The sequence below is a fragment of the Mauremys reevesii genome, linkage group 14, assembly GCF_016161935.1.
Source record: "Mauremys reevesii isolate NIE-2019 linkage group 14, ASM1616193v1, whole genome shotgun sequence".
In the NCBI taxonomy this organism is placed as follows: Eukaryota; Metazoa; Chordata; order Testudines; family Geoemydidae; genus Mauremys; species Mauremys reevesii.
The window spans coordinates 22906650-23041395 of NC_052636.1; the positions used below are offsets into that span (position 1 = coordinate 22906650).

The following is a 134746-nucleotide window of genomic DNA, read 5'->3' on the forward strand; positions in this document are numbered from 1 at the left end:
CCTCCTTTACCTCTGTTAAAATGTTTGCCGAAGAAAGAGACCAGACACATATTTAATACACATCAAAGTCAGAGGCCTCCCCCTGTTTGGGGCTCAGTGGTTCCCAGCTGCTAACGGGAGAGTTGGCTGGACCCTTTTATTTTCTCCAGCTGGCATGGGATGAGGAGGTCTCTCTGAGTGCAGTGTGAGTTGAGAAGTATCCCAAACCCCATGGCAAATGGCCTCTGTGAGGGGTTGCTTCCCGCAGTGCTAAGATGCAGCCACCTCTGGGGTGGATCCAGGGTGGCCATTATTTGGTAGTGACAGGCCATGGACATTTCTTACCTATTTTGTCCCTCCAGGCCTTCCATTCTCCTGTTCAAGAGACATCCCCCAGGGCTCCCTCTGCCTGTGTGACTGGCCAGCAGGGGGTGGTGGTCACTTTCTATCCACTTCTCAGGCACTGTGAGGTAACAGTGTTGCTGGGTGGGGGTGGGGCTGTGTGGGGAGGTAGCAGCTGAAGGGGGATTGTGGCAGGGGGAGGACTCTGGGTGGCTGGGCAGGGGGTACCCTAGTGAGGTTGGTGGGTTCTGGAGATTTGGGGTTTCAGGGGGTGGGTGTGATGTGCCCAGCCCTGAGGCTGTGGGTCCTGGAGGTGGGTATCGCTGGGGGCCTGGTGGCTGCAGAACAGCCGGGGTGGGCGTCTCTTGGGGAGGTGGGACAGGGGGTTAGAGGGAGCCTGGTGCTGTGCCAGGGGCTCTGTCTGGGCTTCCCCCGCAGACTCCTGGGATCGCTGCCGTGCCCAGTGCACAGAGTGTGTGTGGGAGAATCCCCGGCGCTAGGCCAGGGGGTGCCCCTGTAAAGCACCAGGATCCCGCAGGGGAGGAGGGGGTGCCAGGCAAAGGGCAGGGCAGATCCTGCTGGAGGGCGGGGATCCTAGGCAGGCAGTGAGGGACTGAGTTCCCAGTGGGGGTCCCTTTTGGGGGGTCTCTGGCTGTTGGGGTCTCTTGGTGGGGGGAACCCTTTGGGATTCCCAACCTGGCAGTGATGGTCTGGTGGGGGTTGTCTGGCCGGTGGGGCTCTGAGGGGTATCTGAGGTCCCTGGCCAGGGACTCTGGGGCTGCGTCCCAGGGAGTATCTGGGGGTTGGCTGGGGCTCTGGGGGCTGCTCCTGACCTTCCTGCTTCTCCCTGATTAGCTTATGCCAGAATCCTGGCTCCAAGCACTGCCCGACATTCCCCGGCCAGGCCCAGTCACCGTGATAACTTTCTAGCCACTTATCAAACACTGTGAGGTGAAATCACAGATTTTTGCTCTTCTCCCTTCTTGAAAACTGCAGGAACTTCCAGTTCCATTCTCCTAGATTGTCCAGTCCTTGTCCTGGATCTGGGGAGAGATGGAGGTGGGAGGGGGTCAGCACTGCCGCACAATGGTCTCTTCCTCAGCGTTCTGGACTCATTCTTTCTGAACTCTGGTTTCATTGAGACCATTGTTAATCCAGAGTCACTGTATGGAAAGACAAGGAGTGACTCCAGATGGACAGTGGGGCAAATGAGATTAGCAATTCTCCCTGTGAGGAGGGGCTCTCATTAGCTGCTCTCCCCAGAGAGCTAAAGGAGGGAAGCTGCTCAAACGCTCTGTCCCTCTCTGCTCAGGATACTGGGGTTCAGCTTCCTGGGTCAGACGCTGCAGCCTCCATTGTGATCGGGGAGACCAGGCTTAGCAGCTGCTGCTCCCCCAGCGGGGTTCTGTGCTGGGAAGTGACCTGAATTAAAGCTGCTTCTCTGCCCGGCCCAGGGGATGACTTTCTCCAGCTGGTCCTAGCCTCCTAGGGCAGCCCTGGGCCCAGTTAATACTAAATTCTGAGCCAGAGTCTCTAGGTAACTGACAGACTTCAGGGAAAGTTCTGGGGACTGGCAAGAAAGTGACTCTGCACAAACAGCCCCTCCACATTTCTCCTCCTCGTATCAATTGCCAGGAGAAAATCCAGCCATGGGAGAGCAAAGCCCCCAGGAATGGGACTGTCCCAGACAGAGGGGCAGAGAGAGAGGACAGAGGAAGGAGAGACTGAAAGGGGCAGTGGTAGAAATGAGTGGAGGGAGAGATTTCCAGCTCTCTAGTCCACCCAGACACATGTATTGCTGCATCCCTGGGCAGAACCATTTTCCAGTGAACAAAACAAGGATCAGACAGAGGAAAAGCCAGTTCCTGACTCCATATTCCCCCTGCTGGGGTGTGGCTGCCGTGGGGTCAGTGTCCGAGGGAATCCCCCACAGTGACTCCTTTGGTTCTGCTCTTTTCTAGCCTTGTGTTCAGAGACTTTGTTACGGGGTGAGGGGAGGGAGAAGGGAGGTTAAAAATGTGTCTGGGCTTAGCCTGGCAGGAGGGGCCAGATCTACATTGTAATAAACAGATTGAGCATTTCCCAGCATGGCAGAATCTAGGGTGTCTGTCTGCAGGGAAAAGGCCTGGGGGATTCTGATGTGTAATTAACTAAAACTGGTTCTGAAACGCCCACAACTGCCCTTCTCCCCCAGACAGGCTGCAGAATGACGTCCATGTTTTGCTCCAGCTCATCCCAGCCTGGCATGGGACAGGGAAGAGAAATGGCTGCAGTGGAGCCAACTCAGGTAGAGATTGTCGGGGGGTTGCTGGTGGGTTCCTGCTGGAGGAGAGGGACAGGAAATACACCGGATATGGGAAGGTTTGCACAGTCTGGTTTGGAGGTTGGAGCGGGGCAGGAAATTCACAGTGTGGGGAAAGGAGGAGGCCAGGGTGTAGCAAACCTGCTGGGAGTTATTTAATAAGTGGCCTAGATTCTAGGCACAGACCCAGGAGGTTCGGCGGTGGAAATGCCCTAATTTGTGAAGAAAGAAAATAGCCCACCTACATGGAGCTATCAAACTGACCAGACTCCCAGTGCTGAAGCCTGAGCTCACTAACCAGCGGCTGCTGTGAGATATGAAGGGGGCACCCATGAGTCAGGCTTATTGGAGCTGCCTCTCCCTTCATATCCTGCTCCTCACAAGGAGGAGGCTATTGGGCTTCCTACCAGGGAGCTCTCCCTGGACCCTGCTAGGGGCTCCATCTCCTGTATCAGTCGATGGCTGGTAGGTGTGTGATGGATCTGCTGGGAGAGACAAGGGGCTCTCGCTTCGTCCCCTCACCCTGGTATTTGCTGGATACACTGAGTGGGGTCAGGCTGGGACTCTGTTGACTGCGATCCACCCAGAGCTTCCATTTGATTCGCTCCTCTCTGCCACAAATAGTGGGGTTGTGAGTGGGGCAGCAGGTGCTAAGTGTTGGACTCTTGCTCTTTCAGGGGCCGGTGACCTTCAAGGAGGTGGCTGTTCATTTCACCAAGGAAGAGTACACTCTGCTGGACCCCACTCAGAGAGCCCTCTACTGGGATGTCATGCAGGAGAACTATGAGACTGTGACCTCGCTGGGTAAGGGTTCCTGTCCCCTCCGTTCTTGGAAGGGGAAATGAAGAGTTAAGGTTCACGCCAGCCCCACAATGCCACCTCTACTCTGTCCTGTTTCAGCATCACCCCAATATGCCAGTGACACACACACACTACCAGAGACCCTCCCCTGCTGCCGAACACTTTGGGAACAGAGCACAGGAGCCGTATCGCACAGTGTCAAATAGCTCCTCTTTACTCAAGTAAAACTGGGGGTTAGGTCCAGCGTAATGAACAGAAGCTTCCCCCGGCTTTCTCTCAAACCCTGAGCCTTCTCTACCCAAACCAGAATGGGCTTGGTATGTAACAAGCAGGTGGCTGGAGTCAGAGCTGCTGGTCCAGGGTTACTTTTCACACAGACACTTGGTGCGTCCTTGAATGCTGGCTGGGGGTATCCAGACAGGGGATCTCCAGCAGCAGAACACTGAATCTCACCCAGGGTTACAGATGACACAACTCACTGATCTTGATTGCGCCCCAGCATGTGAAAATGGCCTAGGTTGGTAGTGACATTTCTTGAGACATGCAGAGTCTTGCTCCCATATCACCAGGGTAATAACAATAACAGGAAAGGCCGAATATGGAAAACTGATTGTTCAGCTTGCTTTTGACCTGCATCATATTTTGCAATATATTCCAAGTAAGGAAATTAACGTGCAACGTATGTGTCATTGTTTGGGGTTTTAAGCTTTAAAAGGCTTGTGTGATTTTTAGCTCAGGGGGACAGTATTCCAATAGCTGTTGCTCCCTGTGCACTTTTAACCAAGAAAAGAGCCTCAGGCTAAGCTGATTCAAAATCAGTCATGTGGTTGTTTTCCACAACAGCTTCAAGAGGTCCCTGTGATGGAATGTAAATGTCTTCTTCACACCTTCCCCCTGCAGGAGAATGGCTGTTTGACCAGCTGTTTGCCTTGCTGTCTCTGAGGAGCTGCTCTGTGGGTGTTCCCCAGAATTGTAACTTTTTCAGTAATATCATACAGTAAAATCTCATAACTTTACATACAGTGTTACTACACATTTTAACAGGAGGATAATATTCAGAAGATTATGCGTTTTCAAATGATACCTCACAAGCCATACTGTGTACAAAATTGATCATAATTTTCTAGAAGAGTGAACACAGGGGTATAGACTGACACAGTGTCTGTGTGTGTGTTCCCAGCAGATATGTGGGTATTTCAATCCCTCATAAGCATAGTGTTCAGCATCTTCAAGGACCTGGGGAACTGGTCCTGGGAATTCACTGGTTTACCAAGTGTGACACTGTATGGAATTGTGAGACACTTTGGTATTAATAATAAAATAATAATATAATCTGATAAAATTGCAATGAATTGTGCTAGATATGCCATGCCAGGTGTCAGTGAAAATGTTATGATTTGCCAAGTATGATAATATTGTTTCTATGTTTGTATCACCTTTGTATTGTGAGTTATAGATATGTAGGGTATATCTATAACTATATCTATACCGAATGGCTGGGCAGCAGTTCTGCAGAAAACGACCTAGGGGTTACGGTGGACGAAAAGCTGAATATGAGTCAACAGTGTGCCCTTTTTGCCAAGAAGGCTAATGGCATTTTGGATTGTATAAGTAGGGGCATTTCCAGCAGATCGAGGGACGTGATCATTCCCCTCTACTCAGCACTGGTGAGGCCTCATTTGGAGTACTGTGTCCAGTTTTGGGCCCCACACTACAAGAAGGATGTGGATAAATTGGAGAGAGTCCAGCGGGGGGCAACAAAATGATTAGGGGCTGGAGCACATGACTTATGAGGAGAGGCTGAGGGAACTGGGATTGTTTAGTCTGCAGAAGAGAAGAATGAGGGGGGATTTGATAGCTGCTTTCAACTACCTGAAAGGGGGTTCCAAAGAGGATGGATCTAGACTGTTCTCAGTGGTAGAAGATGACAGAACAAGGAGTAATGGTCTCAAGTTGCAGAGGGGGAGGTTTAGGTTGGACATTAGGAAAACTTTTTCACTAGTAGAGTGGTGAGGAACTGGAATGGGTTACCTAAGGAGGTGGTAGAATCTCCTTCCTTAGAGGATTTTAAGGTCAGGCTTGACAAAGCCCTGGCTGGGATGATTTAGTTGGGTTTGGTCCTGCTTTGAGCAGGGGGTTGGACTAGATGACCTCCTGAGGTCCCTTCCAACCCTGAGATTCTATGATTCTGTATTTCCAGACTTGTGCAGTGTTTCTGGGTGACACCCCCAGACATATTGACATCAACACTGCCTAGCCTGTTTGATGGCCCATTGAGGGTCATCAGCTGTACAATGAGCCCATGGAAAGGACCAAGGGGATACACCTATTGAGTCAGCAAGACATGTCAGGGTATGCCTGTCTACTGAGAACTCCAAGGCTTTTCCATGCCACATGCTGTGAATCTTGTGTTTGGGACACAGGAAGTACAAGCCACATGGCAAAAGGAATATAAAGGGCAGCTCCATCATCTCCATTTTATCTGCAATCCCCCTTCCTACCTCTGGAGCAACTTCTCTACAAACTGAACTCTGGAACAAAGGACTGAATGACCCATCCAAGCTGTGGATGTGTTCCAGACGGACTTTCAAGCCAGCAACTCACCAATACTGCTAAGAATGGGGGGAGGGATAGCTCAGTGGTTTGAGCATTGGCCTGCTAAACCCAGGGTTGTGAGTTCAATCCTTGAGGAGGCCACTTAGGGATCTGGGGCAAAAATTGGTCCTGCTAGTGAAGGCAGGGGGCTGGACTCAATGACCTTTCAAGGTCCCTTCCAGTTCTAGGAGATTGGTATATCTCCAATTATTACCTAACCTGATATATCAATTTTGGAATGTATCTGACTGCTTTCCCATTTAACGTCTTTCTTTCTTTCGTTTAAACCTTTAGTTTAGATGTTAAAGGATTGGCTGGAAGGATGGAATTTCGGGTAATATCCAAACTTATACTGACCTGGTGATGTGGCTGACCCTTTGGGGTCAGAGGAACACTTTGTTTATGTGAGCAGAGTTTTTAAATAACCTCTCACTGTACTGGACCTAGGTGCTGATTAGGAGCCAGAGAACTGGGATTCAATAATGGGGGCCGTGTGATTTCTTTTTTCAGCTTCTCGATAACCCATCTGGGGGATCAGAAGCACAGCTGGTGACTGGTCGGTGAGTTTAACTTCAGTGTTAACCAGCAGTTTTGGGAGCATCTGCTCTCCCTTTTTCAGCCTGCCCTAACTTTGGCATTTTCAGTGAGAACTGCCCCTGGCCCACCAGGTCACACTAAGCACTGAAGTTAAATTAATAGAATGTTTTTTTATGACCAAGTCTTATGAAATCAACTGAATTCCTTTGTTTTCTTTCATCTGAGCAGGGTTTCTAGTTTTCCAGCATGATGTGATCTCCCAGCTGGAACAAGGGGAAGAGCCATGCGTCCCAGACCTCCAGGGTTCAGAGGAAAGAGAGATCCTGAGATCTCCCTGCACAGGTGAGGAAACATTAAACCACCTCAGAATCTGTAAGTGCCTGAAGGAAACATCTGGGATGCCCAACAAAGCCCTTGGGAGGTCTCTCAGTTCATTATTGTCCCTAGCAGGGGTTATATCCTCAGGGTAAATATAGTTCTTCTTCGAGTGCTTGCTCATATCCATTCCAGTAAGTGTGCACGCGCTGCGTGCACGCTCGTCGGAAGATTTTTAGCCTAGCAACACTCGGTGGGTCAGCTGGGCGCCCCCTGGAGTGGCGCCGCTATAGCACCGGATATATACCCCTGCCGACCCATCCGCCCCTCAGTTCCTTCTTACCGCCCGTGACGGTCGTTGGAACTGTGGAGAGTGGCTTTGCTGACCTCCACATCCCTAGCTTCTTGGAGTTATTTACCCTTTATCGTGTATATAGTTCAAGCTCTTGTAGTTATAGTTAGTTTTAGTACGTTATTTCATAGTTAGTGTATATAGTTAAGCGGGGGATTGGGGGAGTAGCCCCCTTTCCTCCGACCCGGTGCGGGCTCATGCCCAAGGCGACGGGATTTAAACCCTGCTCGGCGTGCTAGAAGCCGATGCCGGTGGGGGATCCTCATGACTCCTGCCTAAAGTGTTTAGGAGAATCCCACTTGACAGACAAGTGCCGAATTTGCAAGTCGTTCAAGCCAAGAAGGAGCGGGACTTCCGACTAAAGCAGCTCCTTATGGAATCGGCCTTTAGTCCCACGGTGCCGGCACCGACCGCCCAACAGACCGCATCGGTGAGGAGCGCACCTTCAGCACCGGATCACTCTGGTACCAAGAAGGACTCCTGGCACTGACATCTGCCGGCACCGGCTCTCCGACACCGCTCCCTTTCCTCGATGGGGAAACGATGTACTGCTCCAACCCCATCCTCGCAAAAGGAGCAAGCATCAAAGTCCGTCCGTCAGACCCCAGTAACGGCTGCGGCACTGTCAACACAGGCACCGCAGTTGGCAGCTGCTCCTAGCGCGGCACCGTCGATTCTGGTACCGCAAGGGCTGTTGAGTCCGGTGCCACATAGCTCCCCGGCTGACGCTGTGATCGAGCTCGCTCTCCTTTCTATGCCGGAGACATTCTCAATGGCAAGAGAGCTCATCATGCTGATGGAGTCGATGCAGCCTCAACCCCCGGCACCGCCGGTGGGTTATCCAATCCATCGGCAAGCCGGCCCTCATAAGGCTTCCTTCTGTTGGTCCACCGGAGAGACGTCTTTCCAGGTCTCGGTCTCGGAGACGTTCCGCTCCGCCGTTCCCAATCCCGCACCGCCGCAGTCCCGCACCGCTCTCCATCGCGGTACTGGTCGTACTCGCGGAGATGTTCAAGATGTCGATCACCGGACAGATACTCCCGGTACCGATCCGGCTCTCGGTACCGATCTCAGTACCGTGCGTCCCGCAGTCACTCTCGGCACAGGGACTCGAGATCCCGGTCGACCTCCCGGCACTGGCACAGTAGAAGGTCCCGGTTTCGTTCGCAGCACCGACAAAACCGGTACCGCTCACTGGTGCCGCCCCATGACCGCACGTCAGCAACAGCAGTACCTTACCAGGATCTCTCGGCCCCACCGTGTCCTTCGAGACACACATCAATATCGTCTCGGGCTGGGAGTGCTTCTTACCGCCAGGACCGGGCATCTGATATTCCGTGCCACCATCCAGAGGCACAAAGCCAGGAGCAAGGTCCTCATCAATGGGCCTTTTGGACTCCGTGGGCATATCACGAGGCCCAAGGTGCCCCACTTGTGGTTCAACGCTCTGGCCCCTCAGAGCACAGGGTTCCTGAAGCGACTGTAAGCCATCCTCCTCCCGTGGGCACGGACGAGGATCCACTTCAATCTGCAGACCCTGAGATTCCACCAGATGCAGATGGTGCTCTGCCGGTCCATGACCCACCTCAGGACCCGTTGGTACCGGGCCTCTCCTCCTCCTCCTCTCCTGATGAGGCAGTGGCAGGAACATCCTCCTCTGGTCCTCCGCCTATTGACCTCCGGGCCCATCAAGACCTCTTGCGGAGAGTAGCACAAAACATGAATTTGCCAGTGGAGGAGGTTGCTGAAATAGAGGACCCTGTCATAGACATATTATCGGCGGATGTGCCCCTTCGAGTGGCTCTCCCATTCATCCGCACTATTCAAGCCAATGCAGACACAATTTGGCAATCCCCAGCTTCTATTACACCTACAGCTAGGGGAGTAGAGAGAAAATATATGGTCCCCGCCAAGGGGAAAATATATGGTCCTACACCCACCCACCTCCCTGCCCCCTGGTTGTCCAATCCGTGAACGAACAGGAGCGTCATGGCCAGCAAGCACCGGCTCCTAAGGCAAAGGAGGCTAGGCACATGGACCTCCTAGGCCGTAAGATCTACTCGGCTGGAGGCCTCCAACTTAGGGTGGCAAACCAGCAGGCCCTCCTAAGTCGTTATAATTTTAATACGTGGGTGTCTGTGGGGAAGTTTGCACAACTCCTTCCCCAGGAGTCCCACGCAGAGTTTACGGCCCTACTAGAGGAGGGTAAAAAAGTGGCGAGAACTTCCCTCCAGGCCTCTCTGGATGCAGCGGACTCAGCAGCCAGAACGCTTGCGTCCGGGGTAACGATGAGACGCATCTCCTGGCTACAAGCTTCAGGCCTTCCCCCAGAATTGCAGCAGACAATTCAGGATTTACCTTTTGAGGGCCAGGGCCTTTTCTCGGATCTGCGCAGAGCCTCAAGGACAATCGAGTCATAATGCGCTCGTTGGGTATGCACACGCCGGTGACCCAACATAGGTCCTTCTGGCCCCAACCATACCGCCCTTATAACCAGCCTAGACCGCGCCAGAATACGACCAGACGGCGCGGCAGGGGCAATCAGTGGAGACAGTCTGGCCTTCAGGGAAACCAAAGTCAAGCGCCCCCTAAACCACCTACGGGGCCAAAACAAAACTTTTGATGGGATGTTTGAGGACGGCCCACCAGTTTCCCTGCCGGATCCTTCTCCCTCCTTCTTCAACCGCCTCTCCCATTTCCTCCCTGCATGGTCCCAGCTCACCTCCAACCGTTGGGTCCTTTGCACGGTGGAAACAGGATACCACCTCCAATTTGTTTCTCCACCCCCATCCCACCCTCCCCACCCATCCGTCTTCAGGGACCCCTCTCACGAGCAATTCCTCTTACAAGAGGTTCAGGCGCTCCTAACGCTGGGAGCCATAGAAGAGGTGCCAGAGGACATGAGGGGCAAGGGGTTCTGTTCCCGCTACTTTTTAATCCCCAAGGCAAAGGGGGGTCTACGACCGATCCTCGACCTGCGAGAACTCAACAAATTCATGATAAAGCTCAAGTTCCGCATGGTATCCTTGGGGACCACATCCCATCCCTGGATCCGGGAGACTGGTATGCCGCCCTCGATATGAAGGACGTGTATTTCCATATCGCCATTTACCCGCCGCACAGACGGTTTCTCCATTTTGTGGTCAACCAACAGCACTTCCAGTTCACGGTGCTTCCCTTCGGTCTTTCTACGGCCCCGAGAGTCTTCACCAAATGTATGGCCATTGTAGCTGCCTCCCTCCGCCGTCGTCGAATACACGTCTACCCGTACCTCGACGATTGGCTCATTCGAGGGACTTCCCAGGTGCAAGTATCACAGCACCTGTGTGTCGTCAAAGACCTCTTTGGGAGGCTTGGCCTCATGATCAATGTAGAAAAGTCTACCCTGACTCCAACGCAGAGAATAGACTTTACTGGAGCAGTTCTGGACTCCAATCTGGCCAGGGCCTGCCTTCCTCTGCCACGTTTTCAGTCAATGTCTTCGATCATTCGAAGTTTTCAATCCTTCCTGACAACGTCAGTGCGCACCTGCCTCGGTCTATTAGGTCACATGGCGTCCTGCACCTTTGTGACCAAGTACGTGAGACTGCGACTTTGGTGCTTCCAAACCTGGCTTGCTTCTCTATACCATCCACACAGAGACAATATAGATTCGGTGATCACTATCCCCAGGACGGTTCTCGACTCCCTCACTTGGTGGCTGGACCTCACTGTAGTTTGCGCAGGGATGCCGTTCCACCCTCCTCAACCCTCGGTGGCACTAACCACAGACCCATCATCTCTGGGTTGGGGTGCCCACCTTGGGAACCTTCACACTCAAGGCCTCTGGTTGCCCCAGGAGCTGACCCTGCATATCAATGTGCAGGAGCTGAGGGCAGTCCGTCTAGCATGCCAGGTGTTTCGGGTCCATCTCCAAGGCCACTGTGTATCTGTGTTCACAGACAACACGACGACCATGTATTACATAAACAAGCAGGGCGGGGCGTGCTACTCCCTACTTTGCCAAGAAGCCACTCACCTGTGGAACTTTTGCATAGCCCACTCAATCGATTTGGTAGCGTCTTTTCTCCCAGGAGTCCAGAACACTCTGGCAGATCGCCTCAGCAGATCCTTCCTGTCTCACGAATGGTCGATCCGTCCTGACATCATCCATTCCGTTTTCCGGAGGTGGGGCTTTACCTGCATAGACCTCTTTGCCTCCCGAGAGAACAGGAAATGCCAGGTGTTCTGCTCCTACCAAGGACGCTCCCAGGCTCCCTCTCAGACGCATTCCTCCTCCCGTGGACAAGGCACCTATTTTATGCCTTTCCGCCCCTTGTTCACAGAGTCCTTCTCAAGCTCCGCAGGGACAGAGCCAACCTGATCCTCATTGCTCCAGCATGGCCGAGGCAGCACTGGTACACCCTGTTGTTCGACCTCTCAGTGGCGGATCCGATTCCCCTGCCACTGTGGCCGGACCTCATAATACAGGACTTTGGCAGGCTTCACCACCCAGACCTGCAGTCCCTTCATCTCACTGCATGGCTCCTGCGTGGTGGAACCAATCCGAGCTCTGCTGCTCTGCTTCGGTACAACAGGTCCTCTTGGGAAGTAGGATGTCTTCCACCAGGACGACTTATCTCGCCAAGTCGAAGCGTTTCTCGCACTGGTGCGATCAGAGTAACTTGGTCCCAGGACAGGTTTCCATCCCTACTATCCTGGATTGTCTCTGGTCTCTCAAAGAGCAGGGCCTGGCGGTCTCTTCTATAAAGGTTAATCTGGCAGCTATTTCCGCCTTCCACCCAGGTGAAAGTGACTGTTCAATTTTCTCTCACCCCATGGTTTCCAGGTTCCTTAAGGGACTGGAACGGTTGTACCCCCAAGTCCATCACCCAGCCCCCACCTGTGATCTAAACCTGGTGTTGACCAAGCTTATGGGGGCCCCCTTCAAGCCTATGGCCACATGTTCCCTGCTGTACCTTTCCTGGAAGAAAGGTCGCTATCACCTCGGCGCTATCACCTCGGCGAGGCGAGTCTCGGAGCTTCGTGCCTTGACGGCTGATCCCCCTTATACGTCTTCCATAAGGACAAGGTGCACCTGCGGCCACACCCCTCTTTCCTCCCTAAGGTGGTGTCTGCTTTTCATGTCAATCAAGACATTTTCCTCCCAGCTTTTTCCCCAAAGCCGCACTCATCGTGCAGGGAATAACAACTACATACTTTGGATGTCCGTAGGGCTCTCGCCTTTTATATAGAGAGAACAAAACCCTTCCGGCGTTCACCTCAGCTCTTTGTAGCGGTGGCAGACCACATGAAGGGCATGCTGGTCTCTTCCCAACAGATCTCATCTTGGGTAACATCCTGCATCAGAACGTGCTACGAACTGGCTCACATTCCCGCTAGCCATCTCACTGCCCATTCTACGTGGGCGCAGACCTCTTCTGCCGCCTTCCTGGCTCATGTCCCCATCCAGGAAATACGTAGGGTGGCTACCTGGTCATCGATTCACACCTTTGCCTCACACTACGCATTGGTCCAACAATCCAGAGACGATGCAGCCTTTGGCTCAGCAGTTTTGCATTCTGCGACGTCTCACTCCGACCCCACCGCCTAGGTAAGACTTGGGAATCACCTAACTGGAATGGATATGAGCAATCACTCGAAGAAGAAAAGACGGTTACTCACCGTTGTAACTGTTGTTCTTCGAGATGTGTTGCTCATATCCATTCCGCACCCGCCCTCCATCCCCACTGTCGGAGTAGCCGGCAGGAAGGAACTGAGGAGCGGACGGGTCGGCAGGGGTATATATCCGGCGCTATAGCGGCGCCACTCCAGGGGGCGCCCAGCCGACCCACCGAGTGTTGCTAGGGTAAAAATCTTCCGACGAACGTGCACGCGGCACGCGCACACCTAACTGGAATGGATATGAGCAACACATCTCGAAGAAGAACAGTTACAACGGTGAGTAACCGTCCTTTTTTGGGAGCAGGAAGAACTGGGCTTGCAGGCGCAGGGAGCTCTACTGGAGTGAGGGCTAATGGACAGGCACAGGGAAAGGAAACTAAAGCGTTTTCTACAGCAGCATGGCTCAAGGGCATTCGCCAGTATAGACTATATTGTCTTCTTCGCTTCCCTGTGCTAATCTAAGGACTTTCCAATGCTGCGTTTCAGTTGACTAATAAACCCTGCTATGTTTTAAAGTCTGCCCAGTGTCACAGCAAAAACTTGCTCTGTGCATTGACTGAGGAACCGTCACTGAACAGAATTCAGTTCTTAGACTGACGTAGATGCTTTCGTTCCCCACCCAGACGCACCGACACCTTGCAAACTCTGCGGGGTCTCGATCCAAGATCCGCAGGAAAAACCCCACCCCAGGCCACATCCGTTGACCAGAGCAAGCACTGCCCTGAAACTCCCCCCTTTGGTTCAGCTTTCATCTCCCCCTCCACTTTGGGTTCTGGGTCCCTCATCTGCCACTGCGGCACTTGCCACCTCGCTGACAGCACATTCCTATGCCACGTGACCAAGCTCACCGCCAAGTTAAGGACTCGGAAGCATTTTAATAGCGGTTTTGGACCGTCAGTATTGCAGCAGCATCCACAAGAATTTTCAAACTGAACAGGAGTGTCGTTCAGCTGGACCTGCTGGCAGAGCTCACAGGTTGAAGTAGGATTGTTGAAGCCAGAGGCTCAGTTTCAGGTGTTGAAGCTACATGGCCTGTCCTTGTGAAAGAGTGGGACCCCTTGGGGGTCTAGTGCACTCAAGGGGCACCTCCCAAGGACGGTTTAAAAGCCAGGGCATTGCAGAGATCCTATGGATCCATGACAGTGCCAGAGGTTCAGCCTTTTGGGGAAAAGATATCAAACAAGAAAAGGATCTAAATGCATATTTACCATTGCTTCCTGTCAGTCCTCAGGGGAATCCCTGATCAGTTCCAGTGTGTATTAAAACCGTCCTCTAAGGCTCACCTCTTGGTTATCAGGTCATGTCAGTTTTGTTACAGGGCTTTCCCTTCACCCTCCCACTTCCCTGGTTCTTGTCACGCAGACAGGAAGCAGCAACAGACCAGAAGTCCGAAGCGCAGACAATGCCATGTTTATTGGGGTTAATTTCCAAGCAATCATATTCCGAAGCCCTTCACACCAGTCGGGCTTATCTCTTAGTCTGTTCCCCAGTGCTCTGTTCCCAGCTTTGATGGTGCAAAGCGTTTACCCCGTGTCCCCTTACCCGCTCTGACACCACAGAGTATTTACCCCGTGTCCCCATTACCAGTTCTGACACCGCAGAGCGTTTACCCCGTGTCCCCCTTACCCGCTCTGACACCGTAGAGCATTTTCCCCGTGTCCCCATTACCAGTTCTGACACCGCAGAGCCTTGCCTGTGTCCCTGTTCCCTGTTCCTGTTCACCCTCCTGTTTGACTCAGTTTATATAGTAATACGCTCAGCTACACCTTTGCTTAACCAATCATTGTACTGAAATGTAACTAACCAATCCTAACACACTGAAACATAATTCTCTAACCAATTGTATCCCACTACCCTAATTAACTTACATCTAGCAAAATTAATTATACAGCAGATAGAAACAATTAGAGAATCAGACTGATTAACAATGTAAAAGTGGTGGCCATAAAGATAGAATAATACGGAAATGAGGGTTTCACAACCACAAGCATAAGTAAGTGATTTCTTGCCAGACAGGCTGCTGTCAAACTAAGTTTTCTTTAACCATCTTAAGATCTGTTTCTTTATCTGGTGGTGATGGGTGCTGTCCAAACAGGATCATCTTCCTAACAGCCCAATAGCACCTTATTTCAGTGTGACTGGTTTGGGATGTGAGGATGTGACCCTGCGCTTCCCAGCTTATGGCTGCCCCTGCTGCTTAGCCAAAGGCCTTAGCCTAAGAACAAGGCCTCAGACGGTCACAGTAAGAGAAGGCCCTTACAAATACAGACAGTGATTTTGATTCTTTGTTTTCATACTCCTGTAAGTAGCTAAGAGATAAAAATACACCTAAGTTCTTAAACTATAGGCTTTACAGGCAGGCCTGAATATCTCTATTCTAACAGTGGGGTCTACCCCTTCCCCCATTCTGTGTCTGTCTTGTCTATTCAGATTGTAAATTCTTCAGGGCATGGGCCATCTACTGTTCTCTGTTTGTACTTTGCCTAGCACAATGGGGACCCACTGTTAGTTGGTCCTTAGGCACTAAGGTAATGAATATGATTTATTATAATAACTCTCCTGCCACTTTGAGCCAAGGAAGCTGGCCTTGGGATGTTACTTCTTTAAAATGAGCGGGGGGTTAAAACCATGGACTATTCTTTGTGACAAGTATCCCACAAATTCCACTGACCTCTTTGCCTGCAGTAGGGTTTCCAAATTCCAAACCTGATGTGATCTCGCAGCTGGAACGAGGAGAAGAGCTGTGGGTCCCAGACCTCCAGGGCTCTGAGAAAGAAGTGCTTCCAAGAGCTGCCTTCACAGGTGAGGACTTGGTTAAACCAACTCAACAACTGTGTGGGAATGCAGGAAACATTTGGGATGCCCTACAAAGACCCTGTGAGCTCTCCAAGTTCAGGATTGTTCCTGCAGATGTGGAATCATTATGGCAGATGTCACTCATGGCTTCCTCCTATTCTGACTGACAACTAGCAGCAGATCCCTCCCCGATCTCGCTTTCCCCCAAGTGTTCTCGTGAGATGCAGACCAAAACTGATCCCTTCCTCTCTCCTCTGTGGAAGGGTTTGGGGAAAATCAGCACCTGATAGGTTTGATCTCTCCCACACATATTTTGGATTGTTCATCCCTTTTACAATTCCTCTCTCTGAGATTTTCTTTCTTTCCGGCACAGGGAGTGACCAGTGTCTGGATTCTCTCTGTCTCCCATCAGGTGTTGGGATGGTGAGTGAGAATGAGGAGGAGAAACCCCATCAGGAAGATGCTGAGCAAGGAGAACCACATGGAACTTTATCAGGAAGATCCAAAGGGAACGTTTCCGGGAGTTGTGCAGTCCCAGAAAAAACAAAAGCCTGTGAGACCCAGCAGAGGCCAGAGGAAAACTTTAGTAGCCACTCAGACCTTATAACAAGCGACAGAATCAACTTTGAAGAGAGACGCTACATGTGCCATGAGTGCGGGAAAAGCTTCAAGCAGAGCTCACACCTTAGCGCACATCAGAGAATCCACACAGGGGAGACGCCCTACATGTGCTCTGAGTGCGGGAGAAGCTTCAATCGGAGCTCAACCCTTATTAGACATCAGAAAATTCACACGAGAGAGAACTGTAATAAATCCCTTGACTAGGGCTGGGCAACATTTAAAAAAAATCACATTTCCTAATTCCCACATAGTGATTTTTGCACCATCTTCACCGTGGTCTCTCAGCTCCCCCAGATCAGTTACCTGCTTCTGCCTTTTGCAGCTCACCCTTCTTTGGGGTCAGTCCTGTGATCTTTTCTATCAACTCCTTTCCTTTTGGGCCAGGAATGTTCATCAGCTCCTGGAGGTTTGATCTCAACAAGTTACACTGAGGCAAAAAGTATCTGTGCCTTCCATCCACTAGGGCTGTACATGGCGTTGTCTGCTCAAGTTAGTGATCTTGATGTAAAAAGACAATTATAGTTGTAGAACAGATGCCCAGGTGCAGGGGTTGGCATTAGCTTTCTCCTTGACCTGACCTAAACTCCATCACTTTCCCTAGTCTAAACAAACCCTGAGCATTACGGTTATACTGTTCCCCCATTTCAAAGCCATTGTTAGTCATCGAGTTCCCCTTTTGGAAATAAATTGTTTCATTCCCAGTTGCTCTGATGTTGTTTCAAGTTGTGTTGGAGAGCAGATTTTTTTTCTACCATTTTTCTCACTTAAAATATATTGAACTAATACAAAGAGCAGGAACAGGGCAGGGATAGGAAAAATTGTCATTTCACCCTCTGTAAAAACAGTAAATCAGAGGGATTCCCAACGAGAGGCGTACAGCTTTCTGCACCGGGGCTACAGCCCCGTGGTGCCAGTGTAGACACCCTGGTCGATTACAGTGCTGTGATTGGCCTCCGGGAGGTGTCCCACAATCCCTGTTCTCGCCTCTCTGGTCTTTGGTTTGAATTCTACTGCACTCCCTCAGGTGACCAACCGTGAACCCCATCCCTTAAATTCCTTGGGAATTTTGAAAGTCCCACTTCTACAGAGACTAATTATGGTTACAGACCCATCCTGAAATTAGAGCAGGATATTGTAAAGCTTTATCTCATAGTACAGTAACACAATTCAAACCTGTCGGCACAGAGGAGAAAACACTCCTTCAGTTCACATTTATTGCTACTGATCTCACTGACAAACTTCCTTTTCTCTGTGCTGCTCCAGCTGTTTTCCCTCTGTTCCCTTCCAGCTGTGGTGATGGGACTGCAGCAGCTCCCCAGGGCCAGCTTTGCTCTTTCACTTACATCCTTCACTTGTTTGGACAGAGCTGTGTCTGCCCCCAGTTTAATTCACATCTGAGACCTCAGGTACCAGCAGATCGTTACAAAGGCTAAATTCCCATCACCACCAGTGGGAGGTTATCCTGGGCTGCCAGGGCTGCAGGATTTAGCCCATGGTTGGTCAAGGTGCTACAGCAGCTGCACTCTTACATTGTGAGTCCTGTAGCTTAATACCAAACTGCTCTGCCATAGTCTGCAGGGGGCCTGACTTGCTGATAATCTGGCAGAAGAGAGACCCTGGAGTAGAGAAGGAAAATGTCCTCAGCAATCACAGCTGGCAGGAGCAGGGAAGGTTCGGTTTATTTTTAAACTCCTCTCCCTGCTCAAGCCTTTAATCATTCCTGTGGCTCTTCTCTGAACGCTCTGCAATTTATCAGGGATAACAACCAACCAACCAAACCAGGCTGTTCTGCCCGATGTAACAGTCTATTGCCTTTCAAGGCTGACTATAAATCAGCTCGTTCTAATCACCCAAGAGTTCCACTTTAAGGGCTTTTTGTTTTCTAATTCCAATCAAATCCTGTGCAACAGCATCATTGTTAACTCATCATCTGGTCACTTCACATTCACAGGTCACAAAGGGGGCAGGTCTACGTCTTTCCTCCCACACCAACATGAAAAAAATCAGTGACAGAAAATGCCGTAAAGCGCCTCTGCTGCCTTGCACAACAGCCTGGGGAAATACACGAGGGGAAGTGCTTTCCTCTCTCCTCCTGACACCGGGTAACATTTCTGTCTGTCCTCGAGATCCTGCCTCAGGGACAGGCTTGAGGATGCAAATGACATGTTAAGGCTTCATTGGTTTGCACGTTCCTTTACTCCTTCAATAGTGATAAGGGTGCGTGAGCGTGAAACAATCCAGCTCTGACTTTCACACCGGAGGCAATTTTCAGGCTCGCGATAAAAAAAAAAATCTTTCTTTCTAACCTGAACAAGTTGAATCGAGTCGTTGCGAGATGATAAATCCAGAGCCCCAGTCTGACTTTCCTTCATCACGTTTTTAGAGTGGATCACATTCACTGGGTGGGTCTTCTGCTGGGAAGTGTCTGTCCAGTGGCAGCACCCAGTGCACATTCCCCACTTACCAACTCATCTTCAGTATATCGGCCACTGAACCTAGCGAGGGGGGAGGGTCCCAGTGGTCAGGCTCCAGCCCCTGGATCCCAAGGCTGGCAAGCCCGAGTCAGCCGGCCTGGGCCAGCTGTGGGGTTTAATTGCACTGCAGACATACACGGGTGTCACAATCCCAGCTTTCTCCTCCGGGAATCAAGCCCTCGCCCCCCCCCCCCCCCCCCGTGACAGGCAGGGAGAGTCACCACTGTACTCGTGAGGTCGGAACTGACACTGCCCCTGCACAGGGACCCAGGGGAATGGCTTGGGCAGCTCCTTGGCCAGCTGTGGCTGGCAGGAGACCCAGCGAGGCAGGAGCTGCTCTGGGTTCTCGGCAGGGGAGAGTAACTGGGAGAAGGGGGGAGTTTGTCTCTGATTTACAGGGAGCTTTGCCAGAGTGGAGCCTGTAGGTCACATGCTGGGGGGCTGTGACGGGCACACAGGCTCCGTGCTCGGGAACAGCTCGGAGTCAAACCCAGGCAGGAGCCTCGTCAGTGTGACCCCCCCCAGGGGATGCTCTCACTGGGGGAACCCTCCCTGGCTTCAGCACCTCCTGGGACTGACCTTGGACCTTTCAGCCCCCCTGGTCCACACCAGGAGCTTCCTGCAGTGAGTCCACCTGAATCAGACACCTCGGAAAGCCTCACCCTCCCCGAAGGGGAGTCCTGCACCCCCAACTTCCACAGTCCCCAGTGACTCTCAGCCAGCGCTGTACAACAGAAGGTTCGTTAGGGGTGGGATCCAGCCTGGGAAAGTTCTGTGTTCGCACAGGAAGCAGGAAGATTCAGCAACGTCCATCTTGGGAGACCCCGAACTCAGAGCCTGGGCTCTCCTCGAGTCCCCAACCAGCAGACTCCTTGCTCCCAACAGCCCGACTCAGCCAGGCCCTTTGCCCCTCGTCTGTCCTTTGTCCTGTTTCTCTGGCAACCTGCTCACTTGGCCTCCAGCTCGTTCTTTGTTCTCCGACTCCTCCCAGCCAGCTGGCCTCTTGCAGCAGGTGTGCCCCGGCCATCGGTTGCTAGGAGACAGAATTTGTGGCCATTGTCTGGGCCCAGGCAGCCAGACCGCAGCCACACCTGCCCTTTGGGGTCTCTGCCAAGATTTAACCCCCTTGTCCCACCACCGAGATCCGTGGTCCCAAAACACTTCAGGGTCATGCCCCCCACCCCTGTCCATGCTCCCCCCGAGTCGTGGCTGGGAGTGGGGCCGCAGCTAAGGGGGAAGGGACACAGACAGGAGTAAGGGGGCTGAGGCAGGGGCCAGAGCTGGGGCTGGAGCCAAGAGTGGAGCTGGGTGGCTCCTCCCCACCCCCATGGGGGCTGGCCCGGGCCCAGCTGCATCCCCCTGAATGTTACTCCATTCCCCCTGGCAGGGGGCACCCCACATTTTGGACCTTTAACCTAGATAATCGTGCAACAAATAGGGGAAACTGAGGTACACACGATGCAAACAAAACATCCAGAAAATTCCCACTTCGTCACAGGGGTGTCAGTGGGGTCAGAGCTGGGCAGCAGCACAGGAAAGTGGGGAGGTTAAACTGCAAAACATCCCCCTGTGTTCCCGCAAAAGCCTCTCGTTTATCCCCAACCCCCTCCCCATGAAAATCTCCACCCCTGCCCTGGCCCACACAGACCCCCTCACTCCAACGCAGATTTTTAACTTTTCTTACTTGTCCTTGGCCTTCCACAAACATTGTTCCCATCAAAATCACCAAAGGCTTTTACAATGAGAATGAGAAAACAAACTAAACCAAACCCAAAGAAACCGCTATCGACCTCCCCACCAGACACAGGTTGGGTCTGAATTTTTCTACAGAAATGTTGAGGCAATAAAACTCTCACTGCTCTTGTCCAGAAACAAACCTAAGCCCCCCATGCAGTACCTGGGGCATCTATGTCTGACCCACCAAGGCTTCAGCTCCTTTGGGGAGATTTCCAGCTGCCCAATCCTGCTGCTATTCCAGGGGAACAATTCCTGACTCCTGTCAGCATTTATCTCAGCCCCGTTCTGGGCATCACAGGTTTCTCCGGGAAAGGGCAGCGAGTGGTTCTAGGGTCCAGTGATCCTCCTCCAAATCGAGCTAGAACTTGAGACTCCTTCCCCTTTCCCAGGCTGTGGGCGGGAGGCATTTCACAGAGCTCTCAGAGCCATAGCCCGTGGCTAAGGAGAGAAAAAGCCTCCTATCCCCTCTGCTCTGGGGCTGGGTTTCCTCCTGAAGCCTCTGCCCCCACCTAGTTGCCTATGGCTCATCCTGACCCTTGCTGCTGCTCCTGCTATAGACTATGAAAGGAGCGGAGGCAGCGCAGGAGCCTTCTGGGGACGCAGATCTGAGGCTTTGGGGAGACACATTGTCTGAGACATCAGAGCGCTGCAAACCCTGCAACCACCCCCTCAATCCGGGGCTGTTCCAGCCCTGAGTCTGGGCTACCACGATCCCTCCCCCAGAGCAGGGCGCCCACAGATTACAGCCTGGGTATAGGCGTGTGAGACTAACTCCTGCTTTCCCTGACAGGGCCTCCCCTAGACCAAGTGGCATCCCAGGCAAGAAGTGTCTTCAGTGCCCCCCAGCCCCGCTCCATATGTTAAACCATTGAATACCATATTTTTATTGCATTTGTAGCTCATTTCATGATTTTGATGCACAATCTGGATGCAGGATTTTCTCTATCATATAAGACAATAAATGTTCATGCTAGGATGTGTAAAAGGGTATTTATTCATGCCGTATATAAGCAAATTAAAAAATCATTTCTTTTAAGCATATAGAAACTTTTAATTTTGACAGTAACTGAAATGTACTAACATCTAGCAATGGAGCACTCACCAGCACAGGGTGGGCAGGTATTAAATAGTGTCACAGTCGGCGACAGACAGCGTTAGGATGTTAACCCCAGGCCCTTTGTTCAAAGGTCGCTTCTCGCCTTTCCCCCATGAACTGAAGTGCAGCATTTGAGAGATCCAGAGACTAGTTGATGACGTTTCCAAGTGCTAAAATAGCAAGCGATGTCCGTCTTGCATTGGCCAGTGTTGACTAGAGAGATGGTTTATGGAGAATAAACTTCAAGGTGAGAAGCAGCAGCCCAAGAAGGCCCCCTGCAGGTGCTGAAGTAGCTCAGGTGGGAGAGCATTAGACTGAAAATCTAAAGGTCCCTGGTTCAATCCCAGGCTTTGGCAGGCTGTTTCATCCCTCTTCCTGCAGCAGTGGGTTCTTTCCTGGAAACACCACACTGTCTTTACTCAATGCAAGTCCTTCATTTTGGGCTTCACTGCAGGAAAAGGCAGCATTGGCTTCTGCACCCAGTTGGCCCACGGGACCTTTCTTTCTTCTCTTGCTGCTTCTCAGCAAGGGGAAGAAAAAGAAACTCCCCTTCAAGCTAGAGTCACAAGGGTGATGTAAGGACGACTTCCTGATCCCTGGCTCCAGTCCTCTGCTCTTCCAGCTGACCCATCAGAGAGCTGCTGCCAGTTTCTCCAGGTTCGCCCATCAGTGTGTGCCAGGGTGAGCACCACTAAAGTGCAGGGAATTTGAGGGCAGGGCAGGGCACTGTAATGGAGTTTCTGTAGTGTAGTGGTTATCACATTTGCCTAACCTGCATCAAGCTGGCTAGGCAGAACTGACACCAACTTGTCTGGGGTGTTTCCTTTAAGCAGAGCATAAGTTTGAAATATGGGCAGCATAGAACCAATATTCATAACTTCAACTACAAAAATGATACACATCTAGAGATAGCATCATTATAATCAGCCAATCAGAAACTCTCCATAGACCCCTTACACAACAACCTTTCTACAATATTGGCTGCAAATATAGAGCAGCGGTTGCAACAGTGATCTATACAGTTACAGATTATGACAATAACATCACAGGAGGTGACACGGCATCAGTGAGACTGATACTGGAATACTGCCTCCAGTTTCGGTGCCCTCGTTTGAAAAAGATGTTGTGAAATTAGAGTTTGGGGCAGCAAAGAGCCACCAAATGTTCTGAGGGCTGGAGAAAAATTCCTTCTAGGGAGCTATTGAAAGAGCTCAATCTGTTTAGCTTATCAAAAGAAGATTGAAAGGTGACTTCATTGAAGTGTTGAAGTGTCTTAATGGAGAGAAAAGATTGGGTACTAAAGGGCTCTTGAATCGAGCAGAGAAAGGCATAACAAGACCCAGTGGCTGGAAGGTGAAAAGAGACAAATTCATATTACAATTAAGGCACAAATATTCAACAGCGAGGATGATTCACCACAGGAACAAGCTACCAAGGGAAGTGGTGGATTCTCCATCTCTTGATGTCATTTAATGAAGACTAGATGCCTTTCTGGAATGTGTTTGCCCCAAAAGTAGCTCTTGTGTTTACAGGAGGCCTGTGATATGCAGGGGGTCAGATGAGATGCTCTAATGTTTTCTTCTGGCCATAAAGTCGACTCATTTCTGAAAATCTGAGTGTAGCATTGGGAGCAGCGTCTGATGTTTTCCTGTCTAGCCGGCTTGCTGCCTAGAACGAATGCTCCCCGAGTGGGGTGATCCACAGGAGTAGCTGAAACCTGCAAAGTGCCTGGCCAGGGCAGGACATTAACACAGCGAGGAGGGTGTGGCAGTGACATCACAAAGGCCTTTTGCAGGACCTCAGCCTATTGGTCCAAGGTGGTGGGGAGGTGGTGACCTCACAGAGAGATGCTGACATCAGCCAGGCAGGACAGGGGCAAGGGGGGCCAGGGAAACCTCAGAGACCCCCGTGGCTTTGCTTCAGCAAGTCTCCTTCTCCAGGTCTTTCTTTGAGGACTGAGAGAGTATTCGGGTTCACGGACGTGAGAGCCAGGAGGAACCTCTTTTGAGTTTTCTCCTTCCCTTTTAGTGATTTTACTGGAAAACAGCCGTCCCTGCAGTGATGAGCTGCCAAAATCTTAACAACGGGTTCCCTATAAAAAGTTCTGATTTAACAACGGGTTCCCTATAAAAAGTTCTGATTTAAGGGATGTGCAACAGCATGTATTTTTTGTACCAATAGGGTTACCATACGTCCATATTTTCCCAGGAGGTGATTAAGAACCGAAAAGCCTGACATGTCCAGGAAAATACAGATGTATTTTAACCCTACCTAAAGTTCTTTTTTAAAAAGATGGGGCTGAACTAGAAATGAGCTCCATTTCACATGTGTGGGTGGTGATCAGGGACAGTCTCAATTTTTGGGTCTTTTTCTTATATAGGCTCCTATTACCCCTCACCCCCGTCCCGATTTTTCACACTTGCTGTCTGGTCACTCTAGGGTGTGCACATGTGTGGGTCCCAGCTGCTCCCTGCCCCCCCCTCATTGAAGCAGGTGTGCAGGGTTACTGCCCTGGGAACTGCAGGGCACCAGTGGATGTGGGGCTGGCTGCAGATAGGGGCGTGGGACAGGGCTAGCTGGAGGCAGGGAGTGACACGGGCTGGCTGTGGGCAGGTGATGCAGACGGGCGGGCTGCGGGTGGCTGTGGGCAGGGGGTGACTGCGGGCGGCTGTGGGCAGGGGGTGGCTGCAGGCAGGGGGTGGCTGTGGCAGGGGCTGCAGGCAGAGGCTGGCTGTGGGCAGAGGGTGGCTGTGGCAAGGGCTGGCTGCGGGCAGAGGGTGGCTGGGGGCAGGGGCTGGCAGAGGGTGGCTGGGGGCAGGGGCTGGCTGCGGTGGCTGGGGGCAGAGGGTGGCTGTGGTAGGGGCTGGCTGTGGGCAGCTGTGGGCAGGGGTGGGGCAGGGGCAGCGGTGGGCAGGGGCTGGCTGCGGGCAGGGGCTGGCTGCGGGTGGCTGTGGGAGGGGGTGTCTGGGGCAGGGGCGGCTGTGGGCAGGGGCTGGCTGCGGGTGGCTGTGGGCAGGGGTGGCTGTGGGTGGCTGTGGGCAGGGGTGGGGCAGGGGCGGCTGTGGGCAGGGGCTGGCTGCGGGCAGGGGCTGGCTGCGGGTGGCTGTGGGAGGGGGGTGTCTGGGGCAGGGGGCGGCTGTGGGCAGGGGCTGGCTGCGGGTGGCTGTGGGCAGGGGCTGGCTGAGGGTGGCTGTGGGCAGGGGCGGCTGGGGTGGCTGTGGGCAGGGGTGGGGCTGGGGTGGCTGTGGCAGGTGCTGGCTGGGGGCAGGGGCTGGCTGCGGGCAGGGGTGGCTGTGGGCAGGGGCTGGCTGGGGGCAGGGGCTGGCTGGGGCGGCTGGGGCAGGGGCTGGCTGGGGCGGCTGGGGGCAGGGGTGGCTGGGGCAGGGGCTGGCAGGGGAGGGGCTGGGGCAGGGAAGGCAGAGGAGGGGCTGGGGGCAGGGGCTGGCTGGGGCAGGGGCTGGCTGGGGCGGCTGGGGGCAGGGGCTGGCTGGGGCGGCTGGGGGCAGGGGTGGCTGGGGGCAGGGGCTGGCAGGGGAGGGGCTGGGGGCAGGGAAGGCAGAGGAGGGCTGGGGCAGGGGCTGGCTGGGGCAGGAGGCAGGGCTGGCTGCAGGCAGGGGTGGCTGGGGTGGCTGCGGGCAGGGGTGGCTGGGGCGGCTGGGGGCAGGGGGTGGCTGGGGGCTGGGGCTGGCAGGAGGCGGCTGCGGGCAGGGGGCGGCTGGGGCTGGCTGGGGGCAGGGGGGTGGCTGTGGCAGGGAAGGCGGGGGAGGGGCGCAGACACTCACACGGGGGGCGGGGCTGGGAGCAGCAGGAGGCAGCCGGGCACCCACCAGGCAGCAGCAGGAGCCCCAGGGCCAGAGCTCCAAAGAGCAGGAGCAGCAGCAGGGCCAGGAGGCAGCTCACGTGGCTCCCGCAGCGCCGCGCCCCCCGGCGGTCGGGAGGAGGAATTACAGGCTTCCCAGGCAGAGCCCATCAAAGCTTCCCTCGCAGGGAAGCTAGTTAACAAGCGGTTCTAAAACCGCTTCTAAATTTAACAACGGGTTCGTGCGAACCGGCTCCAGCTCACCCCTGGGTAAGAGCCTCCTGGAGGTTTGAAACCTGTTCAGTCTGATTCATCTGGTGACAGTTGAATTCTAGGCATGGAAAACACGAGCTTAAGGAGGCTGAATTTTATTGCGCACCTGGGATTTTGTCCCTTAGACTCACTGGGGACATTGGGGTTTGTGCTTTTTGTTTCACCTTTTCCTCCATCCCTCCCTCCTTTCTCTTCGTCTCTTGCTTCTTTTGTCCTTTCTCCTGTTCCCCTCCCACTACCACCTGTGTGTGTGTGTGTGTGTGTTTTGCAGGGGAGTGCTCTGCAGCTCCCACTGTGGGAGGTCCACCCAAAAATGTGGGGCTGAACTAGTGCTCGGGCACTGATCCCCACCAGTGACCTGGGCCATCCTTTGGGCTCTCTGGTGAGAACCCTCCGCCTCCCGTCCTCAGTCTCTACCCTGTCAATAACATGAAAGAGAACAACAAGGACCAAGGAAATAAGTCAGAACCAGTTCTGTGTTTGATTAATTTTGCTGCTTCTCTCCATTAATGGTCTCTGAGCAGTTCATGATTCTCTCTGGCATTGCAGTTCTCCTCAAATACTTGCTGAATAATTCCTGTGCACTGTTGTTGGTCTGGAGCTCATCTGAGAGCACTTTACTCAAGTCATTCAATGTCTGAAATTCAAGATCCGATGGTTAGTTTGAAAATCAGGGCTCTTGGGTCCTATTCCCAACTCTGCCCCTGACTGGCTGTGTGACCTCAGACAAGTCAATTCTCCTTTCTCAGCCTTAGCTTCTCCCTCTTTCCAGTCAGGATAATAATGATCCGCTCCTACCTACCTCACGGTGCATGGAGGCAGGGCCGGCTCAAGGTTTTTTACAGTCCCAAGCAAAAAAAATGTTTGGCTGCCCCCACCCCAGCCCTGGGTACCCCCTGCACCTCCCTGCCACCCCAGACCTGGGCTCTGCCCCCTCCAGCCACACCCCCTGCCATCCCAGCCTTGGGCTCTCCACTCCCAACCCGCACCCCCCTGCCATCCCAGCCCTGGGCTCTCCCCCCCACCTGCACCCCCTGCCACCCCAGCCCTGGGCTCTCCCCCCACACACACACACCCCTGCACTCTTCTTCCACCCCAGCCCTGGTTCACTGGTAAATTGCTCCCAAGGTGGGTCATTCAGCAGGGATTTTGGATGTGCACAGAACAAAGACAGGATTGGTTCCCATATGGTTACAGAGCTGCAGTAAAGTGGAACAATTTTCAGCGTGTGATTGGAGTATATCTGGATGCATATTATAAAACTGTCCTCCATAAATGAGGAAAAGTTGAGGTGCCTTTATTATTCTTTTGTTCCACTCTTTCTTTCTCTGGGGAATTTGCCAATGCAATATCACTGTCTTCCTTTTAAACAAATAAAACAAAAACAAACAAAAGGCAATGGCTGTTGAAAATTGCAATTCCAGTCCTAATAACCACTGGGAAGCATTTCTTGCTCAATTTTATCCTACTTTTTCTACAGCAAATGACAGTGGATCAGTATGTTTGATTTGGGAGAAATGAAGTAACAGCTGCCCAAATTGAGCTTGAGCACTCCTGAATGTTGAGGTGTTCAAATCTGGAAGGCAGGTGCTAGATTCCCTTTCTGAACATTAGCTAAATCTGGAAAGGAAAAGTCAATTTCTGCTTCCACGGCTCAGGAGTGGAAATCCTCCTACGTGCCTGGTGCTGTATCTAGAGCTGCCCAGGTCCAGCAGAGCCTCCCCTCCCTCACTTTTCATTTTAACTTCTGGTGGGATCCACGTACCTCCCTTGCCAGGCTTCAGCTAGAGAGGGGCCCTGTCCACTTAGTCCCCCCAGTTCCTTCTTTGGGGGCTGCCAGGTGAGGTCACACCAGTATCCCTCAGCCCGTCTGGGGGTGTCTTCTGAAGGGGATGTCTGGGGCAAAGCTTTCTAGTCCAAAACGTCGGTGGCTGGAGGGTGTTAGCCAAAAGGGCTCGTTTCCCCCCGGAGCTTACCTAATTACACCAAGGAGGACGGAAGACCAGGAAGACGAGTACCATTAGCTTTATTGATCGATCAGCTGAGCGGGTGTTCTCGTCTCGGCTAATGCCCGAGAGAGACACACCTTACATGGCCAGATGGGCTTACCTTTATACCCCGAAACAAACAACTTTGTTGACGTCTTATTTACGTTACTTGGCTGACCTTATGGGTCCTGTAAATGCATCTATAGGGAATATTGGAGTACATATGATAGATAACATGATTTGTGCTTAGTTGTCTGTTTTGGGAATGTGCTTGGTTGTTCTAGGAAATGATGCTATTGCTAAATGATCCATGACCTGCTTACATAACTAATAACAAATATTGAATAGTACCAGGATCAAGGGGGAAAACGTGGAACGTTTAGAGTACAAGTAAATAGACCTATGTACCCCACGTCTGCAAAATCCTGAAAATATGCTGTATCATTATGGTCTGATATGACGTCAACAATGGTATATATATGCACGCACTGCTTTGTATCATGGTGTCACTCCTCTGGTATGAACCGAGGGGGGCACCCGCTCAGCTGATCGTTCTAATAAAGGGCTGCTATCTGTTTATACTCTACTTCGATCTCTGTGCCTCCTTGGGGTAATTGACTAGCTCCAGGGAGAACGAGCCCTTTTGGCTAACAATTTGGCGAGCCAGGTAGGAGCCTCCCTGTAGAGGGCGCTATCGCACCGGGGGCTAGTGAGCTGGTACCGAGAGAAGTGGCCACCTCGAGCTGATTGTGCGGCTCGTGCTCTCGGATCATCTCGGCCGACCGGGGCGGCGGTGTCCTCTCTAGAGAGGGTCAACAAAGACACAGAGATCTTACATTTGCCCTGTTCCGAGTCTCCAGAGCCGGACGCAGCCACTCCGGGTGGTAAGTGCGTTTGCCTCTAGGTTTGAGGAGTGACGCCCCCGAAGTGTGGGAGGACTCAAGGTAACTTAAGAGGCTGCCTGTATACAGGAAGGTATATTGTAAGTATGTTGTTTTAACCTTCTGTGTTAACATGCCTGCACAGTGGGATTCAACTAGTTTGTGGGTTATCCATGTTTTGGGCCTAGTACTGTTGTTTAGTATATTAATGCTTTTTCTTTTTACCTTGTATCAGAGAATGAATGTATGTTAGGGAGCTGTCAGTCTTATAGGGACCGGTAAGACTTACGCTGACCTCAGCCGCCCCAAGACTCCTGCTAGAGGAAACTCAATGACCAGGATATCTTGATTGCAAGGGGGGTCAGCCGACTGTCTGAAGGTCTCTTCCCTGTAAGTGTATATAGTGTTTGATTACGACCATATAAGAGGATGGGATCCACTCAGAGTTATTATGCAGGGACACCCCTTGGTTGTATGCTAAATAATTGGCAAGCGTTTAAATGCCAATCAGACTTTGGTGTCCCGTTAAGTAAAGACACTCTCATAAAATTTTGTACAATAGAATGGACAACATTTGGAGTAGATTGGCCAGACGGGGGTTCACTGAAACTAGAAGTAGTACAAGCCGTACACAATATCGTGACCCGAGACGGGCATTGGGACCAGTACCCGTATATTAATATTTGGCAGGATCTGGTATCCGATCCCCCACCTTGGCTACAAGAATGTAGACAAAAAACTTTGCAAATATTAATGGCTCGGATCCCGATGAAAAGACAACCCCGAATACCGATGAAAAAGCCATGCCCGCCCTTCAAGCCCTGTCCACCCTCTGTAATTCCTTCGGCTCCAGATTATGTACTCCCGCCCCCACTATATCCCAGTTTGCAAGCCTTGGATAAACAAATAATGGCAGGCACGGGCCCTAAACACCCTCCCACTGTAGTAAAAGAGACAAGCCCCACTGACACGGCAATTTCACATACGTTTTTACAGGAGAATGAGGACGGTGTATATAAAAACACCAGGAGCAACACAGATGAAACCACAGTGCATACGGCACTCCCTCTCCGTGAAACAATAGGGAAAGAGGGAAAGCCTGCCATGGTATATGTCCCCTTTGCCACAAGTGATTTATATAATTGGAAACTACAAAATCCCCCGTTTTCAGAGGACCCGGCCCCCTTGACAGCAATTTTTGAAATGCTTATAACAGCACATAATCCAACATGGGGGGACATGCAAGTAGTATTAAATGTTTTACTAACACCGGACGAGAGGCGTATGGTCCTAGCCAAGGCCCGTGAATGGGTATCAGAAAACAAGGGCAGTATGGAAGTTGTGTTTATATACTGCCGGAAAAGGATCCCAGTGGGAGCATAGTGAGAAAGAGTTACAGACCCATCAGAGATATGCCACTGCTATAGTACAGGGTATGAAGAAGTGTATTCGAAAACCCCTAATTGGGCCAAATTATATAATATAAGGCAAGAACGTAAAGAAAATCCAGCAGCCTTTTATGAGCGCTTATGCGACACCTGTAGGAGGTACACAGATTTGGACCCGGGGGATAAGAATGGGAAGGCAGTGCTAACTCCTCTTTATTGGTCAATCTTATGAGGATATTAGAAAGAAATTACAAAAGATAGAAGGAGCATCAGGGAAGAATATAGAGGAACTGTTGGAAATTGCTTTAAAGGTGTATGATAGACGGGACGAGGAGGAAAGGAAGAAAGGAACAAAGGCTCTCATAATGGCTTTGAGGCAAGGACAGGACAAGGGCGAAAAACAAAATAGGAGGAATGAGAATGTTTTTATAGGGGATGGAGGAAAGCCCCGACGTCCCCGCTTAGGACGAAATCAGTGTGCTCTGTGCAGACAGGAAGGACATTGGAAGAATGAGTGTCCTAACAGGCACCTGATACGACAGGGACGCAGGACTGAAACAATCCCACCCCCAGTCCTTTACAATGCAGGAGGCTCGGATAGTGACCCTCCCCAATGAAGAGGCCGAGGGACCCAGCGGCCCCTCTTAGCAGCATAACCTGCTAGACTGGATCCCACGGTAGAAATTAGGGTAGGGGGCCGCCAAATTGAAGCCCTGATTGACACTGGGGCTGCTCTGAGTGTACTTCCCCTTAAATCAGCGCCGCCAGGCAGACCCTCGGGGCATACTATTGTCCAAGGACTTGAAGGACGAAATGTAGTAGTAGCAAAGACCCTTCCCCTTCTAGTAAAAGTGGGTGACTATCATATCATACACCAGTTTGTTTGTCACCCTTCTTGCCCCATTGCATTGTTGGGACGAGATATCCTTACTAAATTGCAAGCGGAGATCTCGTTCAATAATGGGACGATAGAAGTATGCTTGCCTAAACAGCAAACTTCCAATTATATAATGGCTCTAATGGGTAATAAAATCCTTTACACAGACAACCAGGAGACTGAAGGGGAGTTGACATCAAGGGTTAATCCTGAGGTCTGGGCAGAAACAGGAGGCGTGGCACGAGCTTGTAATGCTTCCCCGATACAGATCCAATTAAAAGAGGGCAGCAGGCCAGTCCGTGTCCGGCAATACCCCCTGAAACTAACCACACGAATTGGACTAAAACCGCTCATTTTAAAGTTCATACGATGTGGATGGTTAAAAGAAGGTACCTCCCCATACAATACTCCAATAATGGGGATTCCCAAGCCTGATGGACAATACCGTTTAGTACAGGATTTGCGACAAGTTAATAAACTTATAGAGGCCCCCTATCCAGTTGTCCCAAATCCCCACACAATCCTCAGTCAGATTCCCAAAGAACATACCTGGTTTTCGGTGATAGATCTAAAAGATGCTTTCTTTTCAATACCTCTGGACACCGAATCCCAGAAACTGTTCGCTTTTGAATGGGAAGATCCAGATACACATTATAAAGCTCAGTATCTGTGGACTGTTATTCCACAGGGACTGACCTGTGCTCCCGAGATTTTTGGCAGCCAGCTAAAAAGAGACCTGGCCCCATTCCTAGTCAAACATCCCACATGTTCCATAGTTCAGTACTGTGATGATTTGCTGCTAAGCACTGAAACAAAAACGGCATGTAAAAAGCAAACTGTAGAACTTCTGAATTATCTTGGCAAACAGGGGTACAAAGTCTCAAAAAGCAAAATCCAACTAGTAAAACAACAAGTGACTTTTCTTGGGTATCAAATAACACAGGGAAGTCGTAGCTTGGGTAAGGAACGAATCCAAGCTATACTTGAGAGCCCCCAACCACAAAATCCGTGTGAACTGAGGGCCTTCTTAGGCCTAACCGGATTTTGTCGGCTCTGGATCCCTGACTATGGAGGGAAGGCTAAGCCCCTGTATGAATCATTGACTAAGGACGGGTTGCTACACTGGACGTGGACTAGGGAAATGGAGAAAGCATTTCAAGAGCTTAAAACAGCACTAATTCAACCCCCTGTTTTGGCTCTCCCGGACCCACGAAAACCATTTACCCTATACGTCCATGAGCAAAAGGGAGTAGCGGCTGGACTTCTGTGCCAGCGATCAGGACCAACCTGGCAACCTATTGGTTATTATTCAAAGGTCTTAGACCCTGTCGCCAGAGGCTGGCCTGCTTGCTTGCGTGCTGTAGCAGCTACTGCCCTTCTCGTGCAGGAAGCTGAGAAATTGATCCTGGGTGGAGATACTGAGGTCATAGTCCCGCATGGAGTACCCCAAATATTGGGAACAGGGGCCGGAGCTAGGCATTTAAATCCCAGTCGCCACTCACGCTACGAAGTAGAACTCCTGTTAGCTCCTAACTTGACCTTTCGACCCACCAGTTCCCTTAATCCAGCCACCTTGTTGCCTAACCCTGGGGACCCCCGTAAGCCCGAACCCATACATGATTGTATTGAGGTTCTGCAGCAAGAAACTAAACCACGCTCAGACCTCTCTGACGTACCGTGGCCTAACCCTGACATCGAGGGATACGTAGATGGATCTAGCTACGTAATTAATGGCAAACGATACACAGGGGCAGCAGTGGTAATTAAGAATGACCAGATCTATAAATTTAAATTAAATCCACATTGGTCAGCCCAGGCAGCAGAATTGGTGGCTCTCATTGAGGCCCTCCGAATGGGCACAGGAAAGATTCTTAATTTATATACAGACAGTCGTTATGCTTATATGGTGGTGCATGCTCACGGTACCTTATGGAAGGAAAGAGGATTCATTACAGCCTCAGGCCAAAAGATAGCACATGGAGGCCTTATTAAATCCTTACTAGAGGCTCTAATGCTCCCGCTACAAGTTGCTGTAATCCACGTACGTGCTCACGGCAAAACCCCTCAAGGGGAGCAGCGAAAATACAATCAATTAGCTGATAAGGCAGCACGAGAGGCAGCACAAGGGGTTGCGTGGCTTTTGATAGTAAAAGATACTGAATGTAAAGTCCCAACCCCACAGTATACTACTGAAGAAACACAATATGCCCAAAGCATAGGGGCCCGTTTGCTCCCCTCGGGATGGTGGAAATTGCCAGGAGGGGAAATCTTTGTGCCTCAGCCAATTTTAAAGGAAACCCTTCGACTGTTACATAAGGAAGGGCATATGGGATCAGCAGCTATGGTTGACTTAGCTACTCGGACCCTTAAGGCAACTGGATCGACCCTCTGTCTACCTCGGCACCGGAAGCCCGAGGGAGCACAGGAGAAGCTTCAAACTGGATCTACAAGCCCCTGGACGGACTTAAGGGTTCGTTTAAGAAATCATAATGCAAGTATTATTGTTAATGTTAAGTATATACCTTCTTCAGTGTAATGGTTGGGAAAATACCTTTCTGGAACTAGGTGAAACAATAGCAAAGTCTTTTAATCTCAGTAATTGTTGGGTATGTGGAGGACCAGGAGACTTAAACGAATGGCCATGGGTAGCCCAACCAGTACAGCCCAAATGGTGGGTCAGTAATTTAAGCATGGTCCGTAATGGAACAGAACTATGGGCCCAGGATAGTAGCCCATGGCGACTCTATTCCTCTGGGATGGGTATATTATGTCTTAATAGAACAAAACCAAAAGGAGTATATGAAGGGGAAAGTCAATGTGAATGGACCTTATCCCCAGGCTTTGATTGCTGGGATCCTAATTGTTTACCATACAATTGCTCTAAATATCAGGGGCGATGGAATCAAACCCATGTACAGCTGACTAATGGCAGCTGGATAGCCTGCTCCTATCAACTTTATGATAGTGATGATTTTGCCAGTAGCAGCAGTTGCAACGCAATACAACAGGATAAATTCTTTGATAATTATCTATTTTTACACTGCCAGCGAGATAATACCACAGCCAAGGATCACGTGATACGACTCTATCGCTGGGCGTGGCAACACTACAATGGGACCCGAACAACCCACTTTAGGCAATTTTGGTCAAGCACTACACAACCTAAAGGAGGGGGTTGCAATTGTGTATGGAAAATGGGAGCAGGAGCCTGGAAATGTGAGCATTGTAATTCTAAAGGCGAATCAGTTCTGGGGGGAGGACCGTTAGGACCTGGCGATCATTTGTATTTTGAAATGCCCAAGTATAAAACTAATAATTGGTCCCTGTCACCTAACACAACTACTCCTGACCCCTGGGATGGACCCTTTGCTAATGGGACATGGGCCCTAAAAGGCCACTATTGGATTTGTGGTCAATACGCTTACCGTCGGCTACCACCCAATTGGTCCGGGGTATATTATGTAGGATATATTAGGCCTCTATTCTTCCTACTACCTCTCTTACAAGGAAAAACTCTAGGAGTCAAAGTATATGATGATCTTATTAGGGAACAACGATCTATTGATTCCACTTTAACAGTTGGAAGTTCCCAAAAATGGGGTACACAGGAGTGGCCTCCTGAAAGAATCATAGAACATTATGGACCAGCCACGTGGAACCCCGATGAGCTCGTAACAGGAGCTAGGGAACCGATTTATAATCTGAATCGAATAATCAGATTGCAAGCTGTTTTGGAAATAGTAACAAACCAAACAGCCACAGCACTTGATCTTTTAGCTGATCAAGCAACTCAAATGAGAACTGCAATTTATCAGCATCATATAGCCCTTGATTATCTGCTTGCAGAAGAAGGAGGATTGTGTGCAAAATTAAATGAATCAAATTGTTGCTTACAAATAGATGATAATGGTAAAGCAGTTAAACGCTTAACAAAAGAAATGAGGAAGCTAACCCACGTCCCAGTGCAAACCTGGAAGGGGTGGGACACAAATTGGCTCACTTCCTGGTTACCACACAAAGAATGGATACGCCAAAGCTTCCTTTTTGTTATATGTATTATCATGGCCCTCTTAGCTTTAGCTTGTTTAACCCCCTGTTTAGTGACAATAATCCGACTGTTGATCAACCAAACTATAAACCAGCGAGTTATGGTGTTATTCCAACCAGTAAAAGCTGAGGACTGGGGATATTAAAGCTCTTAAAATGCTTTCATAAAAAGGGGGGATTGATAGATAACATGATTTGTGCTTAGTTGTCTGTTTTGGGAATGTGCTTGGTTGTTCTAGGAAATGATGCTATTGCTAAATGATCCATGACCTGCTTACATAACTAATAACAAATATTGAATAGTACCAGGATCAAGGGGAAAAACGTGGAACGTTTAGCGTACAAGTAAATAGACCTATGTACCCCACGTCTGCAAAATCCTGAAAATATGCTGTATCATTATGGTCTGATATGACGTCAACAATGGTATATATATGCACGCACTGCTTTGTATCATGGTGTCACTCCTCTGGTATGAACCGAGGGGGGCACCCGCTCAGCTGATCGTTCTAATAAAGGGCTGCTATCTGTTTATACTCTACTTCGATCTCTGTGCCTCCTTGGGGTAATTGACTAGCTCCAGGGAGAACGAGCCCTTTTGGCTAACACATAGAATACATATATCAATCAAAAAGGAACAAGATATGCATAACTGTCACGGATACATCCATCATGATAAGGGTGCAGCTGTGCGGATACATTTATCATTGTAAGGAAGACATAAGATATCCCCTTTGACCTACTATACTAACATACTAACTACTTTTGGCTTCACGCATGAGAAGGTGACCCATTAAGCGAACTACTCTTGGCCATGAGCATGAGAAGACAGCTGCATGTATGTTATGCCAAGCGTGGGCTAACTGATAAACATGAACTAACACAGATCAAGCATAAACTGATAATAGCTGACACAGGCTTTTCTCTCTACTTGCATTTTAAGGCCTTGATTCTACTTATGCTAAGGGCCTAGTCTTGCTCACAGGCTTGTATTTGGCTTATTTTTCTAACAGCTTTCCCCCCTTAAAGCATTTTAAGAGCTTAAACTTCCCCACTCCTCCGCTTCCTTTGGCCGATCCTCAGGCCGATAGAGAGTCATTATCTGCTGATACGTAACATGGGTAGCCAGCCATCGGACTATGGCGACCAAGCAGGGGGTGAAGCAAGCGAAGGTTACAAGGGTAATTATAACAAGCATAAAAAGCAAAAAGCCCTTACGGAGCCATCCCATTTGTGGCAACCAGGATGTGAACCAGTCTGTGTCCCACCCACCCCAGGTTTGAACTGGGACGTGAGCGAGCTTCCTCATTTCTTTAGTGAACTGTTTCACCGTTTGCCCATTGTCGTCTATTTGCAGGCAGCAATTAGATTCATTAAGCTTAGCACAGAGGCCGCCTTCCTCCGCCAGTAAATAATCAAGGGCTATATGATGTTGGAGGATAGCATTTCGCATCTGGGTTGACTGATCTGCCAGCAGATCTAGAGCTGCAGCCCAGGGCCGCCCAGAGGATTCCGGGGGCCCGGGGTCTTCGGCGGCGGGGGGGCCCTTCTGTTCCGGGACCCGCCGCCGAAGTGCCCCAAAGACCCGCGGTGGGAGCCCCCCGCCGCCGAATTACCGCCGAAACGGGACCCGCCGCCGACCTGCAGCCCGGTCTTCGGCGGTAATTCGGCGGCGGGGGGCTCCCGCCGTGGGTCTTCGGGGCACTTCGGCGGCGGGTCCCGGAACGGAAGGGGCCCCCCCGCCGCCGAATTACCGCTGAAGACCGGGCTGCACGTCGGCGGCGGGTCCCGCTCCGGCGGTAATTCGCCGGGGGGGGGGGTCCTTCCGCCCCGGAGCAGAAGGACCCCCCGCCGGCGGAGACCGGGAGCGAAGAAGCTCCTGCACCCTCTTGCCCCGCCCCCTCTGGGTGGCCCTGACCCTATCCACCCCCAGAACACCCACAATCCAACCCCCATTCCCTGCCCCTCCCCAACCTCTGCCCTGACTGTCTACAGGGCTCCCTGCCCTTAGCCAACCCCGGCCCCAGCCTCTTACTCCCCGGCTCCTCCTCACGCGCAGCCTCAGCGCCTCGGCTGAACAGCCGCAGCGTGTCCCAGCGGGGCCTGCGCCCCGCCCCGCTCAGAGCCGCGTGGGGGGGGGGCGGGGTTGGGAGATCCGGGCCCAGCGGAGGGAGCAGAGCTCAGCCCAGAGCTCCCAGCCCCACCCCCTCCCCACGCGGCGCGGGGCAGGGCTCAGGGGCCCCGGCTGAGACACGCCGCTTGATGTGCTAAGGCTCCAGGAGAGGGGCGGAGGCGGGAGCCTCCGCTGTTCTCTTGGGGGCCCCTGCGGAGCCCGGGGCCCGGGGCAAATTGCCCCCTTTGCCCCCCCCTCTGGGCGGCCCTGCTGCAGCCATCTGGTTGGTTAATATTTCCAAGATAGCTTGCAGCCTAATAATGCGGTTCAGATTGTAAATTGGTTCTCTGGCCCCCGTTACGAGTTCGGTGGGATTCCAGGTAGCAGGCCCGTAATGTTTGACGATCCGCTCTGGGGGCCACTCCTGAGCTCCCCAGGCCTGGGAACTCCCAGCAGTTAGAGTGGAGTCCACAAACCGCTTTTCCCTAATGAGATCATCATACACTCTAATTCCTAGTGTGTTTCCCCGATTTTGGGGCAGGAGAAAGAACAATGGCCGAATATACCCCACATAACATATCCCCGACCAATTTGGCGGTAATCTACGATAGGCATAAGAGCCACAGATCCAGTAATGGCCCTTTAGGGCCCAAGTCCCATTAGCAAAAGGGCCATCCCAGGTATCGGGGTCCAAAGGTCGTTCATAGTATATGTGGTTGCCTGTTCCCAGGGGTCCTCCGAATGGCCCACCCATTACGGAGGACGGTACCCCATCAGGAGCACAGTATTCACATTTCCATGCTCCAGCCCCAGCTTTCCAAACACACTTACAACCAGATCTGGGCCTGTCGGTATTTGACCAAAAGTGTCTAAAGTGAGTTACCCGAGTTCCATTAGAGTGCTGCCATGCCCATTGATACCACCGTATTACATGCTTTTCACTAGTGGTATTATCTCGTTGACAGGCTAGAAAGAGGGAATCAAAGAACCCATCTAGTCCCACTGCCTTACAACCATCACCGGTATGGTGTTGGTAGGAACATCTTACCCAGCTACTATTGGTTAATTTCACATGGGTATGGTTCCATCGCCCTCGATATTTAGAGCAATCATAGGTGTGACAGCCAGGATGATGGTAGCAATCATATCCCCGGGATAGGGTCCAACTACATTTACTTTCTCCCAGGTACCGGCCCCCACGCCGTGTTCGATTAAGGCCAAAGATGCCCATGCCAGCAGAGTAGAGCCGCCAGGGGCTACTATCCGTGGACCATTGCTCCGTGCCATTATGCACGATGCTGAGGTTACTCAGCAAGTATTTGGGCTGCACTGGTTGGGCTACCCAGGGCCATTCATCTAATTCCCCTGGGCCGCCGCACACCCAGCAGTTAGTGAGATTAAAGGAATGTGTGATTATCTCCCCTAACTGTAAAAACCTGTTCTCCCAACCATAAGTACAATTGAGCATACAGAATAGTGGCAGGAGGAACAACTTCATGGTTTCTTTCTTTTAAAGAGTCCCTTTAGGCCCTCCAGTCCTTGATACTCCCAGTTGGAGTCTTCACCTGTGTCACCCCGGGCGTCCGGAGCCGGGGTGAGCAGAGGGCTGTTGTCCTCCTCGGTTGGTTCGTCCTCTGGATCCGAGCTAACAAAGCGTTTAACTCGCGTGCAGTGCGTCCATTTGTCGCTTCCAAGAACCTTGACGGCAGCTTGGCTGATGAGCGAAACAGTATATGGGCCTTCCCACCGTGATGTGAGAGGATCACGCTTCCACTTCTTGATAAAGACCCGGTCACCGATCTGGAACGAATGCACGGGTCGATCCAAGGGAAGGGCCTGGAAGGGTGCTGCGTACCGGTGTAGCTGAAACAAGACAGATTGCAGCGCAGAGACCTGTTTCCACAAGGAGTCGTTCCCTACCTCCCAGTTTACATTTTCCCGAAACCCGGGGATGAGTACTCGGGGAGGGAACCCGAAAACCAACTCAAAGGGTGAAAGTCTCAGACCCTTACGGGGGGCCCTTCGAATGCGAGTGAGTGCAAGCAGCAAGGCATCAGGCCACTTTAAACCAGACTCTATACAGAGCTTTGTTAAAGTATCTTTGAGAGTTCTATTCATTCTTTCTACCTGGCCTGAGCTTTGTGGCCTCCAGGGCGTATGCAGCTTCCACTGGATACCAAGGGCCTGCGCTACCTGTTGGACCACTTGGGAGATGAAGTGACTTCCCCGATCTGACTCAATTACTTCAGGGAGGTGGTATCTGGGAAGTATTTCATGTAGCAGGGCCTTAGTAACCGCCCGAGCCTGGCAGTGTCGGGTAGGGAAACACTCTACCCACCCGGTAAGCTGGTCTACAAAAACAAGCAAGTATTTGTAGCCTCGGCAAGGGGGTACTTCAGCGAAATCCACTTGCCACCTTTGGAAGGGGTAGGTAGCCCAGGGTCGGCCTCCCATTGAAATAGGGGGGCCAGATCCCCTCTGGTTTGTACGCTGACAAACAGAGCAGTTATTGACAATTCTCTGGGCTTCCGTATGCATACCCACTGCTTTAAGGGATCGGGCAGCCAAGTCAACCATTGCTCCTGATCCTAAATGTCCCTCTTTATGCAGGGATTGAAGAATCTCCTGGAGCACCGGACGGGGTACGAATATTTCTCCCCCAGGTAGTTTCCACCACCCAGAGGAGGTCTGCCAGGCCCCTGCAGCTTGGGCGTAGGATACCTCCTCTGTCGTGTAACGGGGGACAGGAGTTTTGGCCTCAGTGTCCTGAACTAAAAGAAGCCACACAGTTCCCCTGCGTGCTGCCTCCTTCGCAGCCAGATCAGCCAGTTGATTATACTTGCGCTGCTCCGCTTCAGGAGCTCTTCCATGTGCACGGACATGGATTACAGCGACCCGCAGGGGAAGCATTAAGGCTTCAAGTAACAATTTGATAAGGGTCCCATGGGCAATTCTTTGGCCCGACGCTGTAATGAAACCCCTTTCTTTCCACAAGGTCCCATGAGCATGTACTACCATGTATGCATAACAACTGTCAGTGTATAAATTTATGGTCCTCCCAGCCCCCAATCGGAGAGCCTCGATAAGAGCTACTAGTTCTGCTGCTTGAGCGGACAGAGAGGGGCTGAGTTTAAAGGGATACACCATCTCTGTGCTTTTAATGATCACAGCAGCCCCCGTATACCGCTTCCCATCTAGTACATAACTAGAACCATCGACATATGCCTCGAGATCAGGGTTGGGCCAGGGCAAATCCGAAAGATCGGGACGGGGTTTAGTCTCTTGCTGCAGGACTTCAACACAGTCATGGGTCGGACCAGTAACACTGGGAGCCTGAGGGTCAGGCAATAAGGTAGCTGGGTTGAGAGAACTGACTGTTTTAAAGGTTAGGTTCGGGGCTAGTAAGAGTCCCACCTCATATTTAGTATGCCGACTAGGGTTCAGGTGTCTATCCCCCGCCCCTGTTCCTAGTTTCTGGGGTACTCCGTGAGGTACCACCACCTCAGTGTCTCCACCCAGGATTAATTTTTCGGCTTCCTGTACGAGGAGAGCAGTTGCAGCAACAGCTCGCAAGCAGGCCGGCCATCCCCTGGCAACTGGATCTAAGACTCTGGAATAATAGCCGATGGGTCTCCAGGTCAGTCCTGACTTTTGACAGAGGACCCCAGACGCTACCCCGGCTCTTTCGTGGACATACAGAGTAAATGGCTTCCGTGGATCTGGGAGAGCCAGAGCAGGAGGCTGAATTAAAGCTCTTTTAAGCTCTTGAAATGCTTTCTCTTTCTCCTTAGTCCACTTCCAATGCAACAGACCTTCTTTAGTAAGGGCCTCATACAGGGTCTAGCCTTTCCCCATAGTCAGGGATCCAGAGTCGGCAAAGCCAGTCAGTCCCAGAAAAGCTCTCACCCTCTGGGGTTCTGGGGCTGAGGGCTATCGAGTATAGCTTGGATTCTATCATTACTCAAACTTCGACTTCCCTGACTAAGACGGTACCCTAGGAAAGTGACCTGCTGTCTAACCAGTTGTGCTTTTTCCTTAGAGGCTTTGTATCCCTGTGCCTCTAGGAAGTTAAGAAGTTCTACAGTTTGTTCCTGCTCTGTCTCTGTACTTAAAAGTAAATCATCGCAGTACTGGACTATGTTGCAGGGTGTCGAGCTAGGAAGGAGCAAGGTCCTCCGTAGCTGACTACCAAAAATTTCCGGTGCACAGGTAAGGCCCTGGAACAACAGTCCAGAGGTATTGGGCTTTGTAATGGGTGTCGGGATCTTCCCACCAAAGGCCTCTGAGATTCCTGATCAAGGGGGATAGAAAAGAAAGCGTCTTTTAAATCTATTACTGAGAACCAACCATGGCTTTTTGGTATCTGTCCTAGAATCGTATGGGGGTTTGGGACAACAGGATAAGGCGCCTCTATCAGCTTATTGACCTGCCTTAGATCCTGCATGAACCGGTATTGTCCATTGGGCTTAGGCACTCCCATTATCGGGGTGTTATACAGGGACGTGCCCTCCCTTAGCCACCCACATTGTACAAACTTTTGAATCAGAGGTTTTAACCCGATTTGAGTGGCCAACTTAAGGGGATACTGTCGGATTCGGACAGGGCAACTCCCTTCCTTAAGGGTGATGTGCACCGGTGAGGCATTTCTGGCACGGGCATGGCCTCCCTCCTTGGCCCAAACTCTGGCATTGATGCCCGGCAGGCAAGCCTCGTCAACCCCTTGGTGTGCTAGGGCAGGTTTCACAGCAGCATTAAGTAGGGCCATCTGATAATTGGAAGCTTGTTGTTTTGGGAGCCTAACTTCCATAGTCCCATTATTGAACGAGATCTCCGCCTGTAATTTGGTGAGGAGATCTCGCCCTAGCAGCGCAATGGGACAGGAAGGGCTGCAAACGAATTGATAGGATATTTGGCGGCCTCCTACTTTTACTAAGAGGGGGAGGGTTTTCTTTAGTGTGATGTGCTGCCCCTCTATTCCTTGGACCGTGACACACCCTTGGGCTCTGGCTCGTGGTGCCGTGTCGAGGGGTAGTAAACTAAGAGTAGCCCCTGTATCAATAAGGGCTGTAATTGGGCGGCCCTCTACCTTAATTTTTACCGTGGGATCCAGACTGGCGGGCTGTGCTGCCAGGAGGGGCCGTTGGGTCCCCCGGCCTCCCTATAGGGTGGCCCCCTCTCCGTGCTACCATAGAAAACGGGCACGGGTGAAGCTCTTCCTTGTGTCCTCTCCCTGACCTGTCTGTGGGGACATTCATCTCTCCAGTGGCCCTCTTCTTTACAGTATGCACATTGATTCCGACCCAACCGGGACCCCTTCCCTTCCCACTGTTCCTGGCCGTCCTTTACCTTGCCCCCTTTTCCTCTCTTCCTTCCTCAGGGCCATAGCCAGTACGCGAGCCCCTTTCCTTTGCTCCTTGTCGTCCCTGCGATCATAAACTTTCATCGCAATTCCCAGAAGTTCCTCTATGTTTTTGCCTGAGGCTCCATCTAGCTTCTGCAGTTTCCTTCTGATATCCTCATAGGACTGTCCAATGAAAAGGGGGATTAATACCTGCTTTCCATTGGCATCCTCTGGATTGAGGTCAGTATACCTCCTACAGGTGTCGCACAAGCGCTCATAAAAAGCAGCTGGATTCTCATTCTTTTCTTGCCTAACATTATACAATTTGGCCCAATTTGTGGTTTTCCGAATACAGTGTTTCATTCCCTGTACCACTGCCGTGGCATAGTTATGGTGTTTTGTCCGGTCTTCAGGCTTTGTATGTCCCCAGTCGGGTGGCGCAGCAGGGAGCCGTGCAGGCATCTCATCTACCGACACCCCCGTCTCTACTAACCACTTACGGGCTTGGGAGAAAACTAAGCGTCTCTCCTCTGCCGTAAGAAGGGTATCTAGGGTGACCCTCATATCCCCCCAGGTGGGCTTATGGGCTGTGACCAAGGTCTCAAATACGGTTGTCAGCGGGGCAGGGTTCTTTGAAAACGGGGGATTCTGGTGTTTCCAATTATACAAATCACTGGTGGTAAAGGGGACATATACCATAGTCAGGACACCAGCACCCCCATCACCGCCAGGAAGCATAGTCTCCCGTAAGGGGCCCTCAAATACTGGGGTAGCCTTGTCTGGGGTATTCTTGAAGGAGACAACAAACGTGGAGCTCCCTGTCCCCTGTGCCTTGAGGCTTGCCCTAGGATACCGTTTAACTCATCTGCCACTGAGTCATCATCATCAGAGTGCTCCGAGACAGACAGCTCACCCTCTATCTCTACGGCCAGGTCTATCCTTGCAGCCTTTTGCATGGCAGGCAAGGGTTCTATCTCTGCGGCCGGGGTTTCCTCCTTTGAGGGAGGGGGAGCAGGAGCTGGAGCTGCTGAAGCTGCTGGGGCTGCTAAAACCGGGAGACCAGGGTATACAGGGGGAGGAGGCATCGGGTCAGGGGCAGAAGGAATCACAGCAGGCGGACGGGGGGTATCATAAGGGGGACAGGGCTTTTTAACAGGGGCGCGGGCTAATAAGGCTCTGATAGCTTGTGCCCTGCATTCCCGTAGCCATGGGGGGCGGGGGGTTGGCCACGAGATCCTGCCAGATATCTATATAGGGGTATTGATCCCAATGTCCATCCCGAGTAACAACATCATGTACAGCCTGCACGGTTTCCAATTTGAGTGTTCCCCCTGCGGGCCACTCCACCCCAAATGTTGGCCATTCCAAAGTACAAAATTTTTCCAGATTATCTTTACACAATACAATTCCATAATCGGCCTGGCGTCTAAACGCCTGCCAGTTTTCTAACATACATCCTAGGGGTGTCCGGGTAGACATACTTTGTCCGGACCCCATTACACCTAGATATCAGCCTGGTCACGGGTTCGGCCAACTCCCCTTGCTTTCAAGATATTCCGGTCCCGGGGGAAATTCCCCTCGCGAAAGTCTTGGGGCGGCTAGAGTTGGCTTAAGTCCTAGACCAGGCTAGCGCAACCGCGGTTTCCAAGTTGTCAGTACAATGTAAAACACAAGTATTGCTATCAAAAACAAACACAAGAGGGTAGTATTTACATTCCAATATTCGTTCAGCACGGTCCACGAACCAGTAGAGTTAGTGGAGTTATTCATTTGTCGTGCCTGAACCTAGGTACCTCAGTCAGAAAACTTTTACCCACACACACCTTCCTATTTGTGGGTTCCTTTACCATTAGGGGCCCAAGGTCCCAACCCTCACTCTTCGGGGGCGTTAATCCTCAAACCCAAGAGGTAAACGCACTTACCGCGCCCGAGGTGGCCGCGTCCGGCAGGTGGACTCCCCTCTTCTGGTACTGTCTTGCTTCCGTGTCGGCTGGAGTTCTCTATGGAGGGGGCGTAGCCGTCCCGGCCGATTGTGGCGACCCGGAGCTCGAGCAAACCAATAGCTCAAGGTGGCCACTCTCCTGAGCCGTCCTCGGCCGCCGGTCAGCGCCCCCAACAGGGAGAGAAGTCCAGGCGTGGAGTCGCCATTTGTTAGCCAAAAGGGCTCGTTTTCCCCCCGGAGCTTACCTAATTACACCAAGGAGGCACGGAAGACCAGGAAGACGAGTACCATTAGCTTTATTGATCGATCAGCTGAGCGGGTGTTCTCGTCCTGGCTAATGCCCGAGAGAGACATACCTTACATGGCCAGATGGGCTTACCTTTATACCCCGAAACAAACAACTTTGTTGACGTCTTATTTACGTTACTTGGCTGACCCTATGGGTCCTGTAAATGCATCTATAGGGAATATTGGAGTACATAGAATACATATATCAATCAAAAAGGAACAAGATATGCATAACTGTCACGGATACATCCATCATGATAAGGGTGCAGCTGTGCGGATACATTTATCATTGTAAGGAAGACATAAGATATCCCCTTTGACCTACTATACTAACATACTAACTACTTTTGGCTTCACGCATGAGAAGGTGACCCATTAAGCGAACTACTCTTGGCCATGAGCATGAGAAGACAGCTGCATGTATGTTATGCCAAGCGTGGGCTAACTGATAAACATGAACTAACACAGATCAAGCATAAACTGATAATAGCTGACACAGGCTTTTCTCTCTACTTGCATTTTAAGGCCTTGATTCTACTTATGCTAAGGGCCTAGTCTTGCTAACAGGCTTGTATTGGCCTATTTTTCTAACAGTGGCTGCATCATAGCACTGCGGGAAGCAACCCCTCACAGAGGCCATTTGTCATGGGGTTTGGGATACTTCTGGACCCACACTGCACTCAGAGTGACCTCCTCATCCCTTGCCAGCTGGAGAAAAGGAAAGGGTCCAGCCAACTCTCCCGTTACCAGCTGGGAACCACTGATCCCCAAACAGGGGGAGGCCTCTGGCTTTGATGGGTATTAAATATCTGGCTGGTCTTTTTCTTTGGCAAACATTTTAACAGAGGTAAAGGAGGGAACAAATGATTCACAAAGGAGACGGGAAAGATGATCTCTGGGCAATTTAACCCTCTGTGACCTACAGGATGGAGAAGAACTCAGGGCAACAGGTTCCCTCGAAGGAAGAAGTTGCTGGGATTTAGGAACACGGGGAACAGCCCCAAACCCGAAAGGATTTTTAACTGACATTTGATAATGACATAGAAAGAGGCAAAACCTGAGCTTTGAGAGCAACGTTCAGAAATGAAAGAGAAAGGGTGGAAATCTGAGAGATTTTGGATCCATTTTGCAAATTATAGAGAGGAAAGTGGAAAATCAGAGGGATTTTATATCAGTTGTTGATAGGAGGCAAAATCTGAGTGTTTCACATGAATATTTGATAAATGAATAAAGAAGAAATGGGCAACATTTGCAAACATTTTATATCTAGGTTCAAGAATCTGAGAAAAGGTGTAAATCTGAGATTTTCTTGGTATTTTATAATTAGAGAGACGGGGAAATCACAGGGCATATTCAATTAGAAACAGACAACTAGAGAGCAGTGGGGCAAACGTTTAGGTTATTTTATATGAATCTTGGAGATTTGCAAAGAAAATGTGTCACAAACTGCGTATTTGGTAACATGAGAGAAAAACACCAAGATCTGAGGGGATTTTATATTGTTGTTAACAAACTAGTGGAAAATGGGGACTGTTGGACTGGATTTTATACGACTGTCCAATACATAAACACAAAGTGATGGTTCCCCCACCCCCACCATTCCCATGGACAGCAGGGAGCCCTTTTAATGTGCTGATTAAAAGGGCAAGGGAGGGGGAGCTGAAAGGTTCCTGGATGAGGGAAGGGGGCAGCAGTGGGGGATGGGTGGGTGACTGGCAACTGATGGTTGGGGCAACTGTGATGGTAGTTAGGGGGCAACAACTGGGAGTGGGAAACGGGGGTCTGGGCAGTCCCCATGGGGGACACGTGCGCCTCCCTTCCCTGCCCTGGCAGAGACCCGGGATCTCCTAGAATATCAGGGCTGGAAGGGACCTCAGGAGGTGTCTAGCCCAACCCCCTGCTCAAAGCAGGGCCCATCCCCAACTAAATCCCCAAATGGCCCCCGCAAGGAGTCAGCTCCCAGCCCTGGGTTTAGCAGGCCAGTGCTCCAACCACTGAGCCATCCCACCCCCACTCCAGGGGCAGCCATGTGCTGGGGAATGACTCAGGGCAACAATTTCCCACCTACACAAGGACAAATCGCTGCAGATAAAACGGGTGGGAAAATGCCCCTCACTAGAGAAGATTTTAAACTGACGTTTGAGACTCATGGGGAGAACGGGGAGAGCTGATCATTGGAGGAGATGGGGGGGAATCGCCCCAGATTTTATAGCCCGTGTGAGATACTGAGAGAGAAAAGGGGCAGAACTAGAGAGAATTTGTATCGGGGGCGAGAGGCAAGTGGCACAAACAGGGACAGGATCCAATTAACCCCCTCCCCCTTCGCCCGCCCGCCACTTCCCCCGAGAATTTCCTGGCTGCACAGAGACAGTTCAACACCCCCGCGTCCCACTGACCTTCCTCCCTAGAACTCCAGCTTCTCCCCTCCCTGCCTGACACCCCCCATCTCCCCCCACACCACAGGGGGTCCCCCCCACCAGACCCCAGTCTCTGCCCCCCAAATCCCACTGGGGCTGAGGCAGCTCTGAGGCTTCTCCCAGGTTCCCCGGGGCAGAGTCACTTTCCTGCCCAGCCCCAGTGCCCCCCCCCGGGGTCTCTCACTCCCCGGGGGCTCCGTGGGAGGCTGGACACCAGGGATGCAGGACGGCAGGAATGGGGCTGACAGGCCTCCTGTTCCTCAGTCTCACGGCGGGACCGAGGGGGCTCGTCGCTCTCCGGCTCGGGAGCACTGGGAAGACCCGACCGTGGAGGGGCCATCGCTGGGGGGGGGGCGGCCTCGCGCAGGCGCTGAGCACGTCCTTATATCACTTCTGTGGCGGGAAAAGTGCTGAGGAGATGGAACGCTGAGGGCTGGTTTTGGCGGGAAAAACCGGTTTGGACTGGTTTGAGCCTGTCCCCTGATGGTAAACAAGTCCCCTCTCAGAGATGGAGTCCAGGGGTCAATAGTTCATATGCTCCAGATTGGATCTTATTTTAAAGCCAGTGATTTACTTCATAAACATCTTATTAACCATCTCATTGAACATATTAAACAGTTTATACTTCTCACACCTAACAGTGTTTGTCCTCCAGATGTGTTTACAGGTGTTGAGTTGTGGGGGAGAGAGGCCAATTCATGATGTCTCTACCCCCTCTTTCATAGTTTCTTCCAACTGGCTAGGAAGTACCTTTGCTAGGATGTGAGTCAAGCAGTGTCCATTGTCTCTGTGCTATCTCGGAGAAGTCTGCATTGTACACGGTTCCTGGGATAGTCCTTGGGAGTGTGGATCCCTTTAATGGGCCAGCAGCGAGTCTGGCTCCTCCATTGTCACACCTGAAAGGCTGGTGGTGGGCATTTCCCAACCTCATCTCAGTCACACACACAGAGCAAAACTTCCCAGCCAATGCTACACACACAATCCCTCACAATATTAATGTTCAACAGACCAAGACTTTTGAAATGACACCTCACCAGGCAGACTTTGTACAAACCGTATCATCATTATAGGAGACTGGTGAATATGGGGCTTCCAGGGTGCTGCTTTGAGCACAGCGAGCCACACCTGGGCTGACATGGCAATGGAGACGTACCCTTAGAGTCCATCTCTCCTGGGATAAAGATGGCAGCCTGGCTGGCCTGGGTCATCTGACGTGGGCTCATGAAGCTAAAGCTGAGAGGCTAAAAACTGTGGTGCAGATATTTGTGTTCACACTGAAGCCTGGGTTTGGAAACCCTCACCCCTCGTGGGGTCTCAGAGGTTGGGCTCAAGCCCATCTGTCTGCCCTGTAATTTTATAGTCTTACAGCCAAAGCCCCATAACCCTGAGTCAGCTGACCCAGGCTTTGCGACAGGTGCCCTGGGTGTGTTAATCGCACTGCAGACATAACATTAGGCTACGTCTCCAGTGCAATGAAACACCCATGACTGGCCCGTGTCACATTAATCAGGGTCATGCGGCTTGGGCTGTAAAGTTGCAGTGTCCGTGTCTCGGCTCAGGCTCAGTCCCCTGCTCCAGGAGCCCAGAAGGTTGGGAGGGAGTTTAGCAAGTGGAAATGGTAAAACCGCAGGGGAGTATTACCCTGGACTCATGGCATTTCTCCATTGGTCTGTCTGCTCTGGGGCAGAGACAGAAACACGTCCTGCTGCTTTTGTTATTTCAAAGGGTGGTTTAGGATTTTCATTCTCAGACACGGTGCACAAAACAGGACTCAACCCTCGGCATAAACTAAACGAGCTGCCCACAGATTCTGGCAGCCACAATGAGCATTTGGTGTGAGAGCTCAGACCTGCCCCTGTCCCAGAGGGACGGGGTTGTCTGTGAGGGGACTGGACCACTGACCTATCAGCTCCTAACTCCCAAACTTTCAGTAACTCTATCATCAGTGCCTGTGAGTGTAATTTAAACCATAAGAAAAACCACACTAGGCTAGACCGAAGGTCCATCTAGCTCTGAATCTTGTCTTCTGACAGTAGCCAGTACCAGGTGCCCCAAAAGCAACTCAGTAAGGTACCACTGGAACTTGAACCCAGGAACCCCTGCATACAAAACAGTGGTTTTAGCCAGCTAAGCCATGGTGCCTACAGTTGCTGAAGGGATCATGTCTGCACACACCTGACTCTCTGCCAACCTCCATCTGGGCCTGACAAGCTTTGCTGGTGTTTGGATTCAGTAAAGCAGAGGAGCAGGGGAAGTTTTACTCCCAAGGTTCTTTGGACAGGTCTACACTACAAAATTAGATCGGTGTTACTACATTACTCAGGGGTGTGAAAAATTTACCTCCCTAAGCAATGCAGTTATATCAGCCTAATCCCGGTGCAGATAGCACTGTGTCAACAGGAGGGCTTCTCCCATCAGCATAGCTTGGGGAGGGGCTTGGTTAGTGAAGATGAAGAGAATAGGTGGCCCATGGCTCTTGCATTTGGGGAGGCTGGGTGTGAGCGCTGGAAGCTCCCTAGAAGTGGGGGGCCCATTGGTGCCCAGACCATGGCACTGCCCTCCCCCTTCTCCTGTCTCTGAGGATCCCCCTGTGCTCCCCCCTTGCTCGTGTTTGGCCACTTCCCACCCACCTCTCTTCCTCTTTGGCTGAGGACTGCTGATCCACCTTTCGCTCGCTCCTCTCCTCCCCCAAGGCCTTCCTGCCTGCTGCTCGTGTCTCTCCACCCCCTACCACAAGGTCTGCCCACCAGCCGCCACCTCCCTGACCCGTCCCTGCAACCCACCCTGCCCACCACCCACACCTCTCTGCCTCTCCCTTGAGATCAGCCCTGCCCACTACCCCCACCTCTCTGCCCCTCCCCTGAGACCTGCCCTGCCCACTGCCCGCACCTCCGAGACCTGCTCTGCCCACCGCTCGAACCTCTCTGACCCTCCCCTGAGACCCACCCTGTCCACGTCTTTCTTTGGTCGTCTGTTGTTATTCCATGAAACATCAAGAATGGAATAAAAAGATGAGTTTACTCCAGGGTGAGGAAAGAAAGGAGCCACCAACCCCCCGGCATTGCTGCTTTAGTTAAAGTGTTTTAATTAAACAGCTATTGAATGTCCTCCCTATGCCCCTTGTGTCACCAGAGCACATCCATGCTAGCAGTTCTTGGATGGCAAGAGAGAGCAGTGCACTGTGGGCAACTATCCCACTGTGCAACTGGCTGCAGGGTGTTTTGGGAAGGGTTTGCAATGCCTCCCAGGCTGGTACAGCATCACATGATGCAGGTTTCTCTATCCCACCGTTCCACGGGCATCTTACTAGATTACCAGCTGCTTTTCAACTGCAGTGTGCATGGCAGGGTAGAGACTGTTTGTGTGTGTGTTGGGAGTGTGTGTTGGGGAAGAGTGAGTGTGTTGAGCTAGGTAGGAGCAGATCATTATTATCCCTACTTGAAAGAGGGAGAAGCTACGTCTGAGAAAGGAGAATTGACTTGTCTTAGGTCACACGGCCAGTCAGTGGCAGAGTTGGGAATAGGACCCAAGAGCCCTGATTTTCAAACTAACCATTGGATCTTGAATTTAAGACATTGAATGACCTCAATAAAATGTCCTCAGATGAGCTCCAGACCAACAACAGTGCACAGGAATTATTATGCAAGTATTTGAGGAGAACGGCAATGTTAGAGAGGAGAATCATGAACTGCTCAGAGACCATTAACGCAGAGTAGCAGCAAAATTCATCAAACACAGAACTGGTTCTGACTTATTTCCTTGGTCTTGAAAGAGAACAAGGACCTGAGTCTCCTCCCTGTCAATAACCCCCTGCTCAGCCAATCAGGGTAGAGACTGAGGCTGAAGGTTCTCACCAGAGAGCCCAAAGGATGGCCCAGGTCACTGGTGGGGATCACTGCCCGAGCACTATTTCAGCCCCCCAGTTTTGGGTGGACCTCCCACAGTGGGAGCTGCAGAGCACTCCCCCGCAACACACACACGCACACACACACACACACACCCCTCCCTCCTGGGAGGTGAACAGGAGAAAGAACAAAAGAAGCAAGAGACGAAGAGAAAGGAAGGAGGGAGGGGAAGGTGAAACAAAAAGGACAAACCCTAATGTCCCCAGTGATTCCAAGGGACAAAATCCCAGGTGTGCAATAAAATTCTGCCTCCTTAAGCTCGTGTTTTCCATGCCTAGAATTCAACTCTCACCAGATGGATCAGACTGAACAGGTTTCAAACCTCCAGGAGGCTCTTACCTTCTAAACAGGGACGGCTGTTTTCTAGTAAAAATCACTAAAAGGGAAGGAGAAAACTCAAAAGAGGTTCCTCCTGGCGCTCACATCCATGAACCCGAATACTCTCTCAGTCCTCAGAGAGAGACCTGGAGAAGGAGACTTGCTGCAGCAAAGCCACAGGGGTCTCTGAGGTCTCCCTGGCCCCTCGCCCCTGTCCTGCCTGGCTGATGTCAGCATCTCTCTGTGAGGTCACCACCTCCCCACCACCTTGGACCAATAGTCTGAGATCCTGCAAAAGGCCTTTGTGATGTCACTGCCACACCCCTCCCTTGCTGTGCCAATGTCCTGCCCCTGGCCAGGCACTTTGCAGGTTTGAGCTACTCCCTGTGGATCACCCCACTCAAGGAGCGTTCGTTCTAGGCAGCAAGCCGGCTAGACAGGAAAACATCAGACGCTGCTCCCAATGCTACACTCAGTTTTTCAGAAATTAGTCGACTCTATGGCCAGAAGAGACCATTAGAGCATCTAATCTGACCCCCTGCATATCACAGGCCTCCTGTATGACACAAGAGCTACTTTGGGGGCAAACACATTCCAGAAAGGCATCTAGTCTTCATGAAATGACATCAGGAGATGGTGAATCCACCACTTTCCTTGGTAGATTGTTCCTGTGGTCAATCATCCTCGCTGTTGAATATTTGTGCCTTTGTTGTAATATGAATTTGTCTCTTTTCACCTTCCAGCCATTGGGTCTTGTTAGGCCTTTCTCTGCTAGATTCAAGAGCCCTTTAATACCCAATCTTTTCTCTCCATTAATACACTTCAACACTTCAGTGAAATCACCTTTCAATCTTCTTTTGATAAGCTGGACAGGTTGAGCTCTTTCAATAGCTCACTAGAAGGTATTTTTCTCCAGCCCTCAGGACATTTGGTGGCTCTTTGCTGCCCCAGCTCCAGTTTCACAACATCTTTTTCAAATGAGGACACCAAAACTGGAGGCAGTATTCCAGTATCAGTCTCACTGATGCCATGTCACCTCCTGTGACATTACTGACATAATCTGTAACTGTATAGATCACCATTGCGACTGTTGTTCTATATTTGCAGACAATATTGTAGAAAGGTTGTCGTGTAAGGGGTCTATGGAGAGGTTCTGATTGGCTGATTATAATAATGCCATCTCTAGATGTGTATCGTTTTTGTAGTTGATGTTATAAGTATTGGCTCTGTTCTGTCCATATTTCAAACTTGTGCTCTGCTTCTGGGGAACACCCCAGATAAGTTGGTGTCAGTTCTGCCTAGCCTGCTTGATGGCCCATTAAGAACCATCAGCTACACAATCGACCCACTGAGAGAAGGCAGATACGCCTTGTGACTCAGCAAGGTCTGCAGGGACCTGCCTATGGACGAACTCTAAGGTTTTTCTACGCCACGTGCTGGATAGAGTGTCCTTGGGACAAAGAAAGCAAAGACCACATGGCAAGAGACTATAAAAGGCTGATGCCTCGTCTCCATCTTGTCTTCAGTCCTGCTTCATACCTCTGGAGGGACTTTGCTACAAACTGAAGCTCTAGACAAAGGACTGAATTACCCATCCCAGTGGGGGATGTACTCCAGAGACTTGATTTGAACCTGCAGTTTATTCCATCACTGCTACAAGCCTGAACCAAGAACTTTCCCATTACTGTATGTGAAGGGTTAAAATCCATGTGCATTTTATATAACAACCTGGTCTATGGATTGTGACAGCTCTTTTTCCAGACCCGAAGTCCAGACTATGGTCTAACCCACTATGACTCTTTTGATGGTTTAAATTACACTCACAGGCACTGAGGATAGAGTTACTGAAAGTTTGGGAGTTAGGAGCTGATAGGTCAGTGGTCCAGTCCCCTCACAGATGACCCCGACCCTCTGGGACAGGGGCAGGTCTGAGCTCTCACACCAAATGCTCATTGTGGCTGCCAGAATCTATGGGCGGCTCGTTTAGTTTACACCTGAGGGTTGAGTCCTGCTCCGTGCACCATGTGTGAGAATGAAAATCCTAAACCGCCCTTTGAAATAACAAAAGCAGCAGGACATGTTATTGTCCCTGCCCCAAAGCAGACAGACCGATGGAGAAATGCCATTGAGACCAGGGTAATACTCCACTGTCGTTCTACCTTTTTTTTTTTAACTCCCTCCCAGCCTTATGGGGTCTCAGAGCCCGGTATTGAGCCTGAGCCGAGATATCTACACTGCAAATTTACCACCCACAGCCCAAGCCCCGGGAGCCTGAGCTGGTATGGGGCAGCCCTGGGTGTTTCATTGCAGTGTGGACATAAGCCTATTGTGTTTCATTTCTTAGATTCTGCTGCCATCGTGTGGCCATTTCCTTCCCCTCCTTTCTGTCAAAAGCGCAGAGCCCAGTTCCTCCAGGGAGAGGACATCTTTCTTCTTTCCTTCCTCAACAGCCCCCTTCCCTGGAGAGCCCTTTGCTGGGGAACAGCCATTTCTGAGGATTAATTTCATATTAATGGTGTTGATCTATAGATTTTACAGCCAGACTAGATCACTAGGTACCTCTGCTCTGACCTGATTCAGAACAGAGACCAGAGAATTTTACCCAGTGACTCCTACATCCACCCCAAGATCTTCTGGCTGAACGCGGAGGGTTCATTCAGAAAGTCATCGTGTTTGAGTGTAAAGGTGTGAAATGATGGGGAAATTGGCCCCTCTTTCATGTTTAAATGTTGTCACTTCTACACCTAGACTGGGGTGGCCAACCTGAGCCTGAATTTCCCAGTGTAACTGCCAAACCTGCACCTTTGTATGCAACTACTGAGTCAATTGTGAACCTTCCCATCATTGTCCTTTGCTCTTAACCCTGAGGCTATTGCCCCATCATGGGGCCATTTCCCACCTGTCTTTCATACAGAAGCACAATTTTCTTTGCACAGACACAGGAACAGCAAGATCTTTCTCTGTCCCTTGTGCAAAGCAGGGGGCCAAATTCCATGGAAACAATGGACAAGCAGGGGGCTCTGGGCACATCCAGCCCTGGCCGTGAGATGTTCTCTCCCCTCTTTCTTTATGCTGCTGCTGCTATTTCATGGATTGTCTGGGATGGGGAAAAAGCTGAGTTCACTCCAGGTGGAAGGGAAAAGAACCCTGAAAATCTCAGGACCCAACCCTGCTACCAGGATTACTGAGGTGCTGGGAATCTGCCTGGGAAAGGGACTGTGTGAATTGTCAAGGTGGGGAATGAATAACAATCTACAACTAGATCCACCTCATTAACCACCGGCACAGGCTAATCCTGCTGCCGATAGAAGGGAAACTGGGAGCCATTCTTTGCTGTTCAGCCATGGAAACAGTGACCCAATTGCACCGCAGTGAATGTGCTGGGGAAAGCTGGAGTTTACAGGCAGGTGGAAATGCCTAGCAGATCCTAGAAACACCTGGAGCTCCCCACACCACTTCTGCCACTAGGGTGAGGTGTTGAGCTGCTCACAGCATCCCCCACCGTGACCTTGCAGCAGGGGATTGCCGCACCCCCAACCCAATGCAGGGGAGATGGCTGAGTGTATCTCTGCACCCTGAGACCAGGGCACCCACACTCTGTGCCCCACACATAGAATCTGGCCCTGCTAAAAAGTGACCCCTATGAACAAGTCACCTCCAGGAGAGCAGGATTGGTCCTCAGAGAGGGGAATGGGCTTCTCGTGAAGCTTATAGGTCACTGGATGCTCTGGAAACAGGAGGGCTCTGAGTGTAACCCATAGCAAACACAACCTGCTAGGGGATGTAGCTCAGTAGCCCTGGGTTCAATCCCCAGCATCTCCATGATCATTTTTTCACCCTGCTGCTTTGCTCATGCCCAGAGGGGATGTGGCCCACCAGTCTCCCTGCACCAGTTTCAGTCCTGCTCAGTGAGGGGCAAGTGACAATTGCATGGAAGGTCTGGGGGGGTTCTGCTCCTAAGTCACCTCAGTACATTTAAGATTCCCACCCGCTGTGCTGCTTAGGACAAGGGTAGATGAGAAGGGCGAATCCTCCAGCACTGGAGGGAAAGGTCCCATCTGCACAGCCTGAGAGGCAAGGAAACAGAAGGGCAGGGTAGAGAGAGGTCAGTGATTTACTCCCAGCAGGGGACACTGTCTTTTTGAGTATCAGAGGGGTGGCCGTGTTAGTCTGGCTCTGTAAAAGGCGACAGAGTCCTGTGGCACCTTCTAGACTAACAGACGTATTGGAGCATGAGCTTTCATGGGTGAATCCCCACTTCGTCAGATGAATGGAGTGGGAATTCTGTGCCTGGCTTGCCAACTACAAAAGCAGTTTCTCCTCCCTTGGTGATCACACCTCAACTGCTAGAAGAGGGTCTCATCCTCCCTGATTGAACTAACCTCCTTATCTCGAGACTGATTCTTGCCTGCATATTTATACCTGCCTCTGCAAATTTCCACTACATTCATCTGACGAAGTGGGATTCACCCACGGAAGCTTATGCTCCAATACATCTGTTAGTCTGTAAGGTGCCATGGGACTCTTTGTCTTTTTGAGGCGAGTGCTGCTGGCTTGGGATGGTGCTGACGATGGATAGAAAAAAGGCTGGAGTCAATGGCAGATGGGACCACAGAAGGGGAAGGGGAATGGCGGGACCACAGAAGGTCCTGGGTGCTCAGATGCCCCCAGTTATTGCACCCTGGCCTATCCTAGAGAGAGAAAAGACATAGAGGGACCCAGCCCCCCTACAGTGATCCCATGGACAAGAACCTGGTTAGGAGTGGGGTGAAGGTTCCCTCTGGGCAAAGGGGAGCTGAAATCCCTCCGTATCCTGGAATTTAAGCAATGAAAGCTTCAAACCCTGCACGGGTGTGGGCTGAGGTGCATCAGCAGAAGATTGGGCTGGACAGGGGTGGCAGGTTTGTATAATTTTTGGTGGTGCCCAGAATGGGACCAAGTCCTGCCCCACCTGCCACACACACCTGCCTAAGGCTCTGGGAAGGAGTTTGGTTGTGGGAGGGAGAGGGGTTAGGCTCTGGGAGAGTTTGGGTGCAGGGTCTGGGCTCAGTCAGAGGGTTGTGGTGAAGGAGGCAGTGTGGGGGGCAGGCTCTTGGAGGGAGGTTGGGTGCAGGTGTGGGGTCTGGGCTGGGGCAGGGGGTTGGGGTTGCAGGAGAGGGTGAGGGGTGCAGCATTTATCTCGGGCATCTCCCGAAAGCAACCCGCAGCCCCTAAGCTGGAGGGCCGGGGGCGTCTCTGCGCACTGCTACCCGCAGACTCCACCCCCACAGCTCCCATTGCCACAGTTGGCAGAGTTGGCAGTTGGGGCGGGGGCAGCATATGGAGACCCTCCACCCCAACAGTTGTTCTTCTCACAGCTGGCTGATGGGGGGGGCAGCAGGGGATCTCCCAAATCTGGGGGAATCTCTGTGCCCCACTGTTAGTTCTCCATCCTGTCTCCCCCTAACCACACACACCACTCCCCTCCCCATTATCAGTGTTTTAGAGAGACCTCCCTCCCTTTATGGGATACAGACTCTCTGTGACAGAGACTGACTGGGGCTCCTCTCTGCATGGCTGCAGTGGGGAAGGAAAGAGACTGGGGGAGGGGGAGAAGATGGGCAGAAGGAGTCTAATGGGGCAAAGCCAGAATAGAGGAGATTTTCTTCCTGTTAAAATGTACTGGAGTCTCATCGCTGAAAAGCCGCATCTTGAGTTAAGTTTGAACCAGCAGCCTTTCAATTACCAGGCAAAGGTGTGAACCACAGAGACTGATAACTGCCTGCTTCCCAAATGTGTTTAAAAAACATATTCAGGGGTGCAACTGGTTAGTGCAGAGGGGCCATCTGTTGGGGTTATGAGTTCAAGCTTTCTCTCAAGCCCTTGTTTCTCTTACCTGTGTAGTTTGTTTTGCCTAATTCATACACAAAGTGCTATAGTAGAAAAAGGAGAGTAAGTTCTAAAATGTAGAGGTGGGTGCATACTTTAGAAACATCGCCCCTGTGCTGCCATTAGTTCCAGCAGATTGTTCACTGGAAGGGCAAATTGATTTCTTTGCTGCTGAGAAAGATGCCAGGACAGGTCTGTGGGCACCAGATCTCCCTGCTTCTTCCAGCTCCTTCCCTGCTCCAGTCACTGCTGTAGGAGGATCCTATATGCACTGAGCCTAAACATTTTCCTGGGCCTTCTTAGCATAGTTGCCAGCATGTCAGTCTCATACTCAGTAGGTCCTGAGCTCACACCTCAGAAAAGACAATGGTTTTCTGCTCCCTGCTTCAGATTTTCTAAAGGAAATCAGACAAAAGAAGCTATAGGAGAGTGGCTCCTAGACACTCTAACACACACAGATTTTTCTAAGGCATTAACTTTTCCTTCTCTGTGGAGTTTGTATTCTCCATAGAGCAAAATAAAACAAAAACATGCAAGTCTAAGACTAATACAGTATGAAACTCAATACAGATAAAATCTCACCTCAGAGATCTTCCAATAAGCTTCTTTTGCAGACTAGACTTATTTCTTGTCTGGGCCCAATCTTTTCACCTGGTATAGTCCTTGTTCCAGCTCAGGTGGTAGCTAGGGGATTTCTCATGACTGCAGCCACCTTTCTTCTGTTCCACCCCTTAAACAGCTTTGGTACAAGGCAGGAATCTTTTCTCTCTCCTGGGGAAAAGTCCCAGGTTTAAGATGGATTCCTGTACCAGGTGACATGGCCACATGCCCTGTGAGACCCCAAGCCTTCATTGTTCCTGGCCTGACTCACAGATGGTGCAGGACAGAGCCATCTCCAGTCAATTGTCCTGGTTAATGGGAGCCATCAAGAGTCCAAACCACTATTAATGGCCCACACTTTGCATCATTACAACAGGACCTCAGAGTTATAGTTCATATTTCTAGCTTCAGATACAGGAATGATCGGTTCATACAAATAGGCTGAACACACACAGTAGATAATAAGCTTTGTAATGATACTGCACAAGAGACCTTTTGCATGAAGCATGTTCCAGTTACATTATATTCACACTCATTAGCATATTTTCATAAAATCATCAACATCACAGCAGGGAAAGGGTTTTACTGCGGCACCTGGGAGCAGTTGAGTTTCATGTTCAGGCTCTGCTATGAGTTCCTCCAGGTTTCCCATAAGCACACAGGGCCCTTAGCGGGCACTCTCGATACAGGAATGGCCCAGATACAATGAAGTGATGGGAATTGCATTTTCCTTTTTAATTTTTGAATTTCCAATGACATTTCTGTTTGTGATTTTGTTTTGCTTCGTATAACTGTGTTTTCTCAGGGACTTGATATTTACCAGGCTAACTAACAGCTAATAATGGGAGACTTCCAAGCAGGGTGTGGGCGAGCAGAAAAGAACTGTAAGAGATGCTGGTTTTCGACCTTGTGTTAGATAAGAATAGAATGCAGATTGTAGCAGAAATTGCTGAGAGAAGTAAGCTATCAGAAAGGAATATGTACAAACAAAATGCAGTTGTTGCTCCTCAGTGTATGTCGCAAGAGGTATAAATGCTTGCCTTAATTGTTTATCTAACCGAGACCTACCTCGGGAGGGGAAACTCTGCCTGTCTGTACTCTCCCGAATAACTGCAGTTGCTCGAAATAAACGGCATAATATAATAACATTTAACATCCCTGTGGTGGGAAGAACATCTCAACAGCCCAACACTGTGGCATTTGATTTCAAAAAAGGAGAACTATACAAATATGAGGGGGTTAGTTAAACAGAAATTAAAAGGTACAGTGACTAAAGTGAAATTCCTTTAAGCTGCATGGACACTTTAACGACACCATAATAGAGGCCCAACTTAAATGTATACCCCAATTTAAGAAACACAGTAAAAGAACTAAAAAAGACTCACCGGGGCTTAACAACCATGTAAAAGAAGCAGTGACAGACAAAAAGACTTCCTTTAAAAAGTGGAAGTCAAATCCTAGAAAGGAGCATAAACATTGCCAAATTGTAGGTGACAAATGTGAGGAACTGTCTCAGACTGAAGTGTCACTAGAGGAGGTTTTGGAATTAATTGATAAACTCAACATTAACAAGTCACCAGGACCAGATGGCATTCACCCAAGAGTTCTGAAAGAACTCAAATGTGAAGTTGCGGAACTATTAACTATGGTTTGTAACCTGTCCTTTGAATCGACTTCGGTACCCAATGACTGGAAGTTAGCTAATGTAACGCCAATATTTAAAAAGGGCTCTAGAGGTGATCCCGGCAATTACAGACCAGTAAGTCTAACATCGGTACCGGGCAAATTAGTTGAAACAATAGTAAAGAATAAAATTGTCAGACACATAGAAGAACATAAATTGTTGGGCAAAAGTCAACACGGTTTCCGTAAAGGGAAATCATGTCTTACTAATCTATTAGAGTTCTTTGACAGGATCAACAAACATGTGGACAAGGGGGATTCAGTGGACATAGTGTACTTAGATTTCCAGAAAGCCTTTGACAAGGTCCCTCGCCAAAGGCTCTTACATAAATTAAGTTGTGATGGGATAAAAGGGAAGGTCCTTTCAAGGATTGAGAACTGGTTAAAAGACAGGGAATGAAGGGTAGGAATTAATGGTAAATTCTCAGAATGGAGAGGGGTAACTAGTGGTGTTCCCCAAGGGTCAGTCCTCGGACCAATCCTATTCACCTTATTCATAAATGATTTGGAGAAAGGGGTAAACAGTGAGGTGGCAAAGTTTGCAGATGATACTAAACTGCTCAAGATAGTTAAGACCAAAGCAGATTGTGAAGAACTTAAAAAAAATCTCACAAAACTAAGTGATTGGGCAACAAAATGGAAAATGAAATTTAATGTGAATAAATGTAAAGTAATGCATATTGGAAAAAATAACTCCAATTATACATAAAATATGATGGGGACTAATTTAGCTACAACAAATCAGGAAAAAGATTTTGGAGTCATTGTGGATAGTTCTCTGAAGATGTCCACGCAGTGTGCAGAGGTGGTCAAAAAAGCAAACAGGATGTTAGGAATCATTAAAAAGGGGATAGAGAATAAGACTGACTATATTATTACCCTTATATAACTCCATGGTATGCCCACATCTTGAATTCTATGTACAGATGTGGTCTCCTCATCTCAAAAAAGATATACTGGCATTAGAAAAGGTTCAGAGAAGGGCAATTAAAATGATTAGGGGTTTGGAACGGGTCCCATATGAGGAGAGATTAAAGAGGCTAGGGCTTTTCAGCTTGGAAAAGAGGAGACTAAGAGGGAATATGATAGAGGTATATAAAATCATGAGTGATGTGGAGAAAGTAGATAAGGAAAAGTTATTTACTTACTCCCATAATACAAGAACTAGGAGCCACCAAATGAAATTAATAGGCAGCTGGTTTAAAACAAATAAAAGAAAGTTCTTCTTCACACAGCGCACAGTCAACTTGTGGAACTCCTTGCCTGAAGAGGTTGTGAAGGCTAGGACTATAACAGGGTTTAAAAGAAAACTGGATAAATTCATGGAGGTTAAGTCCATTAATGGCTATTAGCCAGGATGGGAAAGGAATGGTGTCCCTAGCCTCTGTTTGTCAGAGGATGGAGATGGATGGCAGGAGAGAGATCACTTGATCATTGTCTGTTAGGTTCACTCCCTCGGCTTCTTCTGCTCTACAGCTATAATTGTCTTTTTACACCAAAATCACTAACTTGAGCAGCCAATTCCATGTACAGTCCTAGTGGATGTAAGGCACAGGTAACTTTTGCCTCAGGGTAGCTTTTTGGCATCAACCCTCTCTCCCCCACATAAAGCTGATGAAATTCCTGGCTGGAGGGACACACGCTCCTACAAGTCAAAAGGAAAGGAGCTGATAGAAAAGATCACAGGACTGACCCCAAAGAAGGATGAGCTGCAAAAGGCAGAAGCAGACAACTCATCCGGCAGAGCTGAGAGACCACAGTGAAGATGGTGCAAAGATCACTATATTGGAATTAGCAAATGTGATTTTTTAAAAAACAAATCTTTGGGAAGCCCCAACAAAGGCATTACTTACAGTTCTCTCCGATTTGGATTTTCTGATCTCTAATAGGGAATGACATCTGACTGAAGCTTTTCCCAAATGCAGAGCATGTGTAGGGTCTCTCTCCACTGTGGATTCTACGATGTCTGACAAAGTCTGAGTGCTCAATGAAACTTTTCCCGCACTCAGAGCATGTGTAGGGTATCTCATGTGTGGATTCTCTGATGTGTGATAAGGCTTGAGCGCCGACTGAAGCTTTTCCCGCACTCAGCGCACATGTAGGGCGTCTCCCCTGTGTGGATTCTCTGATGTGTGATAAGGTTTGAGCGCCGACTGAAGCTTTTCCCGCACTCAGCGCACATGTAGGGTGTCTCCCCTGTGTGGATTCTCTGATGTCTGATAAGGACTGAGCGCCGACTGAAGCTTTTCCCGCACTCAGCGCATGTGTAGGGCGTCTCCCCTGTGTGGATTCTCTGATGTCTGATAAGGTGTGAGCGCTGACTGAAGCTTTTCCCGCACTCAGCGCACGTGTACGGTGTCTCCCCTGTGTGGATTCTCTGATGTGTGATAAGGACTGAGCGCCGACTGAAGCTTTTCCCGCACTCAGCGCATGTGTAGGGCGTCTCCCCCATGTGGGTTCTCTGATGTCTGATAAGGTTTGAGAGCTGAGTGAAGCTTTTCCCGCACTCGTGGCCTGTGTAGTTTGTCTCTTCCAAGTTGATTCTCTCATGTGTAATAAGGTCTGAGAGGCTACTGAAGTTCTCCCCTGGCCTCTGCTGAGTCTCAGAGGCTTTTACTGTTTCTCGGAGTGCACAACTCCTGGAAACATTCCCTTTGGGTCTTCCTGATAACGTCCCATGTGGTGCTCCTTGCTCAACATCTTCCTGCTGGGGTTTCTGCTCCTCATTCTCACACACCATCCTATCACCTGATGGGAGACAGAGAGAATCCAGGCATAGGTCACTCCCTGTGCCTGAGAGAAAGGAAATCTCAGAGACAGGAATTTTAAAAGGGATGAACAAACCAAAATATGTGCAGGAGAGATCAAACCTATCAGGAGCTGATTTTCCCCAGAGAAGAGACGAGGGATCAGTTTTGGTCTGCATTTCACCAGAACATGCAGGGGAAAGTGGGATCAGGTAGGGATCTGCTGCCAGTTGTTAGTCAGGATAGGTGGGAAGCCATGAGTGACATCTGCCTAATTATTCCACATCTGCAGGGAACAATCCTGAACTTGGAGAGCTCACAAGGTCTTTGTAGGGCATCCCGAATGTTTTCTGTATTCACGGACAGTTTTTGACTTGCTTTAACCAAGTCCTCACCTGTGCAGGCAGCTCTTGGAAGCACTTCTTTCTCAGAACCCTGGAGGTCCAGGACCCACGGCTCTTCCCCTCGTTCCAGCTGTGAGACCACATCAGGTTTGGAATTTAGAAACCCTATGCCAGACAAAGAAAACAAGGGAGGTCGGTGGAATTTGTGGGATACTTGTCACAAAGAATATTCCATGGTTTTAAGCTCAGATCATTTTTAAGCAGTAACATCCCAAGACCAGCTTCCTTGGCTCCAAGTGGCAGGAGAGTTATTATTATTATTATTAATCATACGCATTACCTTAGTGCCTAAGGACCAACTAACAGTGTGTCTCCGTTGTGCTAGGCACAGTACAAATGCAGAATAGTAGATGGCCCGTGCTCTGAAGAATTTACAGTCTAAATAGACAAGACAGACACAGCATGGGGGAGGGGGTAGAACCCTCTGTTAGAATAGAGATATTCAGGCCTGCCTGCAAAGCCTAGACTTTAAGAAGTTAGGGGTATTTTTATCACTTAGCTAGTTACAGGAGTATGAAAACAAAGAATCAAAATCACAGTGTGCCTGTGTCTGGGCCTTCTCTCACTAGGATAGCCTGAGGCCTTGTTCTTAGGCTAAGGCCTTTGGCTAAGCACCAGGGGCAGCCATAAGCTGGGAAGTGAAGGGTCACATCCTCACATCCCAAACCAGTCACACTGAAATAAGGTGCTATTGGGCTCTTAGGAAGATGATCCTGTCTGGATCTTAAGATGGTTAAAGAAACCTTAATTTGATAGCAGCCTGTCTGGCAAGAAATCACTTATCAATGGTTGTGGTTGTGAAACCCTCATTTCTGTATTGCTTTATCTTTATGGCCACCACTTTTACATTGTTAATCAGTCTGGTTCTCTAATTGTTTCTCTCTGCTGTATAATTAATGTTGCCAGGTGTAAGTTAATTAGGGTAGTGGTTTATAATTGGTTAGAGCAGGAGTAGGCAACCTATGGTGGCACACGAGCTGATTTTCAGTGGCACTCACACTGCCCAGGTCCTGGCCACCGGTCCAGAAGGCTCTGCATTTTTAATTAATTTTAAATGAAGCTTCTTAAACATTTTAAAAACCTTACTGACTTTACATACAATAGTTCAATTATGTATTATAGACTTATAGAAAGAGACTTTCTAAAAACGTTAAAATGTATTATTGGCACATGAAATCTTAAATTAGAGTGAATAAATGAAGACTCAGCACACCACTTCTGAAAGGTGGCCGACGCCTGGGTTAGAGAATTATGTCACAATATGTTAGAATTGGTTAGTTAAATTTCAGCACAATTACTGGTTAAGGTATAGCTGAGAATATTACTCTATAAATGGGGTCAAACACGAGGGAGGAAGGAAATTGGAATAATAGAATATCAGGGTTGGAAGGGACCTCAGGAGGTATCTAGTCCCACCCCTGCTCAAAGCAGGATCAATCCCCAACTAAATCATCCCAGCCAAGGCTTTGTCAAGCCTGATCTTAAAAACCTCTAAGGAAGGAGATTCCACCACCTCCGTGGGGAACTCATCCCAGGCCTTCACCACCCTCCTAGTGAAATAGTGTTTCCTAATATCCAACCTAAACCTCCCCCATTGCAACTTGAAATCATTACTCTTTATTCTGTCATCTGCTACCACTGAGAACAGTCTAGGCCTGGTCTACACTGGGAGTTCGATCTAAGGTACGCAACTTCAGCTACACGAATAGCGTAGCTGAAGTCGAATACCTTAGTTCGAATTACTTACCTGTCCTCACGCCGCGGGATCGACGTCCGTGGCTCCCCCATCGACTCCGGTGGTGGAGTTCCGGAGTCGACAGGAGCACGTTCGGAGTTCAATATATCGCGTCTAGATGAGACGCGATATATCGAACTCCGAGAAATCGATTGCTACCCGCCGATCTGGCGGGTAGTGAATACGTACCCCTAGATCCATCCTCTTTGGAGCCCCCTTTCAGATAGTTGAAAACAGCTATCAAATCCCCCCTCATTCTTCTCTTCTGCAGACTAAACAATCCCAGTTCCCTCAGCCTCTCCTCAGAAGTCATGTGTTCCAGTCCCCTAACCATTTTTGTTGCCCCCCGCTGGATGCTTTCCAATTTTTCCACATCCTTCTTATAGTGTTGGGCCCAAAACTGGACACAGTGCTCCAGATGAGGCCCCATGAATGTTGGTTAGGGGGCGAACGGGAACAGGGACACAGGCCAGGCTCTGCGGCATCAGAGCTAGGAAGGGAACACTGGGGAACAGACGGTATTGGCGTATAGAGATAAGCCCGACTGGTGTGAAGGGCTTCGGAATATGTAATCTTATAGGTGTAAAAATTGTACAGACTATACCACCCTGTGACATCATCAATGAAGTGCCCATTTGTGCCTGGGTAGGGGCCATGCTCTGGGAGGGAGGATGCAGCAAGGACTCAGGATCGGTGGCCGGGGTCGCTGTGCATAGGAGATGGGGAGGTTATGTGAGGAGGGGGGGTAATGAGTGGGAGAGGGAGGTCAAGAGTTAAAATAATAATATTTGGGGAAAAAAATGTATAATAAAGTGAAACTGAACAGAAATAAAACTGGAGTGGAGGCTCTAAAGCAACAAGGCTTCGGTAGGGATTCGGGGTTAAAGGTCTGGGATCCCCCACAGCTCCAGATCCCCAAACCTCTCCTCCCTCCCACTGAACCACCCACCCCACTTCCTGGGTGCCCTTCCTCCACATTCCCCTCCCCTTCTTCCCATTACTCTCAGCCAGCACCACCTCCCGGCAACTTGAGAACTTCTTGTATTTTCTCCTTGTCTCTCACAGTCTCCTACCTCCCTGCTGCTTCTTAGCTCTAACCCTGCACACACCCGCCCCATGTCCTGGCATATCTACTACCCCCCGTCTCCGTCCCTCCCACGGCTCGCTTATCCCTTCACCCATGGGATCCTGAACGGCAACATTACACACTCTCCTAAAAGAGCTCATCTGACTGTCACACAAGCCAGGAATGAGTCACACACCTATTTACTCAATTTAGAATTCTAAAGGCAGCATATTTTCCTCTTAAAATGAGGAAAAGGCATGAAAGCTAATGTAGTTATGAATGTAGCCAATAAGGATACATTCAATGCAATTTTAAAATGATTGACGGCACCAAAAAGGCACATGTCCAAAAATGGTACTAGTGGGTGGGAGATAAGGCAAAAAAGGGGGGGCAAGGAAACTTGTCAAAACTTGTATGACGAATAAAGGTATAAAGTTATTACTACTCAGGTTCTTCAGAGACCCCACAGCTTCTAATAACCCAGGGGACAGGACTGCTTACCCAGCGAGGTCACCGTCTCATAGTTCTCCTGCATGACATCCCTGTAGAGGGCTCTCTGAACAGGGTCCAGTAGTGCCCATTCCCCCTTGGTGAAATACACAGCCACGTCCTCGAAGGTCACCGGCCCCTGAAAGAGCAAGAGTCCAACACTCAGGACCTGCTGCCCCACTCACAGCCCCACTATTCACGGAACAGCAGCACCAGGGAAATGGAAGCCCCGGGAGGCACATGTTAACACAGTCCCACCCCACCTTACCTAAAACAGCCAGGCGGCATCAGAGGGTAGAAAGAGAGAACCTTTGTGTCTCCCAGCTGACAGACAGAGGCAGGGTCTTCACATTTATCACATACCTACTAGCCAGAGCTTGATATAGGAGATGGGGCTGGCTCTGGACCCTACTAATGGCTCCCTGGTAGGAAACACTCTCCAAATAAAATATAAGAAAGAAAAGGGAAGTCAGTAGTAAAGAATATTAGTTAGAACAGGGGTAGGCAACCTATGGCACGGGTGCTGAAGGCAGCACGCAAGCTGATTTTCAGTGGCACTCACAATGCCCGGGTCCTGGCCACCAGTCCGGGGGGCTCTGCATTTTAATTTAATTTTAAATGAAGTTTCTTAAACATTTTAAAAGCCTTATTTACTTTACAACAATAGTTTAGTTATATATTATAGACAGAGAAAGATCTTCTAAAAATGTTAAAATGTATTACTGGCACTCAAAACCTTAAATTAGAGTGAATAAATGAAGACTTCTGAAAGGTTGCTCACCCCTGAGTTAGACGGTCAGAATTGTAGAAAATTGGTAAGGGAAGTGTGACGTTATTGATATAAATTGGGACCTTATAGAACATGGGTTGCAACCAAGGTCCTGTAGTGGCACCAATTCTGATGTAAAGGGGGTCATATGAGGTGTCTACGACCAGGTTATGGGTTATGGGTTGCTGGTTATGATTATGCTGTCTGTATGTATGTATCATTTTGTAGCTGAAGTTATGAATATTGGCTCTATACTGTCTGTACTTCAAGCTGATGCTGTGCTTCTGGGTGACACTGCAGACAAGTTGGTGTTAGCTCTGCCTAGCCTGCTTGATGGCCCATTAAGGACCATCAGCTACACAATTGACCCATGGAGAGAAGGCAGACACGCCTTGTGACTCAGCAAAGTATGCAGGGACTGGCCCATGTGACCCCAGACTCCATTTTGCTGTAATTTTCCACAGTAAGGACAAAGAGGTTCTTACACCTGGAAAAGCCTATATAAGGCTGATGCCTCATCTCCATCTTTTCTTCAATCCTGCTTCTACCTTTGGAGGCACTTTGCTACATGCTGAAGCTCTACACAAGGGACTGATGACCCATCCCAGTGGGGGATGTTCTCCAGAGACTTGATTTGAACCTGCAGTTTATGCCATCACTTTGCCATTCCTGTATGTAATTGATTCCATTTAACCAATTCTAGCTCTCATCTCTATCTTTTTCCTTTTATGAATAAATCTTTAGATTTTAGATTCTAAAGGATTGGCAACAGCGTGATTTGTGGGTAAGATCTGATGTGTATATTGACCTGGGTCTGGGGCTTGATTCTTTGGAATCGAAAGAACCTTTTTCTTTTATTGGGGTGTTGGTTTTCATAACCATTCCTCCCCGGGACGGGTGGCACTGGTGGTGATACTGGGAGACTGGAGTGTCTAAGGAAATTGCTCGTGTGACTTGTGGTTAGCCAGTGGGGTGAAACCAAAGTCCTTTTTGTCTGGCTGGTTTGGTTTGCCTTAGAGGTGGAAAAACCCCAGCCTAGGGCTGTGACTGCCCTGTTTGAGCAAGTGGTCCTGAATTGGCACTCTCAGTTGGGTCCCGCCAGAACCGCCTCGTCACAGGAAGCTATCAGAAATCAATGACCAATCAATGAAAATAAGAAGGAAGTTTTGAAAAGTATATTAATCCTAACAATGGTAGTGATAAATTACTAGACGGAAATGGCAGAATTATCAAAAATAATGCAGAAGAGGTAAAAGTGTTCAATAAGTGTTTTCCCCTGGATTTGGAGAAAAACAGATGCTGTACTCGTATCATAAGATGTTGACGACGACACTCCTTCCATTCCAACAAGAACTCACAAGGACATTAAACAGCAGCTATTACAGTTAGACATGTTTAAATAAGCAGGTCCAGATAACTTATATCCAAGAGTTTTTAAAGACCTGGTGGAGGAGCGTGGTGGACTATTAATGTTGATTGTAATTAGGACTTGGAACACTGGGGAAATTCCAGAAGACTGGAATTAAGCTAATGCTGTGCCAATACTAAAAAGTGTAAAAGAGATGACCCAGCTAATTACAAGAGAGTCAGTCTGATATCAATACTGAGCAATATAACGGAGCAGTCGATACTGGATTTCGTTAATAAAGAATTAAAGGAAGGTAATATAATTAGTACCTATTAACAAAGGTTTAGAGAAAATAGATCCTATCAAACTAACTGGATATCCTTATTAGATGAGATCAAAAGTTTGGTTGCAGCTAATATTATTGATGTAATATATCTAGACTTCTGTAAGGCATATGACTTGATTCAGCACAATATTTTGACTAAAAAACTAGAATGATACAAAATAAACACAGCATACATTAAATAGATTAAAAACTGGGATTGTAAATGGGGAGCCATGGTAGAGTGGATTTCTTTCTAGCGGGTTCCCACAAGGATTGCTTTTTGCCCGTGTGCTATTTAACATTCTTATCAATGACTTAGAACAGAATATAAAATCATCACGGATAAAGTTTGCAGTTACCACAAAGATTGCGGGTGGTGGTAACTAATGAAGTGCCAGTAGATTCAGGCTACAGCACTGGGAGTCTGGGAAGTTGTCCCAGCCCTGGCTGGAGGGTTATTTCCTGTTCCACAAAGAGGAGAAGTTCCATTCCCAAATCCCGTGCCTTGAAATTAGGCCCTATCTGACACTACACCCCATATTCAGCATAGTGGTATGGTTATAATATGATGCATTTTGTGCAAGATGTGTCATGTGCTGAATATGATTATCCTATTTGTGTGCATGGATCATGTTTGTATCTGAAGTTATGGATATTGACTCTGTATCTGTATTTCAAAGGTGCTTACTCTGGGTAACACCCACAACGAGCCTTTCAGGTACAACAATGAAGAAGCCAGACAGAGCTGATGGCTTATCATCAAAGACAATGGACCGTGGAAGAGCTTAGCCTTCCTGTGAATGTTTCAGCCAGCCTATGAGTCATGGCTACTATGACTCAGCAGGACACGCTAGGACATGTGACTAGACCACATGACAACGAACTCCATTTTGGTACCTGTATTTTTCCACAAACTGGACTGGGAACTGAGTTTGGAACAAATGGTTCCTGCCATATGGAAAAGCTACATAAGGTGGGTGTGACATCATCTCTTGGCCTCATTCCCCACACAAGAGAACTCCTGGAAACACTTGAGGAACAAAGACTGAACTGGGGGAAGTGCTGGTCCCAGGGTAAAGGGATTTCTAGCTTGTGTATGGAAACTTGGGGGACTGCTTGTAGCATCAGTCAGGGTGAGAAATTGCTAATTCAAATTCTATCCATCTAGTATGTTAGGCTTAGTTTGAGTTTTTGGTTATCTGCTAAGTAATCGGCTTTGATCTGTTTGCTATCACTTAGAATTGTTGGGATACGTTAGGGTTCAGTAAAACAGCTGGGAAGCTGCTAATGTGCTGCCATGCATTGGGGACAAAGGCATAAGCAGGCAGTAATTCTTTGCTTAACAAATAAGTTGCCATATTTTTCCTTTCTCTGTTGCTTGTAAGAATTGACATTGATGCAGCTGCATGAGAAATGTAGTTGCTGGAATGAATGTCCTTTGTGTGAAAGAAAGTAAAAGAAATGTTATCTCCCCCTCCCCCTTCTTTCCCAGCTACATAAACAAGCCCTGGCTTATGGCCCCTTCCTCCCGCCCCGAGAACTGCTCATTGACCCTTCCTCTGTTTAGGGAAATTTGTGGCAACACGTTATTGCAAAGAACGGTATTTTCAAGGTAAAAATGCCTCTATGATATGTGTAATACTGTGATAGTGGATAAGGGTGGGTATACTAATTGTATGAGTGTTTACTACTTAATGAGTAGTTTTGGGGTGTTGTAATGGATGTAGGTGTTTACATACAAACTTAGATAAAAGGCATGTGATGTAACTAATCCAGTGCTTACTCGATAGTTGGGTCAAGGGGAACAAGTAACACAATAAAGAAGCCTGTATTCATATCCGCCTCTGGATCAACCGGCTCCTTTTTGTTCTAACAATAATTACTTAAAATCTACCTTTCTGCCATTAATAAACTTGTTTTATGCTTTATCTTAATCAGTGCATTTTGAATGAAGTGTTTGGGGAAAAGCTGAGCTTGGTTAGCACAGGCTTGTTGTGCACATCTTTCCCATATCGAGGGGAAGGCGAACTATATTAATGAGCTTACATTATACAGATCCCTGTGCACTATAAGATGGTATAATTCTGAATTTATACTACAGCAGGTGTGCAAGGTTGGGGAGCTGGGAAATTGGCTGTTGTCGTCTCTCTGTCCTTGAGTGGCTCAGGTAAAGCACTCAGGTAGCTTAGTTGGATGCATGGCGCCACCTGCTGTCGTGTTGGGTGATAACAGGCCCTGGAGAGGCTGGCTGAATCTCCAGCAAAGCAGTTAGAGAAGGGCCAGCCCAGCTTGAGGGTTAGAGGGCACAGCGGTTCCCAGAACCATCCCAGACTGCACCCCGGGGTGACAACCCATCACACCCTAGAGTACACAAGTCTCAGCAGGTTTGTCACATCCTGTCCCCTCCCTTTCTCCACCCGAGATATTTCCTGCCTCCCACCACCTCCAGCAACTCCTACCCTCCTATGCATTTACTGCTCCTCTCCCTCCAAGCAGAACCCACCACCAGCTCCCTGGTAATCCCTTACCTGAGCCAGCTCCATTGCAGCCATTTCCTTCCCTTTGGGAGGATGAAATGATCTGGAGCAAAACGTGGACGTTAATCTGTAGCCTGCCAGGACGAGAAGGGCAATGTGAGAGAATGCAGAGGGGGCTTTTGTCCATTCCACATGCTGATTCCCCCCCTGATTTTTCCCTGCTAATGGACACTCTAGGTTCTGCCACACTGTGAAGCACAGAGTGACCTTATTCCAGTAAAGGCCTAGCCCCCTCGCACCAAGGTGTAACCCTCTGAGACACGGTGAAACCCGCCCAGTAACATCCTCTGTTATACTTACCAAGTTTGCAGACAATACCAAGCTGGGAGGGGTTGCAAGTGCTTTAGAGGCTAGGCCAAGGAGGGAGAGCTCAGTGGTTTGAGCATTGGCCTGCTAAACCCAAGGCTGTGAGTTCAATCCTTGAGGGGGCCATTTAGGGATTTGGGGCAAAAATCTGTCTGGGGATTTGCCCTGCTTTGAGCAGGGGATTGGACTAGATACCTCCTATGGTCCCTTCCAACCCTGATATTCTATGATTAAAATTCAAAATGATCTGGAGAAAAGGACTGAAGTAAATAGGAAGAAATTCAATTAGGACAAATGCAAAGTGCTTCATTTAGGAAGGAACAATCAGGTGCACACGTACAAAATGGGAAATTCCTCCCCAAGAAGGAGCACTGCGGAAAGGGAGCTGGGGGCCATAGTGGATCACAAGCTAAGTATAAGTCAACAGTGCAAAAGGGCAAACATCATTCTGGGATGTATTTGAGGGAGTACTGTAAGCAAGACACAAGCAGTAATTCTTCCACTCCACTTTGTGCGGATTAGGCCACAACTGGAGTACTGTGTCCATTTGTGGTTGCCACATATGAGGAAAGATGTGGACAAATTGGAGAAAGTCCAGAGAAGAGCAACAAAAATGATTAAAGGTCTAGAAAACATCACCTATGAGGGAAGATTGAAAAAAAATGGGTTTGTTTAGCCTGGAGTAGAGAGGACATGATAATAGTTTTCAAGTACATAAAAGGTTGTTACAGGGATGTGGAAGAAAAAAATGTTCTTAACCTCTGAGGATAGGACAAGAAGTAATGGCCTTAAACTGCAGCAAGGGCAATTTAGGATGGAGATTAGGAAAAAACTTCCTAACTGTCAGAGTGGTTAAACTCCAGAACAAATAGCGTAGGGAGGTTGTGGAATCTCCATCATTGGGGATTTTTAAGAGGAGGCTGGACAAACACCTCAGGGATGGTCTAGATAATACTGAGTCCTGCCTTGAGTGCAGGGGACTGGACTAGATGACCTCCCAAAGTCCCTTCCAGTTCTATGATTCTATGAACCAAAGGCCAGTGAAGAGCAGAATCAAAGGAGTCACTCTGGGGATTCTCCCTGTCACTGTCCCCAAGGCAGCTCTCTCAGGTTAACTAAGTTGTTTGATGCTTTAGCCTTTGTAGAGTCTCTCCTGGCAGTGCCCCCTTCTTGGGCCGGGCCTAGTTTTAGCTTTTGACAAGTGTGACCCCGGGGGCTCTGAGACTGGGCCTTCTTGCCTCAGCACATCTTGTTCCTTTCTGTGGCTCCCCAGTGAGTCCCAATGAGTAGATACTCCTCATACAGACTGTGAACATAAAAAGGGCCCACTGCATCAGAGCAATGGTCCATCTAGACTGGAGTGTCTAAGGGAATTGCTTGTGTGTCTTATGGTTAACCAGTGGGGTGAAACCAAAATCCTCTTTGTCCTGCTGGTTTGGTTTGGTTTGCCTTAGAGGTGGAAAAATCCCAGCCTTGGGCTGTAACTGCCCTGTTTTAAGCGATTTGTCACTCTCAGTTGGGTCCCATCAGAACCGCATCGTCACAAGTATCATCTGCAAACTTTGCCACCTCACTGTTTACCCCTTTCTCCAGATCATTTATGAATACGTTGAATAGGATTGGTCCTAGGACTGACCCTTGGGAAACACCCCTAGTTACTCCTCTCCATTCTGAAAATTTACCATTTATTCCTACCCTTTGTTCCCTGTCTTTTAACCAGTTCTCAATCCATGAAAAGATCTTCCCTCTTATCCCATGATAACAATTTATGTAAGAGCCTTTGGTGAGGGACCTTGTCAAAGGCTTTCTGGAAATCTAAGTACACTATGTCCACTGGATTCCCCCTTGTCCACATGTTTGTTGACACCTTCAAAGAACTCTAATAGATTAGTAAGACATGATTTCCCTTTACAGAAACCATATTGACTTTTGCTCAACAATTTTTGTTCTTCTATGTGCCTGACAATTTTATTCCTTTACTATTGTTTCAACTAATTTGCCTGGTACAGACGTTAGACTTACCAGTCTGCAACTGCCAGGATCGCCTCTAGACACCTTTTTCAATATTGGCGTTACATTAGCAATCTTCCAGTCATTGGGTACAGAAGCCGATTTAAAGGACAGGTTACAAACCATAGCTAATAGTTCCTCAATTTCACATTTGAGTTCCTTCAGAGCTCTTGGTAAATACCATCTGGTTCCAGTGACTTGTTACAGTTAAGTTTATCAAGTAGTTCCAAAACCTGCTCTATTGACATTTCAATCTGTGGCAGTTCCTCAGATTTGTCACCCACAAATGGTTTGGGAATCTCACCAACATCCTCAGCCATGAAGACTGAAGCAAAGAATCCATTTAGTTTCTCCAATGACTTTATCATCTTTAAGGGCTCCTTTCGTATCTCAATCGTCCAGTGGCCCCACTGGTTGTTTAGCAGGCTTCCTGCTTTTGTTATTACCTTTTGAGTTTTTGGCTAGCCCCTTCTTCAAACTCCTCTTTGGCTTTTCTTATTACATTTTTACACTTAATTTGGTAGTGTTTATGCTCCTTTCTATGTACCTCACTAGGATTTGACTTCCACTTTTTAAAAGATGCCTTTTTATCTCTCACTGCTTCTTTTACATGGTCGTTAAGCCACGGTGACTCTTTTTTAGTTCTTTTGTTGTGTTTTTTAATTTGGGGTATATATTTAATTTGGGCCTCTAATATTGTGTCTTTGAAAAGTGTCCATGCAGCTTGCAGGGATTTCACTCTAGTCATTGTACCTTTTAATTTCTGTTTAACTAACCCCCTCATTTTTGCATAGTTCCCCTTCCTGAAAATAAATGCCAGTGTTGAGCTGTTCTTCCCACCACAGGAATGTTAAATGTTGTTATATTATGGTCACTATTTCCAAGCGGTCCTGTTATAGTTAGCCCTTGGACTAGATCCTGCGCTCCACTCAGGACTAAATCGAGAGTTGCTTCTCCTATTGCAGGTTCTTGTACCAGCTGCTCCAAGAAACAGTCATTTAAAGTATCCAGAAATTTTGTCTCTGCATTTTGTCCTGAGGTGACATGTACCCAGTCAATATGGGGATAATTGAAATCTCCCATTATTATGGATTTCTTTATTTTGATAGCCTCTCTAATCTCTCTTCGCATTTCATCCTCACTATCACTGTCTTTGACAGGTGGTCGATAACAGATCCCTATTGTTATATTCTTATTAGAGCATGGAATTACTATCCATAGAGATTCTATGGAACATGTGGTTTCATTTAAGATTTTTTACTTCATTTGAGTTTACATTTTCTTTAACATACAGTGCCACTCCTCTCCCCAGCCCCCCGAGTATGACCTGCTCTGTCCTTCCGATATATTTTGTACCCTGGAATGACTGTGTCCCATTGATTGTCCTCACTCCACCAGATTTCTGTGATGCCTATTATGTCAATATCCTCCTTTAACACAAGGCACTCTAGTTCACCCATCTTATTATTTAGACTTCTGGCATTTGTGTACAAGCACTTGAAAAACTTGCCACTGTTTATTTGTCTGCCCTTTTCTGATGTGTCAGATTCTTGTGTGTGTGAATGCTTCTCGTCTGATCTGGCCCCTACTTTATCCTCTTCCAGCCTCTCTGCCTGACTAGAACTAGAAAATCTCTATCACTAGTCTCTCCTCTAAGACAAGTCTCTGTCCGATCCACGAGCTCCTCTGCAGCCATTGGCTTTCCCCCATCTCTTAGTTTAAAAACTGCTCTGCAACCTTTTTAATGTTAAGTGCCAGCAGTTTGGTTCCACTTTGGTTTAGGTAGAGCCCATCCTTCCTGTATAGGCTCCCCCATCCCCAAAGTTTCCCCAGTTCCTAATCAATCTAAACGCCTCCTCTATACACCATCATCTCATCCACCCATTGAGACTCTGAAGCTCTGCCTGCCTACCTGGCCCTGTGCGTGGAACTGGAAGCATTTCTGAGAATGCCACCATAGAGGTCCCAGATTTCAGTCTCTTTCCTCGCAGACTCAATTTGGCCTCCAGGACGTCTCACCTACCGTTTCTTATGTCATTGGTGCCTACATGTACCACGACCACCGGCTCTTCCCCAGCACTACACATAAATCTATCTAGATGCCTCAAGAAATCAGCAACCTTTGTACCAAGCAGGCAAGTCACCATACGGTTCTCCCAGTCATCACAAACCCAGCTATCCTTGTTTCTAATGATCAAATCTCCCATTACTAACAGCTGCCTTTTCTTAATGCCTGGGGTAACCTCAGTGCAAGAGGTTACCCCAACACCATCTGGGAGGAGGGTCCCAATTATGGGAAGGTTTCCCTCTGCTCCCATTGACTGCTCTCCTTCCCTGGGCCTTTCAACCTCCTCAATAGCGCAGTGGCTGTCTGACCAGAGGTGGGAGAAATCTACAGTGTCCCGGAAAGCCCCATCAACATACTTCTCTGCCTCCCTTAGCGTCTCCAGTTCCACCACCCTGGCCTACAAAGCCTCCACGCGGTCTCTGCGGGCCAGAAGCTCCTTGCACCGAATGCACACGTAAGCCACCCGCCCACAGGGCAGGTAATCATACATGCTACATTGAGAGCAATAAACAGGATAGCCCCCACTCTGCTGCTGGGCTTCTGCCTGCATTCTCTCTTACAGCTACCTAGGTTAACAACAGGGGTTTTGTTTCAATCAAGAAGTTTGTATTATAGCTTAAATGTTTTAAAGAATGGCAAGAGCACCTCGCCCCCTTCCCACTCCCCTTCCAAACTCCCTCACGAAACTCCCCGTTAGCAGCCCTGTTTGAAAAGCTCCCTGGTCACTTGCTCACTGCTTTACAAAGCACTCCCCTATCACATACCCCCCTGGCCCCAGCCCCTGCTTGAGCTCTCAGGGTAGGGGGCTGAGAGCACCCCCAGTACCCCAGCCCACCCTCCCAGCCCCCAGACCGGACTCCTGCATCCCCTCCCACATAACGAGCCCTCACACCCCATGCTCTGACTCCTGCACCCCCCCTCCATCCTCAACCGCACCCTGAGCACCAAATGGGAGCTCCTGCACACCCCACCTCTACATTGCCATCTGCACCCCTCACACCAAATGGGAGCTGCCCCAGGTAAGCACTTCACACCCCAACCTCCTGCCCCAACCCTGAGCCCCCTCCTGCATCCTAAAATCTGGCCAGACCCTGCACCCCAATCTCCAGCTGCTCCTGCACCCTAACTCCCTCCCAGACCCTGCACCCCTAGCCCTGACTCCTGCCCTCTGAACACCCTGCCCTCCCTGACCCTTGCACCCCCTCACACCCCCAGCCCTTACTCCTTCACCCCTCTCAAACACACCCCAGTTCCCTGCCCTCCCTGATTCCTGCAACCACCCATAACCACTTATCCCCCACCCCCTGCCCATCACACACCCCAGCCATGACTCCCTGACTCCTGCCCCCCCACATCCCCACCTGCATTGCTCGCATGAAACAGGAGCTGCTCCAGGTAAGTGCTCCACACCCCAACCCCCTGCCCCCTCCCACACCCTAACTCCTGGCCAGACCCTGCACTCCAACATTTTTAATTTTTAATAAAGGGCTCTTATCCAAAGCACTTTACAATAGTTAGCTAACGGCACAAACAATATATGGAAAGATCGTTAAGTGGTGCCAAGACTCTCAGCGATTTTCAAGTGGTCTGTGGAAAAATCAGTTAGACGACAAAAACAATCAAGGTACCTCACTTTATTTTCATTTACTTCCTATTACTTATAGGAGGAGGAGGAAGGAAAAAAGAATGAAAAATGGGGGTGGGAGGGAAATGAGAGAATGTTCTTTTTCTTGCCTATGTCCCAAGGAGGGACCCCTAAAATGGAGCTGAGCACAGGGCCCCACTAACGCTAAATCCGCCACTGAGCTTCCTTCTCTGGATACCCCCAGCCAGCATTCAAGGACGCACAAAGTGACTGTGTGATAAGTAACCCTGGACCAGCAGCTCTGACTCCAGCAGCCTGCTTGTTACACCCTAAGCATTACTGTGGTCTGGGTGGAGAAGGCTCAGGGTTTGAGAGGTCAGGGGTAGGAAGCTCCTGCTGATTATGCCGCACCTAACCCTCAGTTTTATTTGAGCAAACAGAAGATATTTGACACTGTGCAATACGGCTCCTGTGCTCTGTTCCCAAAGCGTTCTGCAGCAGGGGAGGGTCTGTGGCAGTGTGCGTGTGTGTGTCACTGGCATATTGGGGTGATGCTGCAACAGGACAGAGTAGAGGTGGCATTGTGGGGCTGGCGTGAACCATCTCTCTTCTTTTCCCCTTCCAAGAACAGAGGGGAGAGTAACCCTTACCCAGCGAGGTCACATTCTCATAGTTCTCCTGCATGACATCCCAGTAGAGGGCTCTCTGAGTGGGGTTCAGCAGAGCCCACTCTCCCCTGGTGAAATACACAGCCACCTCCTCGAAGGTCACCGGCCCCTGAAAGAGCAAGAGTCCTACACTCAATACCTGCTGCCCCACTCACAGCCCCCCTATACATGGGGGACAGGAGCCAAACAGAAACTCTGGGTGGATTGCAGTCAGAGTCCCACCCCCACCCTGCTCAGAGCAGCCAGGAAACACCAGGGGGAGGGGACGAAGCGAGAGCCCCTCCTCTCTCCCAGCAGAGCCATCACACACCTACTAGCCACAGACTGATTCAGGAGATGGAGCCCCTAGCAGGGTCCAGGGACAGATCCCTGGTAGGAAGCCCAACACCCTCCCCATTCTGAAGAGCTGGATGTGAAGGGAGGGGAATCTCCCCTAAGCCTCACTGGTGGGTGTCCCCTTCATATCTCACAGCAGCCGCTGGTTAGTCAGGTCGGGCTCCAGCACTATGAGTCTGGTCAGTTTTCCCAGCCCCATGCAGCGGGGTTATTTTCTGCTCCACAAACTAGAGCATTTCCACCACCGAACCTCCTGGGTCTGTTCCTAGAATCTAGGCCACATATTAAATAACTCCCAGCAGGTTTAGCACACCCCTGTCCTCCTCCCTTTCTCCACCCTGTGCATTTCCTGCAAACCAGACTGCAACCTCCAAACCAGCCTGTGCAAACCTTCCCATCTCCCACGTATTTGCTGTCCCTCTCCCCCCCGGAGGAACCCACCAGCAACCCCCTGATAATACCTACCTGAACTGGCTCCTCTGCAGCCATTTCTCTCCCCTGTCCAACGAGAGGACGGGATGAACTGGAGCGAAACATGGACGTTATTCTGCAGCCTGGCAGGGCGAGAAGGGCAGTTGTGAAGGTTTCAGAACAGGCTTTAATACATTTCACAGCATGATTCCCCCAGGCCCTTTCCCTGCAGACAGGCACCCTAGAGTCTGCCATGCTGAGAAAGGCTTGATCTCTTTGTACAGTGTAGACCTGGCCTCTCCTGCCAGGCTAAGCCCACAGAGACATTTTTAACCTCCCTTCTCACTCCCCTCACCCCGTAACAAAGTCTCTGAACACAAGGCTAGAAAAAAGCAGAACCAAAGGATTCACTGTGCGGGATCCCCTCGGACACTGACCCCATGGCAGCCACACCCCAGCAGGAGGGATATGGAGTCAGGATTTTCCTCTGTCTGATTCTCATCTTTTCTACAGGAAAGTGACTCTATCCAGGGTGCAGTAATACATCTGTCTGGGCAGATTAGAGATCTGGAAATCTCTCTCCAAACTCTTCTCTCCCACAGCCCCTTTCAGTCTCTCTTTCTCCTTCTATCTCCTTTTCCCCTCTCCCTGCCCATCTGGTAGGAAAGTCCCATTCCTGGATAGTTTGCTCCCCCATGGCTGGATTTGCTCCTGCAATTGTGAATTGGATGAGAAATGAGGGGGGGGGGGTCTGTTTGTGTAGAGTCATTTTAAGGCCAGACCCCAGCATTTTCCCTTCGTTTCTTTCAGTTACTTTAAATGTCTGGATCAGAATTTAGTATTAACAGGACCCAGGGCTGCCCTAGGGGGCTAGGACCAGCTGGAGAAAGTCATCCCCTGGGCCGGGCAGAGAAGCAGCTTTAATTTAGGTCACATCCCAGCACAGAACCCCGCTGGGGGAGCAGCAGCTGCTAAGCCTGATCTCCCAGATCACAATGGAGGCTGCAGTGTCTGACCCAGGAAGCTGAACCCCAATATCCTGAGCAGAGAGGGTCAGAGCGTTTGAGAAGCTTCCCTCCTTTAGCTCTCTGGGGAGAGCAGCTAACGAGAGCCCCTCCTCACAGGGAGAATTGCTGATCTCATTTGCCCCACTGTCCATCTGGAGTCACTTCTTGTCTTTACATACAGTGACTCTGGATTAACAATGGTCTCAATGAAACCAGAGTTCAGAAAGAATGAGTCCAGAACGCTGTGGAAGGGACCATTGTGCGGCAGTGCTGACCCCCCTCCCACCTCCCTCATCCCCCAGATCTAGGACAAGGACTGGGGGGCACAAATTTTCCAAATGGAACCAAAAGTTCCTGCAGTTTTCAAAAGAGGAGAAAAGCAAAATCTGTGATTTCACACTCACAGTGTCTGATAAGTGGACAGAAAGTTATCACAGTGACAGGGCCTGTGACTGGGGAATCCCAGGCAGTGCTTGGAGCCAGGACTCTGACACAAGTTGATCAGAGAGAAGGATCATGGTTAGTAGCAGCCCCCAGACACTCCCCAGTACCCAGAGCCCAGACCCCACAGCCAGGGGCAACAGACACCCCCTAGCCAGGGTCCCACCAGATATTCCCTGGGACACAGCCCCCAGAGTCCCCAGCCAGGGACCCCAGATACCGCTCAAAGCCCCACCAGCCAGGGAATCCCCACCAGACCATGACTGTCAGGTTGGGAATCCCAAAGGGTTCCCCCCACCAAGAGCCCCCAGCAGCCAGGGACACCCCGCCAGGAACTCAGTCCCTCACTGCCTGCCTAGGACACCCCCCTGATTTCCAGCAGGATCTGCCATGTCGTTTGTCTGGGACCCCCTCCTCTGCCCTGATGCTTTTCAGTGGGACCCTTCACTTTGCTTGCCTGGCATCCCCTGAGCTAGTGCCAGAGCTCCGCTCCCTCCCCCCCACCCCTGTGCACTGGGCAGGGCAGCGATCCCAGGAGTCTGCGGGGGAATCCCAGACAGGGCCCCTGGCACAGCACCAGGCTCCCTCTAACCCCCTGCCCCACCCTCAAGAGATGCCCAAGCCCACTGTTCTGCAGCCAACAGCGACACCCACCTCCAGGACCCAAAGCCTCAGGGCTGGGCACATCACAACCAACCCCCCCAAACCTCCAGAACCCACCAATTTGATTAGGGTCCCACCTGCCCAGTCACCTAAACAACTCCCACTACCACAACACCCCTTCAGCTCCAGCTGAAATCTCCCCACACAGACACCCCTTCCCCCAGTGCAACAGTGTTACCTCAGTGCCTGAGAAGCGGATAGAAAGTGACCACCGCCCCCTGCTGGCCAGTCACACAGGCAGAGGGAGCCCTGGGCGATGCTTCTTTAACAGGAGAATGGAAAACCTGGAGGGACAAAATAGGTAAGAAATGTCCATGGCCTGTCACTAGCAAATAATGGCCACCATGGATCCACCCCAGAGGTGGCTGCATCTTAGCACTGTGGGAATCAATCCCTCACCGAGGCCATTTGCTATGGGGTTTGGGATACTTCTTGACCCACACTGCACTGAGTGACTTCCTCATCCCGTGACAGCTGGAGAAAAGAAAAGGGTCCAGCCAACTCTCCTGCTACCAGCTGGGAACCACTGACCCCCAAACAGGAGGCGGCCTCTGGCTTTGATGGGTATTAAATATATCTGCCTGGTCTCTTTCATCAGTGAACATTTAACAGAGATAAAGGGGGGGGGGGAATGATTCGCAAAGGAGTCGGGAAAGATGATCTCTGGGAAATTTAACCCCCTGCGACCTCCTGGATGGAGAAAGACTCAGGGCAACAGGCTCCCTCCAAAGAAGGAGAAGTTGCTGGGATTTAGGAACACGGGGAACAGCCCCGAACATGAAAGGATTTTTAAATGACATTTAATAATAACATAGAAATGAAAGATAAAGGCTGGAAATCTGAGAGATTTTATATCAGTTGTTGATTAGGGGAGACGGGAGAGCTGATCATTGGAGGGGATGGGGGGGAATCGCCCCAGATTTTATAGCCCCGTGTGAGACACTGAGCGAGAAAAGGGGCAGAACTAGAGAGAATTTGTATCGGGGGCGAGAGGCAAGTGGCACCAACAGGGACAGGATCCAATTAACCCCCTCCCCCTTCCCGCCCGCCACTCCCGGGAATTTCCTGGCTGCACAGAGACAGTTCAACCCCGCGTCCCACTGACCTTCCCCTACAACTCCAGCTTCTCCTCCTGCCTGACACCCCCATCTCCCCCACACCACAGGATCCCCCCGCCAGGCCCCAGTCTCTGCCCCCCAAATCCCACTGGGGCTGAGGCAGCTCTGAGGCTTCTCCCAGGTTCCCCGGGGCAGAGTCACTTTCCTGCCCAGCCCCAGTGCCCCCCCCCCCGGGGTCTCTCACTCCCCGGGGGGCTCCGGGCGGGGCCCAGCTGGAGAAAACCCCCCCCGGCCGGGCCCCGCACAAACCCCGGCCGGGCCCCCGCACAAACCCCGGGGAGCAGCAGCGGCTCAGCCCGGGCCCGGCTCACGCGGAAGCGGCAGCAGCAGCTTTGTTCTCCCGCCCCCAGCGGGGCTTACACGGAGCATGCGCAGTAACAGCTGCTGAAACCCTCCGTTCCCTGGACAGCAGAGGAAGCGGGAGCGGCCCCGGGGCAGGCTGGGAGATGTAGTTCCTGACCCTCCCCGGAGCGGAAGTGACGTCGACGGGGAACCGGAGCCGGGCTGCGAACGAGCGTTGGCTCTGCCTGGCTCGCGCGGGGCCGTTGGAGCCTCTCCCAGGCCGGAGAAGGGTTGGTGCCGTTGGAGCTCTGGGCATGCGCAGATCGCGGCGGGAGAGCCCTTCATTAACCGTGGCCGGGGGGGGGGGAAGGTGACCCCCGAGGAGCGGGGAGAGAAAGGGGGCTGAGATCCCCTCGGATTTACCGCTGCCCCCTCCCGTGGGGACCCCCCTCCTCCCCCGTCCTGCCCCCTGACTCCCGAGAGAGCCACGAGCAGCGCCCAGGGGGACCCCCCTCCCCCACCCCCTGAGAAGTTCCCTGTCCCCCCCCCACGATTGTGCCCCATTTGCTCTCCCCTTCGCCAGTGGCCAGTTCAGGTCTCAGGTTTGGGGGTTTCCCCCATTTCCACCTGCAGGGATTTGTCCTTGTGCGGGTGGGAAATGGTTCCCCCGAGTGATTCCTGAGCTGGGCAGAGGGTGAATGGGCAGAGGCTGGGGGGGCCCTGAGACAGGGACACCTCTGGGCTGGGCTGGGGGGGCCACTCTCTGCTGGCAACGGGGCCTGGGAAGGGCCAGGAAGGGGAGGGAGGAGCAAGTGTCCCCCATGGAGACGACCCAGCCCCAGGTTTCCTAGTCCAGCTACTTCCCCTCCCCCACCCAGCCCCACCCCGCAGCCCCCCCCCCCGCACTGCTAGTCACTTTCCCAGACCCCATTGCCAGCCCTTCCCCACAGCCAGCGACTTTGTGACTCCAGCCCCACTTCTGTCCCCTGTGAGTGTGAGGCAAGAAGAATCCATCCCATTCTGTTGTTGATTCAATATCCTTGTATAATTCCCTCCAATTTCCCCTCCTTTCTCTTGAATGGTGACATAAAATCTCCCCACAGGGACACCTCTGGGCTCTCATTGGGGCTGTGGGGGTGTCTGGGGACCCTGCCTGTGGGGTCTGGGTACTGGGGGGTGTCTGGGGGCTGCTAATAACCATGATCCTTCTCCCTGATCAGTTTGTGCCAGAGTCCTGGCTCCAAGCACTGCCCGGCATTCCCCAGCCACATGCCCTGTCACTGTGATAACTTTCTATCCACTTATCAGACACTGTGAGCTGAAATCACTGATTTTTAAATTTCTCCCCTCTTGAAAACTGCAGAAACTTCCAGTTCCATTGGAAATATTCATCCCCCTCCACCCCCCAAATCCTTATCCTAGATCTGGGGGATGAGGGAGGTGGGAGGGGGGTCAGCACTGCCGCACAATGGTCCCTTCCACAGCATTCTGGACTCATTCTTTCTGAACTCTGGTTTCATTGAGACCAATGTTAATCCAGAGTCACTGTATGGAAAGACAAGGAGTGACTCCGGATTGACAGTGGGGCAAATGAGATCAGCAATTCTCCCTGTGAGGAGGGGCTCTCATTAACTGCTCTCCAAAGAGAGCTAAAGGAGGGAAGCTGCTCAAATGCTCTGTCCCTCTCTGCTCAGGATACTGGGGTTCAGCTTCCTGGGTCAGATGCTGCAGCCTCCATTGTGATCGGGGAGACCAGGCTTGGCAGCTGCTGCTCCCCCAGTGGGGTTCTGTGCTGGGAAGTGACCTTAATTAAAGCTGCTTCTCTGCCCGGCCCAGGGGATGACTTTCTCCAGCTGGTCCTAGCCCCCTAGGGCAGCCCTGGGTCCTGTTAATACTAAATTCTGAGCCAGAGTCTCCAGGTAACTGAAAGACCTCAGGGAAAGTGCTGGGGACTGGCAAGAAAGTGACTCTGCACAAACAGCCCCTCCTCATTTCTCCTCCCAGTAGCAATTGCGAGGAGAAAATCCAGTCCTGGGAGAGCAAAGCCCCCAGGAATGGGATTGTCCCAGCCAGAGGGGCAGGGAGAGAGGACAGGGGAAGGAGAGTCTGAAAGGGGCAGTGGGATAAATGAGGGGGGAGAGATTTCCAGCTCTCTAATCCACCCAGACACATATATTGCTGCATCCCTGGGCAGAACCACTTTCCAGTGAACAAAACAAGGATCAGAGAGGGGAAAAGCCAGTTCCTGACTCCATATTCCCCCTGCTGGGGTGTGGCTGCCGTGGGGTCAGTGTCCGAGGGAATCCCCCACAGTGACTCCTTTGGTTCTTCTCTTTTCTAGCCTTGTGTTCAAAGACTTGTTACAGGGTGAGGGGAGGGAGAAGGGAGGTTAAAAATCTCTCTGTGGGCTTAACCTGGCAGGAGGAGCCAGGTCTACACTGTAATAAAGAGATCAGGCATTTTCCCAGGATGGCAGAATCTAGGATGTCTGTCATGATGTGAAATTAACTAAAGCCTGTTCTGAAACCCCCACAACTGCCCTTCTCATCCAGACAGGCTGCAGAATGACGTCCATGTTTCACTCCAGCTCATCCCATCCTCTCATGGGAGAGGGAAGAGAAATGGCTGCAGAGGAGCCTGTTCAGGTAGAGATTATCGGGGGGTTGCTGGTAAATTCCTGCTGGAGGAGAGGGACAGCAAATACACCGGAGATGGAAAGGGTTGTGCAGTCTGGTTTGGAGGTTGGAGCGGAGCAGGAAATGCACAGGGTGGGAAAGGGAGGAGGACAGAGTGTGGCAAACCTGCTGGGAGTTGTTTATTAAGTGCCCTAGATTCTAGGAACAGACCCATGAGATTAGGAGGTGGAAATGCCCTAATTTGTGAAACAGAAAATAACCCTCCTACATGGGGCTAGGAAAGCTGACCAGACTCCCAGTGCTGGAGCCTGACCTGACTGACCTGCGGCTGCTGTGAGATATGAAAGGGGCACCCAGCAGTGAGGTTTAGGGGAGATGCCCCTCCCTTCACATCCAGCTCCTCACAAGGTGGAGGGTGTTGGGTTTCCGACCAGGGAGAGCTCCTGGTCCATGCTAGGCTCCATCTCCTGTATCAGTCTGTGGCTAGTAAGTGGGTGATGGCTCTGCTGGGAGAGAGGAGGGCTCTCTCTTCGTCCCCTCACCTTGGTGTTTCCAGGATGCTCTGAATGGGGTGGAGGTGGGACTCTGTTGACTGTGATCCACCCAGAGCTTCCATTTGTTTGGCTCCTCTCCTCCACGAATAGTGGGAGTGTGAGTGGGGCAACAGGTACTGAATGTTGGACTCCTGCTCTTTCAGGGGCCGGTGACCTTCGAGGATGTTGCTGTGTATTTCACCAGGAACGAGTGGGCTCTGCTGGACCCTACTCAGCGAGCCCTCTACAGAGACGTCATGCAGAAGAACTATGAGAATGTGACCTCGCTGGGTAAGGGTTCCTGTCCCCTCAGTTCTTGGAAGGGGAAATGAAGAGATAAAGTTCACGCCAGCCCCACAATGCCACCTCTACTCTGCCCTGTTTCTGCATCACCCCAATATGCCAGTGACACACATACTGCCACAGACCCTCCCCTGCTGCAGAACACTTTGGGAACAGAGCACAGGAGCAGTATCACAGTGTCAAATATCTCCTATTTGCTCCAGTAAACTTCTTTGAGATGGGGTGACCACATTATAGACTTTAAGGTCAGAAGGGACCATTATGATCATCTAATCTGACCTCCTGCACAATGCAGGCCACAGAATCTTACCTATCCACTTCTATAACAAACCCCTAACCTATATCTGAGTTATTGAAGTCTTCAAATTGTGGTTTGAAGACCTCAAGCTGCAGAGAATCCTCCAACAAGTGACCTGTGCCCCACAATGTAGAGGAAGGCGAAAAACCTCCAGGGCCTCTGCCAATCTGCCCTGGAGGAAAATTCCTTCCCGACCCCAAATATGGCGATCAGTTAAACCCTGAACATGTGGGCAAGACTCACCTGCCAGCACCCAGGAAAGAATTCTCTGCAGTAACTCAGATCCCATCCCATCTAACATCCCATCACAGACCACTGGGCATACTTACCTGCTGATAATCAAAGATCAATTGCCAAAATGAATTGCCAAAATTAGGCTATCCCATCATACCATCCCTTCCATAAACTTATCAAGCTTAGTCTTAAAGCCAGATATGTCTTTTGCCCCCACTACTCCCCTTGGAAGGCTGTTCCAGAACTTCACTCCTCTAATGGTTAGAAACCTTCGTCTGATTTCAAGTCTAAACTTCCTAGTGTCCAATTTATACCCATTTGTTCTTGTGTCCACATTGGTACTAAGCTTAAATAATTCCTCTCCCTCCCTAATATTAATCCCTCTGATATATTTATAAAGAGCCATCATATCCCCCCTCAACCTTCTTTTGGTTAGGCTAAACAAGCCAAGCTCTTTGAGTCTCCTTTCATATGACAGGTTTTCCATTCCTCGAATCATCCTAGTAGCCCGTCTCTGAACCTGTTCCAGTTTGAATTCATCCTTCTTAAACATGGGAGACCAGAACTACACACATTATTCCAGATGAGGTCTCACCAGTGCCTTATATAACGGTACTAACACCTCCTTATCTTTGCTGGAAATACCTCGCCTGATGCATCCTAAAACTGCATTAGCTTTTTTAACAGCCATATCACATCATGATCATCCTGTGATCAACCAATACTCCGAGGTCCTTCTCCTCCTCTGTTACTTCCAACTGATATGTCTCCAATTTATAACTAAAATTCTTATTATTAATCCCTAAATGCATGACCTTGCACTTTTCACTATTACTCCAGTTTACAAGGTCATCCAGATCTTCCTGTATGAGATTCCGGTCCTTCTCTGTGTTAGCAATACCTCCCAGCTTTGTGTCATCCGCAAACTTTATTAGCACATTCCTGCTTTTTGTGCCAAGGTCAGTAATAAAAAGGTTAAATAAGATTGGTCCCAAAATGGATCCCTGAGGAACTCCACTAGTAACCTCCTTCCAGCCTGACAGTTCACCCTTCAGTACGACCCGTTGTAGTCTCCCCTTTTACCAGTTCCTTATCCGGCTTTCAATTTTCATATTTATCCCCACCTTTTCCAATTTAACTAATAATTCCCCATGTGGAACTGTGTCAAATGCCGTACTGAAATCGAGGTAAATTAGATCCACTGCATTTCCTTTGTCTAAATAATCTGTTACCTTCTCAAAGAAGGAGATCAGGTTGGTTTGGCACGATCTACCTTTTGTGAAACCATGTTGTATTTTGTCCCAATTACCATTGACCTCAATGTCCTTAATTACTTTCTCCTTCAAATTTTTTTCCAAGACCTTACATACTACAGATGTCAAACTAACAGGCCTATAGTTACTCGGATCACTTTTTTTCCCTTTCTTTAAAATAGGAACTATGTTAGCAATTCTCCAGTCATACGGTACAACCCCTGAGTTTACTGATTCATTAAAAATTCTTGCTAATGGGCTTGCAATTTCATGTGCCAGTTCCTTTAATATTCTTGGATGAAGATTATCTGGGCCCTCCGATTGTCCCATTAAGCTGTTCGAGTTTGGCTTCTACCTCAGATGTGGTAATATCTACCTCCATATCCTCATTCCCATTTGTCATCCTTCCATTATCCCTAAGCTCCTCATTAGCCTTATTAAAGACTGAGGCAAAGTATTTATTTAGATATTGGGCCATGCCTAGATTATCCTTAACCTCCATTCCATCCTCAGTGTTTAGCGGTCCCACTTCTTCTTTCTTTGTTTTCTTATTATTTATATGGCTATAGAACCTTTTACTATTGGTTTTAATTCCCTTTGAAAGGCCCAACTATACATGGCTTTTGTCCTTTCTCACTTTATCCCTACATGTTCTGACCTCAATAAGGTAGATTTCCTTGCTAATCCTGCCCATCTTCTACTCCTTGTAGGCTTTCTGCTTTTTCTTAATCACCTCTCTGAGATGCTTGCTCATCCACCTTGGTCTACAACTCCTGTCCGTGATTTTTTCCCCCTTTCTTGGGATGCAGGCTTCTGATAGTTTCTGCAGCTTTGACTTAAAGTAATTCCAGGCCTCCTCCGCCTTTAGATCCACAAGTTCTTCAATCCAATCCACTTCCCTAACTAATTTCCTTAATTCTTTAAAGTTAGTCCTTTTGAAATCAAACACCCTAGTCTCAGATCTATTTTTGTTTATCCTTCCATCTAGTTTGAACTGAATTAGCTCATGATCACTCGAACCAAGGTTGTCCCCTACAACCATTTCTTCTATGAGGTCCTCACTACTCACCAAAACCAAATCTAAAATGGCATCCCCTCTTGTTGGTTCTTCAACTGTGTGGTGAAGAAATCCATCAGCTATCACATCCAGAAAAATCTGAGCCCTATTACTACTACTACTAGCACTTGTTCTCCAGTCTATATCTGGGAAGTTAGTCTGCCATGATCACACAATTCCCATTAGTGTTTACTTCATTAAAAACATTAAAGAGGTCTCTGTCCATCTCCAAATCAGATCCCGGCGGTCTGTAGCACACCCCAAGCACTATCTCAGGGGAGGCTCTAGTAGCTTTCTTTCCCAGTGTGTTTTTTGCCCAGATAGACTCTATCTTATCCATTCCATCACTTCTTATTTCTTTACAATTAACTTCATCATTGATATACAATGCTACTCCATCACCTTTGCCTTTATTTCTGTCTTTCCTAAACAGCACATACCCTTCAATACCTGTACTCCAGTCATGATCTACTATTCCACCATGTTTCTGTTATCCCTATAATATCCGGTTTCACTTCCTGCACCAGTAGCTCTAGTCCCTCCATTTTGTTACCTAGGCTCCTCGCATTAGTGTACAGACATCTTAATTCCTGCTGTTTGGCTTCACTGACATTCTTTCCCTGGGGGTTAGGCACAGACATTCTACCACCAGCATCACCTATTAGACTGGTATCTACACTACCCTTCCTCCTTATGTCCATTCTTCTGCCCACGGCTGTATCCTCTCTTACTTTGTTTTCTTCCCTCTCAATGTTAAATTCTGGTGTGGAGATTACCTGGACATCTCCCCCAAATTCCTAGTTGAAAGCTCTCTTAATCAGTTGTGCCAGCCTCCATCCTAGAAGTCTATTTCCCTCCTTACTCAGGTGGAGTCCATCCCGAGAGAACAGTCTTCTATCCATGAATGCTTCCCAGTGGCTGTACGTCCCAAAGCCCTCCTTATAGTACCACTGCCTGAGCCATCTGTTGGTCGCCATAATCTTCTCACACCTTTGTTGTCCTTCTCTGGGAACCGGCAGAATCCCACTGAAGATCACTTGAGCCTCGATTTCCTTAAGCGTCTTCCCCAGCTGGCATAGTCTCCCTTGATACGTTCCAGCGAGAATCTAGCCGTATCATTTGTTCCCACATGAAGGACAATCAACAGATTCTTTCCCGCTCCCGTTAGGATCCTTTTCAGCCTCAGGTCCACATCTTGTATCTTAGCACCTGGCAGATAGCACACCCTTCTGTTCTCTGGATCAGCTCTAGTTACAGGCCTGTCTATTCTTCTTAGTCAGGAGTCCCCAATCACGTAGACCTGCCTTTTCCTGGTGACAGTGTGATTCTCCGGTCTATCCCCTGCTCCCACTGGCTGCAAGTCCTCTCGATTCCTATTCACCCTTGCTATCCTCCACAACCCTTCCCGTATCCTCCTGGGGCTCATATTTGGTGTTGTCTCCATTGACTCTTCCCCTCTTCCTGTAGGACTAGCAGCTCTTCTCTTTTTCCTTGCCCTCTCACCTTCAGCAACCACCTGCTGTGCCCCTTCTTCATTTTCCAACTCTGCAAACCTGTCCCTGAGCTCTATTTCTCCGTCACTGGCCTGTCTTTTCCTCTGCCTGGTTCTCTTAGTCACATGCTTCCACCGTCCACTTTCCTCACCCAGCAGTCTCCCCTCAGAGTTCTTTGGTCCTGCTTCCATCTGCAAGTCTGAGCTTATCCCTTCAGCCTCCTCATGTCTTTGCTCCATCATCGGCTCGAACCGCCTTCTAAACTTGACCAGAGTTTCCACCTGCATTGGCCTGGTAAACCCAGGGTTGTGAGTTCAGTCCTTGAGGAGGCCACTTAGGGATCTGGGGCAAAAATTGGTCCTGCTAGTGAAGGCAGGGGGCTGGACTCGATGACCTTTCAAGGTCCTTTCCAGTTCTAGGAGATTGGTATATCTCCAGTTATTACCTTTATTACCTTTATCAGCTCTATCAGGTGGCACTTCATGCAGACAAAACTCTTTTCAGGTACCCCCTCCAGGATCGTATACATGCCGCAGCTTCCACATCCAGTCATCCTCATTGTGTCTTTCCCTGCTGCCTCTGTATCGGTCATAGCCTTCCCACCTAAAACCTGTTAGTCCAAGAAACACAAAACAAAACAAACCCCCAAAAGGCACCAGAACACTGGCAGACCACCACCCACTCCCTTCACTAGCCTGTCAGTTCCTCTGCCTAGGTCTCTTAGTCTCCCAAGTAAACTCCCTCTGAAACTCCCCTGTTTACAGCTCTGTTTGCTGGCTGCTGTGCCGCTGCAGCTGTCTATGCATCTGCACACAGTGTTCGAGATGTGGGCGTACCATGGGTTTATATACAGGCAATATAATATTTTCTGTCTTTTTATCTATCCCTTTCTTAATGATTCCCAACATTTTTTCACTGCCGCTGCACATTGAGTGGATGTTTTCAGAGAACTATCCACAGTGACTCCAAGATCCGTCTCTTGAGTGGAAACAACTAATTTAGACCCCGTCATTCTGTATGTATAGTTGGGATTATGTTTTCCAATGGGCTGCAATATGTGCTATCCTGTCATCTAGTACTGCTGAGATCCTGCATTCAGTGATATCCCTGCCCTTCCTGTTCCCTTTCTCCACTGAACCCCACCAGCCCATGCTTCCTGTTCCCAGCTTCCCCAGGACTCTTCCATTGTCTCTGTCTCTGGACCTCTCTGTGAGCAAGAAGCAGCGCCGGGGAGACTTGCCCTTTCTCTGGAGTCTTTGATTTCTGGGACATGGATTTACTTTCTCTGTGTTGTAGGAGACTCTTTGAAATTGAGTGTCTGTGACATTAAGCACAGTGCAACCTGGACTGTTGAACAGCTGTGTCCCCTCAGTTCCCCAGGCTGGGGTGCCTTTTACACTGCTCTACTGTGAGAGCAGCCACTCCTGGGCAGTTCACACGCAGTCTCCAGCATGTAACTCGCTCGCAGCTACACAGTATTGAGTGCTGCTAGTCAGTGACTCACGAGTTACAGTGCAGCACAGGAGAACCCCAGAAAATGCTCTGCTCCCAGACTTCCCCCAGAAATGTGCATCTTTCGCTGTCCAGCACACTCCTGAACAACGCAAGCTCATATGAAGTCTGTCATTTCATCAGTGGAAAATGACATGCGCCAGCCTTGTTATCCCAGATGGAGTTTCCATCACACTTTAATCCAACCACACTGGTTAGATAAAGAATAAAACAAGATTATTAACTATCAAAAAAAATATTTTAAGATACAGATAATGAGGCATAAAGCTCAGAATTGTTTACAAAAGAAATGCAAAGATAAAACACAAACTAACATCTAAGTTAACCAGCTGAAACGGATTCAAGGCAAATGTTTCTCTCACCATGTGCTGAGACAGGCTGGTTTTCCTTTCAGCCAGGACTCCCCCTAACCTGCCCCTGCCTCCCACGTTCAGCTCTTCAGGAGTTGTCATGAGCAGAGGGAAAGGGGAGAGAGAGAGTCTCAAGCATTTTCCTCACTTCTTTTTATAAATCAGTCCTTTGTACTAGAAACAACTTCAGTTCTCAGCTGAGTCATGGTGCCAGGCTGTCTGTCGGAGATATGAGAATTGGGAGGGAAAGTCTACAGAAAGAGCTTTGGTCAAGTTAGAAGGCCTGAAGTATTAGCTGAGCTTGCTTCTCTGTGTAAAGGGCATAGAAAGGCAAAGTGGAATGGAAAATCCCCCAGATTGGGGAACTAATGGCTTTGTGTGGATAAGGGGCCTAAGTAGGTGTAGTGGAAAGTCCCCAAACACACTGATTTGCAGTAACTGAGCTTGTGAAACATAACCACAGTGGAAGTGTTAGAAAAGTCAAACCACGAACTAGACTAGGAATAACAATAACAGGAAAGGCCGAATATGGAAAACTGCTTGTTCAGCTTGCTTTTGACCTGCATCATATTTTGCAATATATTCCAAATAAGGTAATTAACGTGCAATGTATGTGCCATTGATTGTGGTTTTAAGCTTTAAAAGGCTTGTGTGGTTTTTAGCTCAGGGGGACAGTATTCCAATAGCTGTCGCCCCCTGCGCACGTTTAACCAAGAAAAGAGCCTCAGGCTGAGCTGATTCAAAATCAATCGTGTGGTTGTTTTCCACAACAGCTTCAAGAGGTCCCTGTGATGGAATGTAAATGTCGTCTTCACACCTTCCCCCTGCAGGAGAATGGCTGTTTGACCAGCTGTTTGCCTTGCTGTCTCTGAGGAACTGCTCTGTGGGTGTTCCCCAGAATTGTAACTTTTTCCGTAATCTCATACTGTAAAATCTCATAACTTTACATACAGTGTTACTACACATTTTAACAGGAGGATAATATTCAGTAGATTATGCATTTTCAAATGATACCTCACAAGCCATACTGTGTACAAAATTGATCATAATTTTCTAGAAGAGTGAACATAGGGGTATAGACTGACACAGTGTCTGTGTGTGTGTTCCCAGCAGATATGTGGGTATTTCAGTCCCTCATAAGCATAGTGTTCGGCATCTTCAAGGACCTGGGGAACTAGTCCTGGAAATTCACTGGTTTACCAAGTGTGACACTGTATGGAATTGTGAGACACTTTGGTATTAATAATAAAATAATATAATCTTATCAAATTAAAATGAATCATGGTAGATATGCCATGTAAGGTGTCAGGGGAAATGTTATGATTTGCCAAGTATGATAATTTTGTTTCTATGTCTGTATCACCTTTGTATTGTGAGTTATAGATATGTAGGGTATATCTGTATTTCCAGACTTGTGCAGTGTTTCTGGGTGACACCCCCAGACATATTGACATCAACACTGCCTAGCCTGTTTGATGGCCCATTGAGGGTCATCAGCTGTACAATGAGCCCATGGAAAGGACCAAGGGGATACACCTATTGAGTCAGCAAGACATGCCGGGGTATACCTGTGTAATGAGAACTCAAAGGCTTTTCCATGCCACATGCTGTGAATCTTGTGTTTGGGACACAGGAAGTACAAGCCACATAGCAAAAGAAATATAAAGGGCAGCTGCATCATCTCCATTTTGTCTTCAATCCCCTTTCCTGCCTCTGGAGCAACTTCTCTACAAACTGAACCCTGGAACAAAGGACTGAATGATCCATCCAAGCTGTGGATGTGTTCCAGGCAGATTTTCACACCGGCAACTCACCAATACTGCTAAGAACCTGATATATCCATTTTGGAATGTATCTGACTGCTTTCCCATTTAACTTTCTTTCTTTCTTTCTTTTGTTTAAACCTTTAGTTTAGATGCTAAGGATTGGCTGGCAGTGTGGTATTTTGGGTAAGATCCAAACCTATACTGACCTGGTAACGTGGCTGACCTTTGGGGTCAGAAGATCATTTTGTTTATGTGAGCAGAGTTTTGAAATAACCTCTCACTGTACTGGGCCTAAGTGCTGATTAGGAGTCAGAGAACTGGGATGCAATAAAGGGGGCCGTGTGATTTCTTTTTTCAGCTTCTCGATAACCCAAGTGGGTGATCCCTTTTTCAGCCTGCTCTGATCTTGGCATTTTCAGTGAGACCTGCCTCTGGCCCACCAGGTCACACTAAGCACTGAAGTTAAATTAATAGAATGTTTTTTATGACAAAGTCTTATGAAATCAACTGAATTCCTTTTTTCTTTCATCTGAGCAGGGTTTCCTGTTACCCAGCCTGATGTGATCTCCCAGCTGGAACAAGGGGAAGAGCCATGGGTCCCAGACCTCCAGGGTTCAGAGGAAAGAGAGATCCTGAGAGCTCCCCGCACAGGTGAGGAAACATTAAACCACCTCAGAATCTGTAACTGCCTGAAGGAAACATCTGGGATGCCCTACAAAGCCCTTGGGGAGGTGTCTCAGTTCATTATTGTCCCTAGCAGGGGTCATATCCTCAGGGTAAATATAGCTCATGGCTTCCTATAGATCCTAGCAGACACCAGGCAGTAGCTTCCTCCCTTCCCCCTGCGTATTTGGATGGGATGTGAAGGCTGAATTGATCCCCTCCTCTCTCTTATTTAGAATCATAGAATCTCAGGGTTGGAAGGGACCTCAGGAGGTGTCTAGTCCAACCCTCTGCTCAAAGCAGGACCAAACCCAACTAAATCATCCCAGCCAGGGCTTTGTCAAGCCTGACCTTGAAAACCTCTAAGGAAGGAGATTCCACCACCTCCCTAGGTAACCCAATCCAGTTCTTCACCACCCTACTAGTGAAAAAGTTTTTTTCTAATGTCCAACCTAAACCTTCCCCTCTGCAACTTGAGACCATTACTCCTTGTTCTGTCATCTTCTACCACTGAGAACAGTCTAGATCCATCCTCTTTGGAACCCCCTTTCAGGTAGTTGAAAGCAGCTATCAAATCCCCCCTCATTCTTCTCTTCTGCAGACTAAACAATCCCAGTTCCCTCAGCCTCTCCTCATAAGTCATGTGCTCCAGCCCCCTAATCATTTTTGTTGCCCTCCGCTGGACTCTCTCCAATTTATCCACATCCTTCTTGTAGTGTGGGGCCCAAAACTGGACACAGTACTCCAAATGAGGCCTCACCAGTGCTGAATAGAGGGGAATGATCACATCCCTTGATCTGCTGGAAATGCCCGTACTTATACAATCCAAAATGCCATTAGCCTTCTTGGCAACAAGGGCACATTGTTGACTCATATTCAGCTTTTTGTCCACCGTAACCTCTAGGTCCTTTTCTGCAGAACTGCTGCCCAGCCATTTGGTCCCTAGTCTGTAGCAGTGCATGGGATTCTTCCGTCCTATGTGCAGGACTCTGCACTTGTCCTTGTTGAACCTCATCATGTTTCTTTTGGCCCAATCCTCTAATTTGTCTAGGTCCCTCTGTATCCTATCCCTACCCTCCAGTGTATCAACCACTCCTCCCAGTTTAGTGTCATCTGCAAACTTGCTAAGGGTGCAGTCCACACCATCCTCCAGTACGTTACTGAAGATATTGAACAAAACCGGCCCCAGCACCGACCCTTGGGGCACTCCACTTGATACCGGCTGCCAACTAGACATGGAACTATTGATCACTACCCGTTGAGCCTGACCTTCTAGCCAGTTTTCTATCTACCTTACCGTCCATTCATCCAGCTCATACTTCTTTAACTTGCTGGCAAGAATACTATGGGAGACTGTATCAAAAGCTTTGCTAAAGTCCAGAAATAGCACATCCACTGCTTTCCCCTCATCCACAGAGCCGGTTATCTCATTATAGAAGGCAATTAGGTTAGTCAGGCATGACTTGCCCTTGGTGAATCCATGCTGACTGTTCCTGATCACTTTCCCCTCCTTTAAGTGTTCAGAATTGATTCCTTGAGGACCTGTTCCATGATTTTTCCAGGGACTGAGGTGAGACTGATTGGCCTGTAGTTCCCTGGATCTTTCTTCCTTCCCTTTTTTAAAGATGGGCACTACATTAGCTTTTTTCCAGTCATCCGGGACCTTCCCCGATTGCCATGATTTTTCAAAGATAATGGCCAATGGCTCTGCAGTCTCATCGGCCAACTCCTTTAGCACCCTCGGATGCAGTGCATCCGGCCCCATGGACCTGTGCTCGTCCAGCTTTTCTAAATAGTCCCGAACTACTTCTTTCTCCACAGAGAGCTGGTCACCTCCTCCCCATAGCGTGCTGCAGAGTACAGCTGTCTGGGAACTGACCTTGTCTGTGAAGACAGAGGCAAAAAAAGCATTGAGTACACTAGCTTTCTCCACATCCTTTGTCTCTAGGTTCCCTCCCTCATTCAGCAAGGGGCCCACACTTTCCTTGACTTTCTTCTTGTTGCTAACATACCTGAAGAAACCCTTCTTGTTACTCCTAACATCTCCGGCTAGCTGCAACTCCAAGTGTGATTTGGCCTTCCTAGTTTCACTCCTGCATGCCTGAGCAATACTTTTATACTCCTCCCTGGTTATTTGTCCAATCTTCCACTTCTTGTAAGCTGCTTTTTTGTGTTTAAGACGAGCAAGGATTTCACTGTTAAGCCAAGCTGGTCGCCTGCCATATTTACTTTTCTTCCTACACATCGGGATGGTTTGTTCCTGCAACCTCAATAAGGATTTTTTAAAATACAGCCAGCTTTCCTCGACTCCTTTTCCCGTCATGTTATTCTCCCAGGGGACCTTGCCCATCAGTTCCCTGAGGGAGTAGAAGTCTGGTTTTCTGAAGTCCAAGGTCTCTGTTCTACTGCTCTGTTTTCTTCCTTGTGTCAGGATCCTGAACTCGACCATCTCATGGTCACTGTCTCCCAGGTTCCCATCCACTATTGCTTCCTCTACTATTTCTTCCCTGTTTGTGAGCAGCAGGTCAAGAAGAGCTTTTCCCCTAGTTGGTTCCTCCAGCACTTGCACCAGGAAATTGTCCCCTACACTTTCTAGAAACTTCCTGGATTGTCTGTGGGAAGAGTTTGGGGGAGTTCAGCTCCTGATTTTTATTTGACCTCCCTCCAGCACTTGTTTTGGTTTGGTCTTTCCTGTTCCATCCCTGTTTGAGGTGTCTGTCTCTGTCACAGCAGGTGATGCAGTGGTCCGTGAGAAAGAGGAGCGGAATTCTCAGCAGAAAAATGTTGAGCAAGTGGATAAACACGGAGCATTATCACAAAGCTCGAAAAGGAATGTGTCCAGGAGTCCTGAGCAGGGAAACTCCTGGGAGATTCAGCACAGACCAGAAAGAGAGCAAGGAAACCAGCCAGGGAAGAAATTGGGTAAATTTATTTCCTGTTGGGGAACTCAGAAGGTCCTCATGGAAACCACAACACAACAGTAAATCCTTAGGCGAAAGATAAAAAATACATGCACTGAGTGTGGGCAAAACTTCATTCACAGATCAAGCCTTTCTGTTCATCTGAGAATCCACACAGGGGAGAGGCCCTACAAATGCCCTGAGTGTGGGAAAACCTTCAATCGCAGTTCGCACCTTATTAGCCATCAAACAATCCACAGAGGGGAACGACCCTACGAATGCAGTGAGTGCGGGAAAACCTTCAATCGCAGCTTAAACCTTATTAGCCATCAAAGAATTCACACTGGGGAGAGGCCGTATAAATGCTGTGAGTGTGGAAAATGCTTCACTAAGAGTTCAGCCCTTTCTCAACATCAGAGAATCCACACGGGGGAGAGGCCCTATGAATGCCGTGAGTGTGGGAAAACCTTCACTTACAGATCAGGCCTTTCTAGACATCAGAGAATCCACACAGGGGACAGGTCCTACGAATGCAGTGACTGTGGGAAAAGCTTCACTCAAAGATCAGGCCTTTCTGTTCATCAGAGAATCCACACAGATGAGAGGCCCTATGAATGCAGAGAGTGTGGGAAAAACTTCACTCAAAGATCAGCCCTTTCTGTTCATCAGAGAATCCACACGGGGGAAAGGCCCTATGAATGCCGTGACTGTGGGAAAAGCTTCACTCAAATATCAGCCCTTTATGTTCATCAGAGAATCCACACAGATGAGAGGCCCTATGAATGCAGTGAGTGCGGAAAAGCTTCACTCACAGCTCAGCCCTTTCTAAACATCAGAGGATCCACACAGGGAAAGACCCTACGAATGCCGTGAGTGTGGGAAAAGCTTCACTCAAATATCAGCCCTTTCTGTTCATCAGAGAATCCACACAGGGGAAAGACCCTACGAATGCCTTGAGTGTTGTAAAACCTTCAGTTGCAGCTCGCACCTTATTCATCATCAAACAATCCACAGAGGGGAAAGACCCTACGAATGCAGTGAATGCTGGAAAACCTTCAATCGCAGCTCGCACCTTATTAGCCATCAAAGAATTCACACGGGGGACAGGCCCTATAAATGCTGTGAGTGTGGAAAATGCTTCACTAATTGTTCAGCCCTTTCTCAGCATCAGAGAATCCACACAGGGGAGAGGCCCTATGAATGCCATGAGTGTGGGAAAACCTTCTCTTGGCACTCATCCCATGTTAGCCATCAGAGACTCTGCAAGAGAGATCAACATTGTAAAAATCTCTAGGGCTATCAATACTTTGTTTTTTAATACTTTTCCTGATTCCCACATAGTAACTTTTAAAGCTCTTTGAACTGTGTGCAGCACCGTTATCCCTCAGCTTGTCCAGATGCGTGGCCCATTTTTGCCTTTTGCAGTTCGCCCTCTTTTGAGATGGACCTATTTGTCCTTTCTATTGTCCCACAAGTAATTGGAGTGTGCCCTTCCTATGAGGAACAGGGGGCATCACGTTTATACCATTCCTCCTATTGCAAAGTTATTGTTAGAGTCACCAGTGATACAGATTGTATCCTTGCCAATTGTTCTCACGTTGCTCTGGGTTGTGCTGAAGAGCAGTTATATTGGGAATTTTTCAAATTATATGTAAATGAAGAGGAGCAGGGGCAGGAAAAAAGTATAATTACAGCTTCTGTGACACTGGAAGGAGATGGAGTGACTCAGGCCACGTCTATACTTACCTTCCCGGTCGACGCGGTGAGTTCGACTTCTCGGAGTTCGAACTATCGCCTGATCTAGACGCCGATAGTTCCAACTCCGGAAGTGCTAGTTCGAACTCCGGTACTCCACCGCGGCAGGCGGAGTTGCCGGAGTCGACCCTGGAGCCGCGGAGTTTGCTTCCCCGCCGTCTGGACGGAGTTTTCGAACTAGGGTAGTTCGAATTCAGCCACGTTATTCACGTAGCTGAATTTGCACTCTAGTTCGAATTAGGGGCTGTGTGTGACCAGGGCTCAGAGATTCCTCCTTCCCATCACTGCAGAACTGTTACCTTTTGCCTGAGCCAGGCAGAGTTTATCTTCATCACATTCTATCCATCCACTTCTCAAAGTGTCATGTGATGAAGCATTCTCCGTTGTCTGTGCTTGCAGATGATGTTTTGACTTCTTTAATCCTATATCAGAGTCGCTATGACTGGAGATGAAAGTGTCAAAGACCTGGGAGGGGAATTCAAATGGATCCCAAATACAGTGTGATCATTTAGAGTTTAAATTCCAGGTTCCATCTATTGTAAAGCCACTTCTGGCAAGAGGGCTGTTTTTCCCTTATTATGGGGATGCTACGATACTAAAAAATTTGTAAATAACATAACTGACTATTAAGACAGGGATGAGGGAAGCAGGTTTGAATGGATCAGAGGAGAATGTGATGGGAGACTCTCTTGTCCCGATTCTGAATAATCAGATGTAACCTGCTCTGGAATTTCACTTGACACTTTCTTTGTCATGTATTCTCTCTCTGTGATGCGGGTTTCTATCTTTCCTGAAGGCTGTTTGGTCACCCAATTGGATATTAGTTCATTTGGTAGGATGTAGCTCAGATTTATTTAAGAATTTAAGACAATGACCCTTTGCTAAAGTCCTCATTTATGATTTCAGCTTTGCTTTTTCCCCATCCCTCCATGATGACATGGAGAAAGTTGAAGTGCAGTTCTATAAACAGGAGAGAACTCTCTAATTTACTGGACAAGCTAACAAAGAAACAGCAGTGATTTAAAATCTCCACTCAGAAATGGTGAACAACAGCAGAACCCCAACTAACTGAAGGAAGTGCATCTGATCACAGTGTATTTCAGTTGTTTAAGGCAATATTGTCTTCGATGATCTGGGAAGAGAATTCCATGGTAAGTGATTTTGAACTAGGCAAAATGCCCATGTGTTTGGTTCCCAAAGCATTTGTAACCCAGGCCCTACAGAAGATCTCTCCTAGCTAATCCTATGGTATGGGAAATGCAGCCCTTCATGACACAGATGTTGAGGAAATAGAAGTGGAGTTTTTGTCAAATTTATCCTTTGTAGGTGCTAAAGATGTGTATAAAATGAAACCAGTGTTGAAAATGTAATAGCTTCTGAAAAATAGCCATTTTTAAATAGAATCTCCAGCTCTGGTAACTAACGAAGATTCTGATCCAGGCCTGTATCCAGTCCCTTCCCTGGACCTGTGCCACCGAATTAAAGAAGAGCTGGGCATGTTTCAGGAAGCCATTCCTCATTAACACTGCTGAGATTTTAAGTGGTTTTGTAAAGTATTCTACTTCAGAGAACTGTAACTTTACCCTATCCAAGACCAAGGATTTGGAAAGAGCTGAGGTTGAAAGAGTCCACACCCAGTTCTTGGTTTCTACCCCAGTAAAGGAAGCTATGGTGACCCAAGGAAAATCGTTTGTACAGCTCCACTTCCAAGTTCAGTGTCACTGATTACACTTCCAAAGTATGCCAGGGTTAGATTGAGAACAGTCATCCTTCACTGTTTGGATGCAAAGAGAGAGTGCTTCATAGGACAGTCCTTCCCTGTGGATCCCAAACTGGCTGCCTGGTTGGGTAACAAGGACTTTCAGGCTGTAGAAATTATGGTAACCAATAAGGCAAAGAATGTGTCAGCCTACAATTTCAGATTTTCAGATACACGCATGTTGAGTCCTGAGACTATGGTTTTGTGTCTGACGCTGTGGCTACACAATTAAGCTGATGTTGGCACAGCTCCACCAATGCAGCTGTGCTGCTGTAGCACTGCAATAACAGATGCTGTAAGCCAATGGGAGAGATTTCTCCCATCAGACTTGATTAGTCCAGCCCCTGCAAGCGGCGGTGGCTATGTTGAGAGGAGAAGCTCTCCTGCTCATGTAGCACTATCTACACAGGGGGTTAGGGCTGTGTAACTACATTGTTCAGCTGTGTGGATTTTTCACTCCCCTAAATAATATAGTTATCCCAATAAATGTCTTTAGTGTAGACCAGAGAGGTTTCTCTTGTGTTTTATGCATTTACCTTACTTCTACCTCCTCCTACTTTGAAAGATTAAAAGTGTGAAAAGAGAGGTATTTTTCTCCATGATGCAAACATTCCGACATCGAAGACCCCTTCTACCAACACATATGGCAGAAGATCCTGAGATATATGAACTCACAGAAGTGGTTGGGACAAACTACAATAAGAACCAGGGTTCAGTTGGCAATGGGGATTAAAAGAAAACTAACATATATGACAAGAATTTGTGATCTTTGAATATGTTATTGTTACCAATTAAAATGAAATTATGGGTGAAGTTATTGGTTAAAGAGTAAGAGACTGTGATGATCTGAATTATTTTGGAAAACTGAAAGTTCTCTTAGTTTTGTGTTTTGTTAGTCATACAGGAAATGATGGCTAATCTTGAAAAGTTAATTTGATTTAATTTACCCTGGTTCCTCAACTGTTGCTACAGCTCTAGTACCCATCAATCCAAAGACTGAGAGAAATGGAGAGTTCCAACCATTGTCCTTTTAGTATCTTATTGTTCCTCTCTCTGTTTTTTGTGCTGGCCTTTCTATTCTATCATTTTCTGCCTTTGTTTAGTGGTAACAGTTGGTTTCCATCACTCACGTTTGTTTGTTTAAATCTCTATCCGTTGTTAAATAAATGTTTTGCTTGTTTGATAACTGTACTCAGGTGCTGTGTGAGATACAGTAGCAATGGTCCACAGTAACAACTAGTAACCTGGGATACTTGGGGAAGAGAGGATCTGGGATTTCACCGAGTATCTGGTGATCCAGGCTGGACTCCAGAGGGGGACACATTGAAGGAACTCAGGGGTTAGGGTGGCTGCTGTAGCTCAGAGGAGGGTCCTTGAGTTCCAGCAGGCTGGTGAGTTTGGTCACTAACATCCAAATAGAAAACTCCCTCTTTCTAGTGACAGGTGGCAACAAGGAGACTCACAGCCCTCAGCACCCTGAGAAGGGTCATAATGTGTCTCTATGTTGATCCACCTGTCAAATTCACACAGGGAAAGCTCCCGATAGCACAAAACTCTGCCCTATGAAATCATGGAACATGTGCTTTTCACTTTGTGGGTACGTCTAGACTACCCACTGTATCAGCGGGTAGCGATCGATTTCTCAGGGATTAATATATCGCATCTCATCTAGACGTGCTGGTCGACTCCGGAACTCCACCAGCGCGAACGGCGGTAGCGGAGTCAACAGAGGGCGATTCACATAGCTGAAGCTGTGTATCTTAGATCAATTCCCCCGCCCCCCCAGTGTAGACCAGCCCTCTGAAAGCATGTAAAAAATCCAAACGCTGGAGGACAGGGTTTGGGTCCAGAGCGACCTAGACAAATTGGAGGGTTGGGCCAAAAGAAATCTGAGGAGGTTCAACAAGGAGAAGTGCAGAGTCCTGCACTTAGGACGGAAGAATCCTATGCACTGCTACAGACTGGGGACTGACTGAGTGAGGGGGGTTTGATAGCAGCCTTCAACTACCTGAAAGAGCAGCAGTGTGGGCTTTCTCCTGGCCACTTTTGCTGGGCTGGGCAGGCAGCCTGGAGGCCTTTCTAGAAGAGCATTGGGAACTGAGTTAGAAAAACCAATGTGAAAACCAGAACCTCAGGTTTAGACTCATTTATTTATAATATTAAATCTTCAATTCTAGTGTCACAGTCAATACAATTTCTTCAGCCTGATAGTTGCCCAAAGAGAAACTTCTCTCCAAAGGGAGTGGAGATAAAGCACTTTTCAGAGTCCAAGAGAGACAAGGTGGTGAGGGTAAGAGGACCAACCTCTGTTGGTGAAAGAGACAAGCTGTGGAGCTAACCCCACACACTTCTTCAGTTCTGTGTAGCCTGGAAGGTCGTCTCTTCCATAACAAGCAGTTAGAACATAAGAACAGCCACACTGAGTCAGACCAGTTCATCTAGCCCACTCTCCCGAAAGTGGCCAATGCCCGGTGCCCCAGAGGACCCCTGGGACCAACATGTATACACCACCACCACAAACAAGGTTAACAGTCAAAGCACATGGAGAAAGATCTTGTGTTTCCTTCCTTATGTCCTAGTCCCATCATGTGGCCATTTCCTTTTCTTCCTTTCTGTTAAAAGCTTTGGTGTTTTGCACAGAAACATTATTTCCCCAGGAGAGACCCAGGAGTGGGGGCTGCATTCCTGTACCAAACAGTCACTGGAAGGGAGCAGACAAAGGCCTTTAGGACGAGGCGTCCGTCACTGTCAAAAGATCATCTCCCTCCTGCGGTCACTGGCAGCCTGAATTTGTTCCTTATCCTCCCAGAGTCTGGGGGCTGGAATCAGCACTACCCAGCCCCTCCGTATGTAGCAGGAACAAACACAAACCTGGTCTTTAAAACAAGCTGTCCCCTTCCTTCTCAGGGAATATTTTTCTGTGATTGAAGTTGAGCTTCAGTTCCCCTCTCCTAGGGGCGGGGCGGGTGTGGGGCCAGCTCCCAGTGAGATCTGTTTTCACCATTGCCCTGTTTCAGTCACTCTGGGATCCTAACTCTGCTCCCAGCTGTCAGGCAGTTTACAGCCCATCCACCCTGTTCATTAACTCTGTGGTCATGTGTTACCCCCTTTGCCAGCGCACAGAACCTGCAGGAAAGCTACTCCTGCCAGATGCATTGGTGGTATAGTTGTGTGCGGAGGTGTCTTCTAAGTAATTCATCTGGGTTTGATTCCCAGTCAATGCAATAATGGCTTTTCTCTTCTGTTGTTTCCTCATCTGGAAGTGGTTTAATTTCAGTCACATTGTGTTACAATCACATTATCTATAGAATGAAACAATGTGTTGAAGTCCAGCAGGTCGTACAGGATGGAGGCACACAAGGGGCTGGAATGTATCATCTGAGAAAGACAGAACACTTGGAAACCTGCATCTCCCATCCCCTGGCCTTGCGTGTTATGATTCCAGCTGCGTGAGCTGTTTGTAGGATGTTCCAGCATGATGGGGAAATGAAGTTTTGAGTCAGTTTTTGCTCCTGCAGATTTCTTTGCTGTTATAATTATAATGACATGAACAACAGGGAGGCAAAATAAACATAAAGCCCAAATTGCAATACAGGTGGGGAAAGAGATGATCACGGTTAAGCCAAACACGTCAAAATAAAAATTAATACTAAAAAAGGGGAGAGGGGAAGAGATCAGGTTTGTGGAGATCCCCTTGATATTTCAATGCATATTGTTAGAATCAAAGATCAGACTTGACACTGGAAAACTACCTGTCTCTCTGAACACCTGTGATGAGCAAGATTGAGTTGGGACATTTGTTCTGCTTCAATCATTTATTGTCTCTCTCTTCTCTCCTTCTTCTCCCCCCAATTCCTCATCTCCAATGTCTCTGCCTCTCTCCTCTTGCTCCCTCTCCCCTGCTCTTTCCCAGGAACTCACACTCTACAGCATTTAGGACAAGCCAGAGCTCCCATGTTCTGCACATGAGCCTGTGTCAGAGGACATGTGACCCCGGTCAGAACCAGTCACCAGATCAATATGACCCTTTATGGGCGACTTCTCTGCCTGCTCTGCAATTTACATCTCCCCTCTCCCCCCGCCCGCAAACAGGGTGGGGTACAGCTCTGACAGAGGCCTAACAGGAGAAATTTCAGCCCAAAGACAAATTTGTGTGAAATGTTGAGAAATGAAGAGCCCCCCAAATCCCCAGAACTCTAGTGTCACCCCCATGGCACCAGCACAGGGAACCCAGTGAGATGGGGTTACAGAATACAAGGGGGGAGGCAGCAGGGAGAGAGGTGACAGGGAATCTCTCTTTTTCCTTCTCTCGTCACTTTCTGTTCTTCTCTTTCCTTCCAGGAACTGCAGTCACAGCAGGGAGGGGTTTGTCTCCGTGTCTATCACGGAGGTGGTTGAAGTGATGGATTCTGTGACTTCCTGCAACCTCCGTGACTTCTGCAGTGGGTACAGTGGCTGACTCCAGGGCCACTCAATCAACTGGCTCCAGGAGCCACCCAAGCAGCGGCCAATGCGGCTGGCCCTGGGGACCACTTGACCAGTGGTCCCGAGGGCAGCAGGAGCAGCCACAGCCTGGTGACCTCTGGCAGCACTTCTGGGGTGGCCAGAGCAGCAGCTGGCCCCCTGGGGCTCCCCCCTGCCCCAGCAGCAGCTGGAGTGGCAGCGACTGTCAGGGCTTCTCCCCTGGTAGCTGGTGCTCATTATCCATCAAATAAATCAAAACACTTCCCCCTGCAAATGGATTTAGCCCGGGACCCTCAGAGTCAGCAGCTGTTACGCCCCCACTGAGCTCTCTGGTCAGGTGTCCTAGTGCCGGGAGCCTCCGATGTAGATCCTAAAATAGCGTTTTTGCACCAGGGGCGGCTGACATTTTGGACCAGACGTTGTAGCTCCACTGTTATTTTACTGAATTGCTTCAAAACAGCAAGTGTAGAAAGTGTCCTAAGTGCCAGGCTCTCTGCCATGGAAACAGCTGCCCCTGCTCTCCAGGAGTCTGTGCGTTCCACCCAGCAACGTACACACCTGCTCTGCACTGACGGGGGGTCAGACAGTGACGGTAACGCAAATCTTCCAACTAGTAACCCAGGTCCCTTTCTTTAACCCAGGACGTGCCAGTCACCTGTTAGCCATGGCATTATCTTCACCTTCAAATACCTCTCAGGACATTGAACAGAGGGAGTGAAACCCCCTCCCCCGAATGGCTCCCTGTTGAGGCGTTGTACCGAACCTGCCCCTGGAGACTGTCTGGTTTTATACTCTTAGAGCTTTTTCTCTTCAAACCCCTTATCCCATCTCTGGGCCAACCGCTGCATTTCAGAGTTTAGAATTTACTCTCATCACCCTCCTATGGCACTTTCCATGTGAATTGGGCAAAGCAAGTGGGGGAAGCTCCGTGGCTAATGAAAACCAACACTCTGGGTGAGGCCTGACCTCACACCCACAGCTGTATTTCCCCCTGCATGAGCCACTATAGGTGCTTCTTAGACAAACTTGGGCTGTAGGTGGTTATGTGTGTCTGTGCTTCACCACTTTGGCTGCTCTGTGAAAAGCTGATGGTTCAAACAGAAGCTGGTGGGTTTTTGTTTTGGTTTAAGCAATTAGAGTCTAGTACATTTTAACAGGCAGAAAATGTCCTATTCTGGTCTAGCCCCATTTGACTCCTTCTGTCCATCTTCTTCCTTCCCCCTCAGTGTCTTTCCTTCCCCATTGGGGACATGCAGAGATGAACCCCAGTCAGTCTGTGTCACAGAGAGTCTGTATCTCCTAAGGAATGTGGGTGAAGGATTCCAGCTGAATTAACGCCACTCACCTGGGTTAGAAACATTTGTTTCTTTCGAGCAGATAGTGGGAAATGGGACATTAATTCAGAGCCAGGAGGCAAGGCAGAGGCTTCATGCTCTTGATCTCCATGAAGGGAGAGAGGATCCCCAGGAAGGAACAGAGCTTCCTTTAGACTCAAGTTGGGTCACCTGGAAGTTGGAAAAGACCCTTGGTCACTGAGGATCTCATGGGATCGTGCTGCTCCAGAGGCTCGAGAGTCCTGGGTGCGGGGAGGGTGTCACTGCACAGTCTGAAATGAAAGGGAGGACCCTGGAAGGGACGGGGAGGAACAGAAAATGGAGAGGAATGAAACAGAATAAACCCCTCTTCTCTCTCCCCTCCCTGACCCAGCAAGAACTGTTATCAGTGGGGAAACTCCCCACCATGAACGGCAGAGACCACAGAGACATTTGCCTCATGCTGAGAAGTAAGGGGACCAGACACCAAGTGTGAAAAATCAGAGACTTTCACCAGATGCATTGGTGGTATAGTGGTGAGCATAGCTGCCTTCCAAGCAGTTGACCTGGGTTCAATTCCCAGGCAATGCAATGATGTGATGATTCCTCCACTGGGAATTGGTTTAATCTCAGTCACATTGTTTCAGTTTATCAATAGAATGAGAGAATCAGTGTCCCAAATCCCAACAGGTCATTAAACACCCAGTGGAGGAAGAAAGGGGTGGGACTATATAATAAGCAGTTGGAGTCATCCTGGTATTACAATGCTTGGTTCATTTTTTTTTTAAATTCCTTTACTTCCCTCTCCCTTTTAGACTCAGAGCCTTTAAGGTCAGAAGGGACCAGTGTGATCATCAGGAGGGAGTGGGAGAGGGAGGGGGAAAGCCACTTCACAGGCATTCAGAGAGGGAGAGGAGACAAAAATGGGAATGGGGGAAGTATAACAGACCTATTGAGCATAGAAATCACTGCTGCTCCTACAACAGCAGGGACAGGCCACTAGGAGCTGGGAAAAATTAAGCCATCATGTTTCTGCCTGGTTTTGAACCAGGGACCTTTTGCATGTTAGGCAAACATGATAACCACTACACCACAGAAACTCTGTTGCAGGGCTCTGCCTCTCCCTTCATAAGAACAGAAGAATGGCCAGACTGGGTCAGCCCAAAGGTCCATCCAACTCCATATCCCATCTGCCAACAGTGGCCAATGCCAGGTGCCCCAGAGGGACTGAACCTAACAGGTAATGATCAAGTGATCTCTCTCCTGCCATCCATCTCCACCCTCTGACAAACAGAGGCTAGGGATACCATTCCTTACCCAGGCTGCCTAATAGCCATTAATGGACTTCACCTCCATGAATTTATCTGCAAAAATAATGAGGAATACTTGTGGCACCTTAGAGACTAACAAACTTATTTGAGCATAAGCTTTCGTGGGCTAAAATCCACTTAAACAGATGCATACAGTGGAAAATACAGCAGGAAGATATATATATACACAGAGAATATGAAAAAATGGGTGTTGCCATCCACACTATAATGAGAGTGAGCAGTTAAGGTGAGCTGTTATCAGCAGGAGAAAAAAACTTGTAGTGATAATCAGGATGGCCCATTTCCAACAGTTGACAAGAAGGTGTGAGTAACAGTAGGGGGACAAATAAACATGGGGAAATAGTTTTACTTTGTGTAATGACCCACCCATTCCCAGTCTTTATTCAAGCCTAATTTAATGGTGTCCAGTTTGCAAATTAATTCCAATTCAGCATCTCTCGTGGGAGTCTGTTGTTGAAGGTTTTTTGTTGTAATATTGCGACTTTTAGGTCTGTAATCGAGTGACCAGGGAGATTGAAGTGTTCTCTGGCTGTGTTTGAATGTTATAATTCTTGATGTCTGATTTGTGTCCATTTATTCTTTTATGTACAGACTCTCTGGTTTGGCCAATGTACATAGCAGAGGGGCATTGCTGGCACATGATGGCACATATCACATTGGTAGATGTGCAGGTGAATGAGCCCCTGATGGCATGGCTGATGTGATTAGGTCCTATGATGGTGTCCCCTGAACAGATATGGGGACAGAGTTGGCAATGGGCTTTGTTGCAAGGATAGTTTCCTGGGTTAGTGTTTTTGTTGTGTGGTTGCTGGTAAGTATTTGCTTCAGGTTGGGGGGCTGTCAGTAAGCAAGGACTGGCCTGTTTCCCAAGATCTGTGAGAGTGAGGGATTGTCCTTCAGGATGGGTTGTGGATCCTTGATGATGCACTGGAGAGGTTTTAGTTGGGGGCTGAAGGTGACGGCTAGTGGGGTTCTGTTACTTTCTTTGTTGGGCCTGTCCTGTAGTAGGTGACTTCTGGGTACTCTTCTGGCTCTGTCAATCTTCTTCTTCACTTCAGCAGGTGGGTACTGTAGTTGTAAGAACACTTGATAGAGATCTTGTAGGTGTTTGTCTCTGTCTGAGGGGTTGGAGCAAATGCGGTTGTATCTTAGAGCTTGGCTGTAGACAATGGATTGTGTGATGTGGTCTGGGTGAAAGCTGGAGACATGTAGGTAAGTATAGCGGTCAGTATGTTTCCAGTATAGGGTGGTGTTTATGTGACCATCGATTAGCACAGTAGTGTCCAGGAAGTGGATCTCTTGTGTGGACTGGTCCAGGCAGAGGTTGTAGGTGGGATGGAAATTGTTGAAATCATGGTGGAATTCCTCAAGGGTTTTCTTTTCCATGGGACCAGATGATGAAGATGTCATCAGTGTAGCACAAGTAGAGTAGGGGCATTAGGGGACGAGAGCTGAGGAAGCGTTGTTCTAAGTCAGCCATAAAAACGTTGGCATACTGTGGGGCCATGTGAGTACCCATAGCAGTGCCGCTGACTTCAAGGTACACATTGTCCCCAAATGTGAAATAGTTATGGGTGAGGACAAAGTCACAAAGTTCAGCTGTGACATTATCGGGGATACTGTTCCTGACGGCTTGTAGTCCATCTTTGTGTGGAATGATGATGGAGCGTCTACATAGCCAGACAATCCTGCTGTCAGGGTGCCAATGCCTGAGATGATGGGGCATCCAGGATTTCCAGGTTTATGGATCTTGGGTAGCAGATAGAGTAACCCTGGTTGGGGTTCTAGGCTGTCTTATTGCCAAGAGACGGAGAAACTCGGCCAGCCGCAGGCGGTGCATAACACCGCCCTAGTGTGGGGGTGACAGCGCCTCCAAGATCCTGACACCCCTATTGGTTCCACTGCTGGTTGTTTTCCTTTTCCGGTGGGACTTTGGGCAAGTTGCTCCCCCCTCTAGGGCTCCGTCCCCAGCAGGCAAATGGGGATTTCGTACCTTCCCGCTATTGGAAAGTGCTGGGAGAATCCCCCAGCCAAAGCTGCTCTGACAGCGCTAAGCAGCATCTGACCATTCAAGGTCGGAGCGCACTGCCCAGGAGGAGGAGTGTTTGGCTCTGGGGTTTCACTTCAGCCCAGTCTAGAGAGAGGGGCCCACCCATGGGGTTTGGCTCAAGAAGACCAAGTCTCCAATTCATTAAGGGCGTTTTGAATTCCAGTCCTGAGCTCCAAAGTGCTTGGTGTCATTTGCACATTTTAGAAGCATGCTCTCCACTCCATTTTCCAAATCATTCATGAAACTATTGAATAGTACTGGACCCCGGACTGATCACTGCCGGACCCACGAGGTGCCCCCTCTCTGTTGGGCAGCCAACCATGGAGAAGGGCCCTTGGAGTCTGGGCTTTCAAACAGCTCTGCACCCTCGTGACACTGATTGAATCTAGACCTCATTTCCCTTGTTTGCTTGTGAGAATGTCCTGCGGGACTGTGTCAAAAGCCTTAGTGACCCCAAGATAGATCCCATCTACTGTTTACCCACCTCCACTAGGCCCCTAACCCTGCCAAAGAAGGAAAGAGGCTGGGTTTGGGATGATTTGTTCTTGACAAATCCATGCTCCCTTGTCCTAAGAACCAAATTCTCCTGTAGGTGCTGCTGACAAACTGTTTAAGAATGTATTGCAGTATCTCTCCAGCTATGGAAGTGAGGCTGGCTAGTCTGCACGTCCCAGGGGTCTCTTTGTTCCCCTTTCAAAGATAGGTCCTGTCTTGTTCATGGATGGGAAGATGTTCTTTTTCAGGGATCTCAGATGAGAACTGGGGCACAACACCTGGTTTGTTAAGGCCACAAAAATGGAGGCAGGAACCTCTTCTCTCCTGCTGGCAAAGAACCCCAGGTACCTAAAAGACAGGGACTCACACCCCTGAATGGGCTTTAGAAAAGGCAATGGTTAAAAAGTTTGGCCCCGACCATTTCTTGTTTCCGCAGACTAGACATTTTAGCAAACTTTAGATTTCCTTGGAGTTAAACACCGTGAAACTCCCCTTTCTCCTTCACAGAGGGCTTTATCGCCCCTTATCTCACTCAGGCTCACGACTGCCCAGAGTTTGAGAACTGTCCCTGTTCCCATTGGGCAGATGGGGAGGAGCCTGAGGTATAGAGAAGGGAAGTGACCTGTCACCAGATGGATCAGACTGAACAGGTTTCAAACCTCCAGGAGGCTCTTACCTTCTAAACAGGGACGGCTGTTTTCTAGTAAAATCACTAAAAGGGAAGGAGAAAACTCGAAAGAGGTTCCTCCTGGCGCTCACGTCCGTGAACCCGAATACTCTCTCAGTCCTCAGAGAGAGACCTGGAGAAGGAGACTTGTTGGAGCAAAGCCACAGGGGTCTCTGAGGTTTCCCTGGCCCCTCGCCCCGGTCCTGCCTGGCTGATGTCAGCATCTCTCTGTGAGGTCACCACCTCCCCACCGCCTTGGACCAATAGGCTAAGATCCTGCAAAAGGCCTTTGTGATGTCACTGCCACACCCCTCCCTTGCTGTGCCAATGTCCTGCCCCTGGCCAGGCACTTTGCAGGTTTGAGCTACTCCCTGTGGATCACCCCACTCAAGGAGCGTTCGTTCTAGGCAGCAAGCCGGCTAGGCAGGGAAACATCAGACGCTGCTCCCAAAACACTCAGTTTTTCAGAAATTAGTCAACTTTATGGCCAGAAGAGACCATTAGAGCATCTAATCTGACCCCCTGCATATCACAGGCTTCCTGTATGACACAAGAGCTACTTTTGGGGCAAACACATTCCAGAAAGGCATCTAGTCTTCATGAAATGACATCAGGAGATGGAGAATCCACCACTTTCCTTGGTAGCTTGTTCCTGTGGTGAATCATCCTCGCTGTTGAATATTTGTGCCTTAGTTGTAATATGAATTTGTCTCTTTTCACCTTCCAGCCATTGGGTGTTGATAGGCCTTTCTCTGCTCGATTCAAGAGCCCTTTAATACCCAATCTTTTCTCTCCATTAAGGCACTTCAACACTTCAATGAAGTCACCTTTCAATCTTCTTTTGATCAGCTAAACAGGTTGAGCTCTTTCAATAGCTCACTAGAAGGCATTTTTCTCCAGCCCTCAGAACATTTGGTGGCTCTTTGCTGCCCCAGCTCCAATTTCACATCTTTTTCAAAGGAGGACACCAAAACTGGAGGCTATTCCAGTATCAGTCTCACTGATGCTGTGTCACCTCCTGTGACGTTATTGACATAATCTGTAACCGTATAGATCACCGTTGCGACCGCTGTTCTATTTGTAGCCAATACTGTAGAAAGATTGTAGCGTAAGGGGTCTATGGAGAGGTTCTGATTGGCTCATTATAATTATGCTATTTCTAGATGTGTATCATTTTTATAGTTGACGTTATGAATTCCTGCTCATTTCCCCACTGGCTGGAGCATGGCTAGAGTGTGTCTGTGGTTAATGATGTTGCTATAGATTGTTCGTTTCCTGCCTTGGCAATTCAGACAGTCCCTTTTCCCAACATATCTCCAGGACATCATTAGTTCTAATAACAGGGGCAGCTTTTCTCTGGGGCACTGAGATTTTTTGGGGAGTTGGTGGCTCCTTTCTTTCCTCACCCTGGAGTAAACTCATAAGAACATAAGAACATAAGAAAGGCCGTACTGGGTCAGACCAAAGGTCCATCGAGCCCAGTATCTGTCTACCGACAGTGGCCAATGCCAGGTGCCCCAGAGGGAGTGAACCTAACGGGCAACGATCAAGTGATCTCTCTCCTGCCATCCATCTCCATCCTCTGACGAACAGAGGCTAGGGACACCATTCTTACCCATCCTGGCTAATAGCCATTTATGGACTTAGCCACCATGAATTTATCCAGTCCCCTTTTAAACATTGTTATAGTCCTAGCCTTCACAACCTCCTCAGGTAAGGAGTTCCACAAGTTGACTGTGCGCTGCGTGAAGAAGAACTTCCTTTTATTTGTTTTAAACCTGCTGCCTATTAATTTCATTTGGTGACCCCTAGTTCTTGTATTATGGGAATAAGTAAATAACTTTTCCTTATCCACTTTCTCAACATCACTCATGATTTTATATACCTCTATCATAACCCCCCTTATTCTTCTCTTTTCCAACCTTAGTCTTCTCTTTTCCAACTCAGCTTTTTATTCCATGGTTCATGTTTTATGGAATAACAACATCAGTATGAAGAAAGAGGAGAGTGAATATCTCACTGCCAGGGCTGAAGGTGGCTATGTCCCCTCTGTTTGACCGTTACCATTGCAGGAGAGAAGGTTTCAATGGAATCGAATGCCCTGGCTCAGACAAGAGACACAGGGAGGTTTTGCTGTTCATGGATCCATGCAAAGGAAATTGTGTCTCTGTGTGAAACTGAGGAGGGACATGAAACGCCCACAGGGTGGCGCAATGCCCTAAGCTAAGGCAGGAGGGTGAAGGAATCGGGCTGAGGAATGACTGAAGTGGACTCACCTGGGATTGAAATGACATTTGTTTGTGTCGGGCAGTGAGAAACTGACATTAATTCAGATGCGGGGTTGAGGCTTCTTTAGCTCCTTGTAGAACTTGAACTTGATTTCCCAGAAGGAAGAAAGGGAAAGTCTGGGGCGGCCTTGAGTCCCTGGCTGGGTCTCCTGGGCAGTGGAAAACATCCCTTGTTTGGCCCTGCCAAGGGGATCGTGGAGGCTGAGACGCCCCTTGGCTTGGATCAAAGGGGGAGTTGGATGGAATTTATCACACAATCCTCCCTGCTCCCCAGAGCCCCACGGGGAGAAGCTAGAGAAGGGGGAGTCATTCCTTCCCTGCGCTCCCAGAAGAGCTGCTAGCAGGGCTGCCCAGAGGCGGGGGCAAGTGGGGCAATTTGCCCCAGGCCCTGGGTCTTGCAGGGGCCCCCACAAGCAGGAGCGTAGCTAGGGGGGAGCAGGGGGCTGCCGCCCCACTGAGCACATTCCCCAAAGTGGCGCCTTAGTAGGAATTTGGAATAAGGTGGAAAGATCTGAATTTCCCACACACCTCCTGGGTTGGCAGGGGTGCAGGTGGAGGCAGAGCCCAGGGCTGGGGTGGTGGGGGTGTCGGTGGGGAGCAGTGGGGGGGAAAGGGCAGAGCCAAGAGCTGGGGCAGCATAGGGCATGTGGGGGGGAGAGCCCAGGGCTGGGTTGGCAGGGGGTGCAGGTTGGGAGTGGAGAGCCCAAGGCTGGGATGGCAGGGGGTGTGGGTGGAGGGGGCAGAGCCCAGGGCTGGGGTGGCAGGGAGGTGCAGTGGGGAGCCCAGGGCTTGGGTGGGTGCAGCCAAAATTTCTTTTGCTTGGGACGGCAAAAAACCTAGAGCTGGCCCTGCCTCCACCCACCGTGAGGTAGGTAGGAGCGGATCATTATTATCCCTACTCCAAAGAGGGACAAGCTAAGGCTGAGAAAGGAGAATTGACTTGTCTGAGGTCACACAGCCAGTCAGTGGCAGAGTTGGGAATAGGACCCAAGAGCCCTGATTTTCAAACTCACCATCGGATCTTGAATTTCAGACATGGAATGACCTGAGTAAAGTGCTCTCAGATGAGCTCCAGACCAACAACAGTGCACAGGAATTATTCAGCAAGTATTTGAGGAGAACTGCAATGTTAGAGAGAATCATGAGCTGCTCAGAGACCATTAATGTAGAGAAGCAGCAAAATTCATCAAACACAGAACTGGTTCTGACTTATTTCCTTGGTCTTGAAAGAGAACAAGGACCTGAGTCTCCTCCCTGTCAATAACCCCCTGCTCAGCCAATCAGGGTAGAGACTGAAGACTGGAGGCTGAGGGTTCTCACCAGAGAGCCCAAAGGATGGCCCAGGTCACTGGTGGGGATCAAATAAAATTCAGAATAAAATTCTGCCTCCTTAAGCTCGTGTTTTCCATGCCTAGAATTCAACTGTCACCAGATGGATCAGACTGAACAGGTTTCAAACCTCAAGGAGGCTCTTACGTTCTAAACATGGACGGCTGTTTTCTAGTAAAATCACTAAAAGGGAAGGAGAAAACTCGAAAGAGGTTCCTCCTGGCGTTCACGTCCGTGAACCCGAATACTCTCTCAATCCTCAAAGAGAGACCTGGAGAAGGAGACTTGCTGCAGCAAAGCCACAGGGGTCTCTGAGGTTTCCCTGGCCCCTCGCCCCTGTCCTGCCTGGCTGATGTCAGCATCTCTCTGTGAGGTCACCACCTCCCCACCACCTTGGACCAATAGGCTGAGGTCCTGCAAAAGGCCTTTGTGATGTCACTGCCACACCCCTCCCTTGCTGTGCCAATGTCCTGCCCCTGGCCAGGCACTGTGGAGGTTTGAGCTACTCCCTGTGGATCACCCCACTCAAGGAGCGTTCGTTCTAGGCAGCAAGCCGGCTAGACAGGGAAACATCAGACGCTGCTCCCAATGCTACACTCAGTTTTTCAGAAATGAGTCGACTTTATGGCCAGAAGAGACCATTAGAGCATCTAATCTGACCCCCTGCGTATCACAGGCCTCCTGTATGAAACAATAGCTACTTTGGGGGCAAACACATTCCAGAAAGGCATCTTGTCTTCATTAAATGACATCAGGAGATGGAGAATCCATCACTTTCCTTGGTAGCTTGTTCCTGTGGTGAATCATCCTCGCTGTTGAATATTTGTGCCTTAGCTGTAATGTGAATTTGTCTCTTTTCACCTTCCTAAAATCAGAGAATCTCAGGGTTGGAAGGGACCTCAGGAGGTCATCTAGTCCAACCCCCTGCTCAAAGCAGGACCAAACCCAACTAAATCATCCCAGCCAGGGCTTTGTCAAGCCTGACCTTAAAAACCTCTAAGGAAGGAGCCATTGGGTCTTGTTATGCCTTTCTCTATGCTCGATTAAAGAGACCTTTAATACCCAATCTTTTCTCTCCATTAAGGCACTTCAACACTTCAATGAAGTCACCTTTCAATCTTCTTTTGATCAGCTAAACAGGTTGAGCTCTTTCAATAGCTCACTTGAAGGCAGTTTTCTCCAGCCCTCAGAACATTTGGTGGCTCTTTGCTGCCCCAGCTCCAATTTCACAACATCTTTTTCAAATGAGGACACCAAAACTGGAGGCAGTATTCCAGTATCAGTCTCACTGATGCCGTGTCACCTCCTGTGATGTTATTGACATAATCTGTAACCGTATAGATCATTGTTGCGACCGCTGTTCTACTTGTAGCCAATATTGTAGAAAGCTTGTCGTGTAAGTGGTCTATGGAGAGGTTCTGATTGGCTGATTATAATTATGCTATTTCTAGATGTGTATCATTTTATAGTTGACGTTATGAATTCCTGCCCATTTCCCACTGGCTGGAGCATGGCTAGAGTGTGTCTGTGGTTAATGATGTTGCTGTAGATTGTTCGTTTCCTGCCTTGGCAATTCAGACAGTCCCTTTTCCCAACATATCTCCAGCACATCATTAGTTCTAATAACAGGGCAGCTTTTCTCTGGGGCACTGAGATTTTCTGGGAGTTGGTGGCTCCTTTCTTTCCTCCCCTGGAGTAAACTCACCTTTTTATTCCATGGTTCATGCTTTATGGAATAACAACATCAGCATGAAGAAAGAGGAGAGTGAATATCTCACTGCCAGGGCTGAAGGTGGCCACGTCCCCTCTGTTTGACCGTTGCCATTGCAGGAGAGACGGTGTCAATACAATCGAATGCCCTGGCTCAGACTAGTGACACAGGGAGGTTTTGCTGTTCATGGATCCATGCAAAGGAAATTGTGTCTCTGTGTGAAACTGAGGAGGGACATGAAACGCCCACAGGGTGGCGAAATGCCCTAAGCTAAGGCAGGAGGGGGAAGGAATGGGGCTGAGGAATGACTGACGTGGACTCACCTGGGATTGAAATGACATTTGTTTGTGTCGGGAGTGAGAAATTACACATTAATTCAGATGCAGGGTTGAGGCTTCTTTAGCTGCTTGTCGAACTTGAACTTGATTTCCCAGAAGGGAGAAAGGGAAAGTCTGGGGAAGCCTTGAGTCCCTGGCTGGATCTCCTGGGCAGTGGAAAACATCCCTTGTTTGGCCCTGCCAAGGGGATCGCGGAGGCTCAGACCTCCCTCGGCTTGGATCAAAGGGGGAGTTGGATGGAATTTATCACCCAACCCTCCCTGCTCCCCAGAGCCCCACGGGGAGAAGCTAGAGAAGGGGGGAGTCATTCCTTCCCTGCGCTCCCAGAAGAGCTGCTAGCAGGGCCGCCCAGAGGCGGGGGCAAGTGGGGCAATTTGCCCCAGGCCCTGGGTCTTGCAGGGGCCCCCACAAGCAGGAGCGTAGCTGGGGGGAGCAGGGGGGGCTGCCGCTCCCCCACTGAGCACATTCCCCCAAAGTGGCGCCTTTGGAGGAATTTGGAAGAAGGTGGAAAGATCTGAATTTCTCCCCACACCTCCTGAGGTGGCAGGGGTGCAGGTGGAGGGGCAGTGCCGAGGTGTGGGGTGGCAGGGTGGTGCAGGGGGGAGCCCCGGGATGGGGTGGGGGCAGCCAAAATTTTTTTTGCTTGGGACGGCAAAAAACCTAGAGCCGGCCCTGCCTCCATCCACCGTGAGGTAGGTAGGAGCAGATCATTATTATACCTACTTGAAAGAGGGAGAAGCTAAGGCTGAGAAAGGAGAATTGACTTGTCTGAGGTCACACAACCAGTCAGTGGCAGAGTTAGGAATAGGACCCAAGAGCCTTGATTTTCAAACTAACCATCGGATCTTGAATTTCAGACACTGAATGACCTGAATAAAATGCTCTCAGATGAGCTCCAGACCAACAACAGTGACAGTAATTATTCAGCAAGAATTTGAGGAGAATCATGTTAGAGAGAATTATGAACTGCTCAGAGACCATTAATGCAGAGAAGCAGCAAAATTCGTCAAACATAGAACTGGTTCTGACTTATTTCCTTGGTCTTGAAAGAGAACAAGGACCTGTGGTTAATGATGTTGCTGTAGATTGTTCATTTCGTGCCTGGGCAATTCACACAGTCCCTTTTCCCAACATATCTCCAGCACATCATTAGTTCCAATAACAGGGGCAGCTTTTCTCTGGGGCACTGAGATTTTTTGGGGAGTTTTTTTCTTTCCTCACCCTGGAGTAAACTCAGCTTTTTATTCCATGGTTCATGTTTTATGGAATAACAACATCAGCATGCAGAAAGAGGAGAGGGAATATCTCACTGCCAGGGCTGAAGGTGGCCACGTCCCCGCTGTTTGACCATTACCATTGCAGGAGAGAAGTTGTCAATACAATCGAATGCCCTGGCTCAGACAAGAGACACAGGGAGGGATCCATGAAAAGGAAATTGTGTGTCTGTGTGAAACTGAGAAGGAATGAAGCGGCCACAGGGTGGCGCAATGCCCTAAGCTAAGGCAGGAGGGTGAAGGAATCGGGCTGAGGAATGACTGAAGTACACTCATGTCGGATTGAAATGACATTTGTTTGTGTCAGGCAGTGAGAAATTGACATTAATTCAGTTGCAAGGTTGAGGCTTCTTTAGCTCCTTGTAAAACTTTTGAACTTGATTTCCCAGAAGGGAGAAAGGGAAAGTCTGTGGCGGCCTTGAGTCCCTGGCTGGGTCTCCTGGGCAGTGGAAAACATCCCTTGTTTGGCCCTGCCAAGGGGATCGTGAAAGCTGAGACGCCCCTCGGCTTGGATCAAAGGGGGAGTTGGATGGAATTTATCACACAACCCTCCCTGCTCCCCAGAGCCCCACGGGGAGAAGCTAGAGAAGGGGGAGTCATTCCTCCCCTGCGCTCCCAGAACAGCTGCTAGCAGGGCCGCCCAGAGGTGGGGGCAAGGGGGGCAATTTGCCCCAGGCTCTGGGTCTTGCATGTGCCCCCACAAGCAGGAGCGTAGCTAGGGGGGAGCAGGGGGGCTGCCGCTCCCCCACTGAGCACATTCCCCCAAAGTGGCGCCTTATTTGGAATTTGGAATAAGGTGGAAAGAGCTGGAATTCCCCCCCCCCCCCCCGGCAGAGTGTGGCACTGCTGATTGGCCGCCGGGGCCTGATTGGGCCTCCAGCTCCCATTGGGCCTCCAGCAGCCAGACCCCCCCTTGCACACACACACACACACCCGCTGCCTCAGCACGCTGCGGGGGAGGGGCTGTGTGCTGGCACATGTTTAACTTTGGCTCCATAGGCAGTCAGCGACTCGAGCTGCCGGGTGGTAAGAGGAGTCCTGGGGGGCAGTCAGGGAGCAGGGGGAGGGTTGGATGGTTCGGGGGGGACTTTCTGGGGGCTGGGGCAGTCAGGGAGCAGGGGGGGTTAGATGGGGGGAAGTCTGGGCCTCTGTCCAACAGCAAAACAGAAGCCTAGAAAAGCAGCCGTTAGCGGGAAGTGCTATCAGCTGGCCCGGGAAGCTGCACGGCCCCCAGCCTGCTTGCCTGAGCTGTATTGTTAATGCATTTTATTTGGAAGATGCAGCCTGAGTGATTTAAAGGCCCTAAACGCGGCTGAAAGAGCTGGGACAGTTGCAAGCTTTCTCTGCTGGGCTTTTCATCGGGGTCACACAATGCAAACCTGCTTGAAGCTCCGCACAAGAGAGATTTCTTGAGGCCGTCCATGCAGCTCACAGCTTAAGCTCTTCTAAGCTTGCAGCCGTGGCACAAAAGGATTTGGGAGCAGTTAACAATTCTGTGTGGTTAAGAGATTTTCATTTCCTGGGCCCTGCTACCCAATGCCACAGGGCCCCACAGGGGAGACTGAGTGAATAGCCCGGCTTGTCCTCTGCAAGCCCTTCCCTGCTTCTTTCCCTTGTGTTTGCAAGGGTCTCATTAACATGCTGCATCCGAACGCGCCTTCCCTCCAGAGACACAGCCTCCGGGCTTCTCCTCCTTCCTCACTTTCTCCTTCTCTCCTCTCTGTGGTTTTTCTCCATGCCCTGTTCCTGGTCTGTACTCCCTCCACCCCATGCACTGTATTGAGCACGTCTCTGCCTCTCTTGTTTATGGGCCCTGAGCTGGGATGGCAGAGGCAGGGCTATTGCTGTGTTCTCTGCTGGGTCTGTTTGGATCAGACTCTAAAATCAAACGCTCCTTTGCTAGCAGGATCCCTCTGCCTGCTCACAAGGGCTTCTGGCTACACACTAAAGCCAGGTGCTAGGGCAGAAGCAGCTGCCCATGTACCCTCAATGGCAGGAGCTGTGCGTGGTCCCTGCCCTGCCCCACTTTGGATTACGGGGTGTGTCTTGGTGTATATTGGGGTCCTGTCAGGAGCGGGAGTGGTTGGATAGGTGTGGGAGTCCTGGCAGTCTGTCTGGGGCAGGGGTGTGGATAAGGGTCGGGGCAGTCAGGGGACAGGTAGGGTTCTAGGGGCAGTTAGGGACCAGGGTCCCAGGAGGGGGCAGTCAGGGGACAAGGAGTGGGGGTGTTGGGGGTTTTGAAGGGGCAGGAAGTGGGAGGAGCGGATGTAATTAGTAATTTGATATGTTGTTTGCTTCCCCTCATGTTAGAACCTGGCTACGCCACTGCCCACGGAATACAGTATTCTACAGTATTGCAACTTTTTGTCTGGAAGGGGTCCCTGAAATTGCTTTGCCCCAGGCCCCTGAATCCTCTGGGTGGCCCTGGAAGAGAGGCAGTGGCTGGTGGCACAGGAGGGGGCAGGGGTTAGGGTGAAGGGGTGCAGGAGAGGGGCAGTGGTTGGTAGCACAGGAGGGGGTGCAGGGGTTGGGGTGAAGGGGGTGCAGGAGAGGGCAGTTGCTGGGGGCACAGGAGGGGTGCAGGGGTTAGGGGTGAAGGGGGAATGAGAGGGCAGTGGCTGGGCGCACAGGAGGAGGTGCAGGGGTTAGGGGAGCAGTAGAGGGGCAGTGGCGGGGGGCACAGGAGGGGAGTGCAGGAGTTAAGGGCAAAGGGGACACAGCGTAGGGGTTGGGGCACAGGAGGGGGCAGAGTTAGGGGTGGGGGAGGTGCAAGGGTCGGGAGTGCAGGAGCTGGGGGTAAAGTGGGAGGGGGATCGTCCAGGGGCGATGGGGAAGTGCCAAAGTACAAGTTTTGCCCAGGGCACCGTTTCCCCTAACGCTGGTCCTTGGTAACCTTTCTTGCTGGGAGGGGGAGGGGAGAGACGAGGCGTTTTCTCTCTGTTTCTTTCCTCTCCGTTTTCTGCTCCTTCCTTCAATTCCAGAAACCTCCCTTGTGTGTCAGACGGTGCAGTGATGCCCTCCCCACCCCAGGCCTCTGGAGCCTTTGGAGCAGGAAGATCCCAGGAGCTGAGGATGGATCCAGGGGTGAGTAGCTGGCAGGAAGGAGTCCTAGCAGCTCTTCTGGGAGCGCAGGGGAGGAATGACTCCCCCTTCCCTAGCTTCTCCCCGTGGGGCTCTGGGGAGCAGGGAGGGTTGTGTGATAAATTCCTGTAACCCTTCTGCCCCTCTGAGTTGTCAGCAACAAGGGCCGGGCTCAGTATCTAGCGGTTCTGTTTCAATAACACAATGCAAAAGTGGCTCGAGCCCCCACCCAGTGACCTGGGACAATTACATACCACCCCCCCGGGCGCCTCTAGGAGGCAATACTTCCCCTCTCGCAAGCAGGGAGTCTGAGCCGCTCCACTCCACCAGCCGTTCCATGAACCACTCCAGTGGTCCCTGCAAACTGCTCTGCTGGGGCAGCAAAGAGCCACCAAAGGTTCTGAGGGCTGGAGAAAAATGCCTTCTAGGGAGCTATTGAAAGAGCTCAACCTGTTTAGCTGATCAAAAGAAGATTGAAAGGTGACTTCATTGAAGTGTTGAAGTGTCTTAATGGAGAGAAAGGATTGGGTATTAAAGGGCTCTTGAATTGAGCAGAGAAAGGCCTATCAACACCCCGTGGCCTGAAGGTGAAAAGAGACAAATTCATATTACAGCTAAGACACAAATATTCAACAGCGAGGATGATTCACCACAGGAACAAGCTACCAAGGAAAGTGGTGGATTCTCCATCTCCTGATGTCATTTCATGAAGACTAGATGCCTTTCTGGAATGTGTTTGCCCCAAAAGTAGCTCTTGTGTCATACAGGAGGCCTGTGATATGCAGGGGGTCAGATTAGATGCTCTAATGGTCTCTTCTGGCCATAAAGTCGACTCATTTCTGAAAATCTGAGTGTAGCATTGGGAGCAGCGTCTGATGTTTCCCTGTCTAGCCGGCTTGCTGCCTAGAACGAACGCTCCTTGAGTGGGGTGATCCACAGGGAGTAGCTCAAACCTGCAAAGTGCCTGGCCAGGGGCAGGACATTGGCACAGCGAGGGAGGGGTGCGGCAGTGACATCACAAAGGCCTTTTGCAGGACCTCAGCCTATTGGTCCAAGGTGGTGGGGAGGTGGTGACCTCACAGAGAGATGCTGACATCAGCCAGGCAGGACAGGGGCGAGGGGCCAGGGAAACCTCAGAGACCCCTGTGGCTTTGCTCCAGCAAGTCTCCTTCTCCAGGTCTCTCTTTGAGGACTGAGAGAGTATTCGGGTTCACGGACGTGAACGCCAGGAGGAACCTCTTTCGAGTTTTCTCCTTTCCTTTTCGTGATTTTACTAGAAAACAGCCGTCCCTGTTTAGAAGGTAAGAGCCTCCTGGAGGTTTGAAACCTGTTCAGTCTGATCCATCTGGGGACAGTTGAATTCTAGGCATGGAAAACACGAGGTTAAGGAGGCAGAATTTTATTCTGCACCTGTGATTTTGTCTCTTAGAATCACTGGGGACATAAGGGTTTTTCCTTTTTGTTTCACCTCTTGCTCCATCCACTGTCTGATCCCTCTTTTCTCTTCGTCTCTTGCTTCCTTTGTCCTTTCTCCTGTTCCCCTCCCAAAATCAGGTTTTTTTCTCCTGCTGATAACAGCTCACGTTAACTGATCACTCTCGTTGTAGTGTGTATGGCAACACCCATTTTTTTCACGTTCCCTGTGTGTATATATATCTTCCTACTGAATTTTTAACTGCATGCATCCGATGAAGTGAGTTTTAGCTCACAAAAGCTTATGCTCAAATACATTTGTTAGTCTCTAAGGTGCCACATGTTCTCTTTGTTCTTTTTGCAGATAAATTAATGGAGGTTAAGTCCATTAATGGCTATTAGCCAGGATGGGTAAGGAATGGTGTCCCTAGCCTCTGTTTGTCAGAGTGTGGAGATGGATGGCAGGAGAGAGATCACTTGATCATTTCCGGTTAGGTTCACTCCCTCTTGGGCACCTGGCATTGGCCACTGTTGGCAGATAGGATATGGGGTTGGATGGACCTTTGGTCTTACCCAGTATGGCCATTCTTATGTTCTTATGAAGGGAAGGGCACAGCTCTATTATAGAGTTTCTGTAGTGTAGTGGTTATCACGTTTGCCTAACACACAAAAGGTCCCTGGCTTCCTTTTCTCAGCTCCTAGTGGCCTGTCCCTGCTGTTGTAGGAACAGCAGTGGTTTCTATGCTCAATAGGTCTGTTATACTTCCCCTCCCCCTCACTTTTGTCTCCTCTCCCTCTCTGAATGCCTGTGAAGTGGCTTTCCCCCTCCTCCTCCCGCTCCCTCCTGGAATGCTTGTGGGATGAAGGGGCTGGTTGAAGATCAGAAGAGCTTCCAGGTAGACAAGGTGTCTGGGACTCTCATTAGGCAGCACTCACACACCCAGAGCATGGACCCTGCATGGACACTGGCTGAGGTGGAGTGTGACCCGCCAGATGCAGCCAAGTCATCTCCAGTCGCAGGCCATGAGGAGCAGGTCATTAAAAGGGGAAGGGGCCCTGTGCTCAGCTGTGCTTTCACAATGCTGCCTAATGAGAGTCCCAGACACCTTGTCTATCTAGGAGCTCTTCTGATCTTCCAGCTGTTCAACCAGCCCCTTCATCCCACAAGCATTGCAGGAGGGAGGGAAGGGGGAAAGCCACTTCACGGGCATTCAGAGAGGGAGAGGAGACAAGCGGGGGATGGGGGGAGTGTAACAGACCTTTCGGGCATACAGGTGATACGGAGCACACAGATCACTGCTGCTCCTACAACAGGGTAAGTTCTCAAGCAGCATGTTTCTTACTTTGCCCATCTGCCAATTTTGATAATTATCGATGGAAATATTTTGCCATTGGGTTCTGTGTTTACACAGAAATTGACATTTACCAACAAATAGGTAATTCTTCCAGTCCTGCCTAGTCTGCAGTTGATGGGTTTAGAGGGACACATTCACTCTTCCAGGTCCCCATGCCAGGCCTGTGCTCTCAACTTCCCACACTGCTGGGATCCTTTCCTGGTCTCCGCTCAGACCTCTGCCCCCCACCCCCACTTCTGGGATCCCCTCCCCACACTGTCTAACTCCCCTGCTGGCAGGATCCCTTCCTGTTCCTTTCATTTCCTGTCTCCACTCTGGGCAAAAGCTCTGCACTGTTCCCACACCAGAAGTTGAACCCAGGCCCTGTGGATGAAAACCAGGAATCCTGCCCACTAGACCATATGGGACTATTGGTGCATCTGACGAAGTGGGGATTCACCCACGAAAGCTCCTGCTCCAATACGTCTGTTAGTCTATAAGGTGCCACAAGACTCTTTGCTGCTGTTATTACTACAACTCTCTAAGCCAACCCCTCGTAAGCGCAGCAGGGACTAGCGTGACCGGATGACCCGATTTTTGGGTCTTTTTCTTATATAGGCTCCTATCACCCCCACTCCCTGTCCCGATTGTTCACATTTGCTGTCTGGTCACCCTAGCAGGGGCTGTACACAGGGCTGCATTAACCCTTCAGGTGCTGAGGTTTCCCTCACTCCATCCCCAGTGCCTGTGATCAGGAAACAGACATTAGGGCTCCCAGGTGCTGCACAGACCATGACTGAGATCGGGACCCCATATTGCGCTAGGTGCTGTACAATCCCTGGCCAACACTGGGACACCCAGGGGGTTCCCCTCAATTTATCTGAGCCTCTGCTGCCCAACTTCTTCTGACTCCATCTGGATCACCCAGGAGCGGTGACAGGGTTTCCTTTCCACCTTTCCAAACAGTCCTTCTTTCCCTGCCCCCTAATTCTGCTTTCACACCCTGGGCCCATCTCCTCCCTTCGTTCCCTCTACCACCGCCCCAGGTGATTAGAGATGGAGGCAACTTCAGCCACTGGAGCCAGCCCCAGCGAGCGCTGCAGCCCGCCCGGGGGGTGTTTGCAGACACAGAAAGGGAGCAGCTGGGAGCGGTGGGTGCTGGGAAGTAGGAGGCAGGAGAACAAATCCCGCGGAGGGGGGGCAGCTCCTGGGGGCGGGGCTCTGGTACAGCCCGGGGGCGGGGTAGCTCCTGGGGTGGGGCTCTGGCAAAGCCTGGGGCGGGGCAGCTCCTGGGGGCGGGGCTCTGGCACAGCCCGTGGGCGGGGCAGCTCCTGGGGGCGGGGCTCTGGCACAGCCCGGGGGCGGGGCAGCTCCTGGGGGCGGGGCTCTGGCACATTGTGACGCAGGAGCCCAGGCTCAGCAGCTGCTCCCTGGGGGCCACGTGCTGCCGGCAGCGCGGGAGCCGCCCGGGCCGGAGCGGAGCCGCTGTTCTCAGCTGCAGCAGGCGCTGCCCCCGGCCCCGCTGGGCTCCAGGTGGGGACAGAGCCTGGGGCCGGGGCTCCCCTGGGTGCGGCTGGCGGGGCGGGAGGAGAGGCTGGAGCTGCGGGCGGGGGCAGGCGGGGGGTTGATCGGTCTCTGGGCACCAGGGGAGCCCCGGGGCAGAGTGTGTGTGTGAGTGTCCCGGGCCCAGGCGTGCGCAGGGGGGAGCCCCGGCACCCCAATGCCCTGAGCCCGGCTGGGGAGGCTGCTTCCCCCCTCCCGTGGGGGCTCCGGGGGGGGGGGAGGAGGCTGCGGCGGCTGCAGGCGGGTGCTCGGCCCCCCCGGGAATGACCCGCTGCCGGCAGCTTGTGGCGCCTCCTCCGCTGAGCTTTTCCCCGGGGGCGGCCTGGGCGCAGCTGCGATCAGCTGTTTGCTGGGCAGGCTCTGCCTGCTGCTCCCCGCTCCTGGGGGGCTGAGTGAGCCCCCCCAAACAGCCCCAGGGGTCGGTGGGGGGCGGGGCCAGCAGCAGCAGAGTCCCCCCCCCCCCGCTCCGCTGGGGCAGGGGGGAGGAGAAGCTCCAGATACGGGCGGGGGAGCCGAGCTGGGGCAGGGAGGAGAACCCCGGGCCCTGGCAGAAGATGTGGGGCTGAAGTCCCTGGCTCGGGAGCCCCAGCCACCTTAGTGGCAGAAGTTGCAGGGCTGAAGCCCTGACCCGGCTCTGTGTGGAGCTGGCCTGAGCCCCTCTCGCTCCCATCACCCCTGTGGAGCTGGCTCCCACTCTCCGGCTGTGGAGAAATTCAGCCCTACTCTCCCCATGTTGGTATCTCCATTTCCCTCCCCCATCACCCAGCCATGGATGGTTTTAGCCCAGGAGGCAGGGTCAGTGTTGGCCCCATTGGGCAGGTGGGATCTAGGGCACAACGAGGTGAAGTGACTTTCCCAAGGCTAAGCAGGGAGTCTGTGGCAGAGCAGAGACTCAAACCCAGAACACCTGAGCCTGAGTCCTGTGCCTTAACCACTAGGCAACCTTCCCACCGAAGGAGAGGGAACCTCCTCTGCCACTTTGAATGTGTGGGTGGGAGCAGGCACTAGACAGAGCTGCCAGGAGGTGGGGAGGGGTGGATAGTTGGGGGGTGATTAGAGGATGGGGGGGTCTCTGGAGGGGGCAGTCGGGACAAGGAGCAGGGGGTTGGATGGGTTGAGGGTCTGGGGTGCGGGGTGGTGGTGTGGGGTCAGGGCAGGCAGGGAGCAGAGGGAGTTGGATGGGTCGGGAGTTCTGGGGTCCTGTGAGGGGCGGGAGTGGTTGGATGGGGTGTGGAGTCCCGGGGTCTGTCTGGTGACGGGGTGTGGATAAATTGTCAGAGGGACAGGTAGGGGTAGAGTCCTAGGGAGGCAGTTACAGTGGGGGGGGTCTCAGGAGGGGGAAGTCAGGGGACAAGGAGTAGGGGGGGTTGGGGGTTCTGAGGAGGGCAGCCAGGGGGCAGGAAGTGGGAGGCAGTGGATGGGGCGGGGCTCCCTGGGTGCACACCCTAATGAAATGTGCTGCGCACACCTATGGTCATAGGGGTGAGCCACTTGCATCCTTTTCCTGTTTGTGCCATTTCTTTCCATCTCAAACCTGAGAACAATTCTCTCTAGTTCTTCCCCTTCTCTCTCCCCTCCCCACATGTGGCTAGAAAATCCAAGGAGATTCCCTCGTTTTCCCTAAAATTATTGACTCTCTAGTCTCTCATTTTCCCTATTTTCTCCATAATTCTTAAATTCTCCTCAGCTTTGGGATGTGAACCCAGCCCGTTTATCTGCAGCAATTTGTCCTTGGGTAGGTGGGAATTTGCTGTCCTGTGTCACTCCCCCAGCGTGGGTGGGGGTTAGTAGGTGCTGGCTGGGGGAGCCCGCAGACACAGCTGCCTCTGCGGGGGAGATGGGGGGGGCGATCTCTGCCAGCAACAGGACATGGCCGCACAGGAGGGGAAAGGAGGAGCCAGTGTCCCTATGGAGCCTGCCCAGACCCTTTGGTTCTGCTCCTTTCCAGCATTTTGTTCCAAGACTTTATTACTGGGGAGGCTGAAAAATCTCCCTGTGGGCTTAGCCTGGCAGGAGGGGCCAGGTCTCCCCTGCAATAAAGAGATGGAGCATGTTCCCAGCATGGCAGAACCTAGGCTGTGTCTCTGCAGGGAAAGATCCTGGGGGAATTGTGATGTGACATGAACTAAAGCCTGTTCTGAAACCTCCACAACTGCCCTTCTCGCCCTGCCAGGCTGCAGGATGTCGTCCATGTTTCGCTCCAGCTCGTCCCATCCTCCCATGGGACAGGGAAGGGAAACGGCTGTGGTGGAGCCAGTTCAGGTAGGGATTATTGGGGGGTTGCTGGTGGGTTCCTGCTGGAGGGTGAGGAACACCAAATGCACCGGAGGAGGGAGGCTTGGGCAGTCTGGTTTGGGGGTTGGAGTTTGCCAAAAAATTCCCAGGGTGGAGAATGGGAGGAGGCCAGGGGGCAGCAAACCTGTTGGGACTTGTTCAATATGCGGCTTCCATTCTAGGAACAGACCCACGGGGTCAGAGGGTGGAAATGCTCTAATTTGTGGAACACGAAATAACCCCCCTCGGTGGGGCTAGGAAAATGGGCCAGACTCCCAGGGCTGGAGCCTGACCTGATTAACCAGCGGCTGCTGTGAGATGTGAGGGGCACCCACCAGGGAGGCTTGGGGGGGTTCTTAACCTTTTTCTTTCTAAGGCCCCCAACGTGCTATAAAAACTCCACTTTCCTGCATGTGCCTGGTTCTCTGCATATAAAAGCCAGGGCTGGCGTTAGGGGGCGGCAACCAGGGCCCCATGTGACAGGCCCCCGCAAAGCTAATGGCTCAAGCTTTGGCTTCAGCCCCTGGTGGCAGGGCTCATGGCCCCAGGCTTCAGCCCCAGGCAGGGAGGTTTGGGCTTTCTGCCCTGGGCCCAAGCGAGTCTGACACGGGCCCTGCTTGGAGGCCCCCCTGAAACCTGCTCGCAGCCCCCCAGAGGCCCAGGGACCCCTAGTTGAGAACCACGGCCTTAGGGGATGTGCCCCTCCCCCATACCCAGCTCCAGGGCTGGTCTTAGAGAAAGTGGGGCCCTGGGTGAACTTGTATTTTGGTGCCTCCCCATCCCCCCCTGGCCCCCACGGGCTCCCCACCATCATGTCCAGACCCCGATGCCTCCCTCTAGGGCTTAGTTTGTATTGAAAGAGGCACCAGAGCTCAGCCGTGGCACAAATTCAGCACTGGCAGGGCGGCCTCCCAGCGGCGGCTGCTGGCCGAGCGCCCAGCTCTGAAGGCCGTGCCACCGCCAGCAGCAGCGCAGAAGTGAGGGTGGCCTGGTGTGTGGTGTATTGTGCAGCCTTTTATTTTATGTAAAGTGCAGTTTGTAATGTGGCATTTCACCCCCGCGGGGTCGGCTCTGGTGGCGACAGTTTCAAGCTTAACAGAGTGAAAGTCGCCTCTGCTACTTGCTTCAAATGTACAGTCTCTAGGAACACACACAGACCAAGGGTAGTGACCACACAGACATTCACAAGCACAAGGTCTAGTCGGTTTTACAAGTTTTATTAAAGTTACAGTTAAGGTTATGACGCCCCAAGCGCACAGAAATTCTATAAAGACCTGTGCAAAAGTTACGACTCTAGTTCCACTCACATCCTGAACAATAGTATTAGGGGCTGATGTGTCTCTCATGGATTGATCATCAGTAGAGGGATGGTTCCTGCTGGAGTTTCCCACAGGGAGCTCAATTTTCCTGCTCTGGGCACCCCCTTTTTATAACATGATTCTGATTATACCTCATTAGCATTGAGGCGCAATCTGTATCCTGTGGTTAAGGCACATTTGGAAACAGAGGTGCCTTTCCAGAATTTTTGTATTTAAAATTAATCTTCTGGCTTTTTGTTCACCCTGTTACCCCTTGGTACCTCTTTTCCCATAATCTTAGGGCATCGGGTTATTCCTTGGCCATTTACTTCTGTCAGCATTTCTTAGCTCCAAGGCCTAAAATAGCGAAGTTAAAATCTTGCAGGTCTCAGCCTACAGGCCTTGTGTTTCAACCCTATTTATGTAGATACCTAATACATGATTATTCTCGCTACAGACCGACCAATCGATTCTCTATTTAGCATACAGTGATTCCATGTGACATAACGTGTTAGTTATTTATAACACCACACAGTAAATGAACAGTAAACTAAAATCACTGGCTGCTGTTCCCACCCTTACTCCTACACTGGTGCTGTGGCCTGTGGTGCCCGGCGCTCTGCCTGCAGCTCAAGCCAGGCTTTGCGCTCTCACATGGGGGCTGCATCTTGCTGGAGCCCCAGATACCCTGCAGCCCTGTGGCCGCTCCTGGCTCACCAGGGGCCATTTCAGATTTTGGGGTGGGGACAACTTTAACTGTGATCCCAGGGGCTACTGAGGCACCTGAAAACTGTAGGGTTTTTTGCAGAAAATAACTTAGAAATTTGCTGACAGGAGCACTGTAACTAATCGTTATATAAAGAAAGAGAAATATATACTGACTCCAATTACAGCCATGTATTACACTTAAAAGTAAATTTAGAACAATCAGGAGATAATACAGCAAGATATTCCCTATCCCAAGCCTTGAGGTATCAGTTCTGGAGCTTTGATGCAGGTATCAGAAACACAAGTTTGATACTTTGCCCCCAATCTTTAGTAGAGATAAAAACAGACACACTCTGTGTTACTGCCATTATCTCCTCTATTTTAGTCAATTTGATTTTCATTCTACTGATAACGTATTTACTTACTTTTATATACGTGATTATGGTTTTTTCTCCTTTATTAAGAACAGGAAATTATTTTTCTAGTTATTTTGGCATTTATGTTTACTGATCACAATCATGTATGTGACTCACTAACATTTGACTCCATTACTGCTATCAGTATCATACTTGGAACCGCATTTATTTTCATAGAAATTTTAAGTTACTTTCCAGATATAACTGTACCATGAAGTTTGGGGGAGACGGGGCCCTGCACCTCCCCCACTTCCTGCCATTTACCATGACTCTCAGCCAGCCAGTAGAGCAGAAGGGTTGTTAGACGACAGGAACACAGTCCCAAACAGAGCTTGTAGGTACAGACAACAGGACCCCTTGGTCAGGTCCATCTTGGGGGGGTAGGGAGCCAGACCCGGTTCTGGCCTCGCTCCATTTCCCCAGCCAGCTCCAAACTGAACCCCCCCCCCTCCAGCCATCTCCTCCAGCCACACTCCCCGACTCCTCCTCCAGCCTTTGTCCAGTTTCTGGGGGCAGAAGGTGTCACCTGGGCCCATCCCCCTCCTGGGCTCAGGTCACATGCTTAGCTATCGCCCCTCAAGTGAAGTCACACCCTGATATCCCATCCCCAATGCTGACAGTCCCAGTAAAACTCCCCCGCAACATCCCCAGCTCAATCCTCCCCACTCCCTGCTTCGTCACAGACTAAAAATACAATCTGAAGATAAGTGATCTTCATCTGCACAGTGTCTGAAGTTTTGAGTTTAGCTAATTTTTTTCAAACAAGCCCTGCTAAGGTGAGTACAAGCAAAATGTACAGTCTCTTATTTGCTAGTACCATTTAAATAACGAATGACAAAGCACAATACGGCAATAACAGTAATAATGAGAATTACTCCAGCCAGGCCAGGTGAGGCGTTTTAGAACTTGTTATTCAGAGAACTGACTTTAAGCGTAACACAGAAATAAAACGATGAAATGCACAGACCAGTTAAAGCTAAAATACCATCCTGACCGAATGTGAAAGAATAAAATTACAGAGACTACATGTACTTTGTGCGTTTTGACAGGAAGTAAAAGGGAAGTAACAACAGTAACTGAAGTGTCTGTGGTGGGGTGAGTGTGTGTGTGGGGGGGGGGGGGGGGAGTTTGAGACACACCCGCTGTCACTCCCAGCCCAGCGACACTCACTAGTCCGAAGGCTCATTCACACGGTGGCAGATGCCAGCAGCTCCCACTCCTGACCCAGAGGCAGCAGCACAGAATCTTGTCCCCCCACCTCAGCTCAGCAGAGACTGGGCACAGAGGCAGGAGGGTGGGGCCACCCCACCCCCCACCCCGGCACAGCACAGGAGGCTCCTGGGAGCAGCTTGGCCGGGGGCAGCTCCAAGTGGGGGGGAGGGGGCAGGGCTGCAGGAAGAGCTGCAGGGGCAGACAGCTGAAGAGAAGTGGGGGGAGGAGAGACAGGACACCCCTGCTGGAGGAACCCCCTCAGCAAGGCCCCCCTGGGCCGTCATGTCGTCTGCCCCCCACTGAGTCTGGCCCTGTCCAGCTCTTCACAATGAGAACAGCGCTGGGCTCCCTGCCAGCGAGCTCTCCCTGCACCTGCCAGGGCCTCCATCTCCTGTGTCCGGCTGTGGCTAGTGGGGGGGGATGGATCTGCTGAGAGAGACAAGGGGCTCTCGCTTCATCCCCTCCCCCTGGCGTTTCCTGGCTGCTCTGAGCGGGGTGGGGGTGGGACTCTGCCTGTGAGCTACCCAGAGCTTCCATTTGATTGAAAGTGTGAGTGGGGCAGCAGGTACTGAGTGTTGGACTCTTGCTCTTTCAGGGGCCGGTGACCTTCGAGGAGGTGGCTGTGTATTTCACCAGGGGTGAGTGGGCTCTGCTGGACCCCGCTCAGAGAGCCCTCTACAGGGATGTCATGCAGGAGAACTATGAGACAGTGACCTCGCTGGGTAAGGAGTCCTGTCCCCTGGGTTATTAGAAGCTGTGGGGTCTCTGAAGAACCTGAGCAGTAATAACTTTATACCTTTATTCATCATACAAGTTTTGACAAGTTTCCTTGCCCCCCCCTTTTTGCCTCATCTCCCACCCACTAGAATAATTTTTAGACATTTGTCATCAGTCATTTTGAAATTGCATTTAATGTATCCTTATTGGCTACATTAGTAACTACATTAATAACTGTTTTTTTAAATTAATTAATAAAATTATAAATAAATAAATAAAAATATTTTTAAAATTATTAAAAAATAATTTAAGTAATAAAAATAGGTGTGTGACTGATGCAGGGCTTGTGTGACAGTCAGATGAGCTCCGCTTTTGATAGAAGAGAATATAACGTTGTCATTCAGGAGCCCAAAGGTGAAAGGAGAACACAGCCATGTGAGATGAGGAGAAGGGGTCGGGGGAGTAGATAATTCTGGGGTGCCTGGACATGGGGAGGGTGTGTGCAGGGTTAGAGGTAAATTGGAGCAAGGGGGGATGAGGTTGTGAGAGACGAGGAGGGAACAGAAGATGCTCTCAAGGCACCAGGAGGTGGTGACAAGTGAGAGTAATGGGAAGAAGGGGAGGGGAGTGTGGAGGAAGGGCACCCAGGAAGTGGGCTGGGTGGGTCAGTGGGAGGGAGGAGAGGTTTGGGGATCTAGAGCTGTGGGAGATCGCAGACCTTTAACCCCAAATCCCTACCCAAGCCTTGTTCTAGAGCCTACACTCCAGTTTTCTTTCTGTTCAGTTTCACTTATATACATGTTTTCCCCAAATATTATTTTAACTCTTGACCTCCCTCTCCCACTCATTACCGCCCTCCCCGTATAACCTCCCTATCTCTGTGCACAGAGACCCCGGCCACCGATCCTGAGTCCTTGCTGCATCCTCCCTCCCGTAGCAGGGTCCCTACCCAGGCACAAATGGGCACTTTGTTTATGATGTCACAGGGTGGTGGTGTAGCCAGTGCGATTTTTACACCTACAAGATGACGTATTGGGGGCACAGCTCACCCTTGTACATGGCTACTCAAAGTTAATGGAGAAGATGGAATTTGGTGAAACACAGAAACTTGATTTAATGGAGACAGTTATAATTGAAATCATAGGCAAGAATCAATCCACATAACGTACCCGTCACCGAATTGCCACCGAATCCACGGGACCGGCGGACCTCCCGCAGGCAAGCCGCCGAAGGCTGCCTGACTGCCGCCCTCACAGGGACCTCCAGGGCGGCCCCCGCGGCTTGCCATCCCGGGCACGTGCTTGGATAGGGATTCGCATGCCTCTCCTTTTTCACCAGGGTGTGAGGATTGCAGCTTGTCCTCCACTGTGTTCACTGGACTAACGTCCAGTTCCTGTGCGTTGCTTTCTCTCCAGGGGCTGTGAGCAGTGTGTGTGTGTGTGAGAGTGGTGGGAATTTTGGTGATACTTGTATGATGCCAATACGCACCTCAGTTTCCCTCTGTGGTTGGTATTGCTATGATTATAAAAAGCAGGAGACATGAGGTGTTTTGTCACGTAGCTGTCATGGAGTAATATGAATGGGGCATTAAGGACAGGCTGGGACCAACTTAGATCAATGGAATATCCGACAGAGACAAGGGAATGATTGTCACCTGTCCATGGGAGGATCTCCGCTTGGCTGAGTGAAGCACACATGGACTCGTTACATTTTTGGGAGCAGGAATAACTGGGCTCATAGACGCAGGGAGCTCTACTGGAGCAAAGACAAACGGACAGGTGCAGTTAAAGGAAACCAAAGCATTTTCTACAGCAGCCTGGCTCAAGGGCATTGGCCAGTATGGACTATATTGTCTTCTTCACTTCCCTGTGTTAATCTAAGGACTTTCCAGTGCTGTGTTTCGGTTCACTAATGAACCCTGCTATGTTTTAACAGTCTGCCCAGTGCCACAGCAAAAACTTGCTCTGTGCATTGACTGAGGAACAGTCTCTGAAGAGGAGTGTCGTTCAGCTGGACCTGCTGGCAGAGCTCACAGGTTGAAGTAGGAGTGTTGAAGCCAGAGGCTTCCCAAGCACTGTTTAAAAGCCCAGGCATTGCACAGATCCCATGGATCCATGACAGTGCCAGTGTGCCTAATGGGGAAAGGATATAAAACAAGACAAGGATCTAAATGCATATTTTGCATGGTCCCCTCATCAGTGCTCATGGGAATCCCTGATCATTTCCAACGTGTATTAAAATCTTCCTTAAAAGCTCACCTCTTAGTTACCAGGTCATGTCAGTTATGTCAGAGGCCTCCCGCTTCCCTGGTTCTTGTCCCGCAGACAGCAAGCAGCAAAAGACCAGAAGTCTGAAGCGCAGACAATGCCATGTAAGAGAAGGCCCTTACAAATACAGACAGTGATTTTGATTCTCTCTTTTCACACTCCTGTAAGTAGCTAAGTGATAAAAAATACCCCTAAGTTCTTAAACTATAGGCTTTACAGGCAGGCCTGAATATCTCTATTCTAACAGTGGGTTCTGTCCCTTCCCCCATTCTGTGTCTGTCTGGTCTATTTAGATTGTAAATTCATTCAGGGCATGGGCCATCTACTATTCTCTGTTTGTACTTTGCCTAGCACAATGGGGACCCACTGTTAGTTTGTTCTTAGGCACGAAGGTAATGCATATGATTAACAACTCTCCTGCCACTTTGAGCCAAGGAAGCTGGCCTTGTGATGTTACTGCTTAAAAATGAGCTGGGGGTAAAACCATGGAATATTCTTTGTGACAAGTATCCCACAAATTCCACTGACCTCCCTTGTTTTCTTTGCCTGGAGTAGGGCTTCCAGATTCCAAACCTGATGTGATCTCGCAGCTGGAACGAGGGGAAGAGCCGTGGGTCCCAGATCTCCAGGGCTCTGAGAAAGAAGTGCTCCCGAGAGCTGCCTTCACAGGTAGGGAATTGGTTAAACCAACTCAAAAACTGTCTGTGAATTCAGGAAACATTTGGGATGCCCTACAAAGACCCTGTGAGCTCTCCAAGTTCAGGATTGTTCCCTGCAGATGTGGAATCATTAGGCAGATGTGACTCATGGCTTCCCACCTATACTCTGACAAGTGGCAGCAGGTCCCTGCCCAATGTAGCTTTCCCCAGAGTGTTCTGGTGAGATGCGGACTAAAGCTGATCCCTTCCTCTCTCCTCTGGGGAAGGGTTTGGGGAAAACCAGCTCCTGGTCGGTTTGATCTTTCTCACACATATTTTGGTTTGTTCATCCCTTTTTCCATTCCTCTCTCTGACATTTCCTTTCTCTCCGGTGCAGGG

The 134746-nt window shown here is 49.9% G+C and overlaps 1 protein-coding gene and 3 non-coding genes across 4 annotated transcripts; 3 read left to right on the forward strand and 1 right to left on the reverse strand.

The window, feature by feature from the left end:
* The first annotated feature begins 21894 nt into the window (after nucleotides 1-21894).
* TRNAF-GAA lies at nucleotides 21895-21967 on the forward strand. Its single transcript has one exon. It is a non-coding gene; the product is annotated as a tRNA-Phe (tRNA).
* Nucleotides 21968-36003: 14036 nt separating this feature from the next.
* Nucleotides 36004-97880, forward strand: LOC120381558 (zinc finger protein 470-like; the record flags this gene model as incomplete). Its single annotated transcript, XM_039499730.1, has 4 exons — nucleotides 36004-36045; nucleotides 39588-39640; nucleotides 96745-97425; nucleotides 97508-97880. Coding segments are annotated over exons 1-4 (1149 nt in total), but the record flags the coding sequence as incomplete, so codon positions are not given.
* An 8582-nt stretch (nucleotides 97881-106462) lies between these two features.
* On the forward strand, nucleotides 106463-106534 carry TRNAG-UCC. Its single transcript has one exon. It is a non-coding gene; the product is annotated as a tRNA-Gly (tRNA).
* Nucleotides 106535-106970: 436 nt separating this feature from the next.
* Nucleotides 106971-107043, reverse strand: TRNAV-AAC. Its single transcript has one exon. It is a non-coding gene; the product is annotated as a tRNA-Val (tRNA).
* Nucleotides 107044-134746: the final 27703 nt, after the last annotated feature.